Below are 144,179 nucleotides of genomic sequence, written 5' to 3'. Positions count from 1 at the left end.
AAGCTGAGCCCGGGACTGGTCCTGTGGCCCTTTGTGTGAGGAACATGCATCACAGCTGCGGCAAAAGTCCTCCACATCCCTCCGCTGTTGACCCCAGTAATAGCCCTGGCGGAGGCGGCGGAGTCTTGGAGACCCCAAAGTGGCCAGAGCCAGTGCTCCCATGGCAGGCTTCCAGCACAGCTGACCTCAGCGACCTTGGCACCACAACCTGCCACCTCTCCTCCCCCGTGGCAGGATCCATCCAGGCACGCTCCAACACCCCCTCCTTCAGCCTGAGAGCTGCAAACTTGGCCCACAGCCCCCTGGTACAGATGGAAAACCCAGTGACCTCATCCCAAAGGGGTTGCTCCCCCTTCTCCAGCCACTGCAGGGCCGGCAGCAGATCCGTGTCTTGTTCCTGCCGTGCCCTCCACTCCGCTGCATCCACCACCAGAAGAGCCCTGCAGGCGAGCTGTGCTGCTCCGTCTATTGTCGTGAGTTCCCGCTCTATTTCCTCTCGCTTCTCACAGTAACGGCAGCCAGCTGCAGCACATGGGCGGCGAGAGAGGGCGTCTGCGTTAGAATGGTGCGTCCCTGCTCTGTGCTCCACAGTGAAATTGAAGGCTTGGAGCTCCTCCAGCCAGCGAGCCACCTGTCCCTCTGGCTCCCTGAAAGACATCAGCCACTGAAGGGCAGCATGATCAGTTCTGATAACAAATGCTGTGCCGCACAGGTAGTACTTAAAGTGTCTCACCCCCTCCACCACAGCCAACAGCTCTCGTCGTGTGACACAGTAGTGCCGCTCACTCTTGTTCAGGACCCGGCTGAAGTACGCCACCACCTTCTCCCCTTCCGGCCCAACCTGCGACAACACCGCTCCCAGCCCCACATTACTTGCGTCAGTGTCCAGGACAAAAGGCAGGGCGGGGTCAGGGGGCGCAAGGACTGGGGACTCTGTCAGCGATCTGCGGAGGGTGTCGAACGCCTGCTGACAGTCCTGGGTCCAGATGAAGTCACGGTCCTTCTGCAGCAGGTGGAAGAGTGGTGTGGCTATGGAGGAAAAGCCCTTCACAAACCTCCTGTAATAAGACGCCAGTCCTAGGAAGCTTTTGAGCTGTTTCTGGTCTGCTGGTGTGGGCCACTCGGTAATGGTGTGAATTTTTTCCTCCAAAGTGCTGATGCCCTCCCGACCCAGCTTGTGGCCCAGAAACTCCACCTCCATCCTCATGAAGTGGCACTTGTCGGGATGCAGCTTCAGACCTGCAGCCGCCACCCTCTCCAACACTTGTCTCAGGGCATCCAGGGCAGCATCAAAGGAGCTCCCGTGCACTAGAAGATCATCCAGGTAAACCAGACACCGTTGCCGTGGGACGCCAGCCAGCACACTGTCCATAAGCCTCTCGAAGGTCGCAGGAGCGTTGCAAAGGCCAAAGCTCAGGACTTTGAACTGCCATAGTCCCCTGTTAGTGCAGAAGGCTGTCTTCGGTCTGGATTCCGGGGACAGTGGCACCTGCCAGTAGCCACTCCGCAGGTCCAGGGTGGAAAACCAGGAGGACCCGGCTACTAAGTTGTACAGCAGCTCCGGTTGGGACAACATCGGGTCGGACCAGCGTTGCATTGGATCCCGTGTCCAGCAGGGCCGTAAAGGACACCCCCGCAATCGTCACTGGAACATGGCAGAAGCCGCCAACCTGGGTCCAGCCCACAGTGATGGGTGGAGGTGGCGGTGGTGTGGGGATGTCGTTCTCCCGGGCCCATGTACTCCCGCCTACACGGGCCCGTGGGCGTTTCCCTGAACCGCTGCAAGCTTGGGGCACTGCCTGATGAGGTGTCCGACTTGTCCACATCCCCAGCAGCTCTGAGGTCGGCGGTGTGGGCCAGCCCGAGGGGAAGGCGACTGCAGTGAAGCTGCCTGCACCAAACTGCACAGGCCCGCTGGCGTCTCCATCTGTTCCACAGGTGCAGACACAGCCCTCACCACGTGTGCGTCATCAGCGCCCCCAGAGGATCCTGCAAGCATCTCCCTCTCCAACGCTAGCTCCAGGGCTGCACTGAGTCTGGCCGGCCGAGCAAGCTGAGTTTGCATACGGAGCTCTTTAGGGCTTAGGGCCTGCAGGAACTGGTCCCGAGCTAACTCCGCCTGCACTGATGGTGGCATGCTGTTGTAACATAGTTAAATAGAGTTGAAGTTAAATCCCGCTAAATGGGACATTGGCGCCACCTACTGTCGAAAAAGTGACCCTGCAATATTCACAAAGGGCAAGGGATTCTGGGTAATCCTCAGAATAATGGAGGATTCCTGCGAGGTAAGGAATGCGCAAATGTCGTGGGGAGGAAAAATCATATCGCAGGCTGTTAAAGTAATACAGTCTGACCCGATTATTTTTGTTGTTTATATATCATTTGTTGCGGGTCATTTCTCCAGTCTTTATGTTGAACTGAGTGCACGTTTATGTGAGATTTCTTTATTGGGAGGAGAGGAAACAAAATGGGAGCATAGTTAGCTAACTCTGTTGTTGCTTTCCCGTTTAGATTTTGTGCTGATTGCCCACGACATTAAAAAGAGAGCATTCTAACCATTGCCTTTTTGTTGTGAATGCAGGTATGTGACTGTGCCACACTGTTTAGAGAATTTACATTGTTTCATGTACAGCTTTAAAATATATTTCTATATTCCTTTCATTTGGGAAATTTAACATGCAATGTTAATGGTGTTGAAGTTTTTCTATTTTGGTTGTATAAATTTACCACTATACGATCACACTGCAAGTGGAAATGTAATCCTCAGAATAATGGAGGATTCCTGCGAGATTTTGTGCTGATTGCCCACGACATTAAAAAGAGAGCATTCTAACCATTGCCTTTTTGTTGTGAATGCAGACCAGAGGAGACACTACACAGAGGTCACACTGTCATACGCCCTCCGGCAAAGGCACTCGACTTCATGGGCCAAAATGCGGAGGGGCTCACCTGACAATCTGCGTCTGTTGTTGAACTCCGACCTCAGCAGCACTGGTTGGTTATACTGCCCGAAGCGCCTCTGAAGTGCTCCGACCAGAGCATTATAATCTCCCCTCTGTTCCTCGGTCAGCAGCAGCCGGCATGCAGCTGCATCCTCACACAGGCACAAAGCCAGTTGGAGAGCTTTATGTTCCTCAGACCAGCCAGCTGCAACAGCTAACAGCTCGAACTGTGCGATAAACACTTCCCATGGCGTCTTGCCGCTGAACTTAGGCGTTTTTATATTCGCTGCAGCTTGCTGGGCGCCGCCATGTTTGTTTACATCACGTGACGGCGCGCCAAGCGAGGTCGACTCCTTCCCGCCGGAATCGCGGCTGCTGTGTGAACAGTTCCCGAGCCTAGTCAAACCTGGAGAAAATCCAGCTTCGGCAGACAGCCGCAGCGCCGTTTCCCTCACTCCATGGGCGGGCGAGCGCGGACGAACCTCCCTCTCCTCCGTCTCCTTCTTAATCCTGCCCGGCAACATCTTCGTCTCGTAACGGCAAGCGTCGCCAGCAACAGGGTGTCGGGCGTTCTGGGGTTCTTTTTTCTTTTTTCACTTCTGACACCAATGTAACGTTCACAAGAACCAGACGGTTGGGGTCTCAGTTTGTCCGTTTATTCGGCACATAAGCAAGCGGGTTGCTAACTCAGGGGAGAGCGCCCTCGTATTACACCTCTCTTCAGCCTGGCACACACACAGAACAACCAGGTCCCCCCACCCCTTCCTGTACACCACCCTCACTACTTCCTGCAGCCCAACCAAACATGAATCTTAAAGGAACAACAACAGTGTGCAGAGATAACTAACATGTCACTGTCCAACAACACTTAAACATCGTTACAATATGTTTGTTTGGAATAGTTTTATGGATTTTTGTCAAATAATCCGACTACAGTTTGTCAGGGTTCTTGGGTCGTTGACCCAGTGCTTTCAGTTCTGTCACGGTTAGTTTATGTTGCCACACCAACGTTGTCCTCACTTTCTGTTTTCCCCGTGTCAGCTCGTCTCTTGCGTCATTAGCCAGATTATGTTCAGCTGTGTACTCACCGGTCTCTCATTACCATCCTCATCTGTCAGAGTATTTAAGTCCTCAGTTTCCTTCTGTTTACCGTCGCGTCATTGATGTGGTCACTGCTGTCTGTGCCACATGTTTGCCGTTCAGTTCAGTTCAGTTCAGTTCAGATCAGTTCAGTTCAGTTCAGATCAGTTCAGATCAGTTCAGTTCAGATCAGTTCAGATCAGTTCAGTCAGTCAGTCAGCCATCTCCTATTCTCGTCATTCGTCTCTCACAATAAACACCCTGAATCTTCACCGTGAGTCCTGTGTTTGAGTCCTCTTCTCCACATCCACTCAGCAACTCCTGACACAGTTAATCCAGAATGTAATTAAAGGTTTTTCAATACACCTACAGTTTGTTCTCTGTATGTTCTTCTGTAATGAAATTAACCACACTTAGTAAACTGTACAGGAAATGCCCTCTACTGGACATCTGATGAATGAGCTCCTAAGAGTCAGCCTAATATTTTAGCTCAGTATTTTTTATATGCTTAGACTTTAACAGACTATATAGATCAGAAGACTTGTATCACGGAGACCTTGCAGGACCACAAGTTTCAAAGACTTCTTTGCATTTCAGTTTTGTCTGAACACTTCTTACTCTAGATCAGGCCTACATGTTTTTTTTGCAATACTCTTTCCAAAGTCATTATGGTTTTAATAAAAATATAAAACTGTTTGGTGTCTAAAGGCATTTACACACTGGACACAAAGGGTATGCAGTTATTTCGTATTCGCCCATTCTTAATGTGATCATAAACAGCAGCAGAGTCATTTTGCTGGAAGAATTTGTTACATTTTTCAGACTAAGCTCAAATTTTCTGATTTTTCAGATGGAAATAAACAGATCAGACTGCTGTATTTAGCAACTAGTGTTCTTATAGCACAACACACATACCAGTACTGAATTTACAATAATGAAACAATGCTGTTTTACCTGAGAAACAGATATATGCTTCTCCAATTCAAGTGGATGTCTGAAATGATTTCTCTGCCTCCTCAGATGTGGTCCCAACTCTGCCAGCAAGAGTTCAAACTGCTGCACTGACCTCCCAAAATATGAATGAAAGCTTCAACTCCTGCATCAAACCATGAAATTCTCCCTGCTGCTGCCTGCTCATGAGAACTGGATGAACCCAGAATCTCAGTTTCTTAATTTTCTTTTTTAGAAACATCAGGACCAGCTCGTTTTCGCTTGATTTTGACTTGATGTTTTTTGCAGGCATTTCATGAGAACCATTTTTTCACAAAGCACAGCTCTTTCAGTTTGTTTACTAGAAACAACAAGTCTGTGTGCAAAAAATTAGGAATTTCATGTGTTTTGTTTTGTTTTTCACAACACACTCGGTGTGTAATGATCAGACAAGCAATCACTGATTGACTGACATATGTATAAAGGATTCAGATTTTTAAATATCTTTTCACAAGTGAGCCTGTTATGAAATAAAATTTCTTAAATGTATATAGAAGTGCACTGAGAATGATGTTCCTGATGTGAGAACTACAATGTGAGAATAAAACGACTGCTTTTGAGCAGGTTGAGCTGATTTTAAATACTTAATATTCTGTCAGAATCAGAGATCCACTCAGAGTTCATCTGCATTATGTTTTAAATAATCTATGGGTTCAAAAAAATATGAATAAATAAATAAATAAATAAATTACACTTAAATCAGTTATGTTATTTCGACCAGAGGTGAAGCCAATAGGCCTCAGTGGGGAAAATAATTATTTGATCCCCTGCTGAATTTATACGTTTGCCCACTTTAAAAAAAATGTAACAGTTTCTAATTTTTAAGGTATTTTTATTTTAATGGAGAAAGACAGAATATCAACCAAACATCCAGAAAATCCATATTAAAATAGTAATAATAATAATAATAATAATAAACTTTATTTATAAAGCACACTTAAAAACCAAGGGTATGCCAAGGTGCTTAACAAGTAACATAGAGAATAGAAGGAAAACAATAGAAATAGGACCAAAGCAAGTACTAAGTATGCAAGCAGATAACTGTCACTGATACATAGGAAAGCAACAGGTACAGAGCAAACAAGAATTTAAATGAGCATAAAAGTGCATCATATAAAATCATAAAAGAAATATTAACTAGAGGGAAAGGTAAGATTGAATAAGTGGGTTTTTAGTCGTGTTATGAACAGTGCAATGGGCGGAGATCGAGAGGAAGGTTATTCCACAGTACTGGGGCAGCCAGAGCAAACGCACGGTCACCCGGAGACTTCAGCCGAGATCTGGGTTGGGTCAGAAGTAGTTGAGTGGCAGATCTGAGTGTTCTAGCAGGAGTATGTGGTTTGAGAAGTTCACTAAGATAACTTGGCACTAATTTATTAATAGTTTTGAATGTAAGGAGTAATATTTTAAATTGAACAATTATATATATATTTGCATGTCACGGAGTGAAATAAGTATCTGATCTCCCATAACCCAGCTGGCATTCTGGTTCCCACAGATTGATTGTGTGTCCATGTGGCACACAGAGTACATTCAATCAAGACTGTATATCTGCGCAATAACTTATCAACATACACAAAAAGGAAACGCGGGTCAAAACAATTGAGAAATTCTGACAAAAAGGAAGTCATACATAAAACATGATGCCAGAGAAAAATGATCAAAACAGGAAACAACCCAAAAATGATTACTGAACACAAACCCAAGAAACTCACACTAAACGAGATAGAGAGGACCACTTGGGAGGCAAGAGCAGTCATGTCAAAATAGAAACTAAAATGTAATAATAGTACAAAACAAATGAATTACAACAATGATAAAGACAAAGTAGGAATTAAAGTCGCGAACATAAAAGTTAAAGAACTTTATTTCCTAAAGGAGAAGTAGAAACTGAAAAGGAACATAAAATATAAACAAGGCTACAGACCTTGGGAACATGAGAACAAAAGTATTTGATGTCTGTAGTAGTGGCATCACTCTGTTATATGTATATGGTTGGTGGATGCTTTTGTATGAGGTCAGTGTAGCATGTACAAGTAATCCCACCTATCTGAAGCTCAGGCACCAGACTGTTCTACATACTAAGTTTCAGTTTTATTTTTTTGTTGTTTTGTATGAGCTCATAGAGAGGGGAAGTCCCTAATATTGTCAAAGCACACAACTCTGATTTTGAAATTTGTTCCTTTTCGTCAAACCTAGGAGCAGCCAATCAGAAGACTCTAGTCTTAAAGTGGAATGGGACAAAACAGTTTGTTTCAAATGCAAGAGGACAGATTGTTATGAAATATGAATCATACAAAACTGCTCTCTTTTAGTTGAAGGCTGCACCACATGAACCTAACGGAAGTGTTTCGTCAAAATACAACCAAAATTAAATAAACAGGAAGCTGACAGAAAGAATCAATAACTCAGTTTTAGTTTTGTGTCTTTATTTTCCTGTATCAGTTTAAGTTTATCACTTTTGTGCTGAAACAATAAGTTTTATGAGCTAGCCACTGTCCCAGTAGTCATAGGCAGAGCACACCTGGACAGATCACCAGTGTGAGGACTAACAGAGAGACAGACATCAGAGTTACAAATCTATTTAAAATGACTGCCAGCTTGCTACAGCTGTATGAATGAACATGTGTTTCTGTGCCCACAGTCCACTTCTCAGGGAGCTGCAGTTCATTTGAGTCCCCTTTATTAAACGGACCTCACAAAAGGCTAATGCGGCTGGTCCAGTAAGTTAAGTATGACAGGTTTGGCCAGGGATTAAATCATATACTCACAACATTAATGTAATGGTCCTGAATGGTGTGTACCCTTAATTATCTTTCCCACACCTGACTAAAAAATATTGGCATTTTTAACATTTGTACTTTGGGTTTTGTTTTTCATCTCTTCAAAGTTGAAGACACCAAATGTTTAGTTTTAACCTGAGTCACTGATCACTGACAACATTTCCCAGAGTCTGACAGTAAACGTATAAGCTTCTAGTTTACTCCGTTTAATCCTTATGATTAAATCCTGGCTCCTTTAGTCCTGCAAGATTTAAGAATCCAGACTTTGTTCAGACAGGTAGAATTTTATTTTACATTGACCCGGGTCAGTATAAGTATCGTACAGTTTAAATGAAGCTCTGGAACTAGTAGAACTATATCGGGATATTTATTGGGAATATTTAACCAGTAATTCAATTTCCAACCAGCCATGTCAGGAGCTAATATTTCTGTAATAGCATTGTTTTAATACCACGCAGACCTTCGCACACCAACTTTAGGTAGCACAATAAAGATGAAAACACGTAATAAAATCTACAAATGCATCTCCAAGCTGTTATATCAGCACTCGTTTTACACCTCATTGTCATTTATGAACACTCGGTGACTGATGGATGAGAACAAACTTAAAAAAATAAACAAACGCCGGGGATGACTGATGGGGAGGAGCTCCGAGGTCAGGTGGCACATCTGTTTGCTATAGAGCTGAACTGAGCATGTTAAGATTGTGCAGTCAGGGCGCTGGTCAGTGAAATTGGATAAGTGAGACTTTCTTCTTCAGCTCATCAGAGAGTTTTTGGATGTCATCTTTAAGGTCGGTGATGTTTTGGTTTTCTTCCTTGAGCAGCAAATTATCCTCACAAGCGAGCGCCGATGGTTTTGGAAAGCAAAAGCACTTGCGTTTATAATTGTGATAGTTGAAGGTTCAGGCAGAAGTGTGTAGAGAAAAAACAAATAAATAAAATCTAACAGGTTAGAAATAAAAACGTGGTTTCAAAGCAGATAAAAAGATACTTTGTGGCTCCTAACAGCTGGCAGCTTCAACAGGAGAACAAACAAAATAGAAACGTGTAAAAGCCTCCTCAGTATGAGTGTGTTCATAAACGGGTCCAAACTGACATGCCCTGAGTTTGTTGTCTTGTACAAACAGTTAATAATTACACTTTATGATCAGAAATTATTTTCTTTAAATGTTCTTTCACTTTCAGTTTTAAATGATTGTGTCAATGGATGTCATAGCGGAAGAGAACACGTCATGTTCTGTTAACTTTGACTTCAGAGCAGATAAGTTTTATCTTTGGGTTTTTTATAAGGTTTTTTTTTTTCCTACTGTCTAACAGTCGGCCAGATCATGTGCACCTGGTTGAAATGAAAAATGTTGGGTCTGAACGAGAGGCACCCGAGCATCGCTCAGACACCCCTCCAAGACAGGAAGTAAAAATATTCACAGTCAGTTCGTTGAAACTTTAACAGCAGGCGTGTTTCATGCAGGAAGTTTAAGGCTACGTCCAAACATACACGGGTACATTTTTGTTTAAAAAAACCCCGTCTGCACGTGCAGTTTTGAACAAATATCTCCGTCTACATGTAAATCACAAAAAATGCAGTCGAGAACATGTCAAATCCTAACCGTGTAGAAATGCTGGCCAATCAGGAGTCTATATTCCTGGCAGGGAACGAGTAAACAGGACTTTATGTATAAGTACTTCTGAAGTGTTTTTGTGTTTATCTGGACAGCCAGCTAATTGTGGGTAACTTTTCAAGTCCTTTCATCATTTCAAACGTTGATAACTAAAGTCAGTAATTTGGCTGTTGTGTAGACTCACAACTTAGGAACGAACAAAGTGCATACAGCAAACATAAATGTAATTTTATATGTATATATATACATATATATAAAAACACCCAGCACGCCCCTGCGGGCGGTTTATCCTTCAACCTCGGGTCCTCTACCAGAGGCCTGGGAGCTTGAGGGTCCTGCGCAGTATCTTAGCTGTTCCCAGGACTGCGCTCTTCTGGACAGAGATCTCCGATGTTATTCCCGGGATCTGCTGGAGCCACTCGCCTAGCTTGGGAGTCACCGCACCTAGTGCTCCGATTACCACGGGGACCACCGTTACCTTCACCCTCCACATCCTCTCGAGCTCTTCTCTGAGCCCTTGGTATTTCTCCAGCTTCTCGTGTTCCTTCTTGCTGATGTTGCTGTCATTCAGTATCACTACATCGATCACTGCGGCCGTCTTCTTCTGTTTGTCTACCACCACTATGGGTTAGCCACCACCATTTTGTCCGTCTGTATCTGGAAGTCCCACAGGATCTTAGCTCGGTCATTCTCCACCACCCTTGGGGGCATCTCCCATTTTGACCTCGGGACTTCCAGGTTGTACTCGGCACAGATGTTCCTGTACACTATGCCGGCCACTTGGTTATGGCGTTCCATGTATGCCTTGCCTCCTAGCATCTTGCACCCTGCTGTTATGTGCTGGATAGTCTCTGGGGCATCTTTACACAGCCTGCACCTGGGGTCTTGCCTGGTGTGATAGACCCCAGCCTCTATGGATCTTGTACTCAGAGCTTGTTCTTGTGCTGCCATGATTAGTGCCTCTGTGCTGTCTTTCAGTCCAGCTTTGTCCAGCCACTGGTAGGATTTCTGGATATCAGCCACCTCCTCTATCTGCCGGTGGTACATACCGTGCAGGGGCCTGTCCTTCCATGATGGTTCCTCGTCTCCCTCCTCTTTCTTGGGTTTCTGCTGCCTGAGGTATTCACTGAGCACTCGGTCAGTTGGGGCCATCTGTCCATATATATATATATATATATATATATATATATATATATATATATATATATATATATATATATATTTATTTATTTATTTATTTATTTTTCAACACCGACGTCCGGATTTGTTTGTGACAGCGTCTGTGTTAAATGTAGAAGCCACGTCCGAAGTTCACTCTGACGCCTCTGTCTCTCTAAGTGGAGGGATAGTAACTGCGTCTAGTTTTTACGTTATTCGTTTATTTTCGTTTCACCCAGTGTTTTCACCAAATCCAATGCAGACGGCTATATTTGCAGGACTTTGCCTACACCAGCGCAAAATTATCTTTTAGCATCAAAAAGCTGCTGTTCTCCAAGTTCTGCTACATCTGCTAGGACGGCTCACTGAACTGTCTGCTTAAAAGTTGCCTGACTTGAGTAACTAGGTGTGGGATGTTTGCCGGGAATTGTCCTTTGGGTGAAACTGGTACTGTACAGCTCAGGTGGCAGCCTTACTTTGACTGGCTAATGCTGTTTGGCTTGTGTGTTTTTATTTTAGTCTTTTAGTGGATATGTTTGTATACATGTATTTATCATAAAATAAAAAAATATTCTTTGTATTATTGTAGAGTCTTTACAACATAAAGCACTGTTAATGTTATTTGGCGCTTTGTAAATAAAATTTAATATTGAATTGTACTGAATTTGAGTGTTTTTATATGATGTATGATTGTTGAGCATTTTACTTTACAGTTATGACTGAGTATCCATATCTGTGAAGCGCTTGAGTAATTTTCTTATTTCATCTTTTTAGTTGCTGGATTTGGCGACAGAAGGACGAGCCAGTGGGAGTGAGACCTCCCTCGAAGTAGATTCGTCTTTCCACATTTTTTCACAGTGCAGTGTGAAGCTGGTGTGTTCTGTTTCTTTTCCTACCTCTTCATTAGGGCCTTTGGATACTACCACCCCAAAATCCTTTTTCTTTTGATTTACTGAAACTGTTCTCTGATCCGTTTGTAGGTTAAAGATGGCGACATGCAGAGATGACGAGTGGGCAAAAAACGTATGTCACTGTATAATTCTTATATAAATCATGTTCACTGAGAGACGCTGTCCTCTCAACATTCTGCATTTAATGTAAATCAGTAATTAGTAGTGGCCTATTGTAGCTGACAGTTTTTCAGCAACATCGTCAATTTTTTTAAGATGTGGTCACTTTCTCAATTATGTAATTTTTTTCTAGGCAACATTTCTTGAGTGGCAGATAGAATAAGCATAGATCTAGGCCTGAGGGTGTAGCCGGGGGAAGGCCTCAGCCGATCCCACTCCACGGTTTGGTACGCACGTGATCCGAAGATTCGAAAAAGAAAAAAAAAGTATTTGTATGGTGCGCGTGATTGGTCTGTCAAGCGATAGTTATGGTCAGCGCTAGCGGTCCAAGTGGCGGAGCAGAGGATTTAAGCAGCCTTTTGCTGCCCGATCCGACCGGGCTAAAGCCATTACAAAAGCTATTGGGGTGTTTAGCTGCAGACGGGAGGCCATATTCCGTTGTGCAAAACAAGCGGTTTAAACTGTGATGAACGTGCTTGAGCCACGCTATGATATCTCGTTGTGCGTCCACTTCAGTGACAAGATGGTTCCAAGCATGTATGAGCAGGAGAAGTTTAAAGTTATGGCTGAACTGTCCCAGGCTTCTTCTGTTGCTCTAACTACAAATGGGTGGAGCTCCAGGGCAACGGAAAGCCACGTGACCGTGACCGCTCGTTATATCATAGCGGAGTGATAGATACAAAGCCCTGCACTGCCCTATAGATTACATTAGATTAGATGGAACTTTATTTATCCCTCGGGTGGGTTCCTCCGGGAAATTCAGTTTCCAGTAGCACAGCACCCACAGAAGTCGCAGAATGTGAGCAGAAATATACCATATTTACACATATATAAATACAGAGAATACAAAAGGGATAAATAGAATAAATAGGAATAAGAATACAAGGGAACGGCACATTATTGTGAGTCTATTACACCGTTGGTTATTAACAAAAACTATTGCACAGTGAAAAGGCACTACAGCTTACTTGTTCCCCCCTCCTTTGTCCCCGTTTTCCCCCCGAGGAGTTAAACAGTTTGATGGCGTGTGGGACAAAGGACTTTTTAAGTCTGCTGGTCCTTGCCTTTGGGAGAAGCAACCTGTCACTGACTCCTCTGGTTGTTTATGGCCGTGTGCAGAGGATGAAGAGGCTGCCCAGCATGGTCCATAATGTCCATATTGCACCTTAATTTGTTTTTATATAAGTGTCTGGAATGAGTCTTGAGTTGAATGATTTTAAATAGGCAAAAAATACTTAAATAAGTAAATGGTGAGTCGAATTTTTGCCGAATTTTTTTTCTATTTTTGCTGATCCAAAAATTGATCCGATCTGTGACTTAAAACCGTGATCCGATCTGAACCGTGAGATTTTTGATCCGTTGCACCACTAATAACTGATGCTGCTAAAATGAGATTTAATTGCGGGGATTTTGATAAAAAGAGCACTGATTGGATGGGAGGTGTAGTTTGAAGTGGTAATCCATGGAACAAAATGAATTCCAAGTGGTCAGGGTGCTGGTACCAGGGCTGTTAATGATGGCTTCTTGAGATGGGTTGATGCTGGGCTTTAAATTTGTTTAAATATGATGTTGCTGAAAATGGAGCTACTGTTGTAAAATCTGCCTCTGCATGAGGAACCAAGGTTCTGAATGTGTGGAGACGAGACAAAGAGTCAGGAACAGTATTGTGGTGGCTTGGATTGTGTCCTGGGGTCCGTTCTTCGTACCTCGCTAAGTAGGTTAGCCGGATTAGATTGTTGACGATTTCGCGTGATCCTGGATCAGTCGGTTCCCCGAAGCTCATCCGGGACTTGCTGTCATAGCAACAGAGCCGTAAGCGTAAACCTGCTGGGGAGCAGGTTTACTTTATGTAAACAGGATTAGATCGCGGCCACGCAGGTATGTCCGCTTCATTTATACGAAAGCAACAGCGATATTTTTCCACTGTTTCACCATAAATAAATATTATCAATGTAACTAAAGATAATGCAGCACTTGATCCTTTTATTGATGTCACACAGATACATACAGGTCAGTCCCTAAAAAAAGGGAAATGTACTATTAATCTTTCTATTACATGTATGTGATTATTACAGATGTAATTCATATTTCAGAGTAGTAATAGTAAATTACTTCGTGTAATCAAGATGAGAGACCACGGCTATAAAAGCGAAGGTGGATTTGGGAAGTCTGTCGCAGTCATATCCTGTCCGTTTACGCGAGCAGCCCATTGCGGAAGGTGCAAGATTGATAAGGAGAGTCCTCAGAATTCAGCGTATATTGTGGGACAGACAGGATCCTTTAGCTCAGCGCGACAGTGTGCTCATTGAGAGATATCGATCTTCCCGTGAGGGTATTATTTACTTAACCAACTTGTTGACGAGGGGGTGCAGGACCACCACCTGTCTTTTTTTGCTCTGCCCTTTTATGGGTTGCTGTTATAAACAAACAGATTATTTCAGGGTCTCTTTGCAAGAGACTAAAAGCAATATAAGTGATAAATATTACCATTCTGTAGAATATTCTTATATTTCACTTTTACTTGTTCCCATGTTCTAGTGGGTCCTGTTGTGGCTCTAATGTGAAAGGGGATATAATATAACATATTATAATATAATATAATGTAATATAATATTGGACAATATAGTGTCATATGATAAATCTACCCTACCACCTACTGGTGTTGGCCAGAGGGGCCGATGGCGCGATATGGCAGCCTGGCTTCTGTCAGTCTGCCCCAGGGCAGCTGTGGCTACAACCGTAGCTGCCTCCACCAGTGTGTGAATGTGAGAGTGAATGAATAGTGGCATTGTAAAGCGCTTTGGGTGCCTTGAAAAGCGCTATATAAATCCACTCCATTATTATTGTTATTATTAAATTACTTACGAGTTTAATTTGTCAGCAACTTTCTGCCAGCCCTCTCTCCTTGCTTTTGCAGCCTTTGCAGTGTTCCCTTGCGTTCTGATTAAACTCTGAAACTCCTGAAATCCCTCAATCAAGAGTTCTTGCTCTGCTGCCGAAAAATACTGAGCGCGCTCCTTCGACATTTTCGCCGACCAATCAAAGGGTTGCCGATCAATGTTTCTACTATCGATGCGTGGCCCCTGTTAAGCCACCCAGTGATCTCACATTACTTCATCCAGCTGTACTAATCGTCAACAACAGGTGTGTTCGGAGAACCGGAATAGCGAGCTCAGAGTTAGCGCGATGATTTGATCTTGGATGTAGTAAGCGAGGTACGAAGAACGGACCCCTGCTCTGTGAGGATTGGTGAGTGACCGACTGTCATCTACGACTATGAATGAAGGAGATGAAGGATGGGGAGTTTCTTTGGCTCTTTTAATTATATCAAATTCTGCAAGGATTTCTAAGTGAATAAGAATTGAAATTTTCAATTTTCAGTCAAGTCTCTGTAATAAAAAAAGCAATGATTTTGTAGATTTTTATAAATAGCTGAAGATGACTGGAAACACTTTTAGAGGTACTGGTTAAATGTAAAAGTTCATTCATAGTAGTGATGTGTGATACCACTGATTTCCTTTCCGATCTGATACCAAGTAATATTCAGGGTTACTGATGATACTGATCCGATACCGATACGCTGTACAAAAACGTATTTTATTTATTGTATCTTTTATTGTATCTCAAATTAGCTTCATTATGATTACAGGACATCAGATTACTTGTTCTTATCACTTAATAATGCAGAATTCATCATATGAAATAAAAAAAAAACCTTAAGTTGTGCGCTATTTGAACAGCTTGCCTGCCTGCAGCACTTAAGGACTCCGTGAGAGACGTCTGTCTCGCCCTAGCAACACCTGTCCCTGTCCACTCCTTCTCTTCAGTTCGCCTCAACATACGCTCATCATATCCTGTGATATGATTTACTCTGAGGTGTTTGACGAGGTTAGTGGTGTTGCCACAGCACCTCACTTTTTTGCCACATGTATCGCAAACCACGGCTGTTTGTGGATGTAAAATACGTCTGCACATAACTCAGCCATTGTTGTGAGTGCGCACGCCAGTGGCTGCGAGACACTTATACAGCCGTATTCCGCACATGACTATGAAAGGCGGAAGAGGAAGTAGTTTCTTCCAATGTAGACGATCCAAATGTTATAGTTTCTTTCCACTGTGTTCCTGTTAGTGATAAACTACAAATTTACCCCAAAGTACTAAAATATCAATATTTTAATGTGAGAATCGATTCTAGAACATAAATGATTGGTATAGGAGAAATCGATATTTCAGTATCCATCCACACATCATTAATTCGATCATAACAACCCCTAAAACCGGCAGAAGGAGCAGCATATTATTATTATTATTATTATTATTATTTATTTTATTTATTTATTTTTTTTTTGGGGGGGGGGGGGTTTACAGCTGACTGTCATAAACAGAGGTGATGCCATTCCAGCTGGTGAGATGTCATCAGAGCTGTAGTTCAGCTTTGATAGAGCTGTCCAAAAAAACTGTGTCGGTAAGAGAAGGTTTAGATTACATGGGTGAGAGCAGGTGACAAAAGAAAGAAGAGAATTCAGGGTTTGTGCACAGGGTGAAGTTCAGGCGTTCGAAAAATGAGAACAAACAGCCTGTAGTGTGGGAAGTCATATTATAGTTATACACTTGTTATGAGGAGTAACTGGAGTGGTCTTGCTCCCATCGCCAGCTAAATTCCATTCCATTTTCTCTTTCAGATATACCCTGTGACTAAACAATCCAAATCTAATCGCATCGCCCTGATGATCAATAATATAAAGTTTCATAATGACAGCTCGGACAGACATGGAGCTGAGAAAGATGACCGGGTCATGTTCAATCTTCTCCAAAGTCTGGGATACCAGGTGGTACGTTATAATAACTTGACTGGAAAGGAAAATTTTTACTGGCAGACAATGTTTATTCACTTTCACTGTCAGTTTTTAAAATTGATTGAATAACCCGTGATGATATTTTGTTCCCACAGCAGATTGATGATGCTCTTACTCAGTTCTCGCAGCATAAAAAGCTCACCCAGACAGACAGTGTGTTTGTGACCATTATGTCTCATGGAGACATGGGAATTATCTCTGGCACTGACAGTAAGGCGTTTAAAACTGAGGAAATTTTTCAGCACTTAAACGCAAAGAACTGTCCAGCACTGGTGAACAAACCGAAGATCATCATCATTCAGGCCTGCAGAGGAGGTAATTCTCATCTGTCTTCACATACACAATACAACACATACATATATTTACTGTCCAGCATAACTGCTGATATGGATGCAGACCCCCTGAAGATGAAAAGATCAACTTTTCATCTTTCACAAGTCTGTGTTCCTTGTTTCAGCTGAGAGAGGATCGGTGGATTTACCTCTCCAACAGCCTGTGCACACAGATAATATCAGAGCTCTATCAGAAAACTTTACCAGAGCTGTCAGAGTTCACATCGAAAAGGACTTCATCTGTTTTCATTCCAGCACTCCTCGTAAGTTTTCCTGCTTCCTGTGACAAATAAGTTTTAATAAACTTCAGTTAATAATCTGTTACTGTCTGTTTGTTGGCAGACACAGTTTCATACAGATCAACATCAGGTTCTTTTTTTATCCAAACACTCGCTGATGTGTTCAACAAATGGAGCCACGAGTATGACATTGAAGAACTGTTCAGAAAAGTAAGTCTGATGACTGGAAGCTTTTGTTTCTTTAAATGAAACCTGTGACTGGGATCATTTGTCCAATAATAAGTGGTTCCCTATAGTAATCTGATAGACAGCTGTATAATAATCCACAACAAAGACATCACGGCTTTGATCACTGTCATTAACATGGAGATGTCTTTGTCATCCATTAAATATGTCACTGAACTTCAAAAAAAGTTTCCGTTTCTGATAAAGTAACCAATACAGTCAGAGACAAATATCTCTCACTAATAAAGGCAGCAAGATCCTTAAGTTAAACTTTGTTTGGTTAGTGACCAAACTATTACTTACCAGAAAATAATACGCAAGAGAATGATTTCTCCACGTGTATATATAAAATATATGATATAATGTGGTAAAATAAAATACTAATGTAAAGTATCAAGCTATGAAGTCAACAAGCCTCTCAATAGTGAACTGGATATAATAAAACTAATTAGATCTGTTTGAGTTTAGAAGATTTGATTTGCAGTACATACTGTAGGACACAGATAACTGGAGTCAGGGACTTTTTGCCATAATACAGTTTAAACAGTGTAGACTCTTATAGTTGTTTTTGGGGGGAAATCTCTCAATAGAGATTAAAATTGTTTGTATGCTGAGATACAGACAGGACATTCATTTTTGTTATAGCAGACACTTCAACCCACCATCTCTGGAACATGGTTCAACGCCGAATGCCCGGTCAGAGACATGAGATTGTATTGATCACTGGCATGCATTAGGCACACACTCTGGCTGGCGAGTAGGGATGTGGTTCTGAAATTGATACAAGTAGGAAACAACATAAACATCTCTTTCAGTGATTCAGCATCTTTCACTTGAAAGTGTTAAAGTCAATAACAAAATAAAATATAATATTAACTGTGGAACAGAAGTAGATATACAAAGTGTCATAAGCACTTTAATGGAAAATGCCTGCATCTCTGTAGGACTGTAATATTTTCTGTAATATGAATCTGTGTGTCACAGTCTGGCTGAGGCAGACTGTATGAATTGTGAAAAGGACTCAAATGCAGACCAAAACGAATGTGAACTGTGACGTGGATTAACAAAAATGAGCTGTTTATTAAGGCTGGCAAAAATAGATACAAACAAAGGACATGTGTGAAACTAAACAAAAACCTAAACTGGGTGAACTAAAATTAAACATGTAAAAACCTTAAACATGGAGAACTGGCATGGATACCTGGAGACACGACGTGGACTAGCAGGCAACCTGACAAGGAATGACTGAAAACACACGAACTAAATACACTCAGGAGGATAATGAGGGACATGGAAACACATGGGGAAACAGCTGACACAGATGAACATAAGAACGTCACAAGGGGAGAGTAAAACTAAACACATTGAACATAGGAACCTCTTGAAATAATACAGGAAACATAATGAAACGCAGACATGAAACACATAAAGGACAAGGGAGGCTTAACACAGGGATTGAAAACGCAAGGGAAATTGAATTAAAAAATGAACTTAATGACCTAATGAACTTAAACATGAACCATAAACATCAAAATAAACTAAAACTCAAAACGCTGGGTCAAAAGACCCAGGATCGTGACCCTGTGTCTCTTAAATTAAGTGACATGTCTCCCACAGGTCATGCAGCACTTTGAATCTTCCTCCTCTGACTACCTGCAGATGCCAACAAAGGAGAGAAACACTCTGACAAAGCGCTTCTACCTGTTTCCAGGTCAGTTTACATTTTATCTGTAGTTTTATTGCTGTGATGTCTTTTTTTTTAGCATTTTTTTTAGCATTTTTTGGTTGTTTAGTGGAATGCTTTGTCCTGCTTTCTTTCTGTCTTTTCTTTGAGGAGGGGGCCTAAAATTGAGGAACAAAAGAAATAAAGGTGTAGGAACTGGAAGAGATGGGTGGAGAGAGAAGGGGAAGTACTTTTTATAAGAAATCATTTTCTCTTAGTAAATTTGTGAAGACCAGTAGGGATGGGTATCGTTTAGGTTTTATCCGCTACCAGTACCAAACCGTTACTTTTGAAACAGTGCCGGTGCTTAAACGGTGCTCGAACCGGTGCTGAAATGAAATGTAAAGACAAATGAACAGAAGAAAATCCTAATGATTGAATTTGGACATGTGTAGCTGAGAAATCAAATCAAGGTTTATTCAGAGAAGACCAGAGGATATCTGATTTTAAATATGGAGAATTTAAAAATATTTGTGGAGAGCAAGAATCACAAGTATAGGTTTTTTGGTTTTTAAAATAGCTTCTCGAATTTAGAGTTCAAATTTTACATTTAATCATATTAAAGACTTTATACATTTAACCATTTCCTCTTTTTTTAAAAAGTGATAGATTAACTTGTTTCGATGACCAGTGTCAGCTTCTGGGAATCCTTCATGAACAGACCACACGTGTATACATTGTCACGCAGAAACAAACTGTCACATGCAAAACTTTAAGTGGAGAATGAGTGTCTCATGTTGTTTGCATGAAACTCAATACGATCAGCATCTTTCAGCATCTGTTGATTGTTTCTGGGGCTCAAAGCTACGTGCATTGCACACGCAGGGTCCTGCAGGACGTCTTTCTGCTTCTCTGATATTTATTTAGTTGGATGATCGAATGGAGAACACAAGAAGATTAAAGGTGGAGGAAAGAGGGAGAGACTTCAAAGAAAAACGGTGCTGCACCCTGGAAAACAATAATTTCAAATGTACAGTTCAAAAACAAAAACTTTTATTTGTATTTAGATTTTTCTTCTTTTTGATTAACATCTGAGTTTTAAACAAACAAGTGTTTATGTTGTGGTTATTTGTGGCCTGAACATTTCTTTACTTATTTAAACCACGTCCTCTTTTTTTGAGGCGATGCCATTTACCCGTTGTGTTGTGGACAGTGTCAGCGTTTGGGAATCCCTGATGAACAGACCACACATGTATACATTGTCACGCAGAAGTACAGACTGTCACCCGCAAAACTTTAAGTAACTCGAGAATGAGCGTCTTGTGATGTTTGCGTGGAGGATGAACCAGAATAAACAGGACAATCGACTGTTGAGGGAGTAGCAGCAGCTGCTGTTTGCTTAGTTGGCACATAACATTGAATAAATTATAGCCTTAAACTTTGCTACGGTACTTTTAGAATGACATGCATTCACCGTTGCTCTTCAAAAACGCTGACTGTGGAAATCTCAGTGTTAAAGCTACATTGTTCTAACCTGCGATTCCATTAGATGAATGCTTATCTGTACGACACAAAACACAAGTCACACACAGACTTGGTCTACTACCAAACCTAATAAAAGGTCACCTATATTGATATGTATAAATAATAACTTAATTTAAATTTGTGAGTATTATGTTGCTTCTAAGAACTGATATTTTTCCTGATGTTTTTTGGGTGAATACAGAAACTTCTGATGCTCTTAAAAGCATTAGACACCATCCACCCACTGACGTCTGAGGGATCTTGCCTCTGACTAATCCAGGTGATGCTATTTTTTTACAAATACGATTGGTCCCTGGGCATTTATACGGATCTCTTATTTTGACCATAGGTTACCATGGCAATGTATCCCAGAAAAAACTGAACCACCCACATAAACATAAAACTCAGGACTGGAGCTCAAGTTAAATCAATAAGGCCTCAATACTGCTTTGTTGGACAGGGATTTAGTGAAGGTGATCAGGACTGACTGCCAGCTACCAAAACCCTGACATGTAATTCTGACCTCCAGCTCTCCTTCACAGCTTCCTCCTTCCTGATTCATTCTCACAGCCTGCCTTCACTGAGCAAAACACCAAAGAGCAACGTAACAGGAGTCTGACAGAGAATAAAACACAGAGTTTGTGAGTAAACTGAACGGAAAGAAACAAACTGGTTATCATATACGGGACATGTGGTCGGTCTGACCCATGATAAATGTGAGCTCTTGCTTCTATATTGCTGCCCTGTAGAGGACATTATGGTGGGTCTGAGAAGTGGATGGAAATGGAGTACAACTTAAGAAAAAAACAGCAATGAGAAAAATGATGCAAAAACACACAAAAGACAAACTGAATAAATGCTGCTTACTTTAAAAAAACTGCAGTGTTTGTGGCAACACAAGTATCTGAAGGAACAGCTGCAGAAGTGACAGAAACCAATTTACTGGTGTTTTTCCTAAGTTGAAATCCGTTTGACCTTTCAGGGCCACCATAGCACTGCATGCTTTGAAAAATGGAAAAGCAAACTGAACTCATGGCTCTAAAGAGATTAGTGCTGGGTCCAATCATTTGGACCAGAAAATGTCTGAACTATTCAGTTAATAACAGTTTAGAATAAAACTCAGAAAGACTGTGTGTGCATCAGTGTGTTTGAGCTTTCCAAGACATTTTGGATTCATTTAGGTTAATTTAATCAAAATCCTGGAAAAAGTGAAAAACAAGAAAGCAGGAACTGCATTTATTGTTACATAATTACCGGAGCGGTCAGACAGCTCAGCGTTTGTTTTTATACATTACTTTTTGTTTCACTTTCTTTAACTATAAATCTCTGCCCACTTCTAATCTATGCTTTTTGAAAGCAGCATGTTCCCTTGTTAGAAGCAAAATAGTTTACATTGGATTTAAATGAGATTTGAAAGTTTATTAAACAAAAAAGCAAAAAACAATAAATCGAATTAAACTAAAAGGGTGAGATACTGGTGACGTGTACAGGTCGGCCACGCCGAACATTTTTCGAACATTCAGAGAGATTTCGGGTGCTGATTGTCACGCACGCGTGTAAAAATGAAAGTAGAGACTGTGGCTCTGTCCAGGTCAGGAGCGAAGCTGAAAAGCAGGTCGGACATCGTCTGCTTCGTGTGTCTTGATCGTGGATTTGTAAAACCTGATGTTTCCATACTGATGTTTTTACTGATGCGCCAAAACATACCTTCGAAAATGCAGTCACAGTTTTGTCAGCTGTAGTCCTAAACCAGGACTAACAATAACAATATTAGATTAAATGTGTGAAAACACAGGTGAGAGTGAATCATTTACTTAAAAAAAATAAATGAGAGAGAGAGAGAGAGAGGCAAGGCAAGTTTATTTGTATAGCACAATTCAACAACAAGGTGATTCAAAGTGCTTTACAGAGACATTAGAAACAAAAACAAATAAAAAGCAGGATTTAAAATTGATTAAAACAAGCAAACAAACAAAAAAGCAGGAACTGCATTTGTTGTTACATAATTACTGGAGCAGTCAGACAGCTCAGCGTTTGTTTTTATACATTACTTTTTGTTTCACTTTCTTTAACTATAAATCTCTGCCCACTTCTAATCTATGCTTTTTGAAAGCAGCATGTTCCTTTCTTACAAGCAAAATAGTTTAGATTGGATTTAAATGAGATCTGAAAGTTTATTAAACACAAAGCAAAAAACAATAAATCAAAATAAACTAAAAGGGTTTGATACTGGTGACGTGTACAGGTCGGCCGCGCCCTGCTGGACTTTGAAATGAACAAAAACATTTCTAATAGCTGAGGTGTACATGGGATCAAGGTCGATAGGTGGTAAAGTGATTTTAAGTCGTTTTCGTTTATATATTCTTAAAACTTACTGGTCGAAGGCAAAGTCAGATCTTGGCAGGTGCAGTCGGTGGATCACACCGAAAAAGGAAATCAAGACTGAAACGTTAAGGAAGCTTCAGGTAATGTAGACCGTGAACATTTGGGTTATCTGCAGAGAAACATTTTAAAACATTTGTAGAGAACATTTTAAAAATATGAAAGTTAAGAAAAGAAGAGCTTACAGAAACAAATTCTTTCTTACAAACTTTTTAGAACTCCCGTTTGCACCCCGGCGTCAGCGGGCCGTGTTTGTCTGTAACGATTAACATTTCTCTGTTAATTAAAGTAGGGTTTATTTTTATTTTTATTTTTTTAGTTGTGGCATGAACATTTTTGTACAGAGCGCACATCCAGAGAGATTTCGGGCCCTGATAATTTCCCCCAGGGATCAATAAAGTATTCTGATTCTGATTCTGATTCTGATTGTCACGTACGAGTGTAAAAACGTGGCTCTGTCCAGATCAGGAGCGAATAAGCTGAAATGCAGGTTGGACAACCTCGGTCTGTTAAACACACTCAGGCTGTTTACAGCGTTGCGTCCTGTTCCAGTTTCACTGAATATGCGCATATTTCTTTTTGCATACTTTTGGATCAAGCTGGAATATAATCATCCAAACAACCGAGATAACTTTGTATCGCTCGCTTAAAAAACAAAACAAAGAAAAATAATTAATTGCTTCGTGTTTCTTGATTATGGATTTGTAAAAACTGATGTCAACAGTAGTTCTCTACAGGAGTAAAATAACAACATCAGTTTAAATGTGTGAAAACACATGAGCCGGAAAAGAAAAATAAATAAGAGAGAGACAAATAAGCTACTTGGCTCAAATAGGACAATATATTTGTTAGGTATTTTAGTACCATGGGAGCATTTACTGGATATTGTTTTATAGTGACATTATGCAGGAAAACTCTGTCATTCAATAAGGCCCCTTTTGTTTTAGTTATTTTTCTCTTTGACCCAAGAATTGATGTGTGAGAATCACAGGCTGGTACAAGGTTGAAATACCACAGAGATCACTCCCTCAGCTACATTAGTTTCTTAATCTTTTAGACGCCTGTTGAAGGCCAAATGGTTTGTTTCAGATTTCACTAATGTAAGAACTCTTCGTTTTGTGCCTTGAAAATATGTCACTGAGATAATCACAATTGTAGCTGAACTAATAAACTACACAAAGGATGCTTCTTCACCCAAGGGCAGGAAGACGCTGCCTTATCTTGGTCTGTACTGGTTTAAACTGATAATCTGCTGTCTCATGAATTTTACCCTCTATATAAACTGTTGTACTTGTGAATAAAGTTGAGTCACTTTGGGAAGACAATCTAAAGCAGTCTCTGTTTTCTTGTTCTCCCAAGCTGCTCCCGAGCTGCTCGTACTAACACGCTGAATGGCATGCTTGAATATTACTTGAGAATATATTTGACTGTGTTACAGACTAAGGGACATTCTCTGCTGATAGACGTCCACGCCTCGGAGGAAGCCGATCCACGGAGTAGGCCCTGGAAACAGTTTCCTTCAATATTCATTGCACTTATTCAATGAAATTCAATGATTAAATAATAAAACTATTAACGAAAAATGAAAATATAGTTTAAGCTGAAATGTCCGAGTGAAACACATCTTGTTCATTGGTTTATGTTATGTTAAATTCTTTCTTGCCTTTTTCTTTTAGCGTCACTTAATCAGGCTCTGATGCGTTCTGACACTTTTGTGTTCTTTTTACTTCCTGTATAAACACCAGCTGGTGTGTGGGGAAAACGTGTGCTCATATTTTTTGTCTGGTCACAAGTGTTGGTGACAAAGTGGAGGTTGCTTCAGTGTACTGCTGTGTAGCCTTTGTAAGTAACTTCTCTCTCACTGAACATTTTTTTTCCAGCCAGGTACTTTCATGTGATGCAGCCTCCATGCTGTGCAGAGCCCTACAGATGTTATATGATATTATAATATTTGTATACATTTGTTTAATTAACGAACTCGAATGAACTCTGCTGGAGTAAAAGATGATTATTTAAGACCTTGTATGTGAGGAGCAGGATTTTGAATTCGATTTTGGATTTTTTTATTTATTCAATTCTGTGTTATTTACAGCAATTCCAAATCTTAACCACACAGGTCCACTACAAACCATCTCAAATCAGCATTTTCAATCCGGGATTGCATCTTGTTTACATTAGACAAGATGCCCCTCCCTGAGCCTGGTTCTGCCGGAGGTTTCTTCCTGTTAAAAGGGAGTTTTTTGTCCCCACTGTCACCAAAGTGCTTGCTCATAGGGGGTCTTATGATTGTTGAGTTTTTCTCTGTATGTATTATTGTAGGGTCTACTTTACAATATAAAGTGCGTTGAGGCGACTGTTGTTGTGATTTTGCACTCTATAAATAAAATTGAATGTGTAGGCGTAAATAATGATTTGTATTTATTCTGTATACACACCAGCTACTGAATGATTCTTACAGAATAAAACAAAGTCTACAATTGGTTTTCCAGGTTCAAGAAAGTGACGGATACCATCAGAGCCAAAAAGAAGACTGAAGCAGCTTCTTTAAACAAGAGACATTTAAAGAAGAAAAGATGAAGTGTTTATTTAAGAACAGACACTTAAAGGAGAAAAAGAGAGAAATCACTAAAGTTAGAGATGATCCAATAAGTGAAGGAAAAACAGAAGAAGACACAAATTATGCATTTAAGTCACATGATGAAGAAGGTGAGGAGGATGTAAGAGCAGGTTGGTGCTTCTTTCTCAGAAGGCCCTCCTGTAGGACATACTGCATCAGTGATGAAAACATCAGAACACAGCTGAACACAGACGATGATGATGGTGTCTGCTACAGGAGAATTTCACTACCTAAAGAAAAAACGATTTCAGCTGATAAACGTGGATTCCAGAGTTTACGTTTTAAGTGGAAGAAGTCAGACAGAAAGGAGAACCGTAAACCTTTAAGCCACAAGTCTGGCTCTTTTAGTGGTGTTTTTCATGAGATGGAAGATTCACAAGAGGAACAAAACACATCTCACCAGTATACTGAAGGTAAATGTGGTGAAATTAAGTTTGGCTCCACAGACCTGATGGGCAAGACTTCATCACCCTGTAAATCCACTGGGTTGCCTAAATATATAAGTGAAGGAACAATTGAAGAAGATGGTTGCAGAGTTTCTTCTCCATGGATAAAAAACAAGTCAAGAGAAACAGATCCTCCTGTCATGACTAAGAACATGTCATCAACCAATACGCTTTCACAGAGTTCTCATGTACAGCTCTCCTCCACAGATTCCTGCTGCTTGACTCGTTCTCACAGCCTGTCTTCACTGACCAAAACACCAATCAAGAACTTGATACAAGCAGCAAGCTCACCTGACATGAGGTTAAAGGGGTTTACACCTGGCATTACTGCTGATGAGTTTGATGATGAAACCTACCTGTTCCAGTGCTCCAGTGCAGGCCTGTACCAGTGCAGTGTGACCGGCCTGGTGTTTGTCATGAAGGCAGAAGGAGACGTGGTTTACAGGACTGTCCCTTGGAACAGGAGGCTGCTGGCCCAACACCACAAGAAGCCTGCAGGACCCCTGTTTGACATCAAAAGTCAGCAGCAGTCTGTGTGTCAGCTTTGTCTCCCACACTGTGAGCTCATCTCCACAGGTGGAGGTCAGTTCTTGCAGGTCGCTCATGTGAAGGAGGAGGGCATCGAGTTTATTACCCCTCACAAGATAACAGAAAGTCACGTTGTTATAAACCTCACAGGGTTTTCTGGTTACGGTATTGTCAGTGATAAAGACTCTCCTCCTGACCCAGTCCAAGCTTTGGTTCTGCTCTTCTACAAACCCCCAGTTGATCCTGATCCCAGATCCATCCTCAGTGTGTTGTTGCTTCCAAGGAACATTGTGATCCGTGATGTACAGCGCACCAGGAGGAAACTAATTGGAGATGAGAGGTACATAGGTACACCTCCTCACTGCAAACTGCATCCAAAGCAGGTTTACACTCTGTCCAATGTTCCTGAGGATGATCTGATTACAGTTGAACCAAATGAAGCTGATTTTGATGATGAGTACTACGACAGTTACTTCCCATCATTTCAGGTAGTCTTAAAAAAAATCCTCACAGATATTAACCTGAGTCTGAAAGACAAGAGCAGCTCCAGCTGTGTTTGGGAAAGAGAGGTTTGTCTGTTGCCCAGCGGAGGGAAAACTGATACTTTGGACACTGATCCAATAAAGAGACTATCAGCTCTACGGAGCTGCTTCATCAAAAGTATATCAGGACCTGTTCTCAGCAGTCTGATGGACAAACTGCTGGATGAAAGGGTGATAACTGATGCTGAGATGGATGCAGCAGACGTCATACAAAACAGAAGTGACAGAGCTCGCTTTGTTATCGACACTGTGAGGAAGAAAGGTGAAGCTGCCAGTTCACAGATGATTGAGTTTCTGTGTGAGCTTGACCCCTTCCTCTGTGAATATCTTGGGTTGGTCTGACGCATCCATGTGAACAGACAGTAAGAATAATTACATTTATGACGCATTTCTCTAGTGTGTGTCATGCAACCTTTTTTTAAATTATTTTTATTACCATTGTCTGAATGGATTTTAATGTAACTTAAAGTATGAAACTCTAACAGCTTGTGAACTGATTTCAGTACTTTTTCATGAATAGTTATTATTAATTATTATTACATGCATACAGATGAATCCATACAGAAGTATCTGTATGGATATGTCTCATGTATATGTGTTTCTGAATTTTTCATGAAGACAAACAGCAGCATGTTGCTTTGTCTTTAATTATTTGCTTTTATTTTTTTGTATATACAGAGCTGTTTAAAACATAAGGATTTTTTTTATGATTGAATGTGAATCAGTTTTTTCTGTCAGGTATTTATTTAACCATGAGTTTTCTTGTACTTTTCATTGTGGACTAATTTCTACGGTTTTTTTCTTTGTTTGAAAAATCTAAAAGATGCAATGTCTCATCTTATTTTTTCTCCAGAGTTCCTCGGTGCATTTCTGCAGCTCTGATAAAACAGTGATGCCAAATGTGACTTATGAATATATAAACAGCTCTATGAAAATTATGCACCCACTACTGCCGTGTTCAATTTGTCATTCATTTTTATTTATTCAACCTTAAAACCTTGCACAAACCCCTTTTTAAATCTTATATAATCAACTTGTAATTCAATTTTTTGTGCTTTATATCATATCATATAGATGCTCTATCAGCTTGACTGCGAAAACTTTGAGCGCTCACTGCTCACATTTAAATTTCGGTAATGACACAGGCTCTGCTTACCTTCATTTTGAAGGCCTTCTGTGAGCGTGAGTTGTCTGCAGTTCTGGTATCTGACAGCAAATCTGTGAGGAGCCTTTCCAATTCTCCTTTCTCCCTCTTGCAGCCAAAAAACTCACACAGGGAGACCAATTTGTCAAGCCCCGGGACGTTGGGCTAGCGATTTTTTCAGTCGGGCTACCAAAATCTATCTCTGCCCTGCCCGTCGGGCTGTCATAGGAAGGAAAAATATATGTCAATGCTTTTGCATTCTTTCGGAAATGTAGCTGGGTAATTATGTCATTGGCATCGGTGAGCCACTGTCAATATGTGACATATTGAAATGCGTTTGAATTTGCGCTTGTTTTTTTGCTTTCACTTTGCAATCGCGCGAACTGTGTATAGAGAGCGACAGCACTGATCTCTGAGTGATGATAATTTGTGCACCAATTCCTCTGACATCGTCTTATTAATCGTTAGCTTACTATGCAAACATGACAAGTGAAATCTCCCGCAGCTTAAACATGTGAGAGGTTGATCGCGCAGAGAATCGCTGAGCTTATGTGAGTGAGTGTGTAAAAGCATTTCAGTTCTGCTGAGCCAAATAAGACAGGTCAGGGTGAAGAAGTGACAGCCAAAGAAAAGCTTACCACAAAACGGAGAAGTTATGACAAATCAGACTATAAGGCAAAAAGAAAGTGCAGCTTTATGGTTTCATGGACAAAAGAATTTCTGTGGCTGCAATATGACGAGCTAAATAACCAGGGCTGCACATAAGTGGTCCGCAGGTGCGCATTTGCTGTCAAAATAAAAAACATGCACAAGATAAGAAGTTGCAACAACGTGTTTGCGTACATAAGATTTTCAGGAGGACAGACATTTGTTTAGAACTCTTAAAGATGTCGAAGAAGCTCCTTTAAGCAATTACTGTGATGTTCCTCCACCTCCAAAGAAATGTCAGAAGGCCGAACCACAAAAGAAGCGCGTATTCTCAGAAAAGTGGTTGCAGGAGGTGAGCTGGCTTCAAACAAATGATGAACGCACAGAGATGTGGTGCAGAATGTGCCGTGAAAATTTAATAAATGACAAAAAGGCATGAACATTTTTTTTGTATCGAAAAAATATCGAACCGTGAATCTTGTGTATCGGTGCACCCCTATATATATATATATATATATATATATATATATATATATATATATATATATATATATATATATATATATATATATATATATAGGTTTTTTTTGTTTTTTTTTAAATAGCTTCCTGAATTTAGAGTTCAAATTTTTACTTTTAATCGTATTCCTATTCCTCTTTGATTAAAATCTGAGTTTTAAATAAGTGTGTACATAGTTTGTGGTTGTGTACTCAATTTATCACCTTTTTCTTAAGTGATAGATTAACCCATTTTGATGTGACCAGTGTGACTTTTGGAAATCCCTGATGAATAGACCACACGTGTATACATTGTCACGCAGAAACAAGAGTGTTACATGCGAAACTTTAAGAGGAGAATGAGTGTCTATGGTTGTTTGCATGAAACTCAATACGATCAGCATCTGTTGATTGTTTCTGGGGCTCAAAGCTACACGCAGGGTCTTTCTGCATCTCTGATGATAATATTTCAAATATTTCAAAGAAGATTAAAGGTGGAGGAAAGAGGGAGAGACTTCAAAGGAAAACGGTGCTGCACCCGGGAACAAAACAATTTTCTAATTTACAGATCAAAAACTAACTTTTAAATGTATTCATATTTTTCTTCTTTTTGATTAACATCTGAGTTTTAAACAAACAAGTGTTTATGTTGTGGTTATTTGTGGCCTGAACATTTCTTTACTTATTTAAACCACGTCCTCTTTTTTTGAGGCGATGCCATTTACCCGTTGTGGTGCAGACAGTGTCAGCGTTTGGGAATCCCTGATGAACAGACCACACATGTATACATTGTCACGCAGAAGTACAGACTGTCACCCGCAAAACTTTAAGTAACTCGAGAATGAGCGTCTTGTGATGTTTGCGTGCAGGATGAACCAGAATAAACAGGACAATCGACTGTTGAGGGAGTAGCAGCAGCTGCTGTTTGCTTAGTTGGCACATAACATTGAATAAATGATAGCCTTAAACTTTGCTACGGTACTTTTAGAATGACATGCATTCACCGTTGCTCTTCAAAAACGCTGACTGTGGAAATCTCAGTGTTAAAGCTACATTGTTCTAACCTGCGATTCCATCAGACGAAAGCTTATCTGTACGACACAAAACACAAGTCACACACAGACTTGGTCTACTACCAAACCTAATAAAAGGTCAGCTATATTGATATGTATAAACAATAACTTAATTTAAATTTGTGAGTATTATGTTGCTTCTAAGAACTGATAATTTTTCCTGATGTTTCTTGGGTGAATACAGAAACTTCTGATGCTCTTAAAAGCATTAGACACCATCCACCCACTGAGGTCTGAGGGATCTTGCCTCTCACTAATCCAGGTGATGCTATTTTTTTACAAATTCGATTGGTCCCTGGGCATTTATACGGATCTCTTATTTTGACCATAGGTTACCATGGCAATGTATCCCAGAAAAACCTGAACCACCCACATAAACATAAAACTCAGGACTGGAGCTCAAGTTAAATCAATAAGGCCTCAATACTGCTTTGTTGGACAGGGATTTAGTGAAGGTGATCAGGACTGACTGCCAGCTACCAAAACCCTGACATGTAATTCTGAGCTTTCCAAGACATTTTAGATTAATTTAGGTTAATTTAATCAAAAACCCGGAAAAAGTGAAAAACAAGAAAGCAGGAACTGCATTTGTTGTTACATAATTACTGGAGCGGTCAGACAGCTCAGCGTTTGTTTTTATACATTACTTTTTGTTTCACTTTCTTTAACTATAAATCTCTGCCCACTTCTAATCTATGCTTGTTGAAAGCAGCATTTTCCTTTCTTACAAGCAAAATAGTTTGCAAAGGATTTAAATGAGATCTGAAAGTTTATTAAACAAAAAAGTAAAAAACAATAAATCGAATTAAACTAAAAGGGTGAGATACTGGTGACGTGTACAGGTCGGCCCCGCCGAACATTTTTCAAACATTCAGAGAGGTTTCGGGCGCTGATTGTCACGCACGCGTGTAAAAATGAAAGTAGAGACTGTGGCTCTGTCCAGGTCAGGAGCGAAGCTGAAAAGCAGGTCGGACATCGTCTGCTTCGTGTGTCTTGATCGTGGATTTGTAAAACCTGATGTTTCCATACTGATGTTTTTACTGATGCGCCAAAACATACCTTCGAAAATGCAGTCACAGTTTTGTCAGCTGTAGTCCTAAACCAGGACTAACAATAACAATATTAGATTAAATGTGTGAAAACACAGGTGAGAGTGAATCATTTACTTAAAAAAAAATAAATGAGAGAGAGAGAGAGAGGCAAGGCAAGTTTATTTGTATAGCACAATTCAACAACAAGGTGATTCAAAGTGCTTTACAGAGACATTAGAAACAAAAACAAATAAAAAGCATGATTTAAAATTGATTAAAACAAGCAAACAAACAAAAAAGCAGGAACTGCATTTGTTGTTACATAATTACTGGAGCAGTCAGACAGCTCAGCGTTTGTTTTTATACATTACTTTTTGTTTCACTTTCTTTAACTATAAATCTCTGCCCACTTCTAATCTATGCTTTTTGAAAGCAGCATGTTCCTTTCTTACAAGCAAAATAGTTTAGATTGGATTTAAATGAGATCTGAAAGTTTATTAAACACAAAGCAAAAAACAATAAATCAAAATAAACTAAAAGGGTTTGATACTGGTGACGTGTACAGGTCGGCCGCGCCCTGCTGGACTTTGAAATGAACAAAAAACATTTCTAATAGCTGAGGTGTACATGGGATCAAGGTCGATAGGTGGTAAAGTGATTTTAAGTCGTTTTCGTTTATATATTCTTAAAACTTACTGGTCGAAGGCAAAGTCAGATCTTGGCAGGTGCAGTCGGTGGATCACACCGAAAAAGGAAATCAAGACTGAAACGTTAAGGAAGCTTCAGGTAATGTAGACCGTGAACATTTGGGTTATCTGCAGAGAAACATTTTAAAACATTTGTAGAGAACATTTTAAAAATATGAAAGTTAAGAAAAGAAGAGCTTACAGAAACAAATTCTTTCTAACAAACTTTTTAGAACTCCCGTTTGCACCCCGGCGTCAGCGGGCCGTGTTTGTCTGTAACGATTAACATTTCTCTGTTAATTAAAGTGGCGTTTATTTTTATTTTTATTTTTTTAGTTGTGGCATGAACATTTTTGTACAGAGCGCACATCCAGAGAGATTTCGGGCCCTGATTGTCACGTACGAGTGTAAAAACGTGGCTCTGTCCAGATCAGGAGCGAAGCTGAAATGCAGGTCGGACAACCTCGGTCTATTAAACACACTCAGGCTGTTTACAGCGTTGCGTCCTGTTCCAGTTTCACTGAATATGCGCATATTTCTTTTTGCATACTTTTGGATCAAGCTGGAATATAATCATCCAAACAACCGAGATAACTTTGTATCGCTCGCTTAAAAAACAAAACAAAGAAAAATAATTAATTGCTTCGTGTTTCTTGATTATGGATTTGTAAAAACTGATGTCAACAGTAGTTCTCTACAGGAGTAAAATAACAACATCAGTTTAAATGTGTGAAAACACATGAGCCGGAAAAGAAAAATAAATAAGAGAGAGACAAATAAGCTACTTGGCTCAAATAGGACAATATATTCATTGCACTTATTCAATAAAATTCAATGATTAAATAATAAAACTATTAACGAAAAATGAAAATATAGTTTAAGCTGAAATGTCCGAGTGAAACACATCTTGTTCATTGGTTTATGTTATGTTAAATTCTTTCTTGCCTTTTTCTTTTAGCGTCACTTAATCAGGCTCTGATGCGTTCTGACACTTTTGTGTTCTTTTTACTTCCTGTATAAACACCAGCTGGTGTGTGGGGAAAACGTGTGCTCATATTTTTTGTCTGGTCACAAGTGTTGGTGACAAAGTGGAGGTTGCTTCAGTGTACTGCTGTGTAGCCTTTGTAAGTAACTTCTCTCTCACTGAACATTTTTTTCCAGCCAGGTACTTTCATGTGATGCAGCCTCCATGCTGTGCAGAGCCCTACAGATGTTATATGATATTATAATATTTGTATACATTTGTTTAATTAACGAACTCGAATGAACTCTGCTGGAGTAAAAGATGATTATTTAAGACCTTGTATGTGAGGAGCGGGATTTTGAATTCAATTTTGGATTTTTTTATTTATTCAATTCTGTGTTATTTACAGCAATTCCAAATCTTAACCACACAGGTCCACTACAAACCATCTCAAATCAGCATTTTCAATCCGGGATTGCATCTTGTTTACATTAGACAAGATGCCCCTCCCTGAGCCTGGTTCTGCCGGAGGTTTCTTCCTGTTAAAAGGGAGTTTTTTGTCCCCACTGTCACCAAAGTGCTTGCTCATAGGGGGGTCTTATGATTGTTGAGTTTTTCTCTGTATGTATTATTGTAGGGTCTACTTTACAATATAAAGTGCATTGAGGCGACTGTTGTTGTGATTTTGCACTCTATAAATAAAATTGAATGTGTAGGCGTAAATAATGATTTGTATTTATTCTGTATACACACCAGCTACTGAATGATTCTTACAGAATAAAACAAAGTCTACAATTGGTTTTCCAGGTTCAAGAAAGTGACGGATACCATCAGAGCCAAAAAGAAGACTGAAGCAGCTTCTTTAAACAAGAGACATTTAAAGAAGAAAAGATGAAGTGTTTATTTAAGAACAGACACTTAAAGGAGAAAAAGAGAGAAATCACTAAAGTTAGAGATGATCCAATAAGTGAAGGAAAAACAGAAGAAGACACAAATTATGCATTTAAGTCACATGATGAAGAAGGTGAGGAGGATGTAAGAGCAGGTTGGTGCTTCTTTCTCAGAAGGCCCTCCTGTAGGACATACTGCATCAGTGATGAAAACATCAGAACACAGCTGAACACAGACGACGACAATGATGATGATGGTGTCTGCAACAGGAGTATTTCACTACCTAAAGAAAAAAAGATTTCAGCTTATAAACATCGATTCAAGATTTTACATTTTAAGTTGAAGAAGTCAGACAGAAAGGAGAAACGTAAACCTTTAAGCCACAATCCTTCCCCATCACCGGAGCCGTCATTTGTTTATGAGGAGCTCAAAGTGGAAGACAGTGATTTTAGACAGTTTCATTTGTCTGGCTCTCTTACTGTTCTTTTTCATCTGATGGAAGATTCACAAGAGGAACAAAACACATCTCACCAGTATACTGAAGGTAAATGTGGTGAAATTAAGTTTGGCTCCACAGACCTGATGGGCAAGACTTCATCACCCTGTAAATCCACTGGGTTGCCTAAATATATAAGTGAAGGAACAATTGAAGAAGATGGTTGCAGAGTTTCTTCTCCATGGATAAAAAACAAGTCAAGAGAAGCAGATCCTCCTGTCATGACTAAGAACATGTCATCAACCAATACGCTTTCACAGAGTTCTCATGTACAGCTCTCCTCCACAGATTCCTGCTACTTGACTCGTTCTCACAGCCTGTCTTCACTGACCAAAACACCAATCAAGAACTTGATACAAGCAGCAAGCTCACCTGATATGCTGTTAAATGAGTTTACACCAGTTATCACTGATGATTTTGATGATGAAAACTACACGTTCCAGTGCTCCTGTCCAGGCCTGTACCAGTGCAGTGTGACCGGCCTGGTGTTTGTCATGAAGGCAGAAGGAGACGTGGTTTACAGGACTGTCCCTTGGAACAGGAGGCTGCTGGCCCAACACCACAAGAAGCCTGCAGGACCCCTGTTTGACATCAAAAGTCAGCAGCAGTCTGTGTGTCAGCTTTGTCTCCCACACTGTGAGCTCATCTCCACAGGTGGAGGTCAGTTCTTGCAGGTCGCTCATGTGAAGGAGGAGGGCATCGAGTTTATTACCCCTCACAAGATAACAGAAAGTCACGTTGTTATAAACCTCACAGGGTTTTCTGGTTACGGTATTGTCAGTGATAAAGACTCTCCTCCTGACCCAGTCCAAGCTTTGGTTCTGCTCTTCTACAAACCCCCAGTTGATCCTGATCCCAGATCCATCCTCAGTGTGTTGTTGCTTCCAAGGAACATTGTGATCCGTGATGTACAGCGCACCAGGAGGAAACTAATTGGAGATGAGAGGTACATAGGTACACCTCCTCACTGCAAACTGCATCCAAAGCAGGTTTACACTCTGTCCAATGTTCCTGAGGATGATCTGATTACAGTTGAACCAAATGAAGCTGATTTTGATGATGAGTACTACGACAGTTACTTTACGACATTCCTTGTGTCTTTAGGAAGAATCCTCACAGATGTTAACCTCAGTCTGAAAGAGAAGAGCAGCTCCACCTGTGTTTGGGAAAGAAAATTGTGTCTTTTCTCCCCTACAGTGGGAACTTTGAATCATCCTCCTTCTGAGAGGCTGTTAAACACACGAAGCTGCTTCGTTGAAGGGATATCAGAACCTAATCTCAACAGCCTGATCGACAAACTGCTGGAGAAAAAGGTGATAACTGATGCAGAGAGGGAGGCAGCGGATGCGAAGCAAGACAAAAGGGAAAAGGCTCGTTTTGTTATCGACACTGTGAGGAAGAAAGGTGATGCTGCCAGTTCAGAGTTTATTAACTTTCTCCGTGAGCTTGACAAAATTTTTTGCAGGCATCTTGGTTTAAACTGAACAGATATTCTACGACTTTGTTTTTGCAGAACTCGTGGGGAGAAAGTGAAGCAATTACCTGTATGTTTGTGTGTGTATATATAGGGTCAGCAGGGAAAGGGCTGGGAAAAATCCAAAAACAGTATGTTGGTCTTAAAAGTATCTGATAAAACACTTTAAATATATACTGTCAGTCAAAAGTTTTTACAGTCTCATTTAATGGTGTTTCTCTAGTTTTACTACTTTCTACATTGTGGGTAAAAACTGAAGACATCTGATATTTTTAAGCAAAATTTCTATAACATAAAAAGGGCAAATTGGCCAGTGTGAACACAGTACTGGGCATTAACATTGATTTAAAAAAACAAATGTGTGGTCACTACTTCAATTAGAATTTTAAACATGCTTTTGTGCGATGCATCTATTTTTAGTTATGTTTTGTTTTCTAAGAATATAATAAAATGAATAGGAAAAGTAAATAAAAACAATGCACATTACGACCAATTTCAGAGTTTAACCCTGTCACTTGTACATTAATTCATAGAAGATAAGATACTTAAAATTTTAAACAATGGTTTTTTTTTTGCAAGTATCTTTAAAAGTCTGTAAAATGTGTTTCTTTAATGGTGCCAAAGTCATTTTTTTTTATCTTTCTTCGATGAGTGAAGAACACATTTTCCTGTGATTCTGAAACCTCCAATATTGCAGCTGCATATATTTTCTTTATTCTGTGTGTTTTATGAGTGCTGTTTTAAAATTCCGTGATGCTTTTGTATGCTTTCTTATGTTATTTTACAGTGACTTCTTGCTTTTAAACTTTGCACTTTGTGCAATGACAGTGATTTCAAAATCCTAGCCTGAGTTTAAATAAAGGGAAACAAACATTAAAGTGTCTTTAATCTGTGTTTGAATCTGTTCTACAAATCTGACAGAAACCAAACAGCTAGACACATTTACCTTTAAATTCCTGGTTTTGAAATTATGCAATAATGTGAGTTAGCTTTTAGTCTGCTCTTATTATATTCTCACTTTTATTTTTAGATTTTCAGTTTCTAGTTTGCTTTATTAATTATAATAACTTGTCCCCATGGTTATTTAACTTGTTTAAAGTAAAGTGAAACAATTTTTAGCTTTAAGACGGCCTTTAACGAGGTATCAAATTAATTAAATTTACTTGAAAGTGTGTTACAAGATAATTTCCTTTAAACTGTTTGTACCTTCATCAGCCAGCAGGGGGAGGCATTTGCTTAATAAGAGTGCTCACTGCAGGTGAAACCTGAAGAAGCCACGGTTTGATATCCTGCACAAAGCAAACCAAAAGCAGGACAATCACAGAATCTGCGCTTACATCTTTACATTTACCCTTTTAAATCATTGCTACGGGCCATTCAATCCACATACAACCTTTCCAAGAGCTTGGTCCGCATAGCCGGCAGTAAGTTGGACTCGTTCCGTGTGGGTGATGGGCTCCGCCAGGGCTGCCCTTTGTCACTGATTCTGTTCACAAATTTTATGGACAGAATTTCGAGGTGCAGCCAAGTGGCGCAAGGCTTTCACTTTGGTGGTCTCAGAATCTCATCTCTGCTTTTCACGGATGGCCTCAAGCTCGCACTGGAGCAGTTTGCAGCCAAGTGTGAAGCAGCGGGAATGAGGATCAACACCCCCAAATCTGAGGCCATGGTCCTCAGCTGGAAAAGGGTGGCTAGCCCACTCCGGGTCAGGGACGAGTTCCTGCCCCAAGTGGAGGAGTTTAAGTATCTCAGGGTCTAGTTCACGAGTGACGGGAGAAGGGAGCGGGAGCTCGACAGACGGATTGGTGCAGCGGCCACAGTGATGCGGACCCAGATAAGTGGAAGAAGATGGATGGATGGCACTGTTGTACCGAACCACTCAGTGTCATGCCGTCTTTATTTTGCTTGATTTATTTATTATTTTACTGCATTTACAAAGACATTTTCGGCTCTGCTTCTACTTTGTTGACTTATTAAACATATTTCAGTCTTACCTTACATTATACTGTGCATTGTGCTGATGTTTGTTGTGTTTAAATTAATATTCATGTGCTGGAAGAAAACAGTTTCTCAAATCTTAAATTGATAAAATCTACATCTTACAGTATAAAGCGCTTTGAGCCGACTGTTTTTGCAATTTAGTGAATATGAATTTAGGCACTTCTGCCCTGGGTTCACTTTCATAACGGTGTCTTTGACTTTGAAAGGATTGTAAACCCGCTTCCTGTTTGCGCTCTGACTGCCGCTGGCTTGCGCTCTCAGATCGAGTGATCAGATGTGAGTGAAGTTGGCACCCCCACCTTCCTCAAATCCAACAAAAGTGGTATCAAACGTTTGTCCTGCAAAAGTTTTTGTTTGTGCTCCTATCATTTTAAAGATATTAATAAAAAATTCTGGAGGTCATCAGAAGTCAACCAGCCCCCCCCACATTAATGGAATCAAACAAAACTGGTATCATTCAACTGTGCTATGTTTGTACTGGTTTTTGCTGCTAAAATTGTCGTTTGTGCTGCTTCTGTATTAAAGATATGAACGAAAATGTAAAGGTCAAAATGTCAACCAGCCCCCCCACATTACCCAAATCAAAGAAAATCGATGTCAAACATTTGTGCTGCTATTATTTTTAAGATATTAATAAAATAATGTCTTGATGTGTGCTTAATCATCCAGGTAAGTAAATCCCAAAAGGTTCCACAATTATTTCATTTGACGTAATGAAACCAATAGATTTGAACGGGGTAAAACAAATAACGCGATTGATTCTTGCAATGCTTTTCCTGAAAGTTTTATTTGATGTAACGGGTTTCCAAATATAAACCAATACATTTGTTTGTAAAACAAATAATTACATTGATTCTTGTAAAGAGTTTCCAAAAAGGTTTTGACTGGCAACAACGCTCACCTGCTAAATCCAACAGAACACCACTGGGACCTTATGTTTCACTCCATCTGACTGTGCAGGAGCTCAGTGTTGGGTATGGTAAATGGTCTGTTTCATATTCAGTGTTTTTAGACTCTTCCTGGTTGTTGATGTTTGTTTCTAAAGATGTTGTTGATGAGACTTAGCAGCTTCACCTCTGATCACACACACACACACTCAACTCCACTCACTCACCTGGACGATCAACACTCAGGCTAATGATGCTGATGTGGTTATTGCTCTGGGGATTTAGCAGGTGAGCTAAATCATGTGTAACGTGAATTTCCCAAGTGTGGCATTAATAAAGTCTGTGTCTATGCCAAACCTGAAGTTTAAACTCCTTTTTTAAATTTACCAACATTTCTGATTTGCAGCTAAGACTGTGACATGTTTTCACCATTTGCAAGCCAGAATAGCGATCACTCTCTGTCCAAAATGTGAACATTGGCATCCTCGAAAGAGTGACCTTTGTCCTTTAGATGCAGATGGACTGCTGAGTCTTGTCCTGTGGAGGTGGGAAATAATGTAGCTGATAGCACTTACATGGCATTGTTTCAAACTAACACTGGTTGGTTTATTACTTCGGGTTTTACTTTCAAGACTCACAAGAGCAGGTAAAACATATTCAGAGTCCATAAAAAGAATATTTAGACAAATCTGAAGTAAAAGAGTGATTTAAAAACACAACGTATAAGTGGAGCAAAGAATAACATAAGCATCATCCAAAACCAAATAATGATGTGGGTTCAAATGTTTACAAACAATTACAACTATAAAAGACCGCCACATGTGCCTAAATTGATTTTTATGGGCTATAAATTACAATCATTAAAGTGAACCTGAAAAGTTTAAAATATATTAGCTCATATATAATGAAAAAGTAAAGTTTATTTTTATTTTAAATTAAGCTGGAAAAAAGTGAGCATTTTATGATATTGAGACCGCTTCATGTATTCTTCTAAATTGTGACTGTGTCATTAATTCAGCTGTCAACAAAAAAGAGTTTGAAGTTTTCGGACATTTAAACACAATTTTCAAAGCTAATCATAGACTTTCAGTGTAATTTTCTTGTGATTCATAAAGCTTGCCACAGTGAGGCAGATATTAAACACAACTGCAGCACAAATGTGAGTTTCTGCATTCTACTTTTAAATACTCTGGACATGTGTCTAAATGTTTCAGAAATACTGTAATCACTGTTAATCACTCATTTGGAATCAGCTGATTGGAGTCCATAGTTTAAGTAGGTGCTGTGTTTATAGACAAAGATTGTATGTAGTTTAAAAATGGTTTAAGGTAAATAAACACAGTCTATTATAAATAATCCTGAAGTGAAACAGAAACAGTCCGAGAGAACAAGATAATCATCTCTTAATTTGCCCAGTTTAGGTTTCTTCAGTTGTTTGTCATGACTCATTGCCTGTTCTGTCACTCCGCCACTTGTAAATAAACGTCACTGATATCATCAGTCTATTGCCTGCATGTTGGGTCCTTTTCCTCCAACACCACACAGCTCACCCCGGCAGCCGTGACAAAAAAGCAGCAAAAGACATTTTTATACAAACAAGCTTTTAATGTCTTTATTGTTGTTGTTTTATAATATTGGTATTAATATTTCTGGTTTTATTGTGAAACACTTTGTGATTTTAATCTCTGAATCTTGCTATATAAACACATTTTACATACTACTACTTACACTGTTCTGCTGAACAACAAACAATTGTGTTGTTATGTTACCACGATTTTTATGATCTTACAATGAAACAAAGATTTAATTATTCGTAAACTAAGTTTAGGATTTCCACAAATTTGTTTTGAAGGTGCATTAATTATATCCATTCATCCATCCATTCGCTTCCACGTATCCTTTTCAGGGTGCTGGAGCACATCCAGGCTGTCATAGGGTGAGCGGCAGAGTACACCCTGCACAGGCTGCCAGTGTGTCGCAGGGCTAACACAGAGACACGGGCAACCATTTCCACTCACATTTACTTCCACATTCACACCTATGGGGAATTTAGTGTTTCCGATTAACCTATCCCCACATTACTTATATAATCAATATAAAATGTATTTACTGTTAAGCTAAATGTGCAGTCTCTATATCAAAGAACACATTTGTTTTACATTCAACCACAGAAGCTTGGTGTGTTGGAATATTTTAAGTATGGCTTGTTTCCAGTGCAGGCATTACTGCCTGAGTGATAGTCATGGATTTAATTGATCCAAATGTAAGTGCAGGAGAAAGTCTCAAACTTCCTTTAAGAACAGCAAATGTGTGTTGGAGATGCAATGAACTTGAACCTCGCTGTCACTTGGTGTTCGTTCTTCTTAGCATTAGCATTGTGCCGTGGGTGGGTCGCCTGTTAACAAGTTGTTGTAAACTGCGGTTTCAGCTGTCCACAAAAAGTGAGTTTGGCAGTTTTCGCACATTTAGACACATTTCAGTGTTTCACTCCACCGTGTGCCACAGCGAGGATGATATTAAACACAATTGTGCAACAAATGTGAGTTTTTAGAAGAGAAAACGTGTTTTTGAGTATTGTTTTGCAAGAAATGTGAGGGGGTTTGAAAATTTTTTTAACTCTTTTTACTTTGTGTTTAGAATTTTGAGATGTTTACAAACAATCTCTGTAAATGTGCCTAAATGTTTCAGAAATACTGTAATCACTCTTTATCAACATTTGAAATCTGCTGATTGGAGTCCATAGTTTAAGTAGGTGCTGTGTTTATAGACAAAGATTGTATGTAGTTTAAACATTATTTAAGGTAAATAAACACAGTCTATTATAAATAATCCTGAAGTGAAACAGAAACAGTCCGAGAGAACAAGATAATCATCAGTTGAAAACAGACAATGACAGTTGTGTTAATTAAAATGTCTACAGAGAAATTCCTTTTGTTGTCCTCATGACACCTCTTTAAAAAACATGTTGTCGTCACAGCAAAACATCCTGAATGTTTGTTCTTCTCATCTGTCAGTGAAAACATTTTGGGTGGAATAGAGCAAGTGATACGGGTTTTTCCACATCAGTATCCAACTTTCTGTCATGTTTGTTCAAGTCCCACAGCAACATCACCGTTCCTTTGTAAGAAGCTGGGAACTCTCACAACATAATTAATTCCTATTAAACTGTAAAATCTAATTATTTCCCAGAACTCAAAGAAACTATGCTAACCTGTTGCCTCCATAAAACTGAGTAAAACTTACTTATCATTACTATGTCCTGACAATTTATTCATTGCAAGTATACAGTATTAGGAATAACTTGATGTTTCTGACTGTGCTTAATTAAAAAAAGAATAATTAACACCACGTCTTGTAATGGTGTTACAATCAGCCAACTTTTATTTTCAAATGCAAAAAATTCTATCAGCCAACATACTGGACACTGTTTGACCCTATTGGCCCCTATATTCTGGCAATGAATAATACTTCTCTCCATACTGGCTGAGTTCCCAGCAATTTTAGAGAAGCTGTTGTTGAATCAATATCAAATATGTCTGTGAAGGTTCTCAGTCATCCAGGTCATCGTAGTCTAAGAAGCTTGGAAAGAAAAGTGTCTGGACTTCTTTAAGTTGCTTGAGGATGTTTCACCTCTCATCCAAGAGAGAGTAACCCCCCAAAGAGGGACAAATGACATTTTCATCCAGTTAAATACAGATAAAACAGAAACTTATTGCTTTATTATTGCTCCTGATCACATGCTCTCAGAAATTAAGCTTTGGTCAATGATGAAAACTCTCCTGAGTTTCTCCAGTGTATCAGAGAAACTCAGGAGAGTTTTCTCCAAACACGACATCCCAGTGTACTTCAGACCGAGCAACACGCTCAGACAGAAACTGGTTCACCCGAAAGACAAAACTCCTAAACACAAACTTAATAATGTGGTGTATGCTGTACAGTGCAGCGAGGAATGCTCAGACCTCTACATCGGAGAGACCAAACAGCCACTCCACAAGCGCATGGCACAACATAGAAGAGCCACCTCCACAGGACAAGACTCAGCAGTTCGTCTGCATCTAAAGGATAAAGGACACTCTTTTGAGGATGCCAATGTTCACATTTTGGACAGAGAGGACAGATGGTTTGAAAGAGGAGTGAAAGAAGCATCTATGTCCACTGTGAGCGACCATCTTTGAACAGAGGCGGGGGTTTACGACACCAACTGTCTGCCATCTATAATCCAGTTTTGAGAGCCTTAACGCCCACTCACATCCTGGGCCATCTGACCTCAGGAAATCACATGATAGGGTGGGGCCAGGTTTCACAATGAGCTCACCCAAAACCCTGGCTGATTGGGACCCACACCTGCTTTCACACCTTGGCTCATGTGATTAGGTAGAGGATCATCAGGGGGTCCTTTGTCCCTCTTTGGGGGGAAACTCCCACTGGGTTTAAATCTGGGACTCCCCACCATTGACCCTTAGAACTGAAGAAGCTTCTCGAATGAGAGGTGAAACGTCTTCAAGCAACTTAAAGAAGTCCAGACGCTTTTCTTTCCAAGCTCCTTAGATAATAGCAGTAGGTACAAAAGACAATCTATGTCTCTCTGTCTTCATTGCAGGCACTTTATAACGACGTCCTGATGGAAGCAGTTGAAAATCATTAAAGAGAGGATGATCTGAACACAACAAGACAGAGGTTGCCTTCCTCAGCACCTGCCTGTTATAAAAGTCCACAAGCTGAACCTGAGACCTCCCTGAAATCAGGTTCAGATTTTCAGACCCTTTATTTCAGTCGAGTCTTAGAAAATTAGGTAATATATTTGACAGTTCAATGTCTCTTGACTCATTCTAAACAACATTTCTAAACTCATACTACTGGTGTCTAAGGCAGAGCTTGAGATAATAATTCATGCTTTTATTTCTTCTTGTTTGGATTATTGTAGCGGTCTTTTCACTTGTCTCAACAAATCAGCACGGGATCGCCTTCAGACGGTACAGAACGCTGCGGCAAGACATTGAACTGGCACAAACAACAGGTCACCAGTTACTCCAGTATTGGCTTCTCTTCTTTGGTTGACAGTAAATTTTAGGATTTAAAAATAAATTGTTGTAACTTTTAGAGCTCCTCATTTTGAAGCTCTGACCTGTTGAAACCTAGTTCTTCATCCTGAGCACTTAGGTCTGCAGGTCAGGGGTAACTATTTGTCCCACATACTTGTTTCAAAACACGTAGTGATCGGGCTTTTCAGGTACTGTTCCCAAGGCTGTGGAAGTCTCTGCCATTGCCTTTCTTTATGCTTTCTAGATTCTACTGATTCCGTTAAAAATGTCATGGTGCTGGGTCGTTGAAACAGCGTTTTATGTCTAATATGATTATTGTCTTCTGTTCAAGTTTATTCTGATTTTGGTATCCTGTGTCCTCCCCTTGTGCCCTGTTTGTGTCACTGAGTTTGTGTTGTGGATTTCCTGTTTTATTTTGATGGTCTGTGTCTGTTGTCACTGTGTTCAGCTTGTATCCTCCGGTAGTCTCGCGTATTAGGATCAGCTGTTCTTCCCACCTGTGTTCATTACCTGGTCTCCTTGTGTGTGTGTGTGTGTGTGTGTGTGTGTGTGTGTGTGTGTGTGTGTGTGTGTGTGTGTGTGTATAGTGGGTGTCGGTCTGCGTTGCTTGTTGGCTCGTCTGCGTTTCATGGTGTTTTGGTTCTATGGTCTGCGTCTCTCTGCTCTTCACCCTGTTTCGTCATTATTTTCAGGTCTGCTCTTAATTTGCCCAGTTTAGGTTTCTTCAGTTGTTTGTCATGACTCATTGCCTGTTCTGTCACTCCGCCACTTGTAAATAAACGTCACTGATATCATCAGTCTATTGCCTGCATGTTGGGTCCTTTTCCTCCAACACCACACAGCTCACCCCGGCAGCCGTGACAAAAAAGCAGCAAAAGACATTTTTATACAAACAAGCTTTTAATGTCTTTATTGTTGTTGTTTTATAATATTGGTATTAATATTTCTGGTTTTATTGTGAAACACTTTGTGATTTTAATCTCTGAATCTTGCTATATAAACACATTTTACATACTACTACTTACACTGTTCTGCTGAACAACAAACAATTGTGTTGTTATGTCACCACGATTTTTATGATCTTACAATGAAACAAAGATTTAATTATTCGTAAACTAAGTTTAGGATTTCCACAAATTTGTTTTGAAGGTGCATTAATTATATCCATTCATCCATCCATTCGCTTCCACGTATCCTTTTCAGGGGTGCTGGAGCACATCCAGGCTGTCATAGGGTGAGCGGCAGAGTACACCCTGCACAGGCTGCCAGTGTGTCGCAGGGCTAACACAGAGACACGGGCAACCATTTCCACTCACATTTACTTCCACATTCACACCTATGGGGAATTTAGTGTTTCCGATTAACCTATCCCCACATTACTTATATAATCAATATAAAATGTATTTACTGTTAAGCTAAATGTGCAGTCTCTATATCAAAGAACACATTTGTTTTACATTCAACCACAGAAGCTTGGTGTGTTGGAATATTTTAAGTATGGCTTGTTTCCAGTGCAGGCATTACTGCCTGAGTGATAGTCATGGATTTAATTGATCCAAATGTAAGTGCAGGAGAAAGTCTCAAACTTCCTTTAAGAACAGCAAATGTGTGTTGGAGATGCAATGAACTTGAACCTCGCTGTCACTTGGTGTTCGTTCTTCTTAGCATTAGCATTGTGCCGTGGGTGGGTCGCCTGTTAACAAGTTGTTGTAAACTGCGGTTTCAGCTGTCCACAAAAAGTGAGTTTGGCAGTTTTCGCACATTTAGACACATTTCAGTGTTTCACTCCACCGTGTGCCACAGCGAGGATGATATTAAACACAATTGTGCAACAAATGTGAGTTTTTAGAAGAGAAAACGTGTTTTTGAGTATTGTTTTGCAAGAAATGTGAGGGGGTTTGAAAAAAATTGTAACTCTTTTTACTTTGTGTTTAGAATTTTGAGATGTTTACAAACAATCTCTGTAAATGTGCCTAAATGTTTCAGAAATACTGTAATCACTCTTTATCAACATTTGAAATCTGCTGATTGGAGTCCATAGTTTAAGTAGGTGCTGTGTTTATAGACAAAGATTGTATGTAGTTTAAACATTATTTAAGGTAAATAAACACAGTCTATTATAAATAATCCTGAAGTGAAACAGAAACAGTCCGAGAGAACAAGATAATCATCAGTTGAAAACAGACAATGACAGTTGTGTTAATTAAAATGTCTACAGAGAAATTCCTTTTGTTGTCCTCATGACACCTCTTTAAAAAACATGTTGTCGTCACAGCAAAACATCCTGAATGTTTGTTCTTCTCATCTGTCAGTGAAAACATTTTGGGTGGAATAGAGCAAGTGATACGGGTTTTTCCACATCAGTATCCAACTTTCTGTCATGTTTGTTCAAGTCCCACAGCAACATCACCGTTCCTTTGTAATAGTGATAGGCTTTCTGGCTTTTTTTAGAGAACCGGCTCTTTCGGCTTCGCTCACTAAAAAGAGAAGGCTCTTTCTGCTCCCAACCGGCTCTACAGGTTTTTTTTTGTTAGCTTTAATTTATTATTAAAAACAATATAAAATTCTTTTTTACATTAGTAATTCCTTTTGTGCATAGAAGTTGTTTTATTTATATATGTTTATATATAAATATATAAGGTGGCCCCTAGAGACAAATCACGTTAGAACTACAAAGCACGTACACCCATACGGAAAAGAAATGGTAAAAACTCAGTCGGGGTGGTCTGCCTCTCCCCACCGCAGGGAAAAGGGTAACACCACCTGGGTCTGGGTGCAGTTCCCCCCTCCAGGGGCAAGGGTACCTAGACCCGGTTCGTAGAGTACGCTTGGGGAGTGTGATTGTGTGTACAGCTTCTCTTTATGTCTGTCTCCACGTTGGTTGAGTGTGGAGTGTGAAGTGCATATGAGAGCATGAGGGTGGGAATGGATGTTTGTGTCTGTGTGTGCCTGTATGTCTGTGTCTATATGTCAGGTTGGGTATCAGACGCCACCTCTCTGGGGACACCTCAGGCCCTCCAAGGTTTGGAGGCCTATCTCCACCCACCACCACTTCCCCTGCCGGTGGCGGACTCCCTCAGGTGTCGGTGCGTTGGTGGTTCTTTGTGTCTGGGGGTGGGCGTCCAGGTACACACCGGCTCACTCCTTGGCGGCCGCTTATCGGGGCCTGGAGCCTGGGGCTCGCTCGGGCCCCTTCGGGGGTGGGGTGCCCCCGGCCTCTCGGCCTGGGGCTCGGTCACTCAGGCACAGCTGGCGGCCGGCGGAGCTCACGGGCGCGTCACTGCAACTCCCCCTGGCTTCTGCTCCGCGGCTGCTGAGTGAGCCCTCATCTGGGACTCTCCTCAGCTCTTGCTGGGACAGTGGCGCGGCTGCCCCTCTGTTGGTCTTCCTTGGTCTCTTGTGTTCTGGGGGCCTCTGGATGTCTGGAGTCTTGATCTCCTCCATACCTGCTTCATGCCCTGGAGGACGGGGCTGTGGCCCCCCCACACTCCCTAGCAGATCGTTACATGGAGAAACCTTTGGAATACAAGCATGCTAATCCACACAGGTATGCACACGGGTGTTCACTGCTTGTAGACCCAAATTACACCTTTCTTGGCTGCTACTTCGAAGCACATCTGTCCTGCGTGCTGCACAACAACATTGGATATTTAGTATTTACTGCTGTTTACACTTAGCTAGATTAATGCGATGGTGTTGTGTTTAGTATGTTGCTTTGTTTTTTGCTTGTTTTCTATTCTTCTCTCAACAGGTGATCCAGGAGATTTTTTATTTTTTTTCTCCCCCCCTTTCTCACTGTCCCTCTCCCCTTCTGTTTTTCCTTTCCTTCCTCTTTCTTTCTCCCTTTCCTATCCCTCACTCATGTCTGTCCCGTCTGTAACATCTGAAAATAAAATATAATAAATAATAAAAACAAAGATCGACCAAATGGACCAATACGGCAATGCCACGAAGATCCATTTGGCAAAGTAAATCCATTGGGTATCCTTGTTGGTCTTCAGACAACAATTCTGATGGCTAAAGAACCAAATGGGACAGGGGAAAAAAATAAAATAAAAAAAAATACATGTTGTAGAGCCATTTTTGGGACCACTTCAAGTTGCTTCACATCAATACAGCCATTATAGCCCAAATTTTAATAATATGTATGTATTAAGTCCGTAGTAATTATATACATTTCAAAAATGTACAATAAACTACAACAAAATTGAAATTAGTTGGGGGTTTTTTTTTAACATAAATTTCTAGTAAGAGAAATTTCAATGGGATATATATCCCTCAAAACTTTAATTACAAAAAGTTGCAAAAAATAGTTTACAACAACAGGAAATTTATTTTGAGTGTCTTTATAATTTTATTTTATTTTTGAGATACACAAATTTTTATATACTGCAGGAAAAATGAAAATAAATATTACAATGCGAACTTGCAAAGAAAACAGGATGTGCATCAAAATAAACTATTTCCAGCAGTGTGATTTCAGTTCCAAGCATCCCAGAAATGATAGTTTGCACTATAAGGAACTATCGTTTCTGGGATAGGAAGTAGGAAGTGTTATTAACAGCTGATTGGAAATTTACATTTTTTAAAAACATTTTAAAAAGTTAAATGTCACATATTTTATCAGAACATTTCATTATAATAATGTTCTTTACAATATTTCTGTTCAGTTCAGTTCATTTTTATTTCAAACATTTCAAACATGTGCCTTCACAATCATTACAAAATATCATTCCAATATTTGTTTGAAAAGGAGTAGGCTGAAGTATTTACTTTTTTGTCCCTACCCCCTCAATTTTTTACCTCTCATTCATTTAATTTTCTTTTAGTCTTAAATTAAACAAACAACATATGAAACAAAAGTAAAACAAAACAAAACAAAACATACATAAATCAAAAACAAGAAATAAGCAAACCCCACCACAGTATAGTTTCTTTCATCTGAAAAATACAGAATGTGTAAATTTGCAGATACACAAGTTATGGAAAAACAAACAAACCACTAACACCAAAAAAGAACCACAACACCATTACCAGCAACATCACCGTCCTGGGTTAACCCTGTTTTCTTCATTCTTATACTTATTTATAATTAGGTTTTTATATTTTAATTTAAACTAGTTTATGTTTTTACTTTCTTTTATTTCTTCTGTTAGACTGTTCCATAATTTAACTCCTGCAATTGCGATAGACATAGTTCTTAAAGTTGTTCTAGCACTTTGTATTTTTAAATTCCATTTCCCTCTTAAGTTATACCCACCTTCTCTTTCTATGAACAATTTACAGATTTCTTTTGGAAGCAATTTATTTCTTACTTTATACATTATTTGCGCTGTTTTAAGCTTCACCAAGTCTTGGAATTTAATAGCTTGCATTTTGACAAAGAGTGCATTTGTATGGTCCCTGTACCCCACATTATTTATTACAGTTTTTTCTGATGGCTTAAGCACATTTTTTTGTAACTATTGGCTATTTTTGCAAAACTCTACACACAAATAAGAAAACTCTTCACCCAATCAACAAAACATTGTAGTTTTCTTGTAAAAGCGAATAACCCTGCTTAACTCTCCACACCTTTGTAAAAATGGTATTTTGGTATCCAACAGTTAACACAAGCCATCACATTACAGTTTTTTCTGAATGCTTAAACCCTAACTGTGATTCTTACAGCACAATTTCTAAAACTATTAATACTTATAGAAAAACCACTCACTGAGTTTGCAAAACTAAAAGCACAAACACTGCTTTGCACTCAGTTTGCCATTTTGTAACACACACTTTGCAAACCTGTAGCTACAATCCACTGCACAGCACTCTTTTTGCAGAACTGTAAACACAACTCACTGCTTTACACTCAATTCCCAAATGATCAACACACTCCTAGCAAAACATTTATGGCCATTATTTACACTATTTTGTAATGAAAACGTCAAAACAAACACAAGTGTTTATTTCCAAGTCAAAACGAAATAGTAATTTCACTGAGGAAAAAAAAGAAATCAGTCTACATCGTGTCGTCTCTCTGGATCTAGCCACCAAATTTTTTCTACATCACATACAATGTCCTCTAGTCGAAGGCACTGGGGAAAATATCTTCTGGAATTTTACATCTATGGTATTGTTGTGTTTCTCATTGGCATACAGCAGTGCTACAAATCTTAGTGCAAAGTGACTGTACTAACGGATTCTCATTTCAAGATGTCCTTATGATGGTTGCTACAGTGTAGCAGCTCGAGTTAGGCTGAACCCGTTGGCCAGCTTCCCTCAGGGTCACTCCATGGTTGATTACATGGTCCACTATTGTAGCTCTGATGTCATCAGCAATTCTATTTCTTACTCTTCTTACCCTTCTTCTCCCCCTCCTCGTCCTCCTCTCCCCCCTCCTCGTCCTCCTCTTGCTCGTCCTTGTCCTTGTCATCCTCTTCGTCCTACTTCTTCACCTCCACGTCCTCTTCCTCGGCCTCCTCTACTTCTCACTCTTCCTGCTCCCTCCATTGTACAGTGCAGGCTGATTGCAAAGTGAACTAATTATCTAAAAAAGTTTTCACATGTGACAGTGTGCCAGACAGTTGGCAAAATAGCCATAAATGTGTATAGTTTTTCTAGGATTGTGTTGATCATTTGGAAATTGGGTGTAAAGCAGTGAGTTGTGTTTACAGTTCTGTTCGCTATGGCGAATAATCTTCAGCAATAGTAATAAATTACAAAGTGATAGTACATTCATGCAGTTGTAAAAACCATGACAATATATTATGTAATCCAAAGTATTGAGAATACATTTCTCTCATTGAGTAACGTAATGGCTTGTGTGTAATCATGTATTCAGTACATTTTAAAAGTAACCTTCCCAACACTGTATACAGGCAGTACTAGTCAAACATTGGGCCACATCTTCAGATTTAATGTTTTTTCTCTGTGTATATACATATATAGAGGTGTGTGTGTGTGTGTGTGTGTGTGTGTGTGTGTGTGTGTGTGTGTGTGTGTGTGTGAAATTTGCTGGGACAATCTTTTATTAAATAACAAGTGACATCCTTTCTGATCAGTTTGTTATGCTTTATCCATTTATACAATTTTGCTAGTGTATTGGGGTGATATTTTCTTTCTTTCTTATTATTTGGTGGAATCTAAAAACGTGGATTTAGAAATATACTGATATAATTTTCAAGATCTTCAAGATCTTTATTTGCTATTTTGTTTAATTTGCAATAAAAAACTTTTCACATTTGATGATTAGCTATATATTGTTTTTTATTTCATATTCATGTTTGAGATAAAATCAAAATCAAGCATTAAGGCAAACACATTTCATTAACAAAGAAACTTAAAGGCCACAAAACTTTGTTCACACGAATCACACCACCATGAATAAAAGCCAACTACAGCATTTAAAGCAGGTACAAGAAACATTTTCTTAATGGCACCGACACCTTTCTTATGATCATTATTACAATTTTTAAAACCATTTTTTTCTTCATCAGCACCCAAGGACATTTCATTAGATTTTTTTCTGGAAAATCAAAGAGAATTAATGCTACACAGCTGTCTACACATAAAATGTTTTCTGTCAGATGTTACATTTTGATGCAAAGATGCTGTCCTGTTTTAACTACACGCATTCTAATGTTTATATGATTTACTACAGTAATCTAATCTCTCCCAAGAATGTAAAGAAACTCCATGATACGTTGCTGCAGTAGAGCGAGGAATATGTAATTAAATACTCCATGTCCACTGGTCTGTGCAGCCTCGACCTCTCTGTACATTTCATTTGTGTAGCATGTGCCCCCGTTTGCTTCCACCATGTTATCAATCTTCCTGATGAGCTCCACCACCTGCTGTCTGTCACTGCTATGGTTTTCGAAACGGTGAAACCTGTTTCCACATCTTTGGATGACTTGCTGTAGATCTGGTGTGGATTCACGTACATACTGCTGTATGGTCTTGGTTCCAAGTTCACGACCACGTGTGAACAACACAATCATGTAGTGGTTAGCCTGTGGACCAAACAGCTCCTGCAGGGCTTCCACAGCATTTTTCTCCTCTTTGGTGAATCGACCGACTTGGATGACCAGCAGGAACACATGGGGGCCTGGGCAGGAGACTTCAACACATTTCACAATTTCTCTTTTTATGAATTCTGGAGATTTTGCTGTGTCCAGGATCCCTGGTGTGTCTACTACACTAATTACTCTATTACCCCACCGCATCACTTCTTTTGTACAAGTCGCAGTAACTGACTCTGCACTGGGTTCAGATCTGAAATATTCTCCTCCCAGGATGGTGTTTCCGACAGCACTCTTGCCCACACCAGTTTTTCCAATCATCACAATTCTCAAATCAGGACCTGCAACAGAAATTGTGAGACATATAGTTTCTTTTTTTTGGTCAGAGTATCTAAATAGCTCAGTGTGTAAATAAATCAGTTTTCACTTAATAGGAAATTAACTATATACCGAACAAATTAAATCTGTTGCTTACCTTGTGAAAATGAAGCCATACTTTCTCTAACTGTTGTTTCTTCACAGGTGAGAAATGGAAAAATGAAGGGAAACTTAGTGTTTATTTATAGATCCAAAGCTGACACACCTGCAGCATTTGCATATTGCATACGGGAGGCGTGGCAGGTTTAGTTCTATATAATGCAGACAGAGAGCAGCACAGCCAGCAGATACACACAGCTTGTCTCTTCCAGATTTCTGCATTGTATTGAGGGCCATGTCTCACAGTAAGTCTTTCTTATAATCTTTTTTTTTATTTTTTTTATTTTGTGTCTCACACACACTGTCAATGTTTAAGAAATGTGTTTACATAAGTTTGTGGTTTATGACAGTATCAGAGGAAAAATATTTCTTTCTATTTTTTTGTTCACAGACAAGATTTCAGTTGTTCTTCTGGGAAATGTGGATTATCTGAAAAAATCCCTGATTACCATCATCCTGGGGAAAGACGCGATTAAGCTCTCTGAAACAGGGGCTCATAAAAACCGAGAGATTTATCAAGATGACAAGTTTGTGTTCACATGTATATCAGACACAAATAATGCCATAAAAGAGTTGTTTCTGGAGAATCCGGTCCCTGACATGTGTGTGTTGATGGTGGAGAATGAGTTTTCACTAGATCATGTGTGGCAGCAGATAGGAAATCTGAAGGAGGTCACTGGAAAACCTAAAGATGAGTTCATAGTTGTGCTGCCTGGGATCAGAACTACTTCAGATTACCCATTCAAATGCTACACCATGCTGCAGTTTTTCACTCAGCTGAACGATCTGGTGAAAATGAAAGATGAGACAAATATGAGGTAAGGTTCAAAAACCAGAAATGTATACTGACTGATTATTTGGGATTTGATATTCTCATAATAAGAACATTAAGGTGATTTTACAGTGTACATTAGTACAAATGGTAGGTTTTGGTTTGTAAAGTAATACATATTCACTTGTTATTACTAAACTACAGACCTGCTTACAACCCTGGGTCACAACATCAAACGGATATGAAAGGTAAGGCACAATCTTTCCTCGGTATGACAACACAGAACCAATGTTCACTCAAGGGTGTTTAATTAATTAAGAAAGAACTGAAAGATTTAATGGATACTTACAAATTCTCTTATTTGGCCTTTCTATTCAGGTGGCAGATTTAGCAACACGACCTACGAGGACCCTATGATGACTTCAAAAAGTGGGAAATGTTTTCAAACTTGCATAAGTATTAATTACAAAAATCTGTGCTAAAGTTTTTGTGAACATTCTGATCATAGCAGTGCATGCATGTTTTTAAACCAATTAAAAGAATAACATTTTTCATTTTCAGTATATAATATGTTCTTTTTCTTCTTCAACAATGCAGGAAAGTGCACCATCACCAATGTGAACCTTGTTCTGGTGGGAATGGCAGGCACTGGAAAGAGTGCAAGTGCAAACTCTATTCTTAGGAAGGAAGCTTTCCTGTCCACATCCAGTTCATCTTCAGTCACCAGAGAATGTCAGGTGGAACAAAGAGAAATAAATGGCGTACATGTACGTGTGATTGATACTCCAGACATCTTTGATGATGAAATGCCATCATCAGTTAGAGAAAAACATGTAAAAAGGTGCAAACAGCTTTGCGAGTCAAAACCTTGTGTGTTTGTACTTGTGATGCATGCGAGCAGATTTACAGATGGTGAGAGAGACATACTAAAAAAATTAGAAAGAGCTTTTGGGAGCAAAGTTAGAGAAAAAACTGTTATACTGTTCACCCGAGGTGATGACTTGCAGCGCGCACGAATGAGCCTGGAGGATTTTCTGCATCGCTGCCAACCTGCTCTGAAGGAAATAATTCAAAAGTGTGGCAACAGGTGTGTCCTCTTTGAGAACATGTCAGATTCATGTCAAGTGGAAAAATTAATGAACCTAGCAATCGCTTTGTCAAAACAGTAGAACGTATCATTGAAAATCGTACCAAAAAAAATGGATCATTTCTTTTGAATATAAATATGAATAAACAAGACCTTGAGATGATTTTATCTCATTGGGCATACATTTAAAGTTAGCGCTGCTTTTGTGTTTTCAAATCTTTTTTAATCCTTTTTTCAGCGTTAAATCAGAGATGGTTATAGTTGTAATTGAACTTTTTTTCTGAAATTGGTGGCTGGATTTTGTCTTTTATTATTTCTTATTGTGAACTGCTGTAAAATATTTGTGTGAGAGTGATCAATAAAAAAATACACCACAAATCATCATTTACCAAAGTATGACTAGAGACGTTGTTAAACGGTTGTAACCAGGAAGTCACGTATACAAGCACAGATACACTCACAGTTGCATACACAGTGCCTTTAACTTTTATGACACACCATAGGGGTTTTACAATGGGGTGCTTGTGTGTTCACTGAACAAAAGACTGCGCAGGAAGGCTGGAATTTGATGTTGGCTGGGGTCAGGTGGGGAGTTTGTATCTCCAAGATGCTGACCTGACTGGCTGCCCTTGCAAGTTAAAATGGATTGAGCTCTGAGTGTTGTTAGATTTATATTATTGGATTGTCATTTATGCTTAGAAATATCTACTCATATATCCTTAGAGTTTTATAATCAATGTCATGTTGGTAGAGGTTTGATCCTTAATAGTCTGGAAAGACTTTGTGTGCATTCCAGAGTGTTCTGGCATTCACACCCACATCCTGGGAGCATGGGAGAGGTCGTACCTTCTCTTATTGTTTCATGGTAGGATAAACACATCTATATCTGTTTAGTCTAAGTGCCTTTTGTTTAGATGAACTGCTGGACTTCCAGACCAGCAGGTTTAGGGAAGTCGTTTATGGGGTCACACTCTGACCCACACAGAAAATTAAGGACCAAATTTTTCACTATGGTTGCCTGATAATGAGAATGAAATGGGTTTCATACAGTGGGTTATGTCAGAGAGTCTGGTGCCGTTTAAGGTGGACTTCCAATGGCTCTCTCAGAGAAATTAAGGGAAGGTCAAGTTCTCTGATCTATACAATGCTTTTCTGTTCCTGAGTCAATTAAACTATGACAAGGGTGAGTATGAGTATTAAGAATTAATTTAGCCAGGCACATGACTCAAGGAAAGAAGACATTACTGATCTTGACCTCCAGCATTATTACCGTTCTCCACAGACATAATGTCTCTTCTGACCACAATAGAAGCACTAACCACTGAGCAGCTGAATTAACCTTACAGTTGAGTTTTGTTTTTTGGACAAAACAACTTTTTTGACAAAAAATGCCACTTTTTAGACAACTGTTTTTCAAGGTCTGTGCGTGTGTGCATTTATGTGTGTGTGTAAAAATGTGTTAAACCAAAATAAAATTCTTAGTTAAACTGGTGCTTTTGCAACAGTCAGCATGGGGCGAGTTAGAGGCTGCATGCCCAAATGGAAAGCTTTATTATTATTTTATTTGTGTTTGTTTAATCTGAAAAAGGAAAATCAGAATTAAAGTCCAACTTACAAATGCACCAACTACCAGGGACACGGTCTTCCAGGATTCAGGATCCCAGAGATGAGTAAAATGTATGTAGACACCATGCCCAGTTTGGATAAACTGACAAGCTCCTGGACTTTCGGTGCAACCTAGAATAAACTTACAATCTCTCCAAGCTGGGATAAACTAACTCAATTTTATTATTTTACCTGCATAATTCAAACATTCTTTCTTTTTGTGACTGAGCTGTGTCTTTCAAGATGAAAGTGGTGTCAGTGCATGCTTTGCTTGATACACTAACTCCTCATTCTAAGGTTCATCCAAAGTAGACACATAAACTGTGATAACTGAGGAAGTACAACTTTTTGACTTTGTTGCAAGATAGATCCAACATGTTCCTTGAATGAGGATTGCTCTTACTATACTAAAGTGATATGGTTAAAATATGTGATCAATACATGAGAAAAGAAATCTGCCACCACAGTGGTAAGAGGAGCGGGCTACATGCTAAACTAAACACCCGGGGGATTAATAAAGTTTTATTTTATCGAATTTAATCTAATAACTTTAATCTCAGCCAAACCGTTTTACTCACGAACAAATGAAACACTGAAAAAAGCCAAATATTAACATTTTTAGGTTGTCTAAGTGTTTTATATATTACGTTTAGCCTGAGTAGCAAAAGTCCGTGGTGATCTGAAAATAATAAAAGCCGCTGTTCTCGGCGGCTTTAGTGACCCTTGAGCTCTCGGCTACCTATCGAGCGGTGGGTAACAGACATCAAGGAAAACGTCGAAGCACTTTTGCAAATATGCGATATCTTGATAAACCGAGCAGATATTTCAAGTTTATACACCCACGTTCTCCCCTGAAATGTGCTAAAAGTTTATTTTGTGACCCAGAAAGATTAATAACGGTCATTTAAAAACTTATTAACGGCCGCCATTACTGGAAACTGGAGTTTGGCTGGGCCGCACTTTGAATTCTGGGATATGGTGGGCCACGAAGCACACACCCGACCCATCCTTCAAATTCGGTGAAAAGTGAATGTTTGTAATTCTTTGTATTACACCCCCTGGCATATGTTAATTTTGTTCTGGTTGTATACATGTTCTGTATACTGTTTCTTAATAAAGTTCAATAATTTAAAAAAAAAAAAAATGTGAAAAGGAGGACGCATTTGTCCACTGCATTCGGAGGAGTTTACGAATTTAAAATAGAATCTTTGTAGAGATTGCCATAATTGTTGTACATTTCTGTGCAAATAAAAAAAAAGGAGTCTACGAAATTGGATAGCCTTCGGCGCATCGCTGTGACATAATCGGTCTACAAAAGCGTCCTCAGGAGGATGCAGCCCATGAATTTGGACAATGTGATAAATAAAGTTTTAAAAAAAAGAGGTTGCAGCCCATGAATTTGGATGTTGTTATCTGGCTGTGCCATTACCATGGTAACATGGACACCATGGCACAAAATACTTGGTGGAACTTACCTTACTTATACCTTACTAGCAAAATATTTTTTAGTAACGTAGTATATATATATCTACTACTATTACTATACTAATACTAACACAGCAACAGTAAAGTAATAAGACAGAAGTTGACAGAGTAACTTTTGATAATGATCATGAACAGTGATTAAGAACTCTATTCTAATACAGTTAGTGTTCCATGTGTGCTAGTGTGGCTTCCTAGAATAAAAGTATATTAATAGCATTTCTCTAATGTTTTATGTCTGCAGGTGGATAAGGCGGTGCTGTCCGTCATGACTGATGGACAAATGGCAAAATACATAAGGACATATGGTGACAGAGTAGCTGTCCAGTCCTTCTGTCAACAAACTAAGTACAGCACAGATAAAGAGACTCTTCTGCAGAACCTAAGAGATAAAATTGCGGCACGGAAAGTAAGATCAAAAACCAAAGGAGTGCTGTGTGGTTCATCAGGTGTGTTCCACAAGCAAAGTGAAGGGATGGCAAGACAGAGAAATACTGCAGGAGAGAAGACCTGCAGAAAAATAGAAATCGGATGGCTTCATTTAAGCAGTAATGAATACCGTCAAGTGAGAACCAGAAATGGTGGAGGAACAAGACATGCAACTGTGGAAAAAACTACAACTGTAGCTAAGATTTTGGAAATGGGAAAGGACCTGTTTTTTCCAGATGGGTACTCGCCAAAAGGGAGAGTTGAAGATTTTGTCATTGATGTCTGTGATTTTAAAAGAAATCCGATTGCTTTAGATGACACTGTTGGCAAACTTTATGAACAAACCAAATTGAAGCTCCTGAGATTTTACATTTGCACGAAAGATGAAACACCGTTAACAGTTCAGTCCTCGTCTGAAGAGGATTTTTCTGTCAGCATAACTGAAGAAGATTCACCGGTGACATTACTTGGATTTGACAGTGAGACAGATGATTTTGTCCCAGACCTACTTGAACATGGGGATTCATCTGACAGTGACACTGGCAAACAGGTTTGTTAAAATAAGAAAGTTATTATTACAAATAATGATCACTTTAAAGTTACTGTATTTTGTTGTGTTTAGTAGTGCTCGGTGACATGCGACATTTTCTAATTTTGTTGTACTATTGTACTAGGTATGACTGTAACTGCAATAAAGAGTTGTCTTATTCAAGTGCTTGTTTTCTGGTTCACAGATTCACATTTCCAGATGGTTCACAGATTCACAATTCCAGATGGAACACAATCCAAAAAAATCTGAAATCACTCTGTGAGGCAGTGACAACACAAAGTCCAGGAAAATCCCATCATATGCATTCAACCCCAACAGACATTAAAAACACTGTCGTGGGACAACGGCAGCAGACTGACTCAAGTGATCATGATTTCCCTGACCACTGCTCTGAAATTATTGATCTGACCAGTATAGTTCCTAACAAATCCTTCAAACTAGAGTCCCGGGACAAACTTCCAGAAGATTTGGAATTCCGTTTTCCACACATAGACGAAGCGGATACGGTTGTATGGAATCCTGAAGAGGAGCTTGTCAGAGCAGATGGTGATGACACAGTCGTGATAACCCTGAATTATGTCAACAGTGAGGATCTCAGACGGGTAAGACCATGGACAGTTGTGGTTGATATGGTTTAAGTGTGACAAAATATGGAAATTTATTAATAATAATCAAATTCAGTAACTTGCATAGTTCTGATTTTAAAAAAGCTGATCATGCATTCCTGCTTGGACAAAATTTAAGCATGTGTGTTATTTTCTGTAATATTCTTTTGGATCTTAAAAGAAATAACTTACAGTACTGTGAAACACTTGCTCGATTTCTATTAATCAGAATTCATCTCTTGTTTGTTTAAAACTTGATTTTTTTGCAGCAATAATACAACATTTTAAGTAGTAAGAAGTACATCAAGATATGATAAAAACCTGTGGAATTCCACTGTAATATGTCTTTTTACTCTTGTAAGTGAGACATGTAGGCTGAAAATAAAGAGGTGTATTTTTGTTCTCTCTCTCCTTGTCTGCTTTTGGGTACGTTCTCTCAACACACCTGCATACCCCGCAGTGACACACATTGGCTTGCTGTTTATCCATCTAGAATGTTTTGTCGTGAGTTGCCTAGTTTTGGGAGATATTAGCTGTAGAGATCTCTTCCTTGTTGAAAAACTACATGAAGCTACATAAGGTCTACATAAAGACATTGCTACTAAGCATTAAGTACCATGTGAAACAAGAGAAGGGTAGGCTTGTACAGTCAATATCTCTAAAATTGGGCAACTCACACTAAAACAATGTGGATTAAGGAATACTACAGCTAGCGAACAGAAAAATGTGTAAATTTGATTTTAGGGTGAAAAGTCCATTAATATTAGTAAATAATGTCACTATGGTTGCGAAAGAAGTTATTGAAAGTTAATGATAAGATCCTGTTTACAAATTCTTAAAGCTGATGTGGCCTATAAACATCTTGTAACAATAAGTCCTATTTTCCCTTGATTAGCTTCCAAAATGTTTACTAGTTGTTTTGTTAAAAATCATATTGCCATCACAAGTTATTTTTTTTGAAAGGACTTTGCCATAATGTGACATACAGATGATTCACAATTCTTTATACTGTCTTATATAATTACAAATTAACAAGCAATGATAATCAGATTTAACAGTTTCTTGGATAAACAAGATTGTAGGCCAGGATTTCTAATTAGATTAAATAGTATATATGGTTAATTATAAAGTATTGCTACATTTTTTGACAGATTATGCACTTCTGTCTACCCTTCTCTGAAATTAAAGTGCCTGGGAACACAGGCAGTCAATACACAGACGTTGTCGATATGCTTTTGTCATTTGCAATTTTTTAGTTGTCTGTACTACATAGTCCAAAAAAAAAATTAGAAATTGATTAGATTTCAGTTTATTTGTCCGGTAGTTCAACAACACATATCATCCTTTCAGAAGTGGTGAGTTTTGCAAAAATAGCATTCGAATGAAATTGCTGTTCATCAACAGAACAGGTGGGTGCAAAGAATTTGTTATTCAGCTGATAAAATAAGCTTCAGATAAATTCAGTGACAAAAAAAGAATGTTTATATCTGTTAGAAATTCTAAGAGTTCAAAAGGTCTCTATTTAGTTCTTTCTTTTTTCAGTTTTGTTTAACCAACATTAAAAAACTAAAGCTCTTCTGGAATCAGAATAAATAGTTAAAAAAAAAAAAAAGAAGCAAAAATGACATGAAATAATTATATTTTTAGCCAGAGAAACTTGAGTTCAGAAAAATGCCAAGGTGCCCCCTCTCAGATTATGATGCCCCTTAGTACCATTTCATGTAGCCTGCCAATGTGACAGTTGGCGTTATAATATATATAAAGCAACAAGGCATAATATCATATCTCTTCGATTTTAAACAGTATTCTAGCCAACATCAACAACTAAACATTCCCATCATTAACAAATAGAGATGGTGTAAATAAAAACCAACTCACCATTTAAAAATTATTACAAAATACTCAACATAAACCACCATTATCTGAGTAAACACTGTACATTAAAACTCCTAAAACATTAAATTAAGATGTGTCTTATGTTTTGATCCATGTATCAAGCCAAATACACAGTTAAAGTAATTCGAAGTAATACACATAGACATAGAACTTGATAACATTTGACAAGACATTACAATGTTTTTGTGCTAAAGAACACTCAGAATATCATTAACAGGCAGAGACTACTTTAGTTCACTGACCCTCCTGGAACACAACAATAAATATTTCTATATAAGATATTCTCATAAATGACTGTGTACTAGAAAGCTTACAGTTTACAGTCTGTTTAACATCCAGAAGTTAGCTTTCTCACATATAGCACAGGTCAATTTTGAGAGATGTTCTCTGCTGCAGTGTATGCAATTTACACTAATGCCATGATGTTCTCTCTTAAATGCATGTACAAGTTCACAGCCTGATATGAGTCTGTTGGTGGAGTCAGATGGGACTCAGTCATGATGATATTGCACAGTTCATATACATCGGGGTCACATGGTTTGGTCAGTTGAAAAACACACTCAGTTTTACACATTTCAACATGTTCTTCTTCAGTGGGGCAAAGGAAGTCTCTTGTCCCGTAGAGCTCAGGTAATGTATACATTACATTAGGTCGACCACTGGGGATATTGATGTTTGTTGATGGCCTGATGGAGTGTGTATTCCAAACCTGTGCAGTGTCATCCAGCTCATCCTGTTAAAAAGAATACAGAAATTTAAGAAATGTACGTATATACAGTGGGGCAAAAAAGTATTTAGTCAGCCACCGATTGTGCAAGTTCCCCCACCTAAAATGATGACAGAGGTCAGTAATTTGCACCAGAGGTACACTTCAACTGTGAGAGACAGAATGTGAAAAAAAAAAAATCCATGAATCCACATGGTAGGATTTGTAAAGAATTTATTCATAAATCAGGGTGGAAAATAAGTATTTGGTCACCTCAAACATGGAAAATCTCTGGCTCTCACAGACCTGTAACGTCTTCTGTAAGAAGCTTTTCTGTCCCCCACTCGTTACCTGTATGAATGGCACCTGTTTGAACTCATCATCTGTATAAAAGACACCTGTCCACAGCCTCAAACAGTCAGACTCCAAACTCCGCCATGGCCAAGACCAAAGAGCTTTCGAAGGACACCAGGAAAAGTATTGTAGACCTGCACCAGACTGGGAAGAGTGAATCTACAATAGGCAAGCAGCTTGGTGTGAAAAAATCAACTGTGGGAGCAATCATCAGAAAATGGAAGACATACAAGACCACTGATAATCTCCCTCGATCTGGGGCTCCACGCAAGATCTCATCCCGTGGGGTCAAAATGATCATGAGAACAGTGAGCAAAGATCCCAGAACCACACGGGGGGACCTGGTGAATGACCTGCAGAGAGCTGGGACCAAAGTAACAAAGGTCACCATCAGTAACACACTACAACGGCAGGGAATCAAATCCCGCAGTGCCAGACGTGTTCCGCTGCTGAAGCCAGTGCATGTCCAGGCCCGTCTGAAGTTTGCCAGAGAGCACATGGATGATACAGCAGAGGATTGGGAGAATGTCATGTGGTCAGATGAAACCAAAGTAGAACTTTTTGGTATAAACTCAACTCGTCGTGTTTGGAGGAAGAAGAATACTGAGTTGCATCCCAAGAACACCATACCTACTGTGAAGCATGGGGGTGGAAACATCATGCTATGGGGCTGTTTTTCTGCCAAGGGGACAGGACGACTGATCCGTGTTAAGGACAGAATGAATGGGGCCATGTATCGTGAGATTTTGAGCCAAAACCTCCTTCCATCAGTGAGAACTTTGAAGATGAAACGAGGCTGGGTCTTCCAACATGACAATGATCCAAAACACACCGCCCGGGCAACAAAGGAGTGGCTCCGTAAGAAGCATTTGAAAGTCCTGGAGTGGCCTAGCCAGTCTCCAGACCTCAACCCCATAGAAAATCTGTGGCGGGAGTTGAAAGTCCGTGTTGCTCGGCGACAGCCCCAAAACATCACTGCTCTCGAGAAGATCTGCATGGAGGAATGGGCCAAAATACCAGCTACTGTGTGTGCAAACCTGGTAAAGACCTATAGTAAACGTTTGACCTCTGTTATTGCCAACAAAGGTTATGTTACAAAGTATTGAGTTGTATTTTTGTTATTGACCAAATACTTATTTTCCACCCTGATTTACAAATAAATTCTTTACAAATCCTACCATGTGGATTCATGGATTTTTTTTTCACATTCTGTCTCTCACAGTTGAAGTGTACCTCTGGTGCAAATTACTGACCTCTGTCATCATTTTAAGTGGGGGAACTTGCACAATCGGTGGCTGACTAAATACTTTTTTGCCCCACTGTACATATACGCAAATCACGATGAGACAACTCACTCACTGAGAGGAAGGTTTTTTATATTTATGCAATTTATTATTTTTAAACAATCATGTGCATTTTGTAATCATGTACTTTACCTAATGTCATCTGTACAAGTGTTTCACACACTAACTACGGTTACTGTTATGCTGTGTTATCTTACATTAGTACTATTAGTCTTATTACTACCTGCTTGGCTCATCTACTCACCTCATAATAATCAATTTGTTTTATGTCACTGATCATTGTATTTTGTATTTGTAAGTTATTTTGATATCACAATCGAAATAATTCCAAATTGTAAATAGTTAATATTATAGATAAGAAATTTTCATATGCCATGTCAACATCTTCAACATAGATGTTACTGTAGTCTTGGTTGTTGAGCTCTTCCTTAAGGCGGCCGATTGCTTAAACCTAAATTATAGTATTTACACAATTTTTCATTTCATTTACTCTCTGCTCCTCTCAACCGCTTCTCCCTGTCTTGTCTCTTTCTTCCTGCAAGTCTCTCCATTCCCTAAACCTGGCACAGGTCTCATCTCTCACAATACTTCGTGTATTACCTCTCTATCACTTCCTAGGTTTCCTTTATCTCTCACTCACACACGCATGCATGCATCCATACACGCAACAAAACATATTTTATTAACTCACCTGGATGAGTCCCATGCAACAAAACTGAAGGAGGTTTTTGTCCAGAAACCCACCATCAAAGTACCCGTTGTCTCTGATGTCTGCAAATAAGGATAACCAGAACTCCAGACACTGGCTGCGAAGAAAACGCCACCAGTATTCAATCCTTTGATTGGCGGTACTTGCTCCCTCCAAGTAACTCTCAAGGGTGTCGTTAGGAGCCACGGGCACAAGGAAACGCTGAAAGCCTCTAATATGGCCATTTTCAGTTCCAAGATCGCCCCTCACAACTCTAGGGCAGCCCTTTAAACGCTGCACCGCTTCTATGTAATACCCGCGATCACTTTCGGATTACTATTTGTTGTGTACGCATTAAGCCAGATTATTTTTCTCGAGAAACCGTCAATACTACCATTGATACAGATGCCATATGGCTTCAGTTTGTCGTAGGAGTCCATGTGCCAGATGAAATTCGGCCCTTTTGAAAAATAGTTCCTTCGCCTGAAACGTCTTGCTTGCCTCAGTGCGACGCCTCGGGGATCCAGCTCCTTCAAAACCAAGCGCACATCCTCTTTCCTCACGCGTAGTCCATGTTCCCTGCATTTAGCGTACATCCATCGGTATCCGTGAAGCTGCCCAGAGTACTGCAATTGGTTGTATACAAATTCAACCAAGACGGCCAGGTCAGAGTACGCTTTGTGGCGAGTGTGTCCCCTTGCGCTAAGAACTCTCTTCAGATGTCTTTCGCTTATATGAAAACTGTGTCTACTGCAAAGCACAGTTTTAATGTCTTTATAGTTTAGTCCAAGCTCAAAGTAAAAATCTATGAATCGCTCAAATGGGTGTGTGTCCTCCATCGCTGTGGTTGTTTCTAAGGTTTCAGTGCTGATTTGGAGGTCTATGGTACAGATTTTTGCGAGATCCCGAGTTTGTTTTGCGAGATCTCGCAAAAGTCCGTCTTAATTTTTTTTTCTCCCATGTCCCCTGCGGGGCTCCGTAGATAACATGACGTCAGTGGAGTTTTCCGTAACTTTTTTACCAATGAGATGTGGCCATGCAGTCACATGACCAGTTTGAAATCGTGGCGGGCAAAGCGGCCCAAGTGTTTCAAAGTAGCGGACACACAGAAGGAAGAAATATGATGGCAGAGTCTACGCTAGAGCTGAAGAGGATGAACACCTATGGCCTCGCATACAAAGAATGTTTTGCTTAAAAGCAGCACAAAAGAACAGCTGTGTGTTCAGTGAGAGCCAAAACAACAACTTTTCAGCGTGAAAAAACTCAGCTCGTGTAACCTGAGGAAATGGTAAGTTTTCTCTAAATATCTTTTTAGCTGTGGTTAGCTGGATGTCAGTCTGATGTTACAGCAGCTGTGTCGAGCTCGAGCTGCGAGTCATATTTTCGGCGCTACGTTGTAGTGAGATAAGTTTGTGGGTGTTTTGTGCAGCTTCAGCTGTCTTTTTAACTGCTCGCTGGTTAGCTAGCGTGAGCTATAAGCTAACAGCTAGCCTGGTTAATGACGCTAGAATTCAACGCACATGCAAACAGCTCGTCTCTACTGCTTTAGTGTTAAAACAGAAAGCAATACTGCGGCTGACAGGGTTTATTATGTTATTTTGTTTGTCTGATAGCAATTATTTATAAAATAAATCGGACATTTCAAACAGTTACTCGCTACTTACATAGAACACAGTATGTCTGTTCTACATGTTTATCTAATGGAAAATAAAGTTGCTATTGTTTTATTGCAGTTTTTTTGACAATTCTGAGTGGATTCACACAGTACGGGTCAAAATTGTTGGCATTGCGTCTTTCAGCATGTTTGTGGGTAGATTTGGATGTACCAGGGGTAAGTGCAGCCACTCAGCCTCTACTCAATGTGATCATAGCAGCAGGTGCAGATGTGTCACAAGTTAATCTAATAGTAGGCTATGGTACTTGGCCACAGGTGGCAGTAGTGGACTGACCTCCATTGGAGACTGCTCCAGCTGCTATGTGATAGTCAGTAGATGGGCTCCAATTTGAAGATCATATGCTGTAATTTTGCAGTAACTGCCATCTCTTTACAAATGTTTATTAGATTAGCCACATTTATCCAGACTGTATATAACATCTAACTCTCTCCAGCCATGTTGGTGACTTACCTATATTGGCTGAAAATGTTCATTTGCAGAGAAAAGACACAGACTACGCTAACGACATGTGATGTTACAACACTAGCGAAATATTAGTGTCATACATTTGTTCAAGATGTTTTTATGGGCAAAAATATTAAAATCATGATGGAAAACAGGAGTGGCGATTCCTATGACTTTGTGTGGATAATTTGGCATTTCTTACTAATGTAGGCCAATAATAAATACATAATACCATTTCATTTAGTTCAGATGTTTATTTCCAAGACACATTAACAGACAACAGTGGAAGTTATAAATGTATTGTGCACGGAACGATATCAAACGTGGTGCAGATGTGTGTCACAAGTTAATCTGGCTGTAGGCTGTGGCACTTGGCCAGAGCTGGCGCTGGTTGACTCGACTCAATTTGAGTGCACACAAAGTAAACTGTACGCTTTAGTTGTGAAGCAAAAACGCTGAAATCTGAGGAAAGCAAGTCTACCACACATCTGTTCAACCAAAGCCAGTTAATCTGGAACACTGTTGGGTTCAGAGTTTCGGTTTAAAGTGGCTCGCAGTAGTCTGTAGTTTCTGCTTCTAAAAACGCTGATGGCACCAAACGCCAAATGTGTCATCTGTGACATTTGTGAGGTTATCTCAAACACACTCCGTCAGCCTTGTAGCTGTGGAACAACAAAATGTCAAAAATGTCGCGTTTACCGGGTGATCTTCTCATGCGCAAGGCAATCAACACCCCGCTGATGCTGTTCACGGGACAGCAAGAGTAAACGATCGGGAGAATCTTGTCGTTGTTATCGTCCCCTCGTAAGGTTTATTACTCAGATTTCAGCGTTTTTGCTTCACAACTAAAGCGTGCAGCTTATTTTGTGTGCACTCAAATTGAGTCGAGTCAGCCAAGTGCCACAGCCTACAGCCAGATTAACCTGTGACACATCTGCACCTACTTCTATGGCCACATTGAGTAGAGGCTGAGTGGCTGCACTTACCCCTGGTAAATCCAGATCTACCCACCAACATGTTGCAATGCCAGCAATGTGGATTGTCAAGACTAAAAACAATCAGTAAGCAAAGACAACGGGGATCAATTTTTTCTGTGGCCACATTAAAAACCAGACGCCCAAAATGTATTCCTTAGCCCTTGTTAAATGAGTCCACCCGAACAGTCAGGCGTCAGTGTAGGAGAGCAGAAGTGAGCAAAAGTGGAAGAAAGACAAATTGCAGGTTTCTTTTGAAATGTTAAGACTACTGGAAATGTTCAGATGTTGTTCAGATGTTTATGTACATATTATTATGTATCTAAATTAGGGCTGCTCAATTAATCGAATTTTAATCACGATTACGATCTGGGCTTTCAACGATCATTAAAAATGACTGAGCCGATTATTAGCCCCTCCCTAATTTATCCGCGACACCTTAAAGGCCGGTCCGTGAAAATATTGTCGGGCATAAACTGGTCCGTGGCGCAAAAAAGGTTGGAGACCGCTGATTAAGAGGACCCGAGGGAAGCTCGGAAAGCTAAGCAGAAGTTATTTGGAGAGTGACTGCCGTTGGTTGAAAAGAGAGTTAAAAAAAAAACAAACTTCAGTGGTGTTGCACACTATTTTATATTATTTTTTTAAAGTCATTGTTAACCATTTAAAGCCGGTCAGAGCAGCACGCTCCGTTTTGTGTAACTATTTTTAAATCCCTGTAGAACCTGAACCGCGTAAGCTAGCGCAATAATTTGTTTTGCATATGAAACCGGAGGAGTTGTACTTACATCTGATGCCATCAGCTTGTCCTCGGTCACGGTTTCGTTCCACATATAGCTTTGCAAAAATTGCATAAAAAGCGCTTGCAGGAACAAAAACATAATACTCCAGAAACACGCTTTGCCGATCCATCAGCTGTTCGTAACACTTCCCACAGTGAAATGATGCACCTGCTGTTTTCTTTGCAAATTTGCATCATAGGATTGTTTTTTGTTTTTCCTGCAGTATATAAAAATTGCTGTATCTCCAAAAATAAAACTATGAAGACACTCAAAATAAATTTCCTGTGGTGGGAAACTATTTTTTTGCAACTTTATTGTATTTAAAGTTTTGAGGGATAAGCCTCTTAAATTTCTCCAAGTAGAAATATATGTAAACAAAACAAAAGCGATTTTCAATTTTTTTTGTAGTTTATTGCACTTTTTTGCAATTTATGTAATTACTATGGACTTAATGCATACATATTATTAAAATATGGGCTATAACAGTTGTATTGATGTATAGCAACTTGAAATGCTCCCACAAATGGCACTACAGCATGTAAAAAAAATAATATAAGCTCTGGTGGACTTGGTTCTATAGTAGGTCTTAAAGGGTTAAATAAATATCGTCAAATAATCGTGATCTCAATTTCAGTGAAAATAATCGTGATTATCATTTTTGCCATAATCGAGCAGCCCTAATCTAAATATACATATTATTATGTGTCAGTGGTTTTATTTTGTGTTTTAACCCTTTGTTTCTGTACAACACTTTGGGCAAGCCTTCTGTTTTTAAATATAAATAAATTGGATTCTTGTTCAGTTGTTGCTTTGCACAAATAACAGATCTAAAAATAGTTAGGGTGTCTATTAACGTATCAAAGTGTGTTTAATGTCCTGTGTAATCAATTTGTATTATTACTGCTACAGCAGCTGCTATTTTGGGCCCGCCCAACCTATAAAATCTTTCTAAACTCTGTGTGCGTAATAACAGTGCATTTCAAGTTTTTTATTTTGAAAAGCATACTGTTTTCATTGGCAGTTTTGTTCAGTAACATTTGAATTATAGTCTAATGGTTGATGACTCGAAAATTATGCTGACTGTTATTTGAATCAACTATTTAGGAAAAACCGAAAAATATAATTTGCATAATAATTTGGAACGCGGTGTATTTGTTTTGCCTATGTAGCTGGGCTTGAGTGTTTTATTGATTGTGTCTTGCAGGTATTCACTTATTTCTGATATTTGTACTTGTGCGTTTGACTCGCTCCACACGACACTCCTTTCTTGAGTGTCATGTCATAACAACCACAGGTGACAGTTCACCTGTGGTGTGTAATTTACTAGACACGTGTACTTTTACGTGTGTGTGTGTGTGTGTGTGTGTGTGTGTCCTATTATTATATGCTTGGAGTAGATTTTGTACTTTGATTGTGAATAATGAGCCTGGTGCTAAATGTCCTATTCTATTTTTTGTGACTTAATGTTTGTTGGTTTTTGTTTTTGTTCATTGCAGTGAACCGAGGATAAGGCAATAGCTGTGGGACCTTTGGTGAGTCGTTTTTAACACTCCTTTTGTCGTACAACCAACTTTACACCTTTGGGAGTGGCTGTAGATCATCTACCTATTAGGGTGATGGTTGCTCCTGCGTAGAGCAGGGCAATATGGCCAAAAATATTTATCACTATATATATTTGAAAATTTGCGACGCGAGACAAAATACGTTACAACTCCACAACTTTATTGGTGCAAAAAAACCCTATTAATGTATTTTCGCTTTTCACTTAAGCAGCTGTTTTTATCTGCATTAAAGTTATATAAAAATGTAACGGTGCAAATGCAAATTCCTCGCTGACAGTTTAACCAAAAGGCATTTCCAGTGGAAACTGGCCGACATATCCTCAGCATAACCATGTATAATATCCACAAAACTTAAAAAGAGGTTATACACACACAATACGGTAATATTATGTTGAAGCACAGTACGTATCACTCCGCGAGGCTCCTGCCTACGACAGCCGTAATGCTCCAACAATCCATCAAGCGGTGCAGCTTCGTACTTTAGCAAAGTCGTACTGAAACATTTGACAGATTTTCGAGCGCCGTGCACATAAAATCGTTTTGAGATCAGTAAACGGAGTTCATACATAAGGCACACGGGATTATAAGGGGCTCTGTCGATTTTTCAGAAAAATCAAAGGATTTTATGGTGTGTGCTTTGTTGTGTATCTGACGGACGAAAGCCAAATCGGTTCCACACCACTGAAGTTGCAGCATTTTCCAAACCAGTTTGGTTCATCCGTTTCATTCAGCAATACGCCTTCGCCCTTCTAATTCTCCGTCGCCGCCATGCTTTTTCTGCCATGTGCGTATGAAAACAAAGGCACTGCGCATGCGCGTTTTACCCATATTCTATCGCCATATTTCATTTTCTTATCGTTGCCCAACATTGTATCGGTATTACCGTGAACGGTATGATATGGCCCAGTCTTACTCCTGGCTGCTTCAGTCTGCATGCCAAGTATCCTTGGGCAAGATACCAAATCAAAGTTCCTGAATGTTAGAAAGCACACTTATAGAAAAAAGTGCTTGTATGAATTTGTGAATGGCACTAGTTGTATAAAGTGCTTAGTGTCCAGGTGGCGAGAGAAGCACTATATGAGAACCAGTGCATTTTCAGTGTTGGATTTTAGGCAATTTGCAGTAAGTTGTGTGCCACAGACATTGTAATTCACATTTTCATGATTCTTTTAGATATTCTCCTCGAATTCGTATGCAATAAGGACAGCTGCAATAATACTCCAGTTCAAACTTTCAGCCACAAACACAAAGTCTCATCAGTAAATCCAGCAGCTTTAGCTACAAGAAAAGGCCCTGTGCCGTTGGTAAATCTGACCCTAATGTTTTCCTTTTTAAAATACATCTTTACAAGCGGTAATCTTATTAAAATGACATTAACGCCATAACTGCATTAACGCGGCAAATCTCCGTTAACAAGTTACTGCGGATCGCTCCGTGCGTGGGACTGGACGGCGTCGTTAAAGCGTTGACGGCTTGTTAACGTGTTGACGCCGTCCAGCCCCACGCACCGGGGCCCTGCGCAGAACAGCTGCGAAATCTGTCTTTGTTATTATGTTCAGCGTGTTTTTAGTTTACATTTTGAGCTTTTTGTTATGCACAAAAACAACATTGTTTTATTTTATTTATGGAGCATTATTATTTAATACATGCTGATAATTTATTTTTGAGTAATTTTTTCATGTACATCTATGCTGAATGTTAATAGAAGTGCCTGTGTGAGATCTGGGACACAGCTTTGACTTTGAACTCTTTTTTTATTCTTACTTGGCTTTAAAAATACATGATATATATCTCAATTAGGGCTGCCACGATTAACTTAGCATTAGCTGTAAGCTAATGATAGTTATATATGATCAGATGCATGCTGGTGCAAATCTGATTAGTTGACTAATCGCAAAAATAATCGGTGACTAGTCGACTATCAAAATAATCGTTTGTGGCAGCCCTAATCACCATCCAGCTTAAGAATATTGAGATATGAATTTTGAGTCATATCGCCCAGTCCTTGAAATAGCTACAGTACAGATTTTTCTTCATATAAGTTTAATATCTGTCATGGTAGAGTTTTGAAGGGTTTTCTGACTTTTGTGGTGTTTCTACACAAATATAAGCCAAAATGCACCTTAAAATACAAATGTACAAATATATTTTATGCTAAATAAACAGCTTGAAACTAATATACAAACATAAAAGGAAAATTTAACAGCAAAACTGTTTCTCTTCATTCACATAAACAGGTCATCACCAGAGGAAATCTGCATTTAAAAACTGACGACTGGCTTGTGCTGTGGAAATACAAGAACCAGTTACAGTGGGGCAAAAAAGTATTTAGTCAGCCACCGATTGTGCAAGTTCCCCCACCTAAAATGATGACAGAGGTCAGTAATTTGCACCAGAGGTACACTTCAACTGTGAGAGACAGAATGTGAAAAAAAAATCCATGAATCCACATGGTAGGATTTGTAAAGAATTTATTCGTAAATCAGGGTGGAAAATAAGTATTTGGTCAATAACAAAAATACAACTCAATACTTTGTAACATAACCTTTGTTGGCAATAACAGAGGTCAAACGTTTACTATAGGTCTTTACCAGGTTTGCACACACAGTAGCTGGTATTTTGGCCCATTCCTCCATGCAGATCTTCTCGAGAGCAGTGATGTTTTGGGGCTGTCGCCGAGCAACACGGACTTTCAACTCCCGCCACAGATTTTCTATGGGGTTGAGGTCTGGAGACTGGCTAGGCCACTCCAGGACTTTCAAATGCTTCTTACGGAGCCACTCCTTTGTTGCCCGGGCGGTGTGTTTTGGATCATTGTCATGTTGGAAGACCCAGCCTCGCTTCATCTTCAAAGTCCTCACTGATGGAAAGAGGTTTGGGCTCAAAATCTCACGATACATGGCCCCATTCATTCTGTCCTTAACACGGATCAGTCGTCCTGTCCCCTTGGCATAAAAACAGCCCCATAGCATGATGTTTCCACCCCCATGCTTCACAGTAGGTATGGTGTTCTTGGGATGCAACTCAGTATTCTTCTTCCTCCAAACACGACGAGTTGAGTTTATACCAAAAAGTTCTACTTTGGTTTCATCTGACCACATGACATTCTCCCAATCCTCTGCTGTATCATCCATGTGCTCTCTGGCAAACTTCAGACGGGCCTGGACATGCACTGGCTTCAGCAGCGGAACACGTCTGCCACTGCGGGATTTGATTCCCTGCCGTTGTAGTGTGTTACTGATGGTGACCTTTGTTACTTTGGTCCCAGCTCTCTGCAGGTCATTCACCAGGTCCCCCCGTGTGGTTCTGGGATCTTTGCTCACCGTTCTCATGATCATTTTGACCCCACGGGATGAGATCTTGCGTGGAGCCCCAGATCGAGGGAGATTATCAGTGGTCTTGTATGTCTTCCATTTTCTGATGATTGCTCCCACAGTTGATTTTTTCACACCAAGCTGCTTGCCTATTGTAGATTCACTCTTCCCAGTCTGGTGCAGGTCTACAATACTTTTCCTGGTGTCCTTCGAAAGCGCTTTGGTCTTGGCCATGGCGGAGTTTGGAGTCTGACTGTTTGAGGCTGTGGACAGGTGTCTTTTATACAGATGATGAGTTCAAACAGGTGCCATTCATACAGGTAACGAGTGGGGGACAGAAAAGCTTCTTACAGAAGACGTTACAGGTCTGTGAGAGCCAGAGATTTTCCTTGTTTGAGGTGACCAAATACTTATTTTCCACCCTGATTTATGAATAAATTCTTTACAAATCCTACCATGTGAATTCATGGATTTTTTTTTTTTTCACATTCTGTCTCTCACAGTTGAAGTGTACCTCTGGTGCAAATTACTGACCTCTGTCATCATTTTAGGTGGGGGAACTTGCACAATCGGTGGCTGACTAAATACTTTTTTGCCCCACTGTACATAGTTTTCTTTGAAGAATGAATACCTGCCTTGCAGTTTAAGCAGTGTAAAGACAGCACATGCCATTCAGACTTTCAGCTGTAACTGTCACATTGCTGTAGTATTGTGTCAGATTTAGATTGATGTGTATTTCTTTTAAGATTACAGTTAATGAAACATTTACCATTGTAATATTAAGATGCACGCTAAGGGACTATTTGAAATCATGGAGCACTGATTATTTTATAAGGGTTTTAATTGTAATTTTTTTGTTTTTGTTTTTTATTCTGTTTCCAGCAGGTGAAAACTACAAAAGCCAAAAAGGTCATGAGAGAAATTCTGACAGTAGTCAGTGAAAACCGAGACAAGATGAAACACAGTGGTACAAGAAAAATGGATATACCATTAAACACAAATGTAAGGAGGAAAACTTGGGCTGGGAGTGAGAGCACTAAAGGAAAAGAAAACAGTGTTGCCATTTGTGAGTCTTGTAAGGCCCTGATACATGACAGCAACCAGTCTAACAATCCAGCATGGAATAGAAGAGAAATGGCTGAACTAACTAATTTCTCAAGAAACGATGTTCCACAAGAGTATGAAATGAAGGAAAAGGGAAGAAAAAAGGCAAACAAAACAGGACTGTTGGAAGGCTCTGATTTACTCCTTCATGGTAAACACGAGCAAAATGAAACAAAAAAGGCAAAACACTTACTTTCAGAACCGATGTTTGATCAAGATCAGTCAATTCCTCGTGTTAAACACAAGCAAACGCAGACAGAAATAACAGGAAGCTTCCTTTCTAACACTCCATGTGATAGGCTGAAATTTAATCACATCAGAAGAGTTCCAAAATCAAGTGACTCTAAATGTCCTCCTTCCTGCTCCTTTTCTGTGACTTCTTTTGTTGACGAATCAGCAGCAGATAGCAGCACTGCAAGTCCTGAGAGTGAAGAAATCGTGACACACAGTATTATGAAGTCTGAAACCATGCCAGATGATTATGAACTTCAATTAACATCTGGATCTAGTGGGCTGTCCAGCAGATCCTGCCTCTTGCCTTGTTCTCACAGCATGGTCTCACTGAGCAAAATACCCCGTGCAAAGAACAACTTTACACAAGTAAACAGCTCACCTGATATGCTGTTAAATGAGTTTACACCAGTTATCACTGATGATTTTGATGATGAAAACTACACGTTCCAGTGCTCCTGTCCAGGCCTGTACCAGTGCAGTGTGACCGGCCTGGTGTTTTTAATGAAGGCAGAAGGAGACGTGCTTTACAGGACTGTCCCTTGGAACAGGAGGCTGCTGGCCCAACACCACAAGAAGCCTGCAGGACCCCTGTTTGACATCAAATGTCAGCAGCAGTCTGTGTGTCAGCTTCGTCTCCCACACTGTGAGCTCATCTCCACAGGTGGAGGTCAGTTCTTGCAGGTCGCTCATGTGAAGGAGGAGGGCATCGAGTTTATTACCCCTCACAAGATAACAGAAAGTCACGTTGTTATAAACCTCACAGGGTTTTCTGGTTACGGTATTGTCAGTGATAAAGACTCTCCTCCTGACCCAGTCCAAGCTTTGGTTCTGCTCTTCTACAAACTCCCAGTTGATCCTGATCCCAGATCCATCCTCAGTGTGTTGTTGCTTCCAAGGAACATCGTGATCCGTGATGTACAGCGCACCAGGAGGAAACTAAATGGGGATGAGAGGTACATAGATACATCTCCTCACTGCAAACTGCATCCAAAGCAGGTTTACACTCTGTCCACTGTTCCTGAGGATGATCTGATTAAAGTTGAACCAAATGAAGCTGATTTTGATGATGAGTACTACGACAGTTACTTTACGACATTCCTTGTGTCTTTAGGAAGAATCCTCACAGATGTTAACCTCAGTCTGAAAGATGAGAGCAGCTCCACCTGTGTTTGGGAAAGAAAATTGTGTCTTTTCTCCCCTACAGTGGGAACTTTGAATCATCCTCCTTCGGAGAGGCTGTTAAACACACGAAGCTGCTTCGTTGAAGGGATATCAGAACCTAATCTCAGCAGCCTGATCGACAAACTGCTGGAGAAAAAGGTGATAACTGATGCAGAGAAGGAGGCAGCAGATGCGAAGCAAGACAAAAGGGAAAAGGCTCGTTTTGTTATCGACACTGTGAGGAGTAAACTTGATGCTGCCAGTTCAGAGTTTATTAACTTTCTCCGTGAGCTTGACAAAATTTTTTGCGGGCATCTTGGTTTAAACTGAACAGATATTCTACGACTTTGTTTTTGCAGAACTCGTGGGGAGAAAGTGAAGCAATTACCTGTATGTTTGTGTATATATAGGGTCAGCAGGGAAAGGGCTGGGAAAATCCAAAAACAGTATGTTGGTCTTAAAAGTATCTGATAAAACACTTTAAATATATACTGTCAGTCAATAGTTTTGACAGTCTCATTTAATGGTGTTTCTCTAGTTTTACTACTTTCTACATTGTGGGTAAAAACTGAAGACATCTGATATTTTTAAGCAAAATTTCTATAACATAAAAAGGGCAAATTGGCCAGTGTGAACACAGTACTGGGCATTAACATTGATTTAAAAAAACAAATGTGTGGTCACTACTTCAATTAGAATTTTAAACATGCTTTTGTGCGATGCATCTATTTTTAGTTATGTTTTGTTTTCTAAGAATATAATAAAATGAATAGGAAAAGTAAATAAAAACAATGCACATTACGACCAATTTCAGAGTTTAACCCTGTCACTTGTACATTAATTCATAGAAGATACTTAAAATTTTAAACAATGGTTTTCCAAGTGCACGATTTCAAGGACCTCATCCTTGTTAATTTTCCATTATAAAATGTTCGTAAAGACAAATTGCATTAGCACGCTTCCTGTAAGAGGACAATGAAAAAGGAGACATGACTGTATTTTATCTTTCCCATTCAGACTTCTCCCCTCAAATATTTGCAAGTATCTTTAAAAGTCTGTAAAATGTGATTCTTTAATGGTGCTAAAGTCATTTTTTTTTTTTATCTTTCTTTGATGAGTGAAGAACCCATTTTTGTGTGATTCTGAAATCATACAGTTTCAACGTTTCATGAAATATTGCAGCTGCATATATTTATTTTTATTTTATTTTATTTTTTTATTCTGTGTGTTTTATGAGTGCTGTTTTAAAATTCCGTGATGCTTTTGTATGCTTTCTTATGTTATTTTACAGTGAGTTCTTGCTTTTAAACTTTGCACTTTGTTCTTCTGTTAAGTTGTTGTGACTGTGTGGAATGAACCAAATCTGACAAGTCAATATAATTCTTTGAAACAAAATTTTGCATTAAATTCAAATTGTATTTGATTCATAACAGTTCTATAAAATTTAAAATATTTGTAAACTGTTTTTTTTACTGCAGATCTCACATGTTATTTGTGGCAGGAAGCACAAATTTCTCTGTATGTTTCTGATTTAAAAATCCACAAACGTCACATTTGTAAAGACAGCTGAATGATGACAGTGATTTCAACATCCTAGTCTGAGTTTAAATAAAGGGAAACAAACATTAAAGTGTCTTTAATCTGTGTTTGAATCTGTTTCTACAAATCTGACAGAAACTAAACAGCTAAACACATTTACCTTTAAATTCCTGCTTTGTTTTGAAATTATGCAATAATGTGAGTTAGATTTTAGTCTGCTCTTATTATATTCTCACTTTTATTTTTAGATTTTCAGTTTCTAGTTTGCTTTATTAACTATAATAACTTGTCCCCATGGTTATTTAACTTGTTTAAAGTAAAGTGAAACAATTTTTAGCTTCAAGACAGCCTTTAACGAGGTATCAAATTAATTAAATTTACTTGAAAGTGTGTTACAAGATAATTTCCTTTAAACTGTTTGTACCTTCATCAGCCAGCAGGGGGAGACATTTGCATAATAAGAGTGCTCTTAAACTCACTACAGGTGAAACGTGAAGAAGCCACGGTTTGATAACCAAACACAAGACTTAAGGGTTACACCTAAAAGGAGGGGGCCACAGGAAGGGAAGAAAGGGGAGGTCCACACATCAAAAACACTTGGGAAAGATTTGGATACTCTCTCACAACACACCTACGATGGAACACCGGGAAGACTGACACACAGGGGAAAACGGTAAGTAGCCAGAAACAAGAAGGGAATCAAATACCCAAGAGGCTGGGACTTTACTAACGAGGCAGGTCAACAATCCAGCAAGGACTGACCGTCAGCCACTGCCAAGAAGTGGTAGCTATCATTCATTAGTAACAGGTGGGCAATGATCCTTAGGTGTGCTGGGCAGGGAGCTGGAATGAGTCCGGGCCATGATGTAGACACCAAAACAAACAAAGAATGACAGAGAGAGACAGAGCGAGAGGCACTGAGAGAGTACACAAAGGACTTAGGGACCATTACACTTTGTGCCCTGTGTAGATTAGAGATAATCCTAAATACATTTTAAGTTGTGCATCCAACTCTTAAAGAAATAAAAGGAATGTCTTCCCAGAGTGATGATTCTTAGAGGAAACACGTGTGCTGTCATGACAGAAAGTTGGATAGTGATGTTGAAATACCTGTAACACCTTGGGTGGGTTTCTACAGAGAATGTTTTCACCTCATTATCGTGATAACCAGAAATATTAAAGATGATTAAAGGTTAAATGTATTAAAGCTATTGCGGTTCAGCTGATGTTTTGCGTTTTCTTCAAAACATGGTTCAGTAGTTAAGTGTTTGAGTCTGCTATTTTCACTACAGAAGTGTTTAACTATTATTTACATGTTCTTTTAATATGTCTTTAAATATGTTTTCCCTGTCCTGTGAGGACAGACTTTGAAATCTGAAGAAAAAGTAATGAAGCAAATCAAATAAATAGCCAAAATAACTTAAAGAAAGTTCAGTAAATGTTTGAGAAACTATTAGTAGAAGAGTAAAAGAAAAAAGTAATATGAATAATATTAAGCCATTACGATTAATATTAAAAAAAAGCTTGATCCTAATGATTGGGAAGCAGTATATTAGAGGGATTTTATGTACATAGATGGATACCTAGAAACCTGTTGATACAGGTCATCTAATATTCTCTCATTCAAACAGGCAAAAAATAATAATGAATGAAGAGGTTGAACATTTGGTTCTGACATTGTCATCTTAGGATCACAAATAACTGATGAAAGTTCTGTGATTGCTAGTTTTTATTAGGCCAAAAGCTTTACAAGAATAATTGTCAAACAATAATGAGCCTAAAGGGAAATTTTTGTTATGTTTTAATACAAACAGCCAGAGCAGAACAGACCCAAAATAAAGACTTCTCATTAGAAACCGAAGTCCCCATTCTTTAAATCAGAAAACGATTCACAGTCCCATTTGCATAAAATATTTAATTGACTAAATTTATCTTGTTTCTACCAAATTTACAACAAAATTTAAACACTGTAAACTTCAGCTCAAACATAACCACCACGATTTGATGCTCACATACAAATTAGAATAGATACAACAGAGACAATCAATGCTTATAAGAGCACCGCTTATATTATGATTATTATATAACAATGATGATCATATGATCATTATTTAACTTTCACATACTTTATTCTTCAAATTTAAAACACAAATTCACTTAATCAATAATATTTTTTATTATTTTTTTTCATGGGAAATCAACACAAACTATCTATACACCGTGTGTCATCATGAACAAACTGTATATTTCGTGTAGGTAAAACAAAAGCTGTCCTATTCAGAATAGAATAATTACAATTAACCACAACACTTTAATCTTTCCCCAGAATGATGCGAAAAAGTTTGATACGTTTACACAACGACTCAGTGAACTTGTACTGCTGCAGTGTTACTCCCTTTTTGCGTGCTTCCTCCACCTCTTTGAACATGGCGTCTGTGTAGTGGGTGCCCTTATTTACTGACACCATTTTGTCGATCTTCTTGATGAGCTCCACCAACTGCTTTCTGTCTCTGCTGGTGTTGTCAAAGACGTGGTACCTGTTTCCACAGCTTTGGATGATGCGTTTAAGCCCTGGCTCAGCGTCACGTACATACTGCTCTATGGTTATGCTTCCAAGATCACCACCTCGGGTGAAGAGCACAATCATGTACTTGTTTGCCTCGGGGCCAAACAGCTCCTGCAGGGCTTCCACTGAGTTTTTCTCTTCTCTTGTGAATCGACCGATTTGGATGACCAACAGGAACACGTGAGGACCGGGACAGGAGACTTCAACACATTTGACGATTTCACTTTTGATGAACTCGTCTGATTTTGAAGTGTCCAGGATCCCTGGTGTGTCTACAACACTAATCACTCTCTTCCCCCACTGTACCCAAGCTTTTTCACAAAACTCAGTCACTGATGCAGATAAAGGACAAGATCTGAAACGCTCACATCCCAGGATGGTGTTCCCAACAGCACTCTTGCCCACACCAGTTTTTCCAATCATCACAATCCTCAAATCAGGACCTGAAACACAATTCACTAACTCGATTTAACCCATGTACACAGGAGTTTTACAAGAACCAAAGTGAAACTGAGAAATTTTGACATTTTTCAAAGGAAAGTAATTAAAGACACAATGATTAATAATAAGTCTTACCTGGTGGAAATGAAGCCATGTTTTCTCTTCACTGTTGTCACTGCACAGGTGAGAGATGAATGCTAAAACTGCTCTGCAACAACTTGCTTTTTATAGCTCAACAGATGACACGCCTCCTGCAGTATTATACAGTCGGAGAACAGCAGTCTGCAGGCTTTAGACAGAGTCACACAGAGTTATGCTTCAACAGACCGAACAACTTCCACTCACTGTAAGTTGTGCGTGTACATTTCTTTGCTTTGTAGCAATAAAAAAAACAATTTAAAATCAGTATTTAGAGAAAATGATTCTGATTTTTCTGATTTCAGACAAAAGTTATTTTAACATTTGTAATGATAAATATCTTAAGAGACCTTTGTTAACAACAGGTTTAAGATTTATGTGAATCATCTGAAAACAACTGAGATATACTAATTTGTTAAATGAGTATACTTAAACAAAAAGGAAGAGTGAAGAGTTGTGCTGGCATTGACATTTGAACCTGCAGGTTATTCGTTCAAATCCTGCATCATGGGAAACTTTTTCAGCATATTCAGAAGCAACGAGACTAAAGACAGACAACCGGCGGCAGACAATATGAGGTAAAGCTAAAAGTCGAGCACTTTTGATTTAGCTTTAGCATGTAAATCAAGTTGTGAACGTAATGTCTTTACATGGGTAAATGTATACTATGAAATATTTTGCAAATGTAGCTCATAGAGATACTCTGAAATGTTTGCATATTATTATGATTATAACTTTTTATGACACAACAACCAGCTTCCTGATGAAGTTGTATTTCTTCTATATCTAACTTGTAGTTGGGACCGTGGATCACAATGTATAACAAGACCACACACTGATGAGGCAAAGACAGGTAAACCACTATCTCTTTGAACTGCTATATAAAGCACATACTAGTGGGTTTTTCAGTCAAGCAGCATTGTTCATATGATTTCTGAAGCAAAGAGCACTTAATGAAAAATAATGCAATAAAGATTCACTAATGGTAACCACATTCTTTTTGTGTTTTAATAGTACTGTACAAGATTACATTGATTACTTTTTTAATGTAGCATAATAAGTTTTCACTTACATTATTATTGGTATACATCTATGCAGGACGACACACTGGCACCACAGTGAACCTTGTTCTTTTGGGAATGGCTGGGACTGGAAAGAGTGCCAGTGGGAACACCATCCTTGGACAGAAACTCTTCATTTCTACACCCAGTTCAAAGCCGGTCACCACAAATTGCCAGATGGAAGAAACTGAGATCAGTGGTGTAGACGTAAATGTGATTGATACCCCAGATATGTTTGATGATGACATTGCTCCATCAGTTAGGGGCAAACATGTGCAAAGGTGCAAACAACTCTGTGAATCAGGACCATGTGTGTATGTACTTGTGATGCATGTGAGCAGATTTACAGATGGTGAGAGAGACATCATGGAAAAGTTAGAAAAAGCTTTTGGGAGGGAAGCTGGAGAACGAACAATTATCCTGTTCACCCGAGGAGATGACCTGCAACAGGCAGGACTGGGGTTGGAGGATTTTTTTCATACCTGTCAAACTGATCTGAAGAAAATACTTGAAAAGTGTGGCAACAGGTGTGTTGTTTTTGAGAACAACAAATCAGGTCCTGATCAGGTTGAAAAACTAATGAAGGTGGTAAACACAATACTCAAAGACCAGAATAATGTATAAATTGAAGTGCTTGGAAATTATTTTTTTTTGTTGTTGTTTTTTAATTTTCTCCATTTAAAGCAATGCATTGTCAGGGATTGTAACATCTAGTCCTTTTACTGAATCATATGAATTACCATACAGACAAGAAGAGAAGAATGACCTTTTATGGTTTTCTATGGAGTTTTGTCAAATGAGGCAATGAAAGCTTGTTAACCTTTGTAAACTGGAAAAACAAATTCAATAAAGCTAAGATTTTTGTGTCCCGTTGTTCTTTTCCAGGATTCAATCCAATTCAGTTTTATTTATATTGTAAGGCAGTGGTTCCCAAACTTTTTTGCTAAATATTGGTAAAATCTGGGAACTAAATGGGCCCCAACTGGGCAAAGTACACAGAAACCCACCCGGGCCCCATCTTTCAAGTTTTTTGTGGGTACCATGTGGGTACCACATAGGCTAAAAAGTGGGTTTTAAGTGGGATTTGTCAGGGTCCTGGGTCTAAGCGACCCAGGGACTCTGAGCAGTTATGGACTTGATAATATGCATATATGATAATATATGTATTTTGTTATTGCTGTCCCTCGTTCTCCCTGCTTGTAGATATATGTGTGTATGTAGGTGTGTGTGTGGCCCTGGCAGGTGATTGGCCACACCTGAAGTCTGTGACACACCTGCAGCTGATCAGGCCTCGTCAGAGGAGCTACTTGAGAGTGTGGTGGAGCTCTCTCCGATGTGGGATCATTGTGTGATTTCACGTTAGGCTCTCGGCCAGTCAGTATGATTGGTCTTCCGCATTGTGTGTGTGTCTTACGGCTGCCTGTTTGTTATCTCCCCAGGAGAAGTGGGGAGACGAGAGGACAGCCAGCACAGGGTGCTCAGACTTCACAAGGAGCGGGGAGAAGGGACACTGACACTGGGAAGAAGACACGTAACGGGAGTCGGGAACGCACTGAGGATTTATTGTTATTTTTCCATGCCACTGTAAATAAACGCACTGCTAAGCACACAGAGCTCCGCGCCTGGGTCCTCATTCCTCACTTCCCCCTGGTTGGCCATCGCCGACCGTGGCAGAATGATCCCGCCAGATGGACCGAGCAGACTTTCGGAGAGGTTCAGGAGGGAGGTGACAGACAAAGTAAATCGTCTGTGTGACCTGTGGCTGGAAGCACATGCGGAGGATTTACGTCGTGCTGTGGAGAAGCGGTTGCAGGAAACGCTAACTTGTTTTCCCTGGGTGTCGGACATCTTTTTCCGATTGTGGCGGATTTTCTGCTTAACACTCTCCACCTCTATTCTCCTAACCAGGGTGCTTTCCAGCCCAACCAGCTGGTGGAACCTCAGCCTGACGCGCCGGCCCTGGCATCGTCAAAGAAGCGACGCTCCTCACCGCAGCCGGATTCCCGGACTTTTCATCAGCCGGCTGCTGAGTTATATAATAACTCCACCCCCCACCGAGGCACAGCTGGCGCTGCGCATGTAAAAAAAGCGAGTAAAGCATGCCGGTGCTAGCACTAGGCTAAAGGCTAACCCTTTCCAACCAGCACTCCCATCCATCCTGCTCTCTAACGTTCGCTCCTTGGACAGTAAAATGGATTATCTGTGGCTCCAGCACTCGACCCAGAGTGAGTTTAAGAATTGTGTTTACATCCTCACGGAAACATGGCTGAATGCGGACATTGCTGACTCGGCTATCCAGCTAACCGGGCTAGCATGCTATCAAGCCGACAGAAAGGCTCCTTATCTGGTAGGAGCCGGGGTGGTGGTTTCAACAAACTATCGTGCATGAACTCTGCTGAAGTGAGTCGCCACTGCTCAACTCCAGGTGGATTTTTTTTAATTGTGAAGTGTCGCCCTTTCTACCTACCAAGAGAGTTTTCCTCGCTACTTGTAATAGCAGTATATCTTCCACCAAATGCTAATGTTAACTTGGAACTAGCAGAACAGTCTCATGCTATCAACAAGGTGCAGACTGCGCACCCAGAAGGTTTCTTTGTCATAGCTAGTTTTGAGATTTAAATATATATTGTTAATGCTTATTTTGTCAGGTTAGGGCTGTGTGCAGACAGGAGTGGTGGTAAGGAGGACCCAAAGTGCAGACGCTCTGAGGCAAAAGTGTACTTCCAAAACTCAGCTTTATTGCTGGACGGCAAAAACGTAACAAACCCAAAAGTACAAAAATAAATTTACACAGCAAGATGAGAGTAGATTGTGACACGGACACAAAGAAACACAGGGCTTAAATACACAGAGGTAACAATCAGGGAATGGGTAACAGGAGGGAAACACAGCTGGGGCAAATCAGGCCTAACGAGACAAGGGGAAGCAAAACCAGATACATTAACATCAGACAAGGACCTTCAAAATAAAACAGGAAATATGACAGACTGAACTAAAGACACAGACTCACATGCAGGCACTGCAACAGAGGGAACAGAGATGTGGGACCAGGGCAGACAGACACTGACTGGACACGGGGATATAGCAGACCAGGGAGACAGCAACTAAGGATTACACAGAGACAAACCATAAGACATAACTCTGACACCTGAGGTTATATTGCCTGTTATTCTAACAGCCCGATCACCGTGTCAATCAGCTTTTCCACTTCCTGTGAACTTGACCTGCTGTTCTCAAAGAGAACACACCTGTTTCCACACTTTTCAACTATTTCCCTTAGACCAGGTTGGCAGGAATGCAGGAAATCCTTCAAGCTCCTGCCTGCTGCAGGTCGTCTCCCCGTGTGAACAGAACGATCGTTTTTTCTTTAACTTCTCTCCCAAAAGCTTTTTCTAACTTTTCCATGATGTCTCTCTCACCATCTGTAAATCTGCTCACATGCATCACGAGTACATACACACAGGGTTCTGACTCACAGAGCTGTTTACACTTTTTTACATGTTTGTCCCGAACTGATGCTTCAATGTCGTCATCATCAAAGATGTCAGGGCTATCAATCACACGTACACGTAAGTCATTCATCTCAGTTTCTGCCACCTGTGGTGACCGGCTTTGAACTGGGTTTAGACATGAAGCTCTTCTCTCCGAGGATGGTGTTTCCACTGGCACTCTTTCCAGTTCCAGCCATTCCCAGTAGAACGAGGTTTACTGTGGTACCAGTGTGTTTCCTGTATTGATGTATGGCAATAATGATTTGATAGTGTGGCAGGATGAATGTTATCCCTCGGTCCAACCCACTTTCAGCCTGGCCCATTAGGGGGCGCTGGTATAAATAGTGGCCATTTGAGTGTCTCTGGGTCCCTTGCCTGTGATCTCCTTTTTGGTCACCTGACTTCCTCTCGGTGTGGTAGAGATCATTTGTGGGTTACTCCTCTGAAGTCTCCATCGTGGCTGGTCGTAGTTATAGAAGCCTCCTGAGCTATTCTGCTTACGTTCTATGACACGGCTTACTTGGTACGTAATCAACTTTTGTTACGCTCTCTGCCTTCTATTGTTCTTTTATAGTAATTATTTATTATGTTTCGCAGGAAGTGTGGACCTTAGTTTTGCGCCAAGCTACGCGAACTGAAGTGCTGCTGTTTTGCCTTGCTGTGCTTTTACCGTCTGTTCCCGTTGTGAGATTTCTTTCCCTGCTGCTGCTGTCAGCTTTTACAGTGGACGTTGGCGTGGACAACGGCCATATGCATGCCGGTTATCGGAGTCAGCTGGCGTGCATATTGATTGACTGTTAACTTATCGTCGTGTGGGCGGCAAGTTGGAGCAGTACGGCGATTCCGTTTGCTCCAGATTTTAGAGTTTTATTCAGATTGTATGTTGTTTTATTGCTTTTTGATTTGTAGTTTGGATTTTCTGTTACACCACTGGTGGGAGGCCCTTTTTCTAGCTGTAGATCACCAGTGTGGTCCTGCAGTTGGGTTATCCCCCGGTGCTACACATTAGTTTGTTGTAATATATTAAAATTTTCTTTGTTTCTTTTTATTCAGATGCGGAGTGCCGACGTGGAGGAGACTAGGGTGCCTTGGTGGTGGGATCCCTTGAGTGTACACACCTGCCTTGTCTAGTTTATTAGTGTGAGTGTGTGATAGTGTGTTGCACCTGTGTGTTGGTGTGTTTTCTTTCTTTAGTTTGTGTGTGGCATCCCTGCCCCTCCACTGGTAAGCCTCAGCTCTGAATACCTTTTTAAGCATATTTGTACGTGAATATTTATGATTATGTTTTTATTCGGTGTTTTAAATAATTACCAATAAATTGTCAATTTGTTTATTATTTAACCTCGTCTCTGGATTGAGTATAGCGAACCTAAGTGCCTTTTTGGTGATTTAGTGTCATTTCCAGTATTCTCTGGGTGAAATTCCCAGGGTGGCGTTGTCGTTCTTTAAAACTGAAGAGTATTTACTTTATATCCCAACCTCGTCTCGCCACATAGTAATCAGTTGTTATGCTATACAATAAATAAATGTGAAGCTGCATTTAACCACAGTAACTTGGCTAGCATCAGTAGACCTTTCTTGCAATATTTTGCTTTCTGTAAGTTCAAACACATCAGCAAAGCACTGGTCTTACTTTTTAAACACTTCTTGGGGTCAGTGAAGAAATCTTTGCCATGACTGCCACCTGAATTAAAGGTCATATAAAACTTACTACTTCAGTTAAACAATCCACCTTCACTGAACACTTCACCTTTTAATATATTAGTAAGATACTGATACTGTGAAAGATGGGGTTTACCTGTCTTTGGCATGTTTGACATAGTTTGTAATCCATGGCCGCTGCTAGAATTGAGTAAACAAGTCAGACTTTTCTTATAAAATACATTTCCAAAATATTCCAGAGTAACATTATAAACTGTTAAAAAGAATGTGCTTTAAATCTGGTTTCCATGAAGTTTACTCTGACAATCAGTCAGTCTCTACTTTCAGTTTAACCTGTTATCTGTTGACTCAGGTCGTCTGTGTTTAGCCAGTTTGTCCAGTTCACTGAAAAGCTGCTGGATGGTGCAGGACTTGAAACAGTAATCTGAGGGTTCATGTGTCAGTGGCAGCACGACTGTGAACTCTTCTCTTGGTTTTCCAGTTTTCTTGCTCAAATCTTCTATTTGCTTTCCCACATTTTCTGGTGAAAATCCATTCTTACAAAATAGTTCCTGTATGTCATCACAGAATATGTCAAAGTCAGGTGTACATGTGATCTCATATGTTATATTGGTTCTCATATTGGTTTCTCTCTCTTGCTCACTCTTTCTCCTGTCACACTGCCTGGGCAAACCTCATGTTGAGCTCCCGCCTTTGCCTTGAAGTAACATTCGTTTCTGTGTATAGATTCCCCGGACCAGTTTTATATCCTGATCCCTGGACCCCTGAGCGTGTGTATTCACTCTAAAAAATAATTCAGAGGCTTAGTAAATATCACTATAAATATAAGTTAGATGAGCCTGATAAAATCTGTGAATATCCTTTTAGTAATTATTTGAGTGTGAGAAGTTGAAATAAATGTCTAAAATCTTAACGTATGTGTTTTTGTTAAATTAAGGTATGTATTTACATTTATCTCAGACAGGAAATTCAGTATGTGGTTCACAGAATACCTTCTTTGCGTGTACTTAATATTTTTGTTTAAGATTGAATCAAAATATTTGAGAAATATGTATCTATACTCATCAGTATCTTGTACTAAAATCATTAATTATTCAAATCAATATTATTTATTGTACCATGAGCCTTTTTCATTGTTTTGTTCATTTTGTTTTTTAAATACTCTGAGCTTTTGTGTTTGCTCTCCTGGTTTGCCATTTATCCTTCAATGTTAGGGGGCGATTGTGGCTCAAGAGTTGGCAGTTCGTCTTGTAATCAGAAGGTTGCCGGTTCCAGCCCCAGCACCGGCAGTCTCGGTGGCCTACTGGTGATGGTCATATTACGTAAATGGAAAATGATTTTGGATTAACAGACCATCTATATTTCAGTTACAATGACCAAGCATGTCAGTGTTATTTACTCAGTTTTTTCATGTTGGTGTAACAACTACTATTATTCATTTCAACTTTATATGTTTAAGCTTTAGTTATTCAATTGATCAAGTATATTGAACAGATTTGACTGGTTTCCAATCTACTCAATATTTTTAGGTGTAAAAATCAGTTTTGGTTTTTAGAGTGTTGGCTGTTTGGCTTGGATGTGTGTGCGAGGAAGGAATTTGCTGTGAGGAGTGAGTGGAGCTGGTCCCCTGGAATCCTGGAAGTCATTAACATATGCTTCCAAAAGGAGTTTCAGAAATGTTTTTTATACTGAATAATTCCTGAACATTTATGTAGGTTCACTGTAAAACTGTTCAAAAGTTTTACTCCACAAATAAGATAAAATGTTTAACTATTGTTTGTGCATTAACAGTCTTCAGCTTTAACTTTCCCTCTCTATCAAAAACGTCCCCTGTACATGTCCTGGTAACATATTATATCTGGCTTTATATATAATTCATGTAGTTTTATATTATAAGAGGTCCATCAACTTCAAGATGGTTTACTTCCAAAGTAAAATGTTTGTGTGGTCTCTAAATGAAACTGGATTAATGCTCCTGATTGTTTTTTTTTTCTGAAGTGTACTTAATGGTTGAAGCGAAGTTTTCTATGTATTACCACACAGTACTCAATAATAAAAGTGAACACTAAAGTACAAGGAGTGATTTATAATGTAAAAGATGTTTTGCTTTACTTGACTTGTACTAAGAGGACTTAAAATGAGATTCTTCCTGAATTTTTCTAACAGCACAGCAGCTGCTGTTAGCCCTAACCCCTGTATCTGCTCCCAAACCAACAAAAACAGAAGCCAAAAATCGCCAAAAAATCTTTAAATATAAAAAAAAAAAAAAATCAAAAGGAAAGAACAATATAGTGTAGCTCCAAAAAGTTGATTCTGTTCATCTGGACGTAGTGTTTTCGGTGGGAGAAATGTTTCATCACTCATCTAAGTGACTTCTTCAGTCTCAGCCGATTGCTTGTTTCCGCAGCCTTATAAACTGTGATTCTATTGGCTCAAATGATTAAAAAGAGGTGTCAATCATGCAAATTGTAGCCAAAGTTACAGCCCCTCAGAGTTTAAAGCTCCAGAGGCCATTTAAAGGCTCCGTGCGCAGGGCAGAAAGAGCCAGCTGTGGCTAATTCTTATATTCAAAAAACAAGCTTTTTTAGACATGTTAATGAAGTTAAATAATTTCTGCTGTTTAACACCTAAAAAAATGCAACTCATATATGATGCCCAGTGTGCTGAAATTGTACATGGCTGGACAATGCCTGAATATTTATTTATTAAATGTGCTGTAATTTGACTGTTTGACTTTAGAAACATAAATCTTTGCACAGATGATGTTTATGTGTTGATTACAGAATTTTTGATTAAAAGGTGAACTAAAGCATGTTTTTAAAAGGGTTATATGCTAAATAAATAAATATATTAGGCGATGAAAAAAATCTACTTAGTATTTCTGTGTTCTAGACTCAGTAACTTTGACACAGTAACATCTGCTGAAATCTTTACACCACTGATGAAATCTCAAGTGTTATCTTTATTTTGATTTCAGGATTGTTTACACAGAGTTTGTAATTGCAGAGAAACACTCCATTCATTTTGAGCATGTAATTTTCAAGCAGGAAGCTCAGAAAGCCATTTGGGGCTTAGCTGGATGAACTAGTTTTTCAGGATGTTTCTAATATTAGAGATATTGTTCAAATGGAGCATTAACTCATATGTGAACTGAAGAACATATTGTGGTCAATAATGACTCAAAGATTCTTCACAGTGTTGCTGGGTGTGAATGCCAGCTGTTTGACAGGCAGAGGTGGACTGAAGAAACAAGAGAGGTGAACTAAAGGCGGTTTTATTTAACTTCTGATTGGAGTTACAAAAATAACTCCAATCAGAAGACAAGGAAAACCAAATCTATGAATCTTCAGGGAAAACACACTGTTTAGGTTTATTTCTATGTCAGAGAAAATACTTTTAGACTATAATAACATCAGAATATCACACTTCTTAACCTGGGGCATGACAGCACGGCCTCCCATCAGAAGAAACTGTTGACTTAAAGAATAAAAGAAAATGTCAGCTAAAATTTAATTTCATCAAGTTCATTCATGTATGTATCACCTCTAAACCTAAAGTGCTTTCACATCATAATTCTGCAAAAGCTGCCAAAGAGGAAAGTTGGAAGTCATTTCATAACAACCATATTAGTGAGTTAAATCTGTGTCTTATTAGGTGGAGGAGCACAATGAGTTTTTAGCACCAATTCCTTACTTTGAGTTGTATTTCTGTCCACATGGAGGTGGGTAAAAACACATAAACACAACAATGAAGAACAAACATAACAAACATTAAGAGAAAACTGTCTTAGAAACACAGAAAAGTGAAACAAAGGACAGCGTGAACATCAACTGAACAGAACTTTTTGCTTTTCTCCATCAAAGCATTTCATTGACAAAAGTGTTACTTTACAGACCGTCCTGAATATTTGCAGTTCATTGTTAGCTTCTCAACACAAGAGTGAATGAAAACATTTTGAGTGTAACCCACAGGTCTTACAGGTATTTTCACAACACTATCCAACCTTTTGTGATATTTCTTTCAGTCTCATGGCAACATGAGATGAGATGTTGGTGATAGGAGACCAGGGTTGGGTCAGCTGTAGAAAGATAAGAGCCGACCTGACTGAGATCAAATGCACACACTGAGTTTGTTGTTTGACTCTCACGAGATAACGTCTTCTGTCCAAACATTAGAATGATCACATCACTGTCCAACTTTCTGTTATATTTGTTTCAGTCTCATGCCAGCATGTTTGTTTCTCTCTAAGAAGACTCACGAGATAATCTTCTCATATGGTGATAGGAGAGCAGGGTTGGGTCAACTGTTAAAATAGCAGAGCCGATCTGAATAAGTTGTTTAGTGACAGGCTTATTATGTCCAACAAAAACAAAGAAATGCTTTTCTAATGAAAAGTGAAAGCTGTTGTCCCAGGTTACTCCTGTCACAGCCTGGCTGAGGCAGACTGTATGTGTTGTGAAAAAGGACTCGAATGCAGACCAAAAACAGAATGTGAAATGTGACGTGGATTAACAGAAAACGAGCAGTTTATTAAGGCTGGCAAAATAAATACAAACAAAGGGCATGGGTGAAGCTAAACAATAACCTAAACTGGGTGAACCAAACCTAAACCATGGCGAATTGACACAGATACCTGAAGACACGACGTGGAGCAGACAACCTGACAAGGAACGACTGAAAACACACGGACTAAATACACACAGCAGGATCATGAGGGAAGTGGGAACACATGAGCTGACGCACATGAACACAACGACATCACAAGGGGAGTGTAAAACTAAACACAGGAACACAGGACCTCTTCAAAGTCAAACAGGAAACACATTGACTGAACTCAAGACATGTAAACTTAACAGACTGGGAAGACAAAACATAGGGTCCTGAAACATGGGACAGAAAGGCACAGTAAACACAGCAGGGAACACAGGGAAGCCATCTCACAAAACATAAGAACTAAACCCTCGACAACCATAACTGAAACCTAGGGAAATGACAATAATTAAAACAGTGCAACCAAGGACTTAGAACATAAACCATAATCTAAAAATACATGAACTCGAGATAACGTCTTCTGTCCAAACATTAAAATGATTTTCTAATGAAAAGTGAAAGCTGTGCCCCCCACATTACTTCCTTTGGGACGGCTATGTTAAGCTCAAAAGACCTAAATTGTCCCAAACTGTGTTTTGAGTATTCAGATGCAGAGTGTAATAACAGTAATTTAGATTAAAAAAAAAAACAGCAAAGATTCTTGTAGATATGTTTTGAAGGAAATTTTGAACTGAATTGAATTTGTTGCTTTCAAATATAACAGAAAAAACATGACTTTGACCATATGCGGTTCAAAAAAGGTGAGATATTGTCACCTGTTCTGCTTTAATTTATACATGAATGATCTTTCTAAGTCATTAAACAAGTAGATTACCGGCTATATGATGGATGAGTTAATAATTTGATGCATGCTGAGATTTTAGTTATTCAGTCCCGTTATAGTGCTGGCTCACAGCAGCTGTTCAGGGTCTCAAGCTACAGTTTGCAATAAGATATTAAATTAAACTCTGAAAATAGTGTGACTGCTTTAGCTGAGGATGACTAGAACTTGTTTTTCTTTATTTTATTTGGTGTTAATTATTGATTGTGTTAATTCATAACTGCAAGTGTTATTGTCCTTGTGCTTCGATTAATTTTACTTTTATATTCGAATACTTATAATATCTATTAAATTCTAATTATTTAGAATTTAAAAAGAACTGTCTTGAACAACTTATTGCATATTTGGATTAAAATAATAAATAATTGTTATAAATGTGTTATTATTTTGGAAACATCACATTAAAATGAAGTCCCTTCATTGACTGAGAGATTCTCCTCACAGGAGTGGGTGAGATTTAAAGATCAGACCAGTGGTGGTCATGTCATCCACGAACTTCAGAGGTTTCATAGATGGTTCCCTTAAGGTTCTCATGGCTGTGTGCAGGCAGGCAGGGAAAAGGACCCAATATGCAAACTCGTGGAGACAGAACTTTAACTCAAAGTCCACTGCTTTGCACGCATAAATCAAAAATCAAAACTAGGAGGGCTGGAAACTGAACTGCAAACAAAATGAGAGTACACTTAACAGAAGAAAACAAAGACAAAAGGGACCGCGACAGGGGTAGTCTGATTAAAGTACTAAATAATTAAATATTAGTTATAGTTTTGTTATCTTTCAAAATAGGGGAAACATCTAACTGATATGTTAGTAAAGTCCCTTCACTGAATCAGAGATTCTGCTCACAAGAAAAGGTGAAACATATTCTAAGTTAAAAAAAAAAACAAAAAAAACCTTCCACAGCCAACTCTGAAGTGAAACAGTGGCAGCAACACATGCGCATCAGCTGAAATCAAACAATTAGTTTTGCTGATTAAAACATTCACACAGAACTTTGTGCTTTTCTCCATCACAACATTGGTTTGACCGAACATTTGACTGACAGAAATATTTCTTGACAGCAGCCCTTCCTCAGTAATTGTGGTTCATTGTTAGCTCATTAACACGAGTGAATGAAAACATTTTGGGTGTAACCCACAGGTCTTACAGGTATTTTCACAACACTATCCAACCTTTTGTGATATTTCTTTCAGTCTCATGGCAACATGAGACGAGATGTTGGTGATAGGAGACCAGGGTTGGGTCAGCTGTAGAAAGATAAGAGCCGACCTGACTGAGATCAAATGCACACATTGAGTTGGTTGTTTGACTCTCACGAGATAACGTCTACTGTCCAAACATTAGAATGATCACATCACTGTCCAACTTTCTGTTATATTTGTTTCAGTCTCATGCCAGCATGTTTGTTTCTCTCTAAGAAGACTCACGAGATAATCTTCTCATATGGTGATAGGAGAGCAGGGTTGGGTCAACTGTTAAAATAGCAGAGCCGATCTGAATAAGTTGTTTAGGGAAATGACAATAATTAAAACAGTACAACCAAGGACTTAGAACATAAACCATAATCTAAACTTACAAGAACTCAAAATACTGGGTCTCAAAGACCCAGAACCGTGACAACTTCCTTTATAGTCACCTGACCATAGTAGAGTTTTTCTGGATGTCTACAACTTTAACTCACATCATCTGAACCAAATGCAGAGTAAACCAAATCATGAAACAATAATTCCTATGAAATGCACAATACATATAGAAACATTAAGTAGCAGATTGTTGTTGCAATACGGCCATACAAATAATATTAAGTTGAGTTAAACTTGAGAAAAATATGGTTGCTTTGTGGCTTCCTGTTCTGTCATCATCTGAATTTTGAACAATATGACAAAAACACATAAGAGATCAAATGTTTTCATTTGAGCAATCCAATTGCCTCAACATTATTTAGAAAAATATAACATATATAACGAAAAGAACATATTGTGAAGTTTTCTGTCTTTTTTTTTGAGAAAAGAAAAACAGGTGTTATATAAGATAAGTCATAAACTCCTTGTCATGCTTATATTATCGAAGTAATGTACACATCATGTTAAAATGGTGAGCTTAATAGTTAAGATACGGTCCCCCATACAGTCCATACACACTTTGTCATAGTTGTAAGAAGACTGGAAAAAAGGTGTAATAATAAATAAAACCATAAATGATAATTGAGTCATTTTATTTTTTCTAAATTCAAAAATTACTTTCTGTCCACCGTGTGTGACTAACAGTCTCACTACCAGCTGGCTGTTGTTGTAATTTGGTGATGTATAGATAAAAGTGAATTGAAACTTCTGCTGTACAGTTTACTAAGCGACGCTGTCATGGGCAGTGTGCAACCACACAAAAGAACAACTTACATTTCACCATAACCAATACTGGAGAAAGGACAGTTTGGAATTCTAACTGACATTACAACTGGTGCACATTGCTCTAAAATCAGTGCTGTGAGATTGACTTTAAGATCACAACCTGATTTAAAAATTGTATCTAACATTCTTCCCCCTTGAAATAGCTCTAAGGTATTAAGAGAATATGGCAAATGAGATCACAAGATGGACAAAAATGTACTTTAAAAAGAAATCTTCTTGTTTCACTGGAACAGTAAAGTACCGTAGCAAAGAATAAGCGCACCTATGTAAGATGCAAGTGAGTTTACATTATTATCGAACTTTGATTTTGCCATTATTTATCCTTTCTAGTCTTTTGGTTTCTTAGAATTCTGTCTTCTGGTTTCGGTCTCTTTGTTCCATGGTTAGTCCATCTCCACTGTCAGCTCTATCCCCTTGTCAAGTCCACGTCTCTGTGTTATGTTTCCTGTTTTACTTTGAAATTCCCTTGTTCCCTTGCTTCCCTTGTCTTGTTAGCCCTTGTTCCACATGTGTTTCCCCCCGTCTCCTATTCCCTGATTGCTCCCTCTGTGTATTTAAGCCCTGTGTTTTCCTTTGTCTGTGCTGTGATCTACCCTCATGTTTGCTCTCATCCCACACTGTGTGTTCCGTTTGCCAGCCTGCCTGTTTAGTTTATTGATATTTTCACTTAGTTATTTTATGTTCAGCAATAAAGATCTTTTGAGTTCACGTTTTGCCTCCGAGTGTCTGCACTTTGGTTCCTGCCTGCACATAACACATGACAGAAGGTCACGACCAGAAGATGGACCCCGCAGACTGCTCCGCTTTGGAGTTTGAGGCTGAGATGGAGAGGTTGGTTAAATTGCTGGATGGCATCCCCCAGTCTCATAGCTTGCGGGTTATGTCTGAGGAACTGAGAGCGTTGGAAGCAATAGTGAAAATCAACCCCCAGATTCAGCAATTTGCCACAAACACCATTCTTGTCAGGACCATAGCTGCGTGGGGGGGAGCACGTCAGGGCAATTTTACTTGGTCTCTCTCCACGCCGATGCAACAGAAGCAGCTTAATCAGCGGTCGCTACAACAGAACAGGGTTTCTGCGCCGGTGTCTCGGAATTCCTCTCCTTCCACACACCCGCTGGGACCTCGTTCACCTGCCCATTTGCCGGCCTCCTTCCTGACGGCTATGTGATCAGAGGATGAGAAGCAGGTCTCCATTTCTCCACCATTTCCAATTCCTTCATCCAGGAGGAAACAGCACCCTCGCCGCCGCCACTCCTCTTCACAGCCCGTTCCCAAGATTACAGAGCAGCACACAGTGGTGAATCACGAGAGCACTTTTCCTGTTCAAATGCTGAGACTGTTGCTCATGCTGTCCAGTCAGCTAACTCCGGGAGAGAATATTATATTTTGGCACCTCCTGAGTTTGCTGGACTGCTGAGTTTAGTAAGCTGCCCCCAAGGACTCATGAGACTTTGTGCACAGAGACTGCTAAGGTTTCTGTGGAGTCTCAATCCCAGACTGTTATAATTTCTGAGCCTATTATTTCCAGCTCTCCAGATTTTAAAGACTGTTTTTCACCTGCTCAGTCATCGAACATTGACGACTGAGCAGCACCATCGAACCTGTTCATTGACCTCAAAGTTTGATCTCAAAAAAGCATTGACCCACTTCAGCGTCTGGCCCTGGAGCAACTGAAAAAAATGGCTATTTTGGAACCATCTGTTTTATACTTCCAGGGTTGTTGTTGAAAAACTAGTTCAATTCAATTCAATTCAATTCATTTTTATTTATATAGCGAGAAATCACAACAAAAGTCGCCTCAAGGCGCTTCATAGATACAGAGAAAAACCCAACAATCATATGACCCCCTATGAGCAAGCACTTTGGTGACAGTGGGAAGGAAAAACTCCCCTTTAACAGGAAAAAAACATCAGGTAGAACCAGGCTCAGGGAAGGGCAGCCATCTGCTGCGACCGGTTGGGGTGAGAGAAGGAAGACAGGATAAAGACATGCTGTGGAAGAGAGACAGAGGTTAATAACAGATATGATTCAATGCAGAGAGGTCTGTTAATACATAGTGAGTGAGAAAGGTGACTGAAAAGGAAAAACTCAATGCATCATGGGAATCCCCCGGCAGCCTACGTCTATTGCAGCATAACTAAGGGAGGATTCAGGGTCACCTGGTCCAGCCCTAACTATATGCTTTAGCAAAAAGGAAAGTTTGAAGCCTAATCTTAAAAGTAGAGATAGTGTCTGTCTCCTGAATCCAAACTGGAAGCTGGTTCCACAGAAGAGGGGCCTGAAAATTTAAGGCTCTCCCTCCCATTCTACTTTTAAATACTCTAGGAACAACAAGTAGGCCTGCAGAGCGAGAGCGAAGTGCTCTAATTGGGTGATATGGTACTACAACGTCATTAAGATAAGATGGGGCCTGATTATTTAAGACCTTGTATGTGAGGAGCAGGATTTTGAATTCAATTCTGGATTTAACAGGAAGCCAATGTAGGGAAGCCAAAACAGGAGAAATCTGCTCTGTCTTTCTAGTCCCTGTCAGGACTCTTGCTGCAGCATTTTGGATTAACTGAAGGCTTTTCAGCGAGTTTTTTGGACATCCTGATAATAATGAATTACAGTAGTCCAGCCTGGAAGTAATAAATGCATGAACTAGTTTTTCAGCGTCACTCTGAGACAGGATATTTCTAATTTTAGAGATGTTGCACAAATGGAAGAAAGCAGTCTTACATATTTGTTTAATATGTGCGTTGAAGGACATGTCCTGGTCAAAAATGACTCCAAGGTTCCTCACAGCGTTACTGGAGGCCAAGGTAATGCCATCCAGAGTAAGAATCTGGTTAGATACCATATTTCTAAGATTTTCAGGGCCGAGTACAATAACCTCAGTTTTATCTGAATTAAGAAGCAGAAAGTTAGCGGCCATCCAGGTCTTTATGTCTTTAAGACATTCCTGCAGTTTAACTAATTGGTGTGTGTTATCTGGCTTCATGGACAGATAGAGCTGGGTGTCATCAGCATAGCAGTGAAAATGTATGCTATGTCTTCTAATGATGCTGCCTAAGGGAAGCATGTATAATGTAAACAGAATTGGTCCTAGCACTGAACCCTGTGGAACTCCATAATTAACCTCAGTTTGTGAAGAGGACTCTCCATTTACATGCACAAATTGGAGTCTATTAGATAGATATGATACAAACCACTGCAGCGCAGTACCTGTAATACCTACAGCATGTTCTAATCGCTCTAATAGGATATTATGGTCAACAGTATCGAATGCTGCGCTAAGGTCTAGCAGGACAAGCACAGAGATGAGTCCACTGTCAGAGGCCATAAGAAGATCATTTGTAACCTTCACTAAAGCTGTTTCTGTGCTGTGCTGAGCTCTGAAACCTGACTAAAACTCTTCAAATAAACCATTCCTCTGCAGATGATCTGTTAGCTGTTTGACAACTACTCTTTCGAGGATTTTTGATATGAAAGCCCCTGGAAGACAATTGACTATGGTTGCCGGTGTCTCTAGCTTCACATGTCTGAGAACAGAATCGCCAATTACCAGAGTTTGACCCCCGGCGGGTGTGTCGCCGAGTGGGGAAAAACGGTTAGACACATGAACGGGTTGGTGGTGTACCTGGGGCTTCTGTTTAGGACTATGCTTCCTCCTCACCGTGACCCAGCCGGCCTCTTTCCCCAGCTGCTTGGGGTCTGCCGGGGAACAGCTAGCGGGGCCTATGCTATCTTCGGCTGCACCAGCTACAGGGGCCTGGCTAGCTACGGGTGAATGAAGGGTGCGATGCCGAGTCTCCAATTCAGTAATCCTGGCCTCCAGAGCTGCAAATATGCTACATTTGTTACAGATATCATTACTGCTAAAGGAGGCCGAGGAGTAACTAAACATCTGACACAATGAGCAAGAAAGTGCAGGAGGGACAGGTGAAGTAGCCATGGTGCTAACAAGTCGGCTACGAGCTAAGCTAAGCTAGCAAGACAGTACAGAGACAGTGAGTGAATACTTTGGCTATAAATTAGGTAGTGAGTACACAGAAAGTGTGCTTCGGATGAAGCATGTGAAGATTATACTATGAAAAAGAATGTATTTAAAAGTTGTTAATTAAATTGCTAAGCAAATAAGCTACTCAGAAACACCACTGTGTTTGAGCAGGAACAGGAAGTGATACTCTACTACAGAGCGAGCGAACACCAAGTGACAGCGCCACCAATAGGATGCCCACCAACTAATGAGCACTGAGTGACAAAACCTGTACTTTTCTCTAACTCATCAGGAGTTGGCACAGTCCTCTCTCAGTGCAGGATGGTCAGGGTTCTGCTGGTAGCTGTTGAGGTGAAATGTTGGCATTAGATGGAGTTAGAGATTGCTTGAGCATATCTGCAATTTTTAGAACCATGGAGTCCTGTTTGCCAGAGAAGAGGCAGAATAATTGTTCATGCCTGCTGAGCTGTGCCTCTTGGGTGGAGAGGCGTACAGGGTCAGAGCCTGAGTCCTTGATGTTTGGCCGGGTTGTTCTGTCACATCCAATGCAAGCTAGCAAGATTCACACTTTCACCAAACACCTAGGATGGAACACCGGAGAACACCATCACACAGGGAAACATGGTAAGCAGTAAATACCCGAGGGGCTGGGGCTTAACTAACGAGGTAGGTCAACGATCCAGTGAGGAGTGACTGCCAAGAAGTGGTAGCGATCACTCAAGGGAGTGATTTGTAGGGAGCTGGAATTAGCCCTGCCTATGAAGTAGACACCAAAACAAACAAAGAATGACAGAGTGAGGGAGAGAGGCGCTGACAGCACGCAGGGAAGACTGGGGAACCCTCACACTTTGACCCTGTGCAGATTAGAAATAATCCTAAATAAATGTAACCTTGTGCATCCAACTCTTAAACTCTTAAAAGAACAAAGGAATGTCTTCGCAGAGCCAGGATTCTCAGAGGGAACACCTCTGCTGTCATGACAGGAAGTTGTATAGTGATGTTGAAATACCGGTAATACCTGTTTCCATAGAGAATATTTTCACCTGCTTGTGCTGATAACCAGAAATATTAAAGATGGTTGAACGTATTAAAGGTATTAAAACTTTTGTTGTTCAGCTGATGCATCTGTCTTTCTGCAAAACATGGTTCAGTATTTAAGTGTTTGAGTCTGCTGTTTCACAACAGAAGTGTTTAAATATTATTTACATGTTCTTTTAATATGTCTTTAAACATGTTTTCCCACTCTTGTAAGGACAGACGTGGAAATCTGAAGTCAAACCTGAAGTAATAAAGCAAATCAACTAAATAGTCAAAATAATTTAAAGGAAATTAACTAAATATGTCAGTAGAACAGTAAAAGCAAAAGGTAATATATATAATTGTAAGTCACTATGATTAATATCAAACCAGTTAAATCATAATAAGTGAGAACCAATAATCTTTATAGATGGATACCTAGAAACCTGTTGATACATGTCATCTAATTTTCTCTCATTCAAACAGGCAAAAATAATAATGAATGAAGTGCTTGAACGTTTGGTTCTGACATTGTCATCTTAGAATCACAAATAACTGGTGAACGTGGTGTGATTATTAGTTTTTATTAGGCTAGAAGCTTTACACGAATAATTGTCAAACAATGAGCATAAAGGGAAATTTTCATAATATGTTTTAATACAAACAGCCAGAGCAGAACAGACCCAACATAAAAACTCCTTATAAACCGAAGTCATCATTCTTTAAAGGACAAAACTATCCACAGTTCCCAGTTATATAAAATATTTAATTGACTAAATTTAACCGTTGTCCCCTAAATTGTTCAATAGATTAAATTAGTGTACAATTAAACTCAGACATAACCACCATAATTTCATTCACATATACAAATCAGAATAGATGCAACAGAGACAATAAATGCTTTGATAGACAGCTTACATGATCATTATTTCACTTATAAATACTTTCTTCTTTAACATCAAAAGATAAAGTCACATAATCAAAAATATTTTACTTTATTATTTCTTTATGGGAAATCAACATATATTGATCCTGCACACTGTGTGTATGATCATGAACAAACTGTATATTTCATGTAGGTATAAAAGCTGTCCTATTCAGAATAGAATAATTACAGTAGAATAACAACACTTTAATCTTTCCCCAGAATGATGCGAAAAAGTTTGATACGTTTACACAATGGCTCAGTGAATCTATACTGCTGCAGTGTTACTCCCTTTTTGCGTGCTTCCTCCACCTCTTTAAACATGGCGTCTGTGTAGTGCGTGCCCTTATTTAATACCATCATTTTGTCGATCTTCTTGACCAACTCCACCACCTGCCTTCTGTCGTTGCTAGTGTTGTCAAAGACGTGGTACCTTTTTCCACAGCTTTGGATGATGCGTTTAAGCCCTGGCTCAGCGTCACGTACATACTGCTGTATGGTCATGCCTCCAAGATCACCACCACGGGTGAAGAGCACAATCATGTACTTGTTTGCCTCGGGGCCAAACAGCTCCTGCAGGGCTTCCACTGAGTTTTTCTCTTCTCTTGTGAATCGGCCGATTTGGATGACCAACAGGAACACGTGAGGACCGGGAGAGGAGATTTCAACACATTTCACAATTTCTCTTTTGATGAACTCATCTGATTTTGAAGTGTCCAGGATCCCTGGTGTGTCTACAACACTAACTATTCTTTTCCCCCACTGTGTCCAAGCTTTTTGACAGAACTCAGTCACTGATGCAGATAAAGGACAAGATCTGAAATGCTCACATCCCAGGATGGTGTTCCCAACAGCACTCTTGCCCACACCAGTTTTTCCAATCATCACAATCCTCAAATCAGGACCTGAAACACAATTCACTAACTCGATTTAACCCATGTACACAAGAGTTTTACAATAACCAAAGTGAAACTGAGAAGTTTTCACACTTTAGGAAAATAATTTAAAAAACAATGATTAATAATAAGTCTTACCTGCTGGAATTAAAGCCATTTTTTTTCACTGTTGTCACTGCACAGGTGCGAGATGAATGCTAAAACTGCTCTGCCACAACTTGCTTTTTATAGCTCAACAGATGACACGCCTCCTCCAGTATTATACAGTCGGAGAACAGCAGTCTGCAGGCTTTAGACAGCGTCACACAGAGTTATGCTTCAACAGACTGAACAACTTCCACTTAATGTAAGTTGTGCTTGTACATGTATTTGCTTTGTAGCAATAAAAAAAATCTAAGTAATGAGAAAAAAGGGCTCTGATTTCTTAAAGAGTATCAGAGAAAGGCTATTTTTACATCTGTCATGATAAATTTCTTAATAGACATTTGTTAACTTTTATTTAAGATTTATGTGAATCATCTGAAAACAACTGAGATATACTAAGTTGTTAAATAAGGATACTTAAACAAAAAGGAAGAGTTCAGAGTTGTGCTGGCACTGACATTTGAACCCACAGGTTTTTCGTTCAAATCCTGCATCATGGGAAACTTTTTCAGCATATTCAGAAGCAACGAGACTAAAGACAGACAACCGGCGGCACTGAGGTAAAGCTAAAGTCGAGCACTTTTGATTTAGCTTTAGCATGTAAATCAAGTTGTGAACGTAATGTCTTTATATGGGTAAATGTATACTATGAAATATTTTATAAATGTAGTTAATAGAAAAAACTCTGAAATGTTTGCAAACTATTATAGTAATAATTTTTAATGGAACAACAAGCAGCTTATTGATTAATTCGTATTTCTTCTATATCTAACTTGTAGTTGGGACCGTGGATTACAATGTATAACAAGACCACACACTGATGAGGCAAAGACAGGTAAACCACTATCTCTTTTAAGTACTATATAAAGAACATACTAACAGGTTATTCAGTCCATCAGCATTTTTCTCATGATGGTTGAAGCAAAGAGCACTTAATGAAAAACACAGCAACAAAGATTCACTCATTTTAACCACATTCTTTTTTTCACTTTCACTTACATTATTATTGGTATACATTTATGCAGGACGACACACTGGCACCACAGTGAACCTTGTTCTTTTGGGAATGGCTGGGACTGGAAAGAGTGCCAGTGGGAACACCATCCTTGGACAGAAACACTTTGTTTCTAGACCCAGTTCAACGGCCGTCACCACAAATTGCCAGAATGTACAAACTGAGATCAGTGGTGTAGACGTAAATGTGATTGATACCCCAGATATGTTTGATGATGACATTGCTCCATCAGTTAGGGGCAAACATGTGAAAAGGTGCAAACAACTCTGTGAGTCAGGACCATGTGTGTTTGTACTTGTGATGCATGTGAGCAGATTTACAGATGATGAGAGAGACATCATGGAAAAGTTAGAAAAAGCTTTTGGGAGGGAAGTTAGAGGACGAACAATCATCCTGTTCACCCGAGGAAACGACTTGCAGCAGGCGGGAATGGGCTTGGAGGATTTTCTTCATTCTTGCCAACCTGATCTGAAGAAAATGGTTGAAAAGTGTGGAAACAGGTGTGTTCTCTTTGAGAACAACAAATCAGGTCCTGATCAGGTTGAAAAACTAATGAAGGTGGTAAACACAATACAGAAGAACTTATAGCTATGAGTGCTCAGAAATTGTTTTTTTCTTTTACGTAAAGATAGACCATTGAGTGAGTGAGTATCATGAAGAGGTAGATGATGCAATACAGTTTTTTTTCTTTAATAGACTAGATAAGAATTAACAGACAGATGAGACAAGATAAATGATCTTTTATGGTTTATTATGAACTTCTGTTAAATGAGGTACTGAAAGCTTATTAACCTTTGTAAACTGGAACAAACTACTTCAATAAACTAAGAAACAAAGTGTCTCATTGTTCTTTGGTCCAGGATTCAATCCAATTGAATTTTATTTGAGCCCGTTCTCATTCCGATGTATGCTCAACTCTTGTACCGTTATAAGTGTACCACAAAACCAACCAATCACAGACCTGGATGCAAAAACTCTGATTGGCTGTTACAGTTACAGTCTAATATACTGACGATTTGATAAGTCCCGAGGCCTTCCTCAGTAACGCAAAAGGTAACCTTCCGCGTTCCCGCTTTCAGTATGAGACATCGCGGGTTGTGGATGGAATCCAATAGATTGACGCTCCCGGTGGTAACACATGTTCCAGCCCTGTATTACAGCCCTAATCCTAACCTTAATCCCAATCAACCATAACCTTATGCCTAACCTTAACCGCCTTTTTAATCGTGTTAGTGTTTTCCAAAGCAATTACAGTAAAACAAAAGTACATGTGTACATTCAGTCCAAACAGTTCTCATGTCTGGATAGTCATGTTTGGAGAGTTGTAATAAAATTGAACAAATTTCTTGTAATGACAGCTGGTCCATCTAAAGTGTAATGGATGCATTCTCTCCTAACAGAAAGTGTCCCAACTAACTTTAAAGTCTTTTTGGGACACCACTCAGACAGCCAGATATTTAAGAAGAAGAGAAATGAGAACATTTAGCAAAACATGCAACTCCTGGTCTGATTGGGGAGGAACCAGAGAAAACTCCAACATTGTTTTGGCACAGTTACACACCTATTCAATATTAATTTTTGTGACCTCAAATTCCCCACTCGGTGTGTCGCAGAGTGGGGAAAAACACCCCCTCCTACTGTCACCCAGCAATCCTGCTTTTCCAGCTTCTCAGCACAACCTCCCAGGGGACTACGCTACCTTTGATACACTGACTACAGGAACCTGGCTAGCTACGAGTTTTTCAAGGGTACAGTGCTGGGTCTCCAATTCAGTGATCCTGGCCTCCAGAGTTATAGAACAGGCAAATTCATTTATTAAAATAATACTATTATTTTAAGTGTCATTATTACTAAAGGAGACCGAAGAGCAATCATCATACAAAGTGAGCAAGAACTAGGCTTTCTGATCACAAGAGTAGCATTAGAAGTTATTACAAGCAGTCCCCTATAGTCAGACATTTTTTATCAGGTGTACAAGACGTTTATTGAGCATTCAAGACTATGGCATTATTTTTGTGCCTGTATTCTAAGCGCACGCCAAAAAATTTTGCAAGTGCAAATGTTGCATGTTGAGAAGAAAATTATTTTGAGCAAACAAAATTCATTGCTGCATGCAAGAAATGTATTTGAGTGTTTGCTATTATCCATATACTGTCACAATACTGGGTAGTGTGACACAGTGTTTGAGTTTGAGTGTGTCGCTCTCGCTCTTGCTCTCAACATCTCTGCACCGCGCATGCTCAACTCTTGTACGGTTATAAGTGTGCCACAAAACCAACCAATCACAGACCTGGATGCAAAAACTCTGATTGGCTGTTACAGTCTTCAATCAGCTTGCTAGCTACTGCATTCCAGAAACATGGTCCAGAATATAGCTATATCTTCTTTGGCTTAGTATGTTTAATTTTTTTATTTTAAATATATAGTTTTTCAAGACCATTGTTGTTTTTTATATAGTTTAAACTAAACCACTCCGCTGGATTTAGCCACATTCTGGGCTGTTATAGTGTGTGTATATTTGCACTTGCAATTTTTTTTATATGCGCTCAGAATAGAGGCACAAAAATAACACTATAGAAGACAGGTGGTTACTGACTGCTGAAACTCATTCAAAGAGAGGAATATGAATAATACCAAACATGAAATACGCCATGTCATATTTCCAAAAAGCTAAACGTGTAAAAATCTAAATGTTCAATAGTTGAAGACACATAGCAACAAGAGTTATTGGTTCGCTGCAGCACATAAGGATAATCAGTGGAAAAAAAAGACAATAATTCATAATTTAATACTCCAAGATACACTGTTTGCCACCGGTGTCTCCCATATGTGTTGACTTTTTTTATTTCATGTCTACCTGTTTTCTCTCCTTCTTTTCTCTTGATTTAGATATATTCATGTGGGGCTGTTGTTGGATGCATGTACTTAAGTGCACAAAACTAGGCATCATATATTTTGATTATTGTTGATAGACTCATTATCGCCATTGCCTGTGTTCACCATAAATTAGGTAATGGTGGTGGTTTCTTAGGAGTTACTCTCACATGTGTATCAGGCACACAGAGGGAAGCCACATGTTGAAATGTATCAGTGTCAATTTACTTTTCCAGGAAGAGTTAAAGTATTTTAACAAATATTACAGAAAGTTTGACAGTGATGTGAAAATACCTGTAACACCTGTGGGTTACACCCAAAATGTTTTCATTCACTCGTGTTAATGAGCTAACAATGAACCACAAGCACTGAGGAAGGGCTGCTGTCAAGAAATATTATGTCAGTCAACTGTTGTGATGGAGAAAAGCACAAAGTTATGTGTGAATAATTTTTTCTGTAAAACTAACTTTTTGATTTCACATGATGCTCATGTTGTTCTTTGTTCCAGAATCCACTGTTTCGATTCAGAGTTGGTTGTGGAGGTTTTTTTTTTACTTTAAATATGTTTCACCAAATCTTGTGAGGATAATCTCTGATTTAAAAAAAGAGACTTTAATAACATGTCAAAATCACCCTATTTTGAAAGATAACTAATAAAAAAAAAACTAATAATAAAAACCCTAATATTGGTAATTGCTAAATAAATAACTAATAATTACTAATAAAATCTAAAACTAATATTTGATTATTTAGTATGTTAATCAGAGTAGATGTGGGAAAGTTTAATGCAGTTATTTATAAATGTTAAGAGACATGCTTTTATTTTAATCTAAATTCTAAAAACATAAGAACAATAACACCCACAACATCATCACCTCTGTAATAACACAAAATAAACCAAAACGCAACAATTAAATGAGCTTTTATTCCACTGTTTCCAGAAGCAGGTGAAATATCTTGTGTCACTTAAAGTTGGTCCAATCAAGGCCATTATGACTCCATCTGAATCCATTCATTGATTAAAATCTTATCAGCAGAGAGGGGAAGGTAGGAACTTTATGCATCACAAACATTTGGCATGTCCTTTTCCACCTTGGAGGCTTGATCAAGGTCAGGGTGACATGCACCCTGAAGTGTTCTTTTTTTGCTTTACTAAATATACACCACGGGTGTGCAGTAAATAATGGAGTACAGTAGTCTCTAAAAACAGCTATTTTAACATAATCTGAGCAGATGTAAAATTACAGGCAAGGATATCTGGTTGTACTTACAACACAAACTCTGCACATTCTCAACATCATCACCACAGAGATCGCATGTCCTCAATATCCACCTGCATTCACAAAATTTACCTCTTCATCTCCCACACAGAAGAAGAGAAAAAATCCTCAACTGAAGCACTTACTCTGTGAACAGCTGTTGTGAGCCAGCACTATGACGCAATCGAATAACTGAAATTTGAGCATCTATCAAAATATCAATAAGACTCTCGTCTATCATATAACCAGTACTCGTGACTTAGAAAGATCATCCATGTACAAACTGAAACGGAACAGGTGACAATATCTCACCTTTTTGAAACTCGGATGAACAAAGTCACATTTTCTTTGTCCTACGTGGAAACAAGGTCATTCAGAATATATGTGCAGAAATCTTTGTTGTTTATTTTTGTCAGTAGTTTTCATGTCCTGTTAAAGTCTATCCAGAAGAATTTGTTCTAATACTTTTGATGCAAGCCAGAGAACTTGACCTATAGTTTTCTCTTTTCAAGAAAAAACATTTCTGGAATCACGTCATCATATTCTCAAATTTCCAAACCAAACCAAATACGCAAATGAAGTTCAACAAACTTCAAAACAACATCAGTGCTGTCAGGTCACACACAAAAACTGAAAATGACAACACTACTGAGCTTTCAGTATACACTCCATCTGTCAGGGTGTGGTGAAGGAGGACCCACAATTGCAGACACATTGGCAGCAGGAGGTTTAACTGAAGGCGAGCCCTTTAATGGCTCATCAATCAACTAGACATCAGCAGATAAACAAAGACTGGAAAAGAACAATACACTCTGAAAAAGCACAAAGGGAGACAGGCACAAGATATACACTCGAGGGTGTAGACACATGGAACACAGCAGGAGTAAAGTAGACATAACGAGACAGAGACAGCAACACTGAACACAAATCACATAAAACAATGACTGTCACAAAACACAGTAAATCACAAACACTGAGGAATGGAAACAGTGACAAATGCAGAGACAGTCAGAAACAGCAAAACTGAACTTGACATCCATAGGGAGACATGTTAGACTGGTGACACTGGGAAGGACACACATGGGTGAGACGACAACAACCTGCACACAAAAAGGAACTGACTAAATTACCAAAAGACTAAGAACTAGAAACATAACTCACTTCTCATAACAAATTACAACATATATTTTTAAAAAACAGACACACACACACAACACAACACTGGGAACAGCATCAGAATACCCAAAACGCAGAGTTTACAACCTCTAGTCCTTTGCTCTTTTCAAAGTGACGTATTGAGGTAAAGATTACAGAGACACTGCTGAAACTGTCCACGTTCTCCTTCTACATTCAAACAAGAAAGTTTAATATGACAAAAGATCAAGTAAATATTTTATGTGCATTGTATGTTTCATGTGAATTATTGTTTTGTTTGGTTCAGATTATGTGAGTTAATCTTGTAGAGATTCAGAAAACCTGCCAATCCAGTTAGATCACTATGCAGAAAAGAATCTGGGACAGCAGCTTTCGCTTTTCATTGGAGAAGAATTTCTTTGTTTTTGTTGGACATAATGACCCTGTTACTAGACAGTGATCTCTGATTATTCAGATTAACATTTGACCCAACCCTGCTCTCCTATCACCACATCATAAAAAACATGTTCTCATGGGACTGAAACACATATAACAGAAAGTTGGACAGTGATGTGAAAATACCTGTAACACCTGTGGGTTACACCCAAAATGTTTTCATTCAGTCAATCAAATCTTGTGATGGAGAAAAGCACAAAGTTCTGTGTGAATGTTTAAATCAGCAAAACTAACTTTTTGATTTCAGACGATGCTCATGTTGTTCTTTGTTCCAGAATCCACTGTTTCGATTCAGAGTTGGTTGTGGGTTTGTTTGGTTTTTTTACTTTAAATATGTTTCACCAAATCTTGTGAGGATAGTCTCTGATTTAAAAAAAAGAGACTTTAATAACATATCAAAATCACCTTATTTTAATAGATAAAAACTAATAATAAAAACCCTAATATTAGTAATTTCTAAATAAATAACTAATATTTAATAATAAAAACTAAAACTAATATTTGATTATTTAATACATTGATCAGAGTAGATGTGGGAGAAAAGCACAAAGTTCTGTGTGAATGTTTTAATCAGCAAAACTAATTGTTTGATTTCAGCTGATGTTCATGTGTTACTGCCACTGTTTCACTTCAGAGTTGCTTTGTTTTGTTGTGTTTTTTACTTTGAATATGTTTTACCAAATCTTGTGAGGAGAATCTCTGATTCAGTGAAGGGACTTTACAAATATATCAGAGGGATGTTTCCCCTCTTTTCATAGATAACAGAATTAATAAGTAATATTTTATTATTTTGTACTATCAGAGTAGAGAAGTTACATTTACGTAAAATGCTGTGAGAACAGTACTCATGGCCATTGATCAGTGGTCTTTGATCAGTGGTCGTTGATCAATGTTCATATCAATTTGCATATTAATGATCAAGGAACTGACCTCCCAGCCCATTGTTCATTCAGTGTGCTGGTTTCAGTTATTATGCAAATGTACTGTTTATAAGGTTGGTAATGAAACATTTCTACCACTGAAAACGCTACGTCCAGATGAACAGAATCAAGTTTTTGGGATGGACAAGTTACAGTTTAATATAGTTGTTTGCAGGTCAGACTTTGGTGAAGTACCCCTCACTCCTCACGTCTCTTGGAAACTAATGAACATTCCACAGCTGTGCAGCTAAGTTTCATAGAAGAAGTTTTCAAGAACAAGAACAAGAGGAGGAAGCGTAATGGAAGGATATGCTCCTGCATGGTATATACCACCCGCAGACAGAGGAAGTGGCTTACATCCAGAAATCCTACCAGTAGATGGATAAAGCTGGATGGATAGGTAGCACAGCAACAAGCTCTAAGTACAAGATACATAGATGCAGGGGTCTACCACACTATGCAAGACCTCCAGGTGCAGGTTGTGATGCCCCTGAGATAATCCAACACATTATATGAGGGTGCAAGATGCTAGCAGGCAGGGAATACTTGGGACGCCATAACCAAGTTGCTGGCATACCATACAGGAACATCTGTTCCAGGAGCATCTGGCATGGAAGTCCTGAAGCAAAATTAGGACACGTCCCCTAGGGTGGTCGAGAATAATCAAGCCAAAATTCTGTGAGATACAAACAGACAAACTAGTGATGGCTTACCAACCTGACATAGTAGTGGTAGACAAGCTGAGGAAGATGGTAGTAGTGATAGATGTAGCTGTACCAAATGACAGCAACTTCAGGAAGTACCAAGGGCTGAAAGAAGAGCTGAAAGAAGAACTCAAGAAAATGTGGAAGTTGAAGGTAGCTGAGGTTCCAGAGATAATCGAAGCACTCAGTGCAGTGAGTCCCAAGCTTGGCGAGTGGCTCCAGTAGATCCCAGGAACAAGATCTCAGTGTTGACGGGGGAATTAGTTTATGTATATATGTCATGGGTCAAAAGTTTGGACAAAGCTTCTCAGTGAATGTCTTTTCTTTACCTTCATGTCTATTTACATTGTAAATTCTTACTGAAGGCATCAAAACTATGAATGAAAACATATGGAATTATATAGTAAACATTAAAGTGTGAAATAACTCTTGATGAGCTTCATGAGGCAGTCACCTGAAAAGGTTTTCCAACAGTCTTGAAGGAATTCCCAAAGATGCTGAGCAATTGTTGGTCCTTTTCGCCTGCACTCTGCAGTCCATCTCATCCCAAACCATGGGCGACTGTGAAGGCCAGGCCATCTGGCAGAGAACTCCATCACATTCCTTCTTGTTGTTTCTTGACCCAAACAAATCCCTTCAGCTTGTTGCTTTTCCTTAGTAGTGGTTTCTTAGCAGCTATCTGATCATAAAGGCTTCTTGCAGTCTCCTCTGAACAATTATTGCAGAGCTGTGTCTGCTGCTGTTATTATGTGTGCTAATTATTGGGGGTCTAATCTGAGGTGCTGTCAACTTGTGATTTCTGAGGCTGGTGACTCGTGTTAATTTATCCTCAGTCTGCATCACTGCAGCCGGTGCACCAATCCGTCTGTCGATCTCCCGCTCCCTTCTCCCATCACTCGTGAACAAGAACCCGAGATACTTAAACTCCTCCACTTGGGGCAGGGTCATGTAGTGGGCACGCCACCTTTTTCCGACTGAGGACCATGGCCTCAGATTTGGAGGTGCTGAGACAGAAAACTCTCAAAATCTGATTTTCTGTCCAGTGTAATTTCTACCAACAGTCACAAGTTCTTTTTAAATGTTTATTTTTAACTCTGTGATCAACCCCTGTTCCACTGTTCCTATGGAGGCTTCTTCTACACTTTCTGAAAATGTTTTGAAACACTTAATTGAAAAAAATCTCCTCTTTAAAGCCTCCACATTCACCGGCAGTGTTAGACCTAGATCTGCCCTACTGTTGAAAAACAGTTTGAGCCTTTAACTTTTTCCACCTTAAAGGTAGCAATCGATCACTTAAGATCATCTTAAGTCTTAAGAAGATAGGAAGTAGCACAGTAATAATAAGAAATACCAGTATCCAGAATCAACCTTTCCCAAGGTAATTAAAAAATGGGGTCTAGGATTTTGAGAAAACATTTGCTGCAGAAGTTTCTAGGTATCGAATATTTTCAGTTTGTATGACTGATTGCATGTCGTTGAGCCAGACATTGAAGGAGGGAGGAACAGTGGACTTCCATTCCTTTAGAATAAGTCTTTTCGCAACCATCATTCCGAGATCAACTGGCACCCTCGTAGTTGCAGAAATAGTTCTGGAACATACGCAGCCAAAAACTACTATTTCTGGATTGGGTGGGAAGAAGATTCTATAAGCTTTAGAGTATTAATCAAATATTCTGGATGAGAAATTAGTCAATGAGGGACAATGCCAAAAAGCATAAGCCAGAATGCTATCTGAGATTTTACATCTGTCACATATGGAGGAAGTCGATGGATAAATTCTGTGTAGTCGAGACTTGGAGTAATGTAGCCAATGGAAAACTTTAAATTATATTAATTGATCTCTGACATTGATGTTAACAGAGCAGGAATGAATTTCTGAAAAGCACTTGTCCCACATTGATTCCGATATTTCTATACCCATTTCCTATCTAATCTGAATGAATATAACAGTAAATACTAAATATTGAATATTATTGTGCAGCACGTAAGATCGACAGTGCACAGTGTGCTTTGAGGTAGGAGCCAAAAAGGGTGTATTTTGTGTCTGTGAGCACGCGTGTGTACGCGCTTGTATTTAAAAGGTTCCTTCATATAATTCATGTAATGATCTGCTAGAGGGTGTGGGGGGGCCACAGCCCAGTCTTCCAGGGCATGAAGCAGGTATGGGGGAGATCCAGGCTCCAGACATCCAGAGGCCCCCAGAGTACAAGAGACCACAGAAGACCAACGGAGGGGCAACCGCGGCACTCTCCCGGAAAGAGCTGTGGAGAGCCCCAGATAAGGGATCACTCAGCAGCCGCGGGGGGTTGCAGTGACACGCCTTTGAGCTCCGCCGTCAGCCAGCTGTGCCAGAGTTACCAAGGCCAAGGGCACCCAACCCCGGGGGGGGGGGGGGACAAGCAAGCCCCAGGCTCCAGGCCCCGACAAGCAGCCACTAGAAGTGAGCCGGTGTGTACCTGGACTCCATACCTTGGAGGACCTGAGATTTTTTGGACCATTTTGTCTTTGTATATCTCGATGACATCCTGGTTTTCTCTAAGAATCTTGAGGAACACAGAGTACATGTCCAGGCTGTGGTCCAGTGGCTGCTGTAGAACAAATTATTCGTCAAAGCTGAGAAATGTGAGCTCTCCTTCCGTGTCGTTCCTGGGTTACATCCTCGCAAGGGGACAGGTGACCCAGGACTGACCTAGCTAAGGTTAAAGCAGTTGTCGAGTGGCCCGTTCCAACATCGCGAAAACTCTTACAACGTTTTCTGGGCTTTGCCAATTTCTATCGCCACTTTATAAGAAATTAGAGTCAAAAAGCAATTCCCTTACCTGCCTTACATCTTCTAAACTTCCCTTCATCTGGAGTCAGGAGACTGATGCTGCCTTTTCTAAGCTGAAAGAACTATTCACGTCTGCACCAGTGTTAATCCATCCTGATCTCAGTAAACAGTTCGTAGTTGAGGTGGATGCATCAGATGTTGGGGTGGGGGCGGTGTTGTCCCAGCGCTCTGACCCGGCCGGAAAGCTTCAACCCTGCGCCTTTCTTTTTTGCGCCGCTTCTGCCCAGCGGAGAGAAATTATAACGTTGGGGATTGGGAGTTGCTTGATCTAAGGCAGGGGTGTCAAACTCAAATACACAGTGGGCCAAAATTCAAAACTGGAACAAAGTCGCGGGCTAACATTAATATTTATTGAAAAAAAAAAAAATCTTCCTCCAGATATAAGAATAAATCTTTTCTTATGGACTCAAACAAGTTTTGCTGAAAAACTGAATATGGAACAAGCAAAGCTTAATACTAAACGGTATATACATTAGCTGTATAATACCAGTAGGCCAGCTGTAATAGTAATTTGGCATGGCTTCGTGGGCCAAATGTAATTAGACTGCCAAATTTGGCCCGCGGGCCAGAGTTTGACACCTATGATCTAAGGTGATTGATTGGGCTCACAAAGGCAGATTTGCTTGTCATCCAGGAGTTTGGAGGACCAGCTCTCTCATTAAAAGGTATTTCTGGTGGTACTCAATAGATAAAGTTGTCAAGGAGTATGTGGCCGCATGCTCAATCTGCGCCCGTAATAAATCAAACCCACGCCGCCCAGCCAAATACCTCCCAAGATTGTGTCTGACAGGGTTCCCCAATTCACGTCGCAGGTGTGGAAAATGTTTTTTATACAGCTCTTGGAGCAAAACCTTGCCTAAACTCAGATTATCACCCGCAAACAAATGGACAAACTGAGAGGCTCAACCAGGAACTGGAAGCCACCCTCCGCTGCATCACTGCCTCTAATTCAGCTTCACAGTCCTCAATCTTGGGGAAACCTGCAGTCAGCTGAGACTGAAGAAGTCACTTGGATGAGTGACGAAACGTTTCTCCCACAAAACGCCACGTCCAGATGAACAGAATCAACATTTTGGAGACAATAGAATTAAAATAATGATGCCACGTTCACGTCACTTCAACCAATCAGACGTTGCAATACCAAAATCCATGGTGGCCCAAATTTGCTGCATGTGGCGTCTGTCCAGTCACAAGTCTGTAGGTGGGTCTAAAATGGAGGTTGTTGATGGAAAACAGCTCTGATGCAGCTAGGTAGGCGTGGTAACTTCTGATAATCATGTGGCTACAGGCTACCGGAAAAAATAATGGAGGAAATCGGGACGGTAAGCCAATCTCTGTCTTAGCGCATTTGCGCCGCTATGTGTTTTTGTGGTCTTCTTTTGCGGCTCATTCAGTGAATTTTGGTCTGATCGTGGTGAAACTTGGTGTGTGGAGTCAGTGACAGCTCTGGAAGCTAACAAGCCTATCTTTAGCCGGTTACATGAAGTCTGGAGAATTTCCGGTTCGGTTTTGTTTGTTTGGCGGTCTTCTGCGCATTTACATAACTGCTCGTTTAATCATGGCTTGTTTTCGATGTGTTTGGTGGTTGTAGAAATGGTTTATATGACATTTTAGCTAAGATTCAGAGGTTTCTGTGGATACCACATATGTCTGGACTTATATTTCTCACCCCATGTTATAACCGATTAAACGTGATCTCCTCCTTTTTGCCCCCGGTACCGGGGACGTGGGGCTTCTTTTACTTACTTTCAAAGTTTTAAATGGTATAGCGCACAGTTATTTAAGCAAACTCCTCAACACAACCGCAAAAGAGCACTGAGATCGTCTAGCCAGATGCTTTTTAGGTCTAGATTGAAGGTCTTGATTGAAGCATAGAAGAGATGGGGCCTTCACAGATAAAGTGCCTAGACTCTGGAATAACTTGCCAGTTGATATTTGTACTTCAGAGTCCATTCAGTCTTTCAAACTGAGTCTTAAAACTCACTTTTTTATGTTGGCTTTTAATTCAAGTTCAGTTTGATTCCCATCAGACTTGTTTTATGTTTGTTTTGTTTATTTTGTTTTGTTTTTATGTTAGTATATGTGCTATAGAAATAAAAAATGATATTGATAACTGCCTGATGAGACTTGGGCTCAAATTTAAATTTTTTCAGGAGTTTGAGCCCCAGTAACTCTTAGATACTATCCAGAAAGCAACACAGTCCAGGACAGATCTGTCCTCAGGTCAGCAGATCCGCCCCACTTTCTGGCCATCCAAACAGGATCCATCCGCTTATGGAGAAGGCATCATCAAACAACAGGAACAACGAGAACGTGTTTTTGTTGTTGTTGTTGTTTTTCTTTAAATTCTCAAATTTCACTATCTGTTCTCACACAGAAACCATTGCACTGGGTTTGCTTTGTAGGTACTGTAAACTTTCTTTCCAAATTTTCTTCATTCGTGGAGTTACAATTTCAGCAAAAATTATACTTATATGAAATGATGTGAGTAACTGCTTTTTTTGCATTTTTATTTAGAAACATGAGATTGCTTTGAGCAAAGTTAGCTTAGAGCACATTACCTACCAGCATATTAGCTAATATAAAATGAAATGCTAAGAGGTTAACCGTTTAAAAAGCACCTCAGTGATTTATTTCAGTGTGGCAGGTGCTGTTATTGGGTTCTCTAGTCCAGTAGTTGTCACTCTAAGGCTGAACAGTTTTCTTTCCAAGACAATAAGACTTTGACTGAATAGCAATTTCTCCTGAGTAACATCTGCCCTGACCTTTAACCTAAACCTTGGTGAAGTTTAGATGGCCTCATCCAACAGATAGCTATGCTGTCAAGCCAATGAAAAACTTAGAAATTGGGGTTCTGGATTGGAATGACATTGATGTAAATACATTATTTGTAATGAAATAAAATTCTCTGAATAACTGACCATCAGCCCAGAGAACAACTTGTTTTTCAACTATCTTCATACAAACAGACAGGGAACAAAAATAAATAAAAACAAGCAAACCTGTTCTCTAAGAAATACTACAATCCACATTTATTTTTATTCATTGATGTTATTACCAAAAACTACTCTGACTAACTGACAAACTTATAGTCCCTCAGTACTTCTTGGCTGTCTGCTCCAGGTTTTGATTTTTTCTGTTTTCCTCTCTCCTCTCTTGTCTCTTTTACTCATTTGTTTGTGTTTATATTCATGGATAGGACTTATCCAAGTAACAAGTAAAGTAAGGGATTACTATTGCAAAAACAGTAATTAGATTACCGTTACTTTCCCGTAGGAACGCTGTGACGTAATGGGAAATTCACAGAGAAACTCGCGGATTCTTCCACTGACCGCTGCGGCACACCTTCACCAGGGTAAACCTCCGCCTATCCTACTCCTGCTTTACAGGTGAAAATAGAGCAAAAGGACTGCTAGTCTTTGACTTTATTTATTTTCTGCTGTGTTTTACTTGCATCTATTTGAAAGACTGAGTGTTAACACAAAAAAAAATATTTTATGTGCTGGAATGTGCAGAAAATAGGTTTAAATATTAAACAAATTTCTTCCAGTCAGAGAATGTTGCATATAATTAAAAAATTTTCTTGATGCATAAAGTTAAAAGACTAAAACTAATAAAACACATTTTAAAAAGAGACTTTTCCATTTGATTACATTTTGTATGATGGATTATGCAGAAAAAGTAGAATTGGGCTGAAAGATCTATCACTTTATTACCTATTCAGGCTGTAAATCGTGTTTTTAAAAAGTAACTAAGTAACTAAGTAATTAATTACTTTTGAAAATAAGTAATCAGTAAAGTAACTGGATTACTTTTTAGGGAAGTAATCAGTAATTAGTTACTGATTACTTTTTTCAAGTAACTTGACCAACATTGATCACGGGTTCCTGCCTCTGGGTGAACACACCTTTTTCACAGAAAAACTGTGTTGGTAAAGAATAACAGTGTTATTCAGCAAAATGATCCCTCTTTGAACAAGACTGCTGTGTTTACTGTATTAACTACACAGCTGTTTTGAGATATTGTCACCAGAAACATCAGTGGTAATAAAAAAGGAATAGAAAAAATTCCTCTGTCATAAGAAGTAGATCACCTGTAATTAATAAAAGCTAGAAAAACATGCATTTGGCAGTGTGAATATATTCCTTATGGCAGGACAGTGTGTGACTCAGGGTTAGAGTGAGGATAAAGTCACCTGATTTTCTGTTAAAAGTAGAAAAAAGTAGAGTAGAGGCAGACCTGAAAACTTGCTCTGTTTTGCTTTCTCATTGAAGCAGAGGCAGCTTTTATGAAATATTTTAATGAATTTACAGTGAGTGTACCGCTCTCTCTCTCTCTGCTGATAGAGTTAATTCCAGCAGTCTCTGTCTCACGCTTTCTCTCATCAGTATGACAGTAATCATTCAAATACGACCATTATCACAAATCGGTCCACACGGCCATGACAAAACCTCAGAGATGCATAGGAATGGTGTTGAAAAACTATTTCATCTTATGTAAATAAAACAAAAACAAAAGAAACCTTACACCAACCATGGTGTGTAGTCTGTACAGTCAGTGGTTTAGGGGAGTGCATGTGCGTAAGAATGGTGTATGAATTATGTTGCTAAAGGCAACCAAAGTCCAACAGGGTGTCTCATGGGACAGTGCCCACCAGCAACTGAGCTCTGAAGGCTTTAAAAAAACACTGCCCCAGGTAATGTCAGTTTCATTTATTGTAAATGGGAACTCCACCCCTCTAATGACTGCAGACAAAACACACAAACAGGACAAAAGGAAGGCAGGGTGGAGTGGGCCATCACACCATATTTTTTAAATTACCCTTTGGATTCCAGTCTTTATGGGACTAATAAAGGTTTACTTTATCTTATGTGATAGGACTGTCTATGTTGGTCTCCCAAATCCACAAAAAAATAGTTAGAGATGGGGTATTTTCTTTTACAAATGCATGTGTAATTAATAGAAGCCGTAGTGTCAAAAAAAAAAAAGGGAATCCTGGTGCCTCCCAGTGGATAATGGCAGCAGATACACCACCTGTTAAAACTGAGGTTAAGTGCACGAAAACCTTTAGAATGTCATAATAATTTCCCTGGTGTTTCTAACCACACTTCAGAGCAGTGTTTAGAAAAATCTGCACTTCAGAAGCGTAACACTGTGTTGAAACGTCAGTGTCGAGTGTCTCATCCCTACCATTCCTTTTTTGATCATGTGTTGCATAAGGTCAGACAGAAAAATAATTTTATACTTTAGTCAGCAATCCAAAGAGTAACTTCTTATCGTTACATTCATCAAGAGAATAAGATTTATTCTACGAGTTTTTGTACAAACCACTAGCATTACATGTACGTTTATGAGATTTATAATAGATCAGGTTTGTTTTAATTCAACATGAGTAACTTAATATTTGAAATACATAAAAAATGAAAAAAAAAAACACTTTTTTTAAAAAGAGAACACATAAAATTGACCTGTGCAGAGTCTATTTTTCAATAATAACAAAAACACAACAAATTAGACTGTTAGGTATAGATATTTATTTAATTTGACTTTCATTTACTAGACAAAAAGAACACTGAACAACTTTTTAAAGCCACATTGGGATGAACATTCTATGAAAAAATTATATGATACATACATCATATCTATATAGATATCTATATAGATAGATAGATAGATAGATAGATAGATAGATAGATAGATAGATAGATAGATAGATAGATAGATAGATAGATAGATAGATAGATAGATAGATAGATAGATAGATAGATAATATACACAATAGATTTGAGTTCGGACATATAGACTACATTTAGAATAGATACAAGAAGTACCTTTCTCTAATGATTAGTCTTAGGTCCAAAACTTGTATTATTAAACTTTTATTATTAAACCCTACTGACATCCAAGGACACACTGAAAGATGTGTTTTTATTTTATATTTGTTCTGATAAATTAAAGCAAATTAATGCTACACAATTATCTACACAAAGTGTGCATCAGAGATTTTTAATATATTTCATATGTTCACAGATGGGTACACAGACTGTCTTGTTTCCATTATGCTGATTGTGTTTAGACAGTTTATCATATTGATTTAATCTCTTGCAAGAATGGAATGAAAACGTAAAACGCTCTGGTGCAGTGGAGCAAGGAACCTGTACTTAGTGACTCGCATTCCCATTTTCCGTGCAGCCTCCACCTCTTGAAACATCTCATCTGTGTAGTACATGCGCGTGTTCTCAGCCACCATGCGATCAATCTTGCCGATTAGCTCATTCACTTGCTTTCTGCCCCTGTTTGTGTTTTCAAAGACGTGGAACCTATTTCCACATCTTTTGGTAATGACTTTAAGACCTTGGTGGCCTTTATTTACATACTCTTCTATTGTCATGTCTCCAAGATCACCACCGCGGGTGAACAACACAATCATGTGATCGTTAGCCCTTGGCCCAAACAGCTCCTGCAGGGCTTCCACAGAGTTTTTTTCTTCTTTGGTGAATCGACCGACTTGAATAACCAGCAGGAACACGTGAGGACCTGGACAGGAGATTTCAATACATCTCACAATTTCTTTTTTGATGATTTCTGCGGATTTTCCCGTGTCCAGAATGCCAGGTGTGTCTACCACACTAACTACCCTATTACCAAACTTCTTCACACGTTGTTCACAAGATTCAGTCACTGACTCTGAACTGGGAGAAGAAAGGAAACATTTTTCTCCCAGGATGGTGTTTCCAACTGCACTTTTTCCCACACCAGTTTTTCCAATCAGCACAATCCTCAAGTCAGCCTCTGCAACACAGATTGCACCAAAACAATATACCATGCCAGAAATCAATAGCTCAACATCTCAGAATCTCAGTTTGGGATATTAACTATACACAGGTAGAGCTTACCTTGTGGAAATAAAGCCATATTTTATTTGAAGTATTGTCCTGGCAGAGGTGAGAGCGATGAATGTGAATGTTTCTGTTGAACTCAATATTTATAGCTCCATAGCTGACACGCCTCCAGTACTTGCATAACAGGTTTATGAAATATTGACAGAGCAGCACAGCATAAGTGAGGAAACAGTAAGGAGAAGAAAGATTTGTAGTTGTTTAAAGTATGAGAACAACTGTTTTTCACTGAAAACTATATTTTAATTGCCCTTGGCAACTTGCATTTTCTGAAGAGGAAAATTAAAATAATAATAATATTTATTAATAATAATTATTATTAATGACTTTTTTGTATAAAACTATATAAACACTTTATAGGTGTTTGTGTAAAAGTTTATAAAAATTGTGTTTCACACTTTGAATAATAAACCCCTTGCATTACTACCAAGACAAAGACTACATTAGTACTACTTAGTAAGTTGAAGTTCTGAACCATAAATAAATATAAATACCATCAAAGGCCACCTGTGCTGGAGGTGCGCAGGACAAGCCCAGAACACCTCACCCAGGAGGCACCAAGAAGATATTCTGTTCGGATGTCAGTGCAGCAGGATGGATACATTTATTTATATATCTTAAATGCTGTAGCTCAGACAGACAACATGTGTCTGACAAATTCATAGGTATAAAAATATCAATCATATTTTCTACTTAAATGATCAAAATTGGTCTTGGTGCGTCAGCCAGAGTTGAATCTGTCCAAAGGAATCAAAGGCTCTGTAAGGAATCAGGAAACCATGTCTGATGGAATGGATACAACACGGATCATGGATTCAGACCAGAACAGGGCAAGATCCAATGCTGATTTGCAACAGTTAAAAACTAACACCCTGATTACCCCATTTTTACTCAGAAGTACCACTGCAGGACTTGGTTGTGCATTAGCAACAAAAAACTTAATTTGAGCCTGAGAGGGTTAACAGTAACTGAGTAAAACATGTAGGAAGCCAATTACTTATCAGTGAAAACTGATCTTAGATCAGGTTAGAAATGGTTAAGTTAGGGAATCTTAAGGCAGAGTTTCTATCAATCTAATTAATGACTAAAACAATCAAATTCTTTATTAAAGAAGGTTAAGTTGCTACATTCTATTAATTTGATTTTTTAAAGATTGTTGTTTAGATAGTACAACAATGAAGAGTAGACAAAGGCAGTGAACTGGAGGTACATTATATTGCTGACAGTGTTTACTCAGCCATCCAAATTGTTTGATTCAGGTGTTCCAATCTCTTCTTTAGCCACAGATGTATAAAATCAGCAACCTATGCATGCAGACTGCTTCTACAAACAATTGTGAAAGAATAGGTGGCTCTCAACGTGGTACCAGGATAGGATGTCACCTGTGCAAGTCCAGTCTTGAAATTTCCACGTTCCTTAATATTCCACTGTCAACTGTTGGCAGTGGTATTATAACAAAGTGGAAACAATAGGGAATGACAGGAACTAAACCATGAAGTGGTTGTCTACACGAACCTGTTCATTTGTCTAATTATTTTTCTTCCCACTGCGAGGTCTGTCTCTTCTAAGTCCCTGTTTGTGCATGGATTAATCATCAACGTGTCTTTTAGATCCCAACAAGACTGCTCAAAGGAGGGCTACCATTAGTTAATGCTTCAATCTTAATTATGATCAACCTCTCAACATATCTCTCTCATGGTCCTGGGCCATGTGGGCCCAGTATTCTTAGTTTCTTGTATTTTTGTATTTCGTTCCTTATTTAGGCCATGTTTCCTAAGTTGTCCTGTTGTGTTGTTCCTTATTTGACTTCCCCTTGTGACTTTTATCCCCTGTGTGCCCCTCTATGTATCTGTGAGCCCTCATCTCCCCTCCTTGTTTCATTCCATGTTTCCCCAGCCCACTATGCCCGCGCTCTCTCTCTCCTCCTGTTTGCACCTGTGTACTTCCTGTTTTACTTTGACAGTCTCCCGTCAGTGTTGTTTACTCCTGCCATGTCTTGTTATGTTTATCTGTGTCAGCTGTGCTCCCATGTGTGGCCACTTCCCCTGATCATCCCTCTTGTGTATTTAGTCTCTGTGTTTCATGTAGTCTGTGTCGCGTCGTCTGTGTTACCACCCCCTGTGTTCCGTATCTCCAGCCATAGCTTTTCCTTAGTTTATGTCCAGTTTAGGTTTCTGTTTGAACTATTACTCTTATGCTGCCCTCACTCTGTTTTGTTCCTTTCATCAGCCAGAATAAAAGGCTCGCTTTTGTTTAACTCCACTCCTGCATCCTCGCTTGTGTTCGCTCCTGGGTCCACCACACACATTTCCGCCCGGTCTGCCTCCGCAGACCGTGACAATCTCTCAAACATCCTTGAAAGAGTAGTTGTCAAACAGCTAACAGATCATCTGCAGAGGCTTATTTGAAGAGTTTCAGTCAGGTTTCAGAGCTCATCACAGCACAGAAACAGCTTTAGTGAAGGTTACAAATGATCTTCTTATGGCCTCTGACAGTGGACTCATCTCTGTACTTGTCCTGCTAGACCTCAGTGCAGCATTCGATACAGTCGACCATAATATCAAAGTCAAAGTCAAAGTCAACGTCAACTTTATTTGTCAATTCTGCCACATGTACAGGACATACAGAGAATAGAAATTTCGTCACTCTCAAACCCTAGATGAAATAGCAAATGAACATTTAAATATAAGAGAGTGATTAAAAAATGCAGATAAAATAAATTAAAAAGTAAAAATTTAAATAAATACAATACAATTTAACAAGAAAGCTATGCAATATACAATATACAATATTCAGGTAAGGGTAAATGACACTGAGTGTAAACCAGGCAGAGTAGTGCAAATAGGCAAATAGTGCAAATGGAGATTTAGTAATGTACGGTAAGAGATAGTGTAACAACAAAGTCTTATGAGGTAATGGCAGTCCAATGCTCCTGGTGCAGGCCAGTGAGTGAGTCAGAGTGTGTGTGTGTGTGTGTGTGTGTGTGTGTGTGTGTGTGTGTGTGTGTGTGTGTGTGTGTGTGTGACAGAGTTCAGTGAGACCATGGAGGAGAAGAGGGGAGAGGGGGCAGAATCGGGAGGGAGTTAAGCTTCCTGACAGCCTGATGGATGAAGCTGTCCTTCAGCCTGCTGGTCCTGGCCTGGAGACTCCGCAGTCTCCTCCCTGACGGCAGCAGCTTGAAGAAGCTTTGCATTGGGTGCGTGGGATCAGCCGCTATGCAAAGGGCTTTTTTAGTGAGACGGGTGCTGTAAATGTCCTGGAGGGAGGGGAGAGAGGCACCAATGATCCTCTCTGCAGCTCTCACTATGCGTTGGAGGGTTCTATGACAGGACGCATTGCAGGCTCCAAACCACACAGTGATGCAGCTCGACAGGATGCTCTCGATGGTGCCTCTGTAGAAAGTGTACATGATATCCTATTAGAGCGATTAGAACATGCTGTAGGTATTACAGGTACTGCACTGCAGTGGTTTGTATCATATCTATCTAATAGACTCCAGTTTGTGCATGTAAATGGAGAGTCCTCTTCACACACTGAGGTTAATTATGGAGTTCCACAGGGTTCAGTGCTAGGACCAATTCTGTTTACATTATACATGCTTCCCTTAGGCAGCATCATTAGAAGACATAGCATACATTTACACTGCTATGCTGATGACACCCAGCTCTATCTGTCCATGAAGCCAGATAACACACACCAATTGGTTAAACTGCAGGAATGTCTTAAAGACATAAAGACCTGGATGGCCGCTAACTTTCTGCTTCTTAATTCAGATCAAACTGAGGTTATTGTACTCGGCCCTGAAAAGCTTAGAAATATGGTATCTAACCAGATTCTTACTCTGAATGGCATTACCTTGACCTCCAGTAACGCTGTGAGGAACCTTGGAGTCATTTTTGACCCGGATATGTCCTTTAGTGCACATTTTAAACAAATATTTAGGACTGCTGTCTTCCATTTGTGCAAAATCTCTCAAATTTGAAAGGTCTTTTTTTAGAATGATGCTGAAAAATGTGTTGTGCATTGCATAACAATGCATTTCTTTAACAAATACATTGTTAAAGAAAGTACATTTGTGGGTTGAACAGTTTAATTATGTGGGTTATGCCTAAGACAAACTTGTCCAATCGTCTGTGCCAATGTGAACAGCTTATTCTGTTGCTGAATCTTGTTATGTGTCATTTATTGGATTGGATGATAGAAGTCTGTATTGGCAGTTTAACAATTTATTCATTTAACAAACAGAAAACTTTGTAGAATTTTGACTAATCATCACCGCAACAGCCTGGCACCTCCTCCTCCTCACAAGAGGATGAGGATAAATGTCTATGTATTTAGTGATGTATTGTGGAGTGGTGTTCCCTGGAGGAAAGGGAGAAGGTAGGTGACACGGTGAATGAAAGAGTGGCCAGGTACCTAAGTAATCTGAAGACAGAGGAGTGCATGAGCGCATGAGTGCTTAATTATGCTGCCTTACAGGAAAGGTGAGTCTAGCACTCACACACGCACAAACGCAATTGTAAGAGACAAAGAGAAAGAGAAAGAATAGCAAACCACAACGGAGGCATGGGATCAGGATAAAACAAAGAACATAACATTAAACTTCAAACAATAAAAAAAACAATATTCTGTCATATACTAAAATATCTGGGATAGAATTTTCACACAGGGAATGTGATGAAATGAAGACAGCAAAGAAAACTGAGTCTTTTCATAATTGTACTAGTGCATTTCATAACAGTACAATATCATGAAAAGGTTCTTTGTTCTAATAATTTCATGAACTTTCCTATATTCTTATTCACTTCAGTCTTTTACATTTTAAGTTTTATTCCCAAATTCTCTGCAGGGTTTGGATTCAGCTAGCATAAATAATCAGCAGGACATGAGACTTCAGCACATCACACAATTTATTTTTGCTCGTGACCTCTTCAGTTTGTCTGGTTTGGGTGTTAGTGGATGAAAATCAAATTTTTCTGACGAATTCTCCACCACAAAGATGACACAACTGAATGTTAAAAACGTTATATATAGCTTCACACATGACACACCTCCAGCATTTGCATAACAGGTTATTAAAACAGACAAAGATCGGCACAGCTTGCAGACGCCACACAGCTCGTCTTCTTCACTTTGCTAAACTGGACTGAAGGACTGAAGGACTATGTCTTCTAGTGGGTGAAAATATTCTGTAAATAGAATTTTTAGTTGTTTTGCTGAAATGAAAAGAAATGCATAGCAAATGGGAAAATGAACCATGTGACTTATTGTTTTCACAGAAAGGAAGATTGTAGTTGTTATCCTGGGAAGAGATGAAGTCTTGAAGAAAGCTCTAATAACCAACATCCTGGGAAAAGATTTATCCAAACTAGATAAAAGACAAGCTTTGAAAAAGATTGAGATCTATGTAAATGATATATATGAAGTCATGTTTACGCCAGACTTGTATGCAGAATTTAAGGACATACAAGACTTGTTGTGTATTAATCAATATCCTGACATGTGTCTGCTGGTGGTAGAACATGGCTTTTCACCAGACGATGTTCGGAAGCAGATAGAACATCTGAGCAATAAGACTGAAAAACCTGCAGAAGAGTTTACGGTTTTGCTTCCACTGAGTTATAAACCCACAGATTACTCGTTCATATCCTGCACCATGGAACAGGTTTTCAGTGAGCTCGACAGACTGGCTGAAGGCAGAAATCTGACGCTAACTAAAACAAAGTAAGGATGAAAAATAACATAATGCTTTATGGTATTTTTTCATGTATTTGTGGGGGAAGGTTGCTATGCTACTAAAACACAGGTATTAAGGCTTAATTTGAACATTAGGTCCACAGGTAATCCTGTTGTGGCGAAGGCGTGTTCCCGGGCTCAGCTGCAGGGGAGGGTGGTGCAGTGCACTCAAGGGACAGTGTTGGTTGGAGGATCAGGTGGACATGATTGAACTAATGAGGTTTCACCCTTTTTATAGTGCGATCAGAGATCAGAGACGGGAGAGTGCGCAGACAGCTGGAAAGCCAGCGGATGTGTGTGCCGAACCAGGAAAACAGCCTATAAGTGAAAAATCAATCAAAACCATTAAACAACCACAGGAACAGAGTGTCAGGTCACGGCCCTTTGTACCTCTTCCACGTTTGTCAGCACCACGCACTGTGATGGCAATGCCAGGTAAACCACAATCTATACAGTGTCTTTCAGACTTGTTCAGACTGATATCAGTTGGAAGTTCATTATTCAAAACTATGTCGATGTTTCTGAAATTCATTACAGGAATCAACACAACACAACACTTCCATACAGGAAAGCGTACCAGCAACAAAGTGAACCTTGTTCTCCTGGGAATGTCTGGGACTGGAAAGAGTGCGAGTGGAAACACCATCCTTGGAAAGCCAGTCTTCTTCTCTAGACCCAGTTCACAGCCCGTCACCAAAGATTGTGAGACAGCAGAAACAGAGATAAATGGCAAACATGTGCGTGTGATAGATACTCCAGACATGTTTGATGATGACATTGAAGAACCAGTTAAGAACAAATATCTAAAACAGTGCAAAGAGCTCTGTGAGTCACACCCTTGTGTGTATGTACTTGTGATGCATATAAGCAGATTTACAGATGGTGAGAGAAATATACTGAAAAAACTGGAAAAAGCTTTTGGGAGGAATGTTAAAGAACAAACTATCATCCTGTTCACTAAATCAGATGATTTGCATCGTTCTGGAAAAACGCTGACTGATTTTCTGCATAGTTGCCAACCTGATCTGAAGGAACTGATTCAACAGTTGGGCAACAGATGTGTTCTCTTTGAGAATAACAGATCAGGTTCAGCTCAGGTGGAAAAGCTGCTGGACACAGTGATCATGGTGTTAGAAAAACAGCAGAAATTATAATGTCATGTATCAGATCATTTTCAGTGTAAAGATATGAGAAATAGTTTGACCATGAAGTTATTTGATATCTTAAACTCGTAGATAAAAATGTTCTAATTTTGATTTTTAGCCATAATTTTTCTTTGTTTTCTACAAACTGGCGAATGAACGATTGGTTTCTGAATTGTTTTCTTTTTTGCTTTTGTTTTTTTGTTGTTGTTGTTTTTTTTTGGGGGGGGGGGCAATCTTGGTAAAATAAATCAATGAAAGCTCATTTTGTAAAGTTTAACAGCAACAAATTATCGCTGAATTCAATAAAACGAAGTTATCAAGTGCATCTGGTGTCTCTTTGGATAAACAGATCATTGTTAGATCCTTAGTTGTTTTGTTTGGTCCACTGTAAAAACATCTCAGGTATTCAGGTTAATTTAATAGAAGTGAGTGAGCTGCAGAGATTCCAAGACACCAACAAACTTCCGACTCCTATGATGTCTCATAAATACATAAATATCCATATGTTGGACTTTAAAATGTAATGTGGTGAAAACCTGTAATAAATAAGATTTAAAGAATATGAAATGTTAAAATGTATAGACTGGACATCTTATATGAAAATATAAAATTAACTTAATTTTTTCAATTAAGTACAGCATAACGGCATTTGTCCAGTTGTCTTCCTCGTGCACGAGAAACATAAAGAACTTTGCCTAATCGCGTCTTGCTTTGCTGTGTAGAATTGTCTTGAACGTTCCACCGAGTAGGTTTATGCTACAAACCTATCAACAATCTTAGCCAGTTATTTATCTGTTCATTTATGTAATTATTTTATTTTATTTCATTTTATTTTTTTGTCTGGAACCAAAACTGTATCCAGGTGCAGTTTCAACAAGCATCACTATTATTGTCGATGTGTCGCCATCTATTGGACATATCATGAATAAGCCAGGATAAAGAACTTATGATCTTGCTGCACATTTATTTAGTTCAGTTCATCCATTCATCCATCAATTCGCTTCCGCTTATCCTTTTCAGGGTCACGGGGGATACTGGAGCCTATCCCAGCTGCCCAACAATCATATGACCTATGAGAAGCGCTTTGGTGACCAGAGGTGGGTCCAGTATCCAAAATTGTACTCAAGTAAAAGTAGCATTACTTTAAAATATTATTACTCAAGTAAAAGTGAAAAGTAGTCTTCAAAAAAGTTACTCAAGTAAGAGTAAAAAAGTACTTGGTGAAAAGACTACTCAAGTAGTGAGTAACTGTTTGAAATGTCTGATTTATTTTTTAAATAAATGCTATCAGACAAACAAAAATAAATAAATATACAATTTTTTGTATTTTCAAATAGAATATATGTAAAAAGATCAACAAAATAAGGCACAAAAATTCTAATTTCCAGATTTCAGTTTTTCACAACATAAAGCATTTTTCATCAATACCTACAGTAAATAATATAAATATATAAACAGTGCAAACCATTTCCAGTGACAAGATATGCTGTAAACGTTATATTCATTTTTGCTCCAAATGCCACAGCAGCCTCAGAGGAAACATTAGAACAAGGCATCTTCAACATATGTACATACACGGCAGCTCAGTTTACCATAAGTTGTATGGGTGTGCGTCTATTTCTGCATATTTAGCAAACAATGTGCCATTTCTTCACTCAGTGAGGTGATGGTTAAGCTTCAGCAGCAGTTTGCTCTCAAGGTTCTTTCTGTGAAGCTTTAACTGTTTAGCAGTGAACAGGAGTCCTGCATGACTGAGAAATCCTTCACAAGCTCCAAATGCAGGAAGAGCTGTATTCATTTTGATCGACAGCTTCTTGATGGTAGGAACGCCATGCAATGGATCCACACCTCCAGTGAATGGACATGAAAGGTACCTCTCCAGTTCCCCTGCTTCTGGCTTTCCTGACCCCATGGATCCATCACCTTTGTCGGTTAGGCTGCTGTTTGCGCTGGCCTCATCCAGCTCTGAGTCTAGGTGATGTCTGATGAAGTGGAGACCTGTGGAAAGAGGCTTCCGTATCCGAGGCTTTTCAAAGTGGCCTCACAAAATTATCACGACTACAACAACCAGAAAAAGAGCTGGATGGACATTGCTGCTCAATTGCAGCTGCCTGGTCAGTGTTTTTCATTAGTAATTTAGCAAAGTTGATGGTGGTGGAATGTGTGTGTCTGTGTGTGTGTGTCTGTCTATGTGAGTGAAAGACAGAGAGGGAGAACGAGAGACAGATTTTGTATGATAAGCTTCATGTTATAAACGCACAGTTTGAGCACTCAGGTCGCATCAGAGATGTCTTTTTACGCCTCTTGGTGGCGCTGTCACTTGCTGTTCGCTCGCTCTGTGGTAGAGTATCACTTCCTGTTCCTGCTCAAACACAGTGGTGTTTCTGAGTAGCTTATTTGCTTAGCAATTTAATTAACAACTTTTAAATACATTCTTCTTTCATAGTATAATCTTCACGTGCTTCATCCGAAGCACACTTTCTGTGTACTCACTACCTAATTTATAGCCAAAGTATTCACTCACTGTGTCTGTACTGTTTCGCTAGCTTAGCTCGTAGCTGACTCGTTAGCACCATGGCTACTTCACCTGTCCCTCCCGCACTTTCCTGCTCATTGTGTCAGATGTTTAGTTACTCTTCTGCCTCCTTTAGCAGTAATGATACTTGTAAGAAATGTAGCATATTTGTAGCTTTAGAGGCCAGGATTACTGAATTGGAGACTCGGCTTCGCACCCTTCATTCACCCATAGCTAGCCAGGCCCCTGTAGCTGGTACAGCGAAGATAGCGTAGGCCCCGCTAGCTGTTCCCCGGCAGACCCCAAGCAGCTGGGGAAAGATGGCGGCTGGGTCACGGTGAGGAGGAAGCATAGTCTTAAACAGAAGCCCCAGGTACACCACCAACCTGTTCATGTGTCTAACCGTTTTTCCCCACTCTGCGACACACCCGCCGGGGTTCAAACTCTGGTAATTGGTGATTCTGTTCTCAGATATGTGAAGCTAGAGACACCGGCAACTAGGGATGGGTATCGTTTAGGTTTTATCCGATACCAGTACCAAACCGGTACTTTTCAAACGGTGCCGGTGCTTAAACGGTGCTCAAACCGGTGCTTAAAGAATGGAGAACACAAACTTTGTCCAAAAACCTCTCATTTTCAGCTGTTTTTTTGTAAAAAGATAACAATGTTAGCCTTTTCTGCAGCTATAGGTCATATATGGTATCACTCTTGGCTGGAAGCAGTGCTTAATAAATGGAAAATGTCATGGTCCTGCGGCCATGACTCAGTGACTTTGTGTTTGTGTTCTTTATTGTTATTACTTTCATTATTATTCGTGGCTGTTTTGGGATGGTTTGTGTTTTGGGATTTTAGATACTGGGTTCTGGGTTTGTGCTCCCTCTATTGGTCCCTGGTGTTAGTGTTCCCCTGTCTCGTCAGGTTAATCAGGTCCAGCTGTGTCCCCCACCTGTGTGTGATTTCCCAGTGTCTCTCTGTGTACTTATAGTGTGTGTTTTCCTCTGTTCCTCGTCGCGTCGTCTGTGTTCATATTTTGTGAAATCCCCTGCGTGCTCTCCCTGCTGTTCTCCCTTCATGTCAGGTTTGCTACTCCTTGGTGTAGTTTCTCCCAGTTTAGTTCATCCTTAGTTCTGTTTTGCCATCTCCACTTTATGTTTGGTATTGTTAAAAAATCGCCTTCACGTCTGAATAAGTGCTGCATTTGAGTCCTCCTTCCACTCTTCACACGGCCGCTGCCCCGAGCCGTGACAGAAAAAACACCAATTTTGTCTAAAAACTTCTCATGTTTAGCTGTTTCCCACTTTTCTTTAGTCATTTTAGCCTTTTTGGCCAGGATGAAGGGAGTATCTTCCATCAAACAAGAAGACAGCCACATGTAACTACGACGGTATTTGCTAGTTCACCTTACATGCATTAATGTGATAATGTGGTTAGCCTACTCAACGTGAATTACACACGAACTGTCACGGAAAAGAGGGACCCAGGCGCGGTTCTTGCTCACAGAAACACAGTGCGTTTATTTACAGTGAAACAGACAAGTCCAACAATCCATTCAAAAGTGCAATTTTCCAATCGTGCTCGTCCCTTGCTCCCAGTGCGTTCCGTGTAGTAACTCCCTTAGTGTGTGTGCTCCCCAACTCGCTTCTCCGCTCGCCCCTCCAGTTCGGAGTAATAATCCCACGTCGACTGTCGCCGTGAGTCCAGGTTAAATACCCCTTTCTAGCCTGGAGGAATGATTACCAACCACGGGTCAGGTAATCAGCTGCAGGTGGGCCGGCAACAGCGAAGAGGGACTCCCAATGACGACAGTCGCCAGGACACGCCTCTCCCACGGCGCGCACTTCCGTAAACAACCCCGAGGGCCAGGGAGGGAGAAGCAAACACATATACAGAAAACATAAACACAAGCAGGGTCGTCCGGAAAGGGCCGTCCAACCGTGACAGTACCCCCCCTCTAATGGGAGCCTCCGGGCGACCTGGCAAACTTGTCCGGATGCCGGCGGCGGAATTCTCTCACCATGCGATGATCGAGAATGGCAGACCGCGGCACCCAAGAACGTTCTTCCGGACCGTACCCCTCCCAATCCACCAAAAACTGAAAGCCCCTACCGCGGCGCCGGGCATCCATTATGCGAGTAATGGAATACGCCGGGGCGCCGTCGATAATCCGGGCGGGTGGCGGGGGCCCAGGGGGCGGGCACAAAGGGCTGGTCCGGACGGGCCTAACCTGAGAAACATGGAAGACGTCATGTACCTTCATAGCAGGCGGAAGGGCCAGCCGGACCGTCACCGGGTTCAGGACCTCCTGGATGGCAAAGGGGCCAAGAGACCGAGGGGCCAGTTTCTTGGACTCAGTCCAAAGAGGGATGTGCTTGCTGGAGAGCCACACCCGCTGGCCGACCTGATAATCCGGAGCAGGAGTGCGGCGGCGATCCGCCAATGCCTTGTTCCGCTCGGCCGTTCTCAGGAGTGCTGCGCGCGTGGCCCGCCAGACCCGACGACAGCGCCTAAGGTGGTGCTGGACCGAGGGAACCGCCAGCTCTCCCTCAGAGATGGAGAGGAGAGGGGGTTGATACCCCAGCGACGCCTCGAAGGGCGAGAGTCCAGTCGCTGATGACGTGCTGGCGTTGTGGGCATACTCCACCCAGGCCAACTGCTCGCTCCAGGTCGCTTGGTTCGATGATGCGACGCAACGCAACATGGCCTCCAGCTCCTGATTGGCCCTTTCGGTCTGACCATTAGTTTGGGGGTGGAACCCGGAGGACAAACTGACCTGAGCTCCCAATTCTGCACAGAACTCCTTCCAAACCCGCGAGGTGAACTGAGGGCCACGGTCGGAAACGATGTCCTGGGGTATGCCGTGGAGCCGAAACACATGCTGCGTCAGTAACTGGGCCGTCTCCAAGGCAGAAGGGAGCTTGGGCAGAGCAATGAAGTGGGCAGCCTTGGAAAAACGGTCAATAATGGTTAGAATGGAGGTGTTACCTGCAGAGGGAGGCAAGCCGGTGACGAAGTCCAGGGCGATGTGCGACCATGGGCGTTTTGGAGTGGGTAACGGTCGCAGGAGGCCAGAAGCAGGCGAGTTGGTGGTTTTGTTCCGTGCGCACACCGGGCATGCCGCAACATAGTTCTGGACATCGAGAACAAGAGAGGGCCACCAAAACAAACGTCGTAGAAAGGAGACAGTGCGATTTTTACCTGGGTGGCACGAAAACTTGGCAGTATGTACCCAGTGAATGACCTGACTACGCGCTATGGCCGGAACATATAGTCTCCCTTTCGGGCCCGTGCCAGGGTCGGGCTCCTGTCGCTGGGCGTCCCTGACCACCTTTTCAATCTTCCATGTTAGTGCACCCACAATGCAGGTGGGGGGCAGGATGGGTTTTTCCTTCTCGTCCTCATCGGTCACGGGTGCGAACTGGCGCGACAACGCGTCTGGCTTAGTGTTCCTAGAACCGGGCCTGTAAGTAATGGAGAAGTGAAAACGAGTAAAAAATAAGGCCCACCTGGCTTGTCGGGCGTTGAGGCGCTTGGCTGCCTGGAGATACGCCAGATTTTTGTGGTCCGTCCACACCACGAAAGGCTGCTCAGTGCCCTCCAGCCAATGTCGCCATTCCTCAAGGGCCCACTTGATGGCGAGCAACTCCCGGTCGCCCACGTCGTAATTTCTCTCGGCCTGAGACAACCTGCGGGAGAAGAACGCACAGGGATGCAACTTGCCGTCGATCCGTTGGGAGAGGACCGCCCCCACGCCCGAATCGGACGCGTCCACCTCGACGACGAAAGGCCGGCCGAGGTCCGCCTGGACGAGGACCGGAGCCGAGGAAAACAGGTGCTTGAGCCGATCAAACGCTTGCTGGGCTGCGGAGGACCACTGGAAAGACAACTTAGGAGAAGTTAGGTTGGTTAGAGGAAGGGCTACCTTGCTGAAATCCCTGATAAAGCGGCGGTAGAAATTGGCGAAGCCCAGGAACCTCTGCACCTCCTTGCGGGTCTTGGGAATAGGCCATTCCACTACGGCTTTGACTTTGGCTGGGTCAGCTCGCAAACGCCCCTGTTCCACAATGAAACCCAGAAAAGAAACAGTTTCCACATGGAACTCACATTTCTCCGCTTTCACAAAAAGGCGGTTCTCCAATAGGCGCCGTAGAACCAGACGTACATGGTTGATGTGCTCAGTCTGCGACCTGGAAAAAATCTGAATGTCATCCAGATACACGAAGACAAAATGGTTAATAAAGTCCCTGAGCACATCATTAATCAGGGCCTGGAAGACCGCAGGGGCGTTAGTGAGACCGAAGGGCATCACTAAGTATTCGAAGTGCCCCAGGTGGGTGTTGAAAGCCGTCTTCCACTCGTCACCCTTGCGGATGCGAACCAGATGATAGGCACTCCGAAGATCCAGTTTGGTGAACAGGACTGCCCCCTGTAATAGTTCGAATGCCGAGGCCAGCAGGGGGAGTGGATATTTATTCCTAACAGTGATCTTGTTCAGCCCTCGAAAGTCAATGCAGGGACGCAGGCTCTTATCTTTCTTCTTTACAAAGAAGAATCCTGCTGCTAAAGGCGAAGTAGATGGGCGAATAATACCTGCGACCAGAGACTCCGTTATGTAGCATTCCATGGCCTCGCGTTCCGGTTTAGACAGACTGTAGAGCCGACTTGCTGGCAGGGGAGCGCCTGGGAGTAGGTCGATTCCACAGTCGTAAGGCCGATGTGGAGGCAAAGACAACGCCTTACTTTTGCTGAATACCTGGCCGAGGTCGTGGTAGTCGGCGGGCACCAAGGAAAGGTCGGGGGGTGAGGAGCTTTTCGCAGAGGCGGTCCCAGGATTGTCCGGGACAGCGGCAAGTAAACATTGTTCATGACACCGCGTGCTCCAGCCAGTTACACACCCTTTGGCCCAGTCGATTTGGGGGTTGTGATGTTGGAGCCAAGGAAATCCCAGTACCAGTGGGGTGTGGGGGGCTTTGAATACCAACAAACTGATTTTCTCAGAGTGATTTCCCGAAATAATGAGTGTAACCTCCTGAGTGCGATGTGTGACGGAGGCTAGATGGCCGCCATTTAAGGCTGAGACCTTCAGGACCTCTGGAAGGGGAAGTAGGGGCAGGCCTAAGATGTTGGCTAACTCTTCGTCTAGGAAATTTTGTTCAGAACCAGAGTCAATGAGTGCGCAGCAGGAGTGAGAGAGGGAGTGAGACATTAATTTAGCAGGGCAGCTGAGGTGAGGGAACACTTTTGTTGTGGCGCCCGCCAGTATCCCCACAATTACTGACGGGCCGACTCTTTTACTCGGTCTGGGCAGGAGTCAACAAAATGTCCACTTTTTCCACAAAGAAAGCACTCACCAGTCCGTTGTTTGCGCCCCAGTCTAGAGGAGGAAAGCTTGGCTCCGCCGAGCTGCATGGGTTGCTCTTCATCCCCGTGTTGCTCCTCCTCACTTCTCCACATCAGAGTAGGAAGGTCCCTAGATGTACCCGTGCCCCCAACAGGCCGCCGACCATCCCCGGCTCTTCTGCCGAACTCCCGCATGTGGTCGTCTAAGTTAATACACATATTGATTAGAGCAGACAAAGCTTTGGGCAGTTCCTTGGTTGCTAACTCACGCTTAATATTCTCATTAAGGCTGTTGAGGAAGGCTCCACGCAGTGCTTTCTCCTCCCAGCCCGACTCCTCCGCCAGGATCCAGAACTCCACGGAAAAGTCAGCAACACTCCTCCTACCTTGCTTCAGAGAAAACATGCGATGACCTGCAGCATCCGAGCTAGCGCCTTTATCAAACACACAGCGAAACTTGCTGAGAAAAACGTCATATGACACAGAGGGCTGGGTATTTAAAACTGCCTGAGCCCATTGAAGCACCCGCCCAGTCATAAGTTGCACCAAATAAGCGATTTTAGCAGAATCAGAGGCAAAGGCACAAGGTTGCTGTCTAAACACAAGAGAGCATTGCGTCAAAAAACCCCGGCTCCTCCCCAACTCGCTGTCAAATTTTTCGGGTGCGGGGAGTGAGTACTCCCGCTGCCGCGGTGGAGGTGAAGGAGGAAGCGGACAGGCTGCCGCGGCTTCCAGCGAAGGGGCGGGCTGCGTTGGAGCCATATTAGGTGAGGAAATCAACATACCTTTAAGCTCTGTCATGGCTTGCAGAAGCGCGGTTTGTTCCTTTGAAATGTGCTTCAGCACTTCCTCGTGTCGCTCCAAAACCTCCGCTTGGATAGACAGCTGGCGTGAAGCAGAATCCGCTGGGTCCATGGTGGTGGGATTATTCTGTCACGGAAAAGAGGGACCCAGGCGCGGTTCTTGCTCACAGAAACACAGTGCGTTTATTTACAGTGAAACAGAAAAGTCCAACAATCCATTCAAAAGTGCAATTTTCCAATCGTGCTCGTCCCTTGCTCCCAGTGCGTTCCGTGTAGTAACTCCCTTAGTGTGTGTGCTCCCCAACTCGCTTCTCCGCTCGCCCCTCCAGTTCGGAGTAATAATCCCACGTCGACTGTCGCCGTGAGTCCAGGTTAAATACCCCTTTCTAGCCTGGAGGAATGATTACCAACCACGGGTCAGGTAATCAGCTGCAGGTGGGCCGGCAACAGCGAAGAGGGACTCCCAATGACGACAGTCGCCAGGACACGCCTCTCCCACGGCGCGCACTTCCGTAAACAACCCCGAGGGCCAGGGAGGGAGAAGCAAACACATATACAGAAAACATAAACACAAGCAGGGTCGTCCGGAAAGGGCCGTCCAACCGTGACAGTACCCCCCCTCTAATGGGAGCCTCCGGGCGACCTGGCAAACTTGTCCGGATGCCGGCGGCGGAATTCTCTCACCATGCGATGATCGAGAATGGCAGACCGCGGCACCCAAGAACGTTCTTCCGGACCGTACCCCTCCCAATCCACCAAAAACTGAAAGCCCCTACCGCGGCGCCGGGCATCCATTATGCGAGTAATGGAATACGCCGGGGCGCCGTCGATAATCCGGGCGGGTGGCGGGGGCCCAGGGGGCGGGCACAAAGGGCTGGTCCGGACGGGCCTAACCTGAGAAACATGGAAGACGTCATGTACCTTCATAGCAGGCGGAAGGGCCAGCCGGACCGTCACCGGGTTCAGGACCTCCTGGATGGCAAAGGGGCCAAGAGACCGAGGGGCCAGTTTCTTGGACTCAGTCCAAAGAGGGATGTGCTTGCTGGAGAGCCACACCCGCTGGCCGACCTGATAATCCGGAGCAGGAGTGCGGCGGCGATCCGCCAATGCCTTGTTCCGCTCGGCCGTTCTCAGGAGTGCTGCGCGCGTGGCCCGCCAGACCCGACGACAGCGCCTAAGGTGGTGCTGGACCGAGGGAACCGCCAGCTCTCCCTCAGAGATGGAGAGGAGAGGGGGTTGATACCCCAGCGACGCCTCGAAGGGCGAGAGTCCAGTCGCTGATGACGTGCTGGCGTTGTGGGCATACTCCACCCAGGCCAACTGCTCGCTCCAGGTCGCTTGGTTCGATGATGCGACGCAACGCAACATGGCCTCCAGCTCCTGATTGGCCCTTTCGGTCTGACCATTAGTTTGGGGGTGGAACCCGGAGGACAAACTGACCTGAGCTCCCAATTCTGCACAGAACTCCTTCCAAACCCGCGAGGTGAACTGAGGGCCACGGTCGGAAACGATGTCCTGGGGTATGCCGTGGAGCCGAAACACATGCTGCGCCAGTAACTGGGCCGTCTCCAAGGCAGAAGGGAGCTTGGGCAGAGCAATGAAGTGGGCAGCCTTGGAAAAACGGTCAATAATGGTTAGAATGGAGGTGTTACCTGCAGAGGGAGGCAAGCCGGTGACGAAGTCCAGGGCGATGTGCGACCATGAGCGTTTTGGAGTGGGTAACGGTCGCAGGAGGCCAGAAGCAGGCGAGTTGGTGGTTTTGTTCCGTGCGCACACCGGGCATGCCGCAACATAGTTCCGGACATCGAGAACAAGAGAGGGCCACCAAAACAAACGTCGTAGAAAGGAGACTGTGCGATTTTTACCTGGGTGGCACGAAAACTTGGCAGTATGTGCCCAGTGAATGACCTGACTACGCGCTGTGGCCGGAACATATAGTCTCCCTTTCGGGCCCCTGCCAGGGTCGGGCTCCTGTCGCTGGGCGTCCCTGACCACCTTTTCAATCTCCCATGTTAGTGCACCCACAATGCAGGTGGGGGGCAGGATGGGTTTTTCCTTCTCGTCCTCATCGGTCACGGGTGCGAACTGGTGCGACAACGCGTCTGGCTTAGTGTTCCTAGAACCGGGCCTGTAAGTAATGGAGAAGTGAAAACGAGTAAAAAATAAGGCCCACCTGGCTTGTCGGGCGTTGAGGCGCTTGGCTGCCTGGAGATACGCCAGATTTTTGTGGTCCGTCCACACCACGAAAGGCTGCTCAGTGCCCTCCAGCCAATGTCGCCATTCCTCAAGGGCCCACTTGATGGCGAGCAACTCCCGGTCGCCCACGTCGTAATTTCTCTCGGCCTGAGACAACCTGCGGGAGAAGAACGCACAGGGATGCAACTTGCCGTCGATCCGTTGGGAGAGGACCGCCCCCACGCCCGAATCGGACGCGTCCACCTCGACGACGAAAGGCCGGCCGAGGTCCGCCTGGACGAGGACCGGAGCCGAGGAAAACAGGTGCTTGAGCCGATCAAACGCTTGCTGGGCTGCGGAGGACCACTGGAAAGACAACTTAGGAGAAGTTAGGTTGGTTAGAGGAAGGGCTACCTTGCTGAAATCCCTGATAAAGCGGCGGTAGAAATTGGCGAAGCCCAGGAACCTCTGCACCTCCTTGCGGGTCTTGGGAATAGGCCATTCCACTACGGCTTTGACTTTGGCTGGGTCAGCTCGCAAACGCCCCTGTTCCACAATGAAACCCAGAAAAGAAACAGTTTCCACATGGAACTCACATTTCTCCGCTTTCACAAAAATACAGAAAACATAAACACAAGCAGGGTCGTCCGGAAAGGGCCGTCCAACCGTGACACGAACAACATTAAGCTACTCACGCAGAGAAGAACGGCTGTTGCTGCCATCATCATCCGTCATCATTTCTGCTACACTGGCAGGGCTAGGGGCCAGGACTCTCCTCTTCCGGTTCTTGGGGGATGTTGCTAACTCCAGGTCTGATAACAGGCACCACACCCGCAGTAGATGCGCTCGGTGTGAGGTCTCGCAGCAAGCTATCAAATACGGTACATTTCTCGGCTTTAAAAAGAAAAAACGCTATGCGTCGCCAGGTGTTTCATCAGATTCGAGGTGTTACCTCCTTTGACAGTATCACAGTATCACCTTAAAGCACTTGTTGCAGGCTCCTGAGTTTGCATCTTTTGCTGTGAAGTACAGCCAGACTTTTGACCGCTTCGCCTTGGGCACTTTTAATATGTAGCTCTGCTCTAAAAGAACGTACGTACCTGGGCCCGCCTACTACGCTCACAAAGGTAAAATGATTGGCTAGAATCCAAAGTGTATGACATCTCAGGAAAAAAAGCACCGAAATAAAGCACCGAAATGTGCACTGCTTTTCGGTCTGGTTACTACCGTTTATGTCAGAACCGGTGCCGGATACCGGTACCCATCTCTACCAGCAATCATAGTCAATTGTCTTCCAGGAGCCAGAGCAGGCGACATTGAAGGAAATTTAAAACTGCTGGCTAAGGGTAAACGTAAATACAGTAAAATCATAATTCACGTCGGCAGTAATGACACCCGGTTACGCCAATCGGAGGTCACTAAAATCAATATTGAATTGGTGTGTAACTTTGCCAAAACAATGTCAGACTCTGTAGTTTTCTCTGGTTCCCTCCCCAATCAGACCAGGAGCGACATGTTTAGCCGCATGTTCTCCTTAAATTGCTGGCTGTCTGAGTGGTGTCCCAGAAACGATGTGGGCTTCATAGATAATTGGCAAACCTTCTGGAGGAAACCTGGTCTTGTTAGGAGAGACGGCATCCATCCCACTTTGGATGGAGCAGCTCTCATTTCTAGAAATATGGACAAATTTATTAAACCCCCCAAAATATGACTATCCAGAGTTGGGACCAGGAAGCAGAGTTGCAGTCTTACACGCCTCTCTGCAGCTTCTCTCCTCCTGCTACCCCCCCCCCCCCCCCCAAAAAAAAACCCCATCTCCATTGAGACTGTGTCAGCTCCCAAAAAGACAAAAAACAAATTAAAAGCCAGCAAAAAACAACCTAAACATAAAAAATCAAAAAGAAAGAACAATACAGTATCCACATCTGAACCAAAGAGTAAAACAGTGAAATGTGGATTATTAAATATTAGGTCTCTCTCCTCCAAGTCTCTGTTAGTACATGACTTAATAATTGATCAACAAATCGATTTACTCTGCCTTACAGAAACCTGGTTGCAGCCGGATGATTATGTTAGTTTAAATGAATCAACACCCCCGAGTCATTCTAACTACCAGAAATCTCGAAGCACAGGCCGAGGGGGCGGTGTGGCAGCAATTTTTCACACCAGCCTATTAATTAACAAAAGACCAAGACAGGCTTTTAGTTCATTTGAAAGCCTGATGCTTAACATTGTCCACACCAGCTGTAAAACTCAGAAACCAGTCTTTTTTCCAACAATATCTTTATTATTTTTTTACATTTTAATGACTTACAAACAGTCCAACATTCTAAATACTACATGAACATACACTCCTCTCAGACAGCAAAAAGAAAACAAAAAAGTCATCAGATTTGTCACTCCGTTAAAGGCCTAAATTTATCATTATCCCAAATCAAATGTCATTGCCCTCCGTCCTCATCCTCCTCAGATAATACAAATCCTTCTACAAAATTCACAAATGGTCTCCACACCTTCTCAAAAACATCCAGTTTCCTTTTCAGTATACATGTCATCCACTCCAATGGCAAAGCCACCATCATTTGTTTTATCCACTGTGTGATACTTGGTTCCCTTGTTCTTTTCCATTTTAGTGCGATTAATCTTTTTGCTTGTAACAAACCCATATCAATAAACATTCTGTCACTTTTTGTGTATCTCATGTTTTCTGGGTACAATCCCAGAATAAGGAAGCCAGGATCCAAAACCTCTTTGGATAATATTTGTTTCATAGTTTGTGTTACTGCAACCCAAAAAAACCCCCCAAAAAGAGCCTATCTTCCTGCAATCCCAAATACAATGCCAAAAGTTACCTTTATCTTCATTACATTTATTACAAGTGTCTGGAATATTAGAGTTGTACTTATTTAATTTTTCCGGAGTAACATATATTCGCATTAACCATTTGTATTGCAACAACCTTAGTCTAGAATTAATATTCTGTTTATGAGCTTTTGCACAAACCAATGCCCATTGTTCCATGGATATGTCCTTCTTTGAATCATTTTTCCAGGCGTTCAACTTTCACAAAAAATTGTCAGATGTTTTGGACCTAATCAATTTATATATTTCTGATATTGCCCCTTTTTTTGAACTGCTTTTGCTAATTATGTCTTCCAATTCTGATTTTGGTGGTTTGGTGCAGGTGTTATTTTGATTTGCTCGAATGTAACTTCTAATTTGGAGATATTTGAAAAATTGCTTTCTATCTATATTATATTTATGTCTAAGCATATCAAAGGATATCATATCTTGAGAATCTGTTGCATACAAATCTTGGATTTTTTGGAGTCCTTTAATTGACCATTGTCTCTTTGTCTGGCTCTTGGCGAAGGCGGTCGCACTTTTTCTCTTCTCCTCCTTCCCCTTATCTTCCCTGCTTAGCCTCTTGTGTCCTTGTCTTGTCTCGTGTGCATTACTTTCCCTCGAACAGTCTCTCACTGTCGTTCTCTAAAACCTAAAAGAGAATTATGGATTTGATCAACTGGTCTCTGAATGCTATTGACACCCTTTTCTCAACGAGAAGTCGGGGCTCGGGAGAGCCTGAGTGCCCTGGAGGGACTTTCCCTGCCCGATACACGATGGATGGGTGGCAGACCTGGAGGATCTTGTGCCTGGCGGGACTGTCTATCGAGGATGCTGAAGATATCTACCTATTCGGAACCATGATAACAGGGTTCTTGCTGATCGGAGCTGGCTTGGCCCTGACTTATCGGAGAAATAAGAGAGCAGAACCAGCTGTTCAAACCCCCCCAAAGCTGACCACTGGAATTGAAGCGATGGGACGAGGCGCGACCTCTCACACGGAACGCAGCATGGTTAACACCTTGGAGACGCTTACAGCTGCCGTGAAGACTCAAAATAACACCATTGAGCGTATGGGGGGATACATCAGAGAGAGGCCTGCTCAAAATGAGACCCTTGAGCGAAAATTGGATCACATCGCAGATCGGATCACTGCAGTTGTGAGGTCTCAGAATCAAAAGAATGACAACACCACGGAACAGAGGTTTGATACCATCATGGGGAGGCTTGCGGCTCTCCAACGGGAGATTGAGAGACCAGCGTCAGAGTGCTAAATTCGGCTGCTCGCATAATGGAGACATCAACAATATTCAACATATGGACACCATGGCGCCAGCTGCTCAGGCCCAAGGCTGGAGCCGACCAAAACAACTCCCTGATAACGACTGTGTGATGACTATTCTTCCCATCCCATGCAAGGCCACCTGGGTTGGCTGGCAGACTGTTTACTTAGCCTGATAGAGCGAAGGACACTGTCTCAGCTGGACTCTGGACACGCACACACATACACTTACACTGATAAGCATGCACTCATCCCCCTCCCTTTCCAAACGCCTTCGATGCTTGTTTCCTGTGGGGGAAGACGGCGGGTCTGCGTGCCGCGCTGAAATGGTAGCGCTGTGTAGGACGACTGCTGTGTTCCTTCGGATTACCCCCCACCCCCCTATCCACCCCTGTGGCTTGTCACGTGCTCTAATGTTGTGATGTGGACATTAATGTGCTCTCTGTGCAGAGGAGGTTTTTATTGTTTCCTGTTCTCATGCTGTCCTCCCATAGGTGCCCAGCGTGAGAAGAGGTCTCTTTTTTTCCTCTTGTATCTTTCCCATTGTTGTGTACTTTTTCAGTGTTTTCTCTGCAAGTGTTGTATGTGTAAGTCGGGGGGGTCCTATTCCTCTGCGGGGCAACCTGCATATGGCCAATAAAGCATTCATTCAATTCAATTCAATTCAATTCAATTCTAAAAACTTCATCCTCTCTTCCTGGTCTGAAATCCTGGTTTCCCCACATCGGTGTAAACTGTGACAATACAACAGGTTCCTTCATATATCTTTTTACATCATACAACACTTTGACCATGTTCTTTACCATTGGATTTTTCGCCTTTTTAATCAAGTTTATTGCTGTGTCTGAGAAAAAATATAAAGGTAAAGGTGGATGCAAATTAATACTTTCCATCTCTGACCATTGCGGGGCGTTATTTAAGTCAAAATAGTATCTTATAGACCTGATTTGACATGCCCAGTAATACCACTCAATATTTGGACACATGACACCACCCTCGTTGTATGGTAGATGCAACAATGATAATCTTATCCTTGGTCTCCCATTTTTCCATAAAAAACCAAGAACATCCTGCTAAACCAATCAACAGGTGGCGGCAGGGGGATGTTCTGATACGCATAAAGCACCTTTGGCAGTATACTCATTTTGTATATATTAATCCGACCAATTAAAGAAACTGGTAGAGATATGCATCTGTCCACTATCTCTGTTATTTCTTTAGAAAGTCTTTCATAGTTATTTTCCATGATCTCACTTAATTTGGGCGAAATCATTATTCCTAAGTACATAAAGTCCTTTACTGTCTTAAAATGAGATGTTACTATATGTGGGTTTTTCCTTTCTTCTTCATTAAGTAATAAAACGGATGATTTAGATTTGTTAATGACATACCCTGATATTTGACCAAACTCCCCTATCAATCTAAGCAGAGCAGGTATAGATTCTGTTATTTTAGAGAGATATACTATTACATCGTCTGCGTACAACGAAATCCTATGTTCTACTTCATTTACCATAATTCCTGTCAATGATAAACTCGAACGTACGGCTATAGCAAAGGGTTCCATAGCTAATATAAACAACAGTGGGCTTATCGGTGAGCCTTGTGGACATCCCCGTTTCACGTGCATGTTTGCAAGCTTGTTTTCAATACCTGCAAACTCCTCTCGTATGGCACGCTGCAACCTCTCCTCTATGTAGCCACTATCCGCAGGGCCGTGTTTGCTCATGGTGGCTGGCTTGTTAGCTGAGCAGGCCTCGGACGCGCTAGCTTCACCGCCAAACACCGATATCTTGGTTTCCGTGGTTGACTTAGTCTTCTCCTTGGTAGTTTTACCAGGTCCAGGCATCGTGGGTCTATAGCGTATTTCGTTTTCGTGTTTTGGAGCGTTTTTCCTTAATTTTAAGGATTTAGCAAAGTTTCTTGCAGGAGCAGTTCAGAGCTCGACCGATTGCTACGGTGACGTCATCGGAAGTCCCCAGAAACCCGTCTTACTTGTTATCATCAATCGTCCACCTGGGCCTTACACAGAGTTTCTGTCTGATTTCTCAGACTTTTTATCTGATTTAGTTCTCAGCTCAGATAAAATAATTGTTGTGGATGATTTTAACATCCATGTAGATGCTAAAGACGACAGCCTCAACATGGCATTTAATCTTTTATTAGACTCAATTGGCTTCTCTCAAAATGTAAAAGAACCCACCCACCACTTTAATCACACTCTAGATCTTGTTTTAACATATGGCATAGAAACTGAACATTTAACAGTGTTTCCTGAAAACCCTCTCCTGTCTGATCATTTTCTGATAACATTTACATTTACAATAATTGATTACACAGCGGTGGAGAGTAGACTTTATCACAGTAGATGTCTTTCTGAAAGCACTGTAACTAAGTTTAAGAATATAATCCATCCACTGTTATCATCTTCTTTGCCCTGTACCAACACAGAGCAGAGCAGCTACCTGAACGCTACCCCAACAGAGGTCGATTATCTTGTTAATAATTTTACCTCCTCACTACGTACGACTCTGGATACTGTAGCTCCTGTGAAAACTAAGGTCTCAAATCAGAAATACCTGACTCCGTGATATAATTCTCAAACATGTAGCCTAAAGCAGATAACTCGTAAGCTGGAGAGGAAATTGCGTGTCACAAATTTAGAGGATCATCATTTAGCCTGGAGAAATAGTTTGCTGCTTTATAAGAAAGCCCTCCGCAAAGCCAGAACATCTTACTATTCATCACTGATTGAAGAAAATAAGAACAACCCCAGGGTTCTCTTCAGCCTGAGAACCTTCCTTACCAAAAGTGGTAAGAGTAAGTATTAATAAATTACCTGCAGTGTTCCAGCACAGTCTCCAGCTTCTTCAGTTTCTCCAGTTCAGCTGTTGTTGGTATTGTGACATTGGTTGGATGTAGTGCCAGTGCATCTCTCAGTGGTTCTTGATTTCTAAGAACACGTTTGATCACCTCCAGGATACTGTTCCATCTTGTTGATGCATCCTGTGTAAGTGACTCTTTCACAATGTGCAATTTGCTGTTGTTCGAGCTCCAGTGCTTTTGCTGGGCTATGCTTGAAATGGCCTATGACCTTTCGGCATTTTGTCAGTGTGCTGTTAAATGGACTGTCCTGCAGAGAAACTGTGATAGCTCGATGGAGGCTGTGTGCGACGCACTGTTACTGTGATGTAACTGTAACCCAATGTAACTGTGATTGCTTATAGAAGTCCAATAGTCCCCGGTGAGTGCAACCGTGTTGGTCTGCCCCAAAGCCTCCTTGACTTTGGCTTTCTCATCTTCATACAGGTTGTGTATCTTGGTTACAGTGGTGGCTCTCGAAGGCAATTCATACGTGCAGTCGTTGGGTGCTCTGTGAATTATTTCACGTAGCCCCTCATCCTCCACAATGTTAATCGGCCTGCAAGCTGTAGCCACCCATTTTGCTACGACTGTTGAAAGTTTGTTGGTTGTAGAATTGTCCAGACGTCTCCTTTGAAAACTA

At 40.5% G+C, this 144,179-nt stretch overlaps 11 protein-coding genes, 1 long non-coding RNA gene and 2 pseudogenes across 13 annotated transcripts; 9 read left to right on the top strand and 5 right to left on the bottom strand.

Annotated features, from left to right (window-relative positions):
• The first annotated feature begins 2,148 nt into the window (after nt 1-2,148).
• On the top strand, nt 2,149-2,833 carry LOC113029688 (uncharacterized). Its single transcript, XR_003273470.1, has 2 exons — nt 2,149-2,285; nt 2,512-2,833. It is a non-coding gene; the product is annotated as an uncharacterized LOC113029688 (long non-coding RNA).
• Nucleotides 2,834-11,405: 8,572 nt separating this feature from the next.
• Nucleotides 11,406-21,476, top strand: LOC113028860 (caspase-13-like). Its single transcript, XM_026179296.1, has 8 exons — nt 11,406-11,447; nt 11,555-11,597; nt 16,327-16,476; nt 16,596-16,815; nt 16,958-17,095; nt 17,175-17,281; nt 18,914-19,007; nt 21,466-21,476. Exons 2-8 carry the CDS (start codon nt 11,562-11,564, stop codon nt 21,474-21,476), a joined length of 756 nt encoding a protein of 251 aa, XP_026035081.1. The 5' UTR covers nt 11,406-11,447; nt 11,555-11,561.
• Nucleotides 21,477-25,919: 4,443 nt separating this feature from the next.
• On the top strand, nt 25,920-27,340 carry LOC113028859 (NACHT, LRR and PYD domains-containing protein 1b allele 3-like). The gene has a single exon (XM_026179295.1). It carries the CDS (start codon nt 25,934-25,936, stop codon nt 27,338-27,340), a length of 1,407 nt encoding a protein of 468 aa, XP_026035080.1. The 5' UTR covers nt 25,920-25,933.
• Nucleotides 27,341-34,515: 7,175 nt separating this feature from the next.
• Nucleotides 34,516-36,076, top strand: LOC113028858 (NACHT, LRR and PYD domains-containing protein 1a-like). Its single transcript, XM_026179294.1, has 2 exons — nt 34,516-35,833; nt 35,943-36,076. The coding sequence occupies exons 1-2, from the start codon at nt 34,516-34,518 to the stop codon at nt 35,960-35,962; spliced, it is 1,338 nt and encodes a 445-aa protein (XP_026035079.1). The 3' UTR covers nt 35,963-36,076.
• Nucleotides 36,077-51,133: 15,057 nt separating this feature from the next.
• LOC113029684 (GTPase IMAP family member 4-like) lies at nt 51,134-52,437 on the bottom strand (annotated as a pseudogene).
• Nucleotides 52,438-52,513: 76 nt separating this feature from the next.
• On the top strand, nt 52,514-54,427 carry LOC113029682 (GTPase IMAP family member 1-like). Of its 2 annotated transcripts, XM_026180656.1 has the most exons (5): nt 52,514-52,561; nt 52,708-53,134; nt 53,293-53,336; nt 53,467-53,517; nt 53,686-54,427. In XM_026180656.1, exons 1-5 carry the CDS (start codon nt 52,552-52,554, stop codon nt 54,255-54,257), a joined length of 1,104 nt encoding a protein of 367 aa, XP_026036441.1. In that variant the 5' UTR covers nt 52,514-52,551; the 3' UTR covers nt 54,258-54,427. The 2 variants fall into 2 exon arrangements, with proteins under 2 accessions (XP_026036441.1, XP_026036442.1); XM_026180657.1 differs by lacking the exon at nt 53,467-53,517.
• Nucleotides 54,428-74,022: 19,595 nt separating this feature from the next.
• Nucleotides 74,023-75,405, top strand: LOC113029728 (NACHT, LRR and PYD domains-containing protein 1a-like). The gene has a single exon (XM_026180721.1). The coding sequence runs from the start codon at nt 74,101-74,103 to the stop codon at nt 75,370-75,372; it is 1,272 nt and encodes a 423-aa protein (XP_026036506.1). The 5' UTR covers nt 74,023-74,100; the 3' UTR covers nt 75,373-75,405.
• A 1,717-nt stretch (nt 75,406-77,122) lies between these two features.
• On the top strand, nt 77,123-102,475 carry LOC113029660 (GTPase IMAP family member 7-like). Its single transcript, XM_026180646.1, has 5 exons — nt 77,123-77,254; nt 100,786-100,948; nt 101,219-101,306; nt 101,526-101,581; nt 101,772-102,475. The coding sequence occupies exons 3-5, from the start codon at nt 101,242-101,244 to the stop codon at nt 102,347-102,349; spliced, it is 699 nt and encodes a 232-aa protein (XP_026036431.1). The 5' UTR covers nt 77,123-77,254; nt 100,786-100,948; nt 101,219-101,241; the 3' UTR covers nt 102,350-102,475.
• LOC113029659 (GTPase IMAP family member 7-like) lies at nt 78,779-79,763 on the bottom strand. The gene is made up of 2 exons (XM_026180644.1): nt 79,724-79,763; nt 78,779-79,590 (listed from the first exon to the last, which is right to left on the bottom strand). Exons 1-2 carry the CDS (start codon nt 79,740-79,742, stop codon nt 78,893-78,895), a joined length of 717 nt encoding a protein of 238 aa, XP_026036429.1. The 5' UTR covers nt 79,743-79,763; the 3' UTR covers nt 78,779-78,892.
• LOC113028857 (GTPase IMAP family member 7-like) lies at nt 80,234-81,411 on the top strand. The gene is made up of 3 exons (XM_026179293.1): nt 80,234-80,304; nt 80,524-80,579; nt 80,825-81,411. Exons 1-3 carry the CDS (start codon nt 80,234-80,236, stop codon nt 81,409-81,411), a joined length of 714 nt encoding a protein of 237 aa, XP_026035078.1.
• Nucleotides 83,896-84,961, bottom strand: LOC113029663 (GTPase IMAP family member 8-like; annotated as a pseudogene).
• Nucleotides 99,914-100,790, bottom strand: LOC113029658 (GTPase IMAP family member 7-like). Its single transcript, XM_026180643.1, has 2 exons — nt 100,741-100,790; nt 99,914-100,611 (listed from the first exon to the last, which is right to left on the bottom strand). Exons 1-2 carry the CDS (start codon nt 100,757-100,759, stop codon nt 99,914-99,916), a joined length of 717 nt encoding a protein of 238 aa, XP_026036428.1. The 5' UTR covers nt 100,760-100,790.
• A 15,516-nt stretch (nt 102,476-117,991) lies between the features above and the next one.
• Nucleotides 117,992-118,853, bottom strand: LOC113029661 (GTPase IMAP family member 7-like). Its single transcript, XM_026180647.1, has 2 exons — nt 118,835-118,853; nt 117,992-118,730 (listed from the first exon to the last, which is right to left on the bottom strand). Exons 1-2 carry the CDS (start codon nt 118,851-118,853, stop codon nt 118,033-118,035), a joined length of 717 nt encoding a protein of 238 aa, XP_026036432.1. The 3' UTR covers nt 117,992-118,032.
• Nucleotides 118,854-124,823: 5,970 nt separating this feature from the next.
• Nucleotides 124,824-125,741, top strand: LOC113029665 (GTPase IMAP family member 8-like). The gene is made up of 2 exons (XM_026180650.1): nt 124,824-125,008; nt 125,111-125,741. The coding sequence occupies exons 1-2, from the start codon at nt 124,996-124,998 to the stop codon at nt 125,725-125,727; spliced, it is 630 nt and encodes a 209-aa protein (XP_026036435.1). The 5' UTR covers nt 124,824-124,995; the 3' UTR covers nt 125,728-125,741.
• The last annotated feature ends 18,438 nt before the right edge of the window (nt 125,742-144,179 follow it).

The sequence above is a fragment of the Astatotilapia calliptera genome, chromosome 9 (genome assembly GCF_900246225.1).
Source record: "Astatotilapia calliptera chromosome 9, fAstCal1.2, whole genome shotgun sequence".
NCBI classification, from domain to species: Eukaryota; Metazoa; Chordata; class Actinopteri; order Cichliformes; family Cichlidae; genus Astatotilapia; species Astatotilapia calliptera.
This window is presented reverse-complemented; position numbering and strand designations above follow the sequence as displayed.

Bases quoted from the DNA above. Each gene is read 5' to 3' on its own strand.
- LOC113028860 (XM_026179296.1), top strand. From the start codon at position 11,562: ATGGCGACATGCAGAGATGACGAGTGGGCAAAAAAC. The intron at 11,598-16,326 runs GTATGTCACTGT...TTTCTCTTTCAG, and splicing joins ATGACGAGTGGGCAAAAAAC to ATATACCCTGTGACTAAACA. The intron at 16,477-16,595 runs GTACGTTATAAT...TTGTTCCCACAG, and splicing joins AAAGTCTGGGATACCAGGTG to CAGATTGATGATGCTCTTAC.
- LOC113028859 (XM_026179295.1), top strand. From the start codon at position 25,934: ATGGGCAAGACTTCATCACCCTGTAAATCCACTGGGTTGCCTAAATAT.
- LOC113028858 (XM_026179294.1), top strand. From the start codon at position 34,516: ATGGGCAAGACTTCATCACCCTGTAAATCCACTGGGTTGCCTAAATAT. The intron at 35,834-35,942 runs GTGATGCTGCCA...TTGTTTTTGCAG, and splicing joins CGACACTGTGAGGAAGAAAG to AACTCGTGGGGAGAAAGTGA.
- LOC113029682 (XM_026180656.1), top strand. The intron at 53,337-53,466 runs GTAAGGCACAAT...CTTTCTATTCAG, and splicing joins ACATCAAACGGATATGAAAG to GTGGCAGATTTAGCAACACG. The intron at 53,518-53,685 runs GTGGGAAATGTT...TCAACAATGCAG, and splicing joins CCCTATGATGACTTCAAAAA to GAAAGTGCACCATCACCAAT.
- LOC113029728 (XM_026180721.1), top strand. From the start codon at position 74,101: ATGAAGTCTGAAACCATGCCAGATGATTATGAACTTCAATTAACATCT.
- LOC113028857 (XM_026179293.1), top strand. From the start codon at position 80,234: ATGGGAAACTTTTTCAGCATATTCAGAAGCAACGAGACTAAAGACAGA. The intron at 80,305-80,523 runs GTAAAGCTAAAA...TCTAACTTGTAG, and splicing joins CCGGCGGCAGACAATATGAG to TTGGGACCGTGGATCACAAT. The intron at 80,580-80,824 runs GTAAACCACTAT...ACATCTATGCAG, and splicing joins CACTGATGAGGCAAAGACAG to GACGACACACTGGCACCACA.
- LOC113029660 (XM_026180646.1), top strand. From the start codon at position 101,242: ATGGGAAACTTTTTCAGCATATTCAGAAGCAACGAGACTAAAGACAGA. The intron at 101,307-101,525 runs GTAAAGCTAAAG...TCTAACTTGTAG, and splicing joins AGACAACCGGCGGCACTGAG to TTGGGACCGTGGATTACAAT. The intron at 101,582-101,771 runs GTAAACCACTAT...ACATTTATGCAG, and splicing joins CACTGATGAGGCAAAGACAG to GACGACACACTGGCACCACA.